This window comes from Melospiza melodia, chromosome 5 (assembly GCF_035770615.1).
Source record: "Melospiza melodia melodia isolate bMelMel2 chromosome 5, bMelMel2.pri, whole genome shotgun sequence".
In the NCBI taxonomy this organism is placed as follows: Eukaryota; Metazoa; Chordata; class Aves; order Passeriformes; family Passerellidae; genus Melospiza; species Melospiza melodia.
In genome coordinates, this window is record NC_086198.1 from 90,620,991 (window position 1) to 90,753,256 (window position 132,266).

At 54.8% G+C, this 132,266-nt stretch overlaps 2 protein-coding genes across 14 annotated transcripts; both read right to left on the reverse strand.

The window, feature by feature from the left end:
- Positions 1-4,626: 4,626 nt before the first annotated feature.
- DYSF (dysferlin) lies at positions 4,627-77,052 on the reverse strand. 9 transcript variants are annotated; one of them, XM_063157798.1, is made up of 57 exons: positions 76,948-77,052; positions 73,167-73,222; positions 72,603-72,694; positions 71,034-71,139; positions 69,179-69,293; positions 68,903-69,096; positions 68,587-68,715; positions 68,415-68,477; positions 68,248-68,298; positions 68,140-68,170; positions 67,612-67,727; positions 66,757-66,883; positions 66,383-66,486; positions 64,345-64,413; positions 64,224-64,267; positions 64,044-64,126; positions 62,197-62,238; positions 61,382-61,497; positions 60,964-61,077; positions 59,580-59,757; positions 58,454-58,578; positions 57,671-57,777; positions 55,484-55,676; positions 54,658-54,813; positions 53,435-53,566; positions 52,956-53,122; positions 52,552-52,666; positions 52,355-52,460; positions 51,626-51,768; positions 50,497-50,670; positions 49,734-49,839; positions 49,422-49,499; positions 46,504-46,685; positions 45,503-45,643; positions 44,666-44,695; positions 43,933-43,959; positions 43,046-43,087; positions 41,011-41,112; positions 40,312-40,473; positions 39,458-39,623; positions 38,607-38,680; positions 34,809-34,871; positions 30,230-30,328; positions 29,533-29,661; positions 28,674-28,829; positions 27,373-27,464; positions 26,157-26,327; positions 25,551-25,693; positions 22,537-22,676; positions 21,610-21,698; positions 21,308-21,403; positions 18,871-19,012; positions 12,125-12,224; positions 11,683-11,861; positions 10,777-10,886; positions 9,097-9,244; positions 4,627-7,705 (listed from the first exon to the last, which is right to left on the reverse strand). In XM_063157798.1, the coding sequence occupies exons 1-57, from the start codon at positions 77,033-77,035 to the stop codon at positions 7,667-7,669; spliced, it is 6,342 nt and encodes a 2,113-aa protein (XP_063013868.1). In that variant the 5' UTR covers positions 77,036-77,052; the 3' UTR covers positions 4,627-7,666. The 9 variants fall into 9 exon arrangements, with proteins under 9 accessions (XP_063013868.1, XP_063013866.1, XP_063013871.1 ...); XM_063157796.1 differs by lacking the exon at positions 76,948-77,052 and adding an exon at positions 75,014-75,154; XM_063157801.1 differs by lacking the exon at positions 62,197-62,238.
- A 4,943-nt stretch (positions 77,053-81,995) lies between these two features.
- Positions 81,996-111,257, reverse strand: LOC134418851 (transcription factor COE4-like). Of its 5 annotated transcripts, none has more exons than XR_010027870.1 (16): positions 111,037-111,256; positions 105,007-105,163; positions 104,772-104,835; positions 104,624-104,679; positions 103,853-103,926; positions 102,861-102,929; positions 96,888-96,969; positions 94,104-94,221; positions 92,224-92,357; positions 92,025-92,151; positions 90,136-90,201; positions 89,374-89,515; positions 87,510-87,689; positions 86,724-86,915; positions 83,484-84,498; positions 81,996-82,853 (listed from the first exon to the last, which is right to left on the reverse strand). XR_010027870.1 is itself a non-coding variant. In XM_063157810.1 (16 exons), the coding sequence occupies exons 1-16, from the start codon at positions 111,168-111,170 to the stop codon at positions 84,428-84,430; spliced, it is 1,752 nt and encodes a 583-aa protein (XP_063013880.1). In that variant the 5' UTR covers positions 111,171-111,256; the 3' UTR covers positions 84,293-84,427. The 5 variants fall into 5 exon arrangements, 4 of the variants coding, with proteins under 4 accessions (XP_063013878.1, XP_063013876.1, XP_063013880.1 ...); XM_063157810.1 differs by lacking the exon at positions 81,996-82,853 and adding an exon at positions 90,961-91,049 and having other exon boundaries at positions 84,293-84,498; positions 92,224-92,354; XM_063157809.1 differs by lacking the exon at positions 81,996-82,853 and adding an exon at positions 90,961-91,049 and having other exon boundaries at positions 84,293-84,498; positions 111,037-111,255.
- Positions 111,258-132,266: the final 21,009 nt, after the last annotated feature.

Here is a 132,266-nt window from a genome sequence, read left to right on the forward strand (position 1 = left end):
TAACTTCTCCAGGGATTCCTTCCAGCCCCTCACTTACCTCACAGCCAGGAATTCCTTCCTAAAAGGTGAACTTGGAACCATTTTTGTTCATTCCATCTCATTTCCCTCCGTTTTGACGTCTCCCCAGTAGCACCTCTGGAAAAAGGATCCCCATCCCTATTCCCAGGCAATCCATTCCAGGGAAATTCAGAACCACACCTCCCAGTACAGATTCTGGCCATTCCAATCACAGAATTCTGGATTCTCCATTACCTCCAGGTGCTCAAGATGCCGATATTTCTTAAAGAGTTTTTCCATCCCTGGAATGTCGGAGCAGGGAATCCGTGTTTGATACCCTAATGGTTTTTTCCATCCCGCATCCCATTATCCATTTTTTCCCTTTTTCAGCATCCATTGCTCAGCTCCCTGGATATAAAAATAAACAGCTGGAATCCAAGCCCATTCCCAAAAAGTGGCATTTAATGGACTCCAGAGCTCCAGCTGCTCTCCGGCACTTTAATGGGAAGCAGAACTCTTGGAATTAGCCAGCCTGGAATGTCTCATCCGCCCACTGGCACACCAGGAGTGGAATTCCTGTTCCAGACCCTCTCCAACCTCGGCTTCTCCTTGGCACTGTGAGGACTTGGACACGAAGGTTTGGAATTTTTCCATGGAGCCCAGAAGTTGTCCAAGGGGAATTTTCCCAATGGTGAGGAGAGGATGGAAAATTATCCTCACCATCAGAGCTCTGAACTGTCGGAATTTGGGATTTGGTTCTCCATGGACTTACAGCTCCCCATCACTGGGAGTGTCCAAGGCCAGACTGGAATGGGCTTGGAGCACCCTGGGATAGTGTGAGGTGTCCCTGCCCATGGAATGGGATGAGCTTTAAGGTCCTTTCCCTGAACCATTCCATGATTCCATGATCCCGTGGCTTGGGAAGATGAAGGATCATGGAAAAATTCCAACCTCAAGGGGAAGTCAAGGCCCAGTCCCACCTCAGCTGCTGCTCCTGCTGGAATAAAACCTGGGAGGCATCCACAGCCTTTTCCTCTCTCTTTTATCTCAAATTTTGGTTTTCCTGCTTAGCCAAGATTTATTCCTGGCTGTTTTCTGGTTCCAGATGTGTTAAACAAGACTTGGATTCCAATCTCATCCCACATGGACTCTCCCTTCTCCCAGATATCCCAGCTCTCTTCCCTGTCTTTTTTCCAGCTTTTTTCCTTGTCTAATTCCCTCCCATCCAGTTCCATGGGAAGGCTGGAATTTCCCAAAATTAAATCCCTGTTTTGTGCTAATTCCTAGTTGGGATGGAAGTGGGAGAGGTAAGAAAGAGGGAATGATCCTCTCCAAGTTATTTTTTTAGGAATGAGTTAAGAATTTAAAAATTAATTAATAACAAGTTAACTTATTAAAATTAATTAATTAATAATAAATTATTTCTTTATTTATTTATTAAAGTCTTCAACATCACTGGGATTTCTGGAGCTCAGACCATGAGGGAGATGATTGCCCACAAAATTTGGGATTTCTGGTATTCCTTAAAAAATGGATCTAGAATTGAAGGAAATTAATTTCCATTATCCTATGGGAATAGAGTATTTTTAGGTTTTTTCCCTTGCAAAGGAAATTGTGGAATTCCCAATCCCTGATTATTTGGACAACGGGAAAACAGCAATAAAATCCAACCTGCATTTGTGTTATTGTTCTGTTTGTTTTCCCTTGGATTGCATAATTCCTAAAAAAAGCCAGGAATGGTTTGGAGGCTCCTGACTCTGATTTCTCCCAGTCCCAGGGGTGAAAAGAGGGATGAGCTCTTCCTGGCATTCCAGCACGGAGAACTCCAAACCTCTCCAATGACCTCCCTGTCCTTCTCTGGAGGTGCTGGGAAGCTCCAAGGCCATTCCAACCCTTTGGAAATGACTCATCCCGATTGTTCCCTGTTTTCCATGGAGGGAGACAATGAATCCAGGCTTTGTTTTCCAGCCATGGATTTGCCAGTGGATGAGTCTTCCCACTGTTTTCATTGGCAAAGAGGAATTGTAAACCTCTGGTGTATCCTGGGGTTTCTTTTTCCCACTTTTCCACATCCTCCAAATCCTATTTGTCTTTTTTGGCTTGGGACAGAAGCAGAACCTGTGGAATCTGCTCTGAAGGGTGAAAAAAACAGGGATGAAGAGGTTCCTCCCTCCTCCACCGGCCCCAGGAATTCCATCCAGTAAAGTACCCTGGCTCCATGATTTTCATAAACATGGGATTAGACTGATTCCAGGGAAAACCTCCAGGAGATCCCAGCACTGAGGTGGGAAAATGGATGAATTTCATTCCCATGAGTTCTGGGAAGAAGGAAAAAGAGGGGAAAATGGGCTGGATTTGGGAGAGCCGCCACTTCCCAAATTTGTGAGGCTGTAATTCCCATCCCTTCCTGGGATGCTGGACATGGATGGGGCCTGGATACAATCCACAAGTGGAAAAGGTGAAGAGGATGGAGGGAAAAGTGGGAAAAGACCAAAAAGAAGGGAAAGCAAAGGGAAAATGCACAGGGAAACATTTGGTTTGGATATCGGGAAGAATTCCTTCATGGAAAAGGTTGCCAAGCATGGAAACTCCTGATGTTCAACCCGTGAGACATGGAATGCTGACAGGGATGGAGCAGCCAAGGGCCAGGGAGTCTCCCTGGAATCATCACAAATGCCAAAGAGAGGCACTCAGGGAATCCAAAAAGCTGGGAAAGATATCCAAATCCAGCCTTCAAAATCCTGTTTTCCAGGGATGTTTGGATCCCCCATCCCCGGAAGTGTCCAAGGGAAGGTTCTGGATGGGCTCGAAGGTCCATTCCACCCCAAACCATTCCATGATTTCCATGATTCAACCCAATATCCCAAATATCCACCGAACCTTTCCCAAAAGTCAGAATTCCAAGGCCTGAGGTCACTTGAAGATGAAGGATCATGGATCCCATGGAATGGGAGGAGCTTTAAGGTCCTTTCCCTGAACCATTCCATGATTCCATGATTCTGGGAAGGCTTGGGAAGATGAAGGATCATGGAAAAGGTTCCAACCTTGAGGGGAAATCCAGGCCCAATCCAACCTCAGCAGCTGGAATAAAACCCTGCATGCATCCCGAGCCTTTTCCTCTCTTTTTTTATAAAGGATAAAAATACCCGGCACATTTCAGGGATTGGCTCTTTGGGAAGGCTGGAATTGGAATGGAAAAAGCAGACGGGACAAATTCAACTCATTTTCCTCTGGAAGCGGATTGTGGATGAAGCCAAACCCAGAGCAGTTTCACGGCTCATTTCTCGGGAGTCTCCTGCAGATCCCCACAAATCATCCCTCAATTCAAGGGTTTGGGCTTTTCAGGGATGAATCCCGACTGCTGTCACACAACACAGGGTTATCCATGGAAAAAGCCAATTTCAGGAATTTCAGGTTATCGATCCACCTTTAAATTCATCACCACCTTTTCCACGAGTGCGTTTTCCAGGGGGGAAATTCCAGCACTAGGAATCACCATCCTGGGAAAGCCTGAAGGGGTCAGGCCTCAAGGCAAGGCTGAAATGAGTCGTGTCACTCAAATCCAAGGAAATCTCCAGCTTCCCATAGGAAAACTCACGGATTTGCGAGCCAGGAGGGCACAATGGTGTTTTGTAGGGAGCATCCCATTAGATCAGTGCTCCCATTGGATCCGTGTTCCCAGGAATGAGCAGAACCCACGGCAGGCCCCGTCCACAGGGGCTGAACTAACAAATCCAGCTGCCAACAGTTCCCCAAAAAAATTTATGGAAGCGCCTTGACTTGGATCCCACTTCTCATCCCGCTCTCCCTGCACTGCCTCCCTCTTTTCCAACTGCTTCGGCAAAATCCGCCGGGATTTTGGGTGAAAATTTGCAGGTGGAAAATGCTCCCTTTGGAGTGCATAAATTGGGCACTGCCTGGAAAATTGTTCTTACTGGGGAGCAAAATCCATTTCGCTCACTGCCAGGGTTTTTTGGGATGGATGCTGGAGATTTAGGGAATTCAGCCCCTCTGTGGGATGGAAGTTTTCCAGCTCCTTCAGCTCCCGGAGGGAATGGGAACACAACAGGGGTGTTGTGTCTGAATGGTCCCAAAGGTGTCCCCACACTTTGGAATTGCAGGCTGGAATTACTCCTGGCATCAGGCCGAGGAAATCTGGGATCAGGGAAACGCTCAAGCAGTGGAACTTTTGTCAATTAACTTCCAGGGAATCTTGGAATCATGGAACAGGTTATGATGGAAAGGATTCTAGGATCATCCCATTCCCACCCCATCCATGGGCAGGGACAGTTCCCACTGTCCCAGGTGGATCCAAGCCCCAATGTCCAACCTGGCCTTGGGCACTGCCAGGGATCCAGGGGCAGCCACAGCAAATCTGGGAATTCCAGCCCAGCCAGCAATTCCTTGCCAAGATCCCAGCCCAATCTCCCCTTTCCCAGTGGGAGCCATTCCCTGGCTCCTGTCCCTGCAGGCCTTGTCCCCAGTCCCTCTGCAGCTCTCCTGGAGCCCCTTTAGGGACTCTGAGGATTCCCTGGATTTCTTCCCTTCTCCACAATCCCGATTTTCCCATTCCCACTCCCAAGAGAAGGCACAGTTCCATCCCCACAATCAAAACACTGGGAACAGGAATGTTTCAGAGCATTTCTTTGGGAATCACAGTGCTTTGGGCATATTGCAGATAAGGCAGGCATGGGTGATCCAGAACAAATTCCAGCCAATTCCCTGGATAACCGGAAGCCACAGGGAATTCTTTCCACAGCTCCCACCTGGATTTGGAGGAGGCACAACCAGGCCTGGAGCCGGATGTGGCTGTTCAGGGGAAAAAAAAATGGGATGGAGTTGGTTCTTCCAGATGTTCCCATCTGAATTTACCCACCGGAATCCCATAGGATCCTCTTGGCATGAAAGTTGGACTGGGAGCACGGATTTCCTTCTGGAAATCCCCGTTTTTATGGAATGGGATGCCCTGGATCCTTCTCTCCCATCACTGCTGACCCAGGTTTGCCAAGGGAATGCTGGGAATAAAATAGGATTTCCCATTGGAAGTGTCTCTAGAGCGAATCCCAAACTTTCAAGCCCATCCCATTCCAGGCATTCCACAATCCCTTATCCAAGCTGGCCTTGGAAGTTCCAAAGCAAACCCATGGATGGATTTTGATTCCTTGTCTTTCTGGGATAGACAGCAGCATTCCCAATGGGATGGGGGATGAGCATCCCACATTTGGCATTCCAACATGGATCATGCATCCATTTGGGGCTCTTGGCTCCAAGATGTTTGGGTTGGGATCACAGGGAATTACATCAGGATGGGAAATCTCAGAATCCCCACAAATCCAAGAGATGTTGGACCTGAATTCCCACTGTGGATTCCAGGAGAGCACTCAGGGAATTCCAGACTCCTTCTGGCACAGCTGGATCCTGGTGGGAAAGGAGCAGGGACCAACATTCCCATAAAACCCAAACTCCCAATCCCAGCAAGGGCCAAACAGAAGCAACTTTTGTCCTCGGCTCCTCAGATCCTTTGGGATAATAAAACCTCTGGAAAATTGGAGTGAATCCTGGTGGTTTGATGGTGGCTATAAACAGGGATGGGGGTGGGAATGGGGTGGGAGGCTTTTAGGGAAAAAAAGAAGGAAAACGAAGCATTTAACGACGGAAAATGAAACCTCCACCCTGGGATGTGCAAATCCGGAGCCAATTCCTCCGCTCCAACTTTTGGGAAGGGGCCACGGATCAGCCAAAGCTCAGCAGCAGGGAGGGGGTTATAAATCCCTAAAAATCCCTATAAATCCCAAAGCTGTGCATTTTCCGTGCGGAAAACACAGAGAAGGAGCTGCCCTATGCAATCTGGGAGATGTTCCAATGAGAGTCCCGGGATTTGATCCCCCATGGATTACATCCCCATCCAACAAAGGAACTAAAATATTTTTTCCTATTTTTTAAGCACAGCTTTAAAATCCCGGCCAGAGTGGGGCAGGAGCTGCCATCAGCAGTTTTTCCTGGGAAACTGATCCCTTGGGATCACTTTTCCCAGTTCCTCGCTCATTCGGAGCAGCCACAGCTCCAAGGAAAACATGGAATCAAGGATAAATCTCATCCTGCTGAAGGGAGGATGGGAAGATCCCGAACCAGCAAAGGTGCCAGAGCAGCTGGATATTAACGGGATTTTCCTGGTGGGAAACTGGGAGAAGATTTCTTGCAGGATGAGAATTTGAGGATTAACATCCTCCCAGCACTGGAAAGCCCTGGGAATCATGGAATTATGGAACCATCCAGGGTGGGAAAGACCTCTGAGCTCAAGTCCAACCCTGCCAAGGTCACAAATCCCCAAGTGCCACATCCCATGGGATCATCCCACTCCAGGGACAGGAGGAGGGAACAGCAAAAGAGGGAATGCCCCAGCATTCCCATTGGATCCATGAGAGGCTGAGCAGGTTGTGGATCACGGATTTGTTTGGAAAACAAATCCTGCCCCAGGACAGGTTTATCGCTCCATTAATGCCTGGCAGCGGCGAGGATGGGTTGGGATGCTTTCCATAAGAATCTTTGGGAATACAAGGGAAAAATGGCTGATTCTAAAGGAATATCAGTGAGGCTCAGCCTGGAGAAAAGGAGGATCAGGAGGGACCTTCTGGCTCTGCACAAATCCCTGAAGATTTGGAGCCAGGTGAGAGTTGGGATCTGATCCCAGGGAAAAACAGGAAAAGAGGGAACTGCCTGAAGTTGTCCCAGGAGAGGCTCAGGTTGGACACCAGCAGGAATTTCCTCATGGAAAGGGTGGTCAGGGATTGGAAATGCCCAGGGAGCTTTGGAATCCCCATCCCTGGAGGTTTCCAAGGAATTCCCGGATGAGGCACTCAGTGGGGATCAGGCACAGCTTGGACTTGATGATCCCAAAGGTCTTTTCCAACCTCAGGGATTCTGGGATTCTGCAAATACTGACACTAAAAAGACCAAGAATTCCCATAAAAAGTGGCCAGGAGACAGCGGGAGAGGAGGAAATCAAAGCCCAGCTGCTCCTGGGATTCCTCTCCCAGCTGGAATGGGAGACCTGTGGGATTGTGGAGCAGCTCCAAGGGAAAACCAGCTCCAGAATTCCATGAAGGAGTGCAAAGGCCTCAAAATCCAAGAGAAATTGGGATTTTGTGGAGCACCAACTCCAAATCCCAGGTTTTGCACCACAACCTTTCCCACTCCCATTATTTCAGCTTTGGGAATGCGACGTGTCATCCCAGGGATTCCGGTTTTCCAACACATTTTCCACAGGTTTACAATACATAAATGGGAAAACACAGGGAAAAGGGAAACTGACGCTGGATCAGGGAGTGAAAAGTGCTTGGAATCAGTGGGAATTGCTCAGGTCGGCAAATCCCAAATCTTGCCCTGAGGACCCTCTGCACATTCTCAACTTCTGGATGGAAAGGTCCTTTCCCTGCTCCCTCCTCGGATTTTCACTGGAATTTGGGATTTACCAACCAGAGCAGCAGGAAAACTCAAACAAAACACAGAAGGCTGGAAAACCAGGAATATTTTGGTTAGGTGACGCTTCCCAGGTGGAATTCCAAAGGGAAGCGGAGTCTTTGGCAGCAGCTGGAGGCCTGGATGAGGTTGCTCCTTCTCCACTTCCAAAATTCCTTCCCAAAATTCCTAGGCAGGCACGGGAGCAGCTTCAGTTGAAAGGTTTCACCAGTTTCATAGCAGCGTAGTTCTGGAAGGATGGAAAAACATGGAAATTGTTGGGAAAATTAGGGAATCACTGGAAAAATCAGGGAATCATTGGAAAAATGAGGGAATCCTTGGAAAAAAAATTAGGGCATCCTTGGAAAAATAAGGAAATTATTGGAAAAAGGAGGGAATCACTGGAAAAATTAGAGAATCACTGGAAAAATTAGCGAATCACTGGAAAAAATAAGGGAATGATTGGGGAAAAAAGGGAATAATTGAAAGAATTTAACAAGCACCAGGAGTCATTCCTGGATTTTGGTTGCTCTTCCCAAAATTTTTAAGAGAAATTCCCACCTCTTCAAACCCGTGGAATAAATTTGGCCCCTCCCTCCAGCACCATCCCAGTGTCCAACTCGTGGGAAGCATTCCCGGTTTCCTTTGATTTGCTGGAACCTCCTTCTCTCCTCTGCATCCCGCTGCTCCTTCCCATCCCCTGGGATTCCCACAAATCTCATGGATTCACCATCCTACCCTTGGCCCTGTATCCCTACAGCTCCTTTTTCCATGATCCCACAAAATCTGGGACATCACCTGTTCTGCCCCTTGGGAAAGGGGTCCTGGAGCATTCCCAAAGCTGTGCCGGGATTTTTTTGGAATGCAGAGTTTTCCAGCAGGGAGAGGCTCCTCCATCCCTGCCCCATCCTCATTTAATCCAAGGAAAAATCCAGCCAGCAGCTCCATGGAATTTCCTCAAAGGCAACCAGGGCAGGCAAAGCTATCCCAGATTTTTTCCCTCTGCATCCCAGAAAACCTTGGCATCTTGGCACACCAGTGCCAGTACTTGGTGCTGCTGAGGACATACTAGGAATGGCCTTCCCATGTTTTTTTGGGATCTCCACTATTCCTGATATCATGGAATTGTTGAGGTTGGAAAAGAGCCACAGCCCTTGTTCGTCATTATCCATGTCCTCAAACGCCACATCCGGATATTTTTGGAATAATTCCATGGATGGGAACTCCACCACTGCTCCAGGGCTGGACACTGCTTTCCATGAGGGATTTTCCTTAATATCCAACCTAAAATTCTCTTGGAACAACTTAAGGCCACTCCCTCTTGTCCTGTTGTTCCCTGGGTGGAGATCCCAAATCCCACCTGGCTCCAAACTTTCCGGGAATTGTGGAGAGCCAGAAGGTCCTCCCTGATCCCATTTTTCTCCAGGATGAGCCCCTTTCCCTCAGCTTTTCCTGGTGCTCCAGCCCCTTCCCAACTCCATTCCCATCTCTGACCATGCTCCAACCCCTCCATATTTTTCCCACAAGGATCCCAAACCCAAAAAAGTTCCTTTTTAACCCATTGTGTTTCTCAGCACGGAATTTTCCATCCCCCTGCATCCACCACCCCTCGGACCTCAGCCAATCCCAACCGCTCCATACCGGGAAGGCGTAGACGAAGATTCCCAGGAAAAGCAGCAGGATGAAGAGGAGGATGGCCAGGATCAGCACCCACTTGTAGCGGCGCCACAGGATGAACTTCAGGGTCTTGTATGGGGACGTGAACCACAGGAAGGAGGTCTCGGGACGCCTAGAGCCAAGGGAAGGGCGGGTCACCTTGGAAAATCATTCTCCTGGATCCCTAGTCCCACCTGCCTTGGTGGTCCCAAACCAGCCTGGAAATCCCACTGGATTAGTCATCCAGTTTCCCAATCCCACTGGAATTTGTCAGCTCCTCATCCCTCTGGGGATGTCCCGTCAATGTCCACCTTGGTGGTCCTGACCAGCCTCCCAAATCCAGATGGATTCACGGTGCAGAATCCCACTGCTCTCAGGTCTATCATCTTTCTGGATGCATCCCATGAATGTTCTTGGTGGTCCAGACCTGTCTCCCAAATCCCACTGGATTGGTGATCCAGACCAGCCTCCCAGTCCCACTGGAATGGTGATCCAGGCCAGTTTGACTGGTGATTCCAGACCAGTCTCCCAAATCCTGCTGGATTGGTGGTCCAGACAAGACTCCCAGTCCCAATGGATTCATGGTCCACACCAGCCTCCCAATCCCACTGGACTGGTGATCCAGGCCAGCTTCCCAATCCCACTGGAATGCATCAGCTCCTCATCCCTCTGTGTACATCCCACCAACATCCTCCTTGGTGACCCAGATCAGCCTCCCAATCCCTTGGATTCATGGTCCAGACCAGACTCCAAATCCCCCTGGACTGTCTCAGCTCTTCCACCTTCCTGGTACATCCCACCGGTGTCCTCCTTGGTGGTCCAGACCACCCTCCCAATCCCAATGGATTCATTGGCAGCTTCCCAATCCTAATGCTCTCAGGTCTTTCATCTTCCTGGATACATCCCATGAATGTTCTCCTTGGTGGTCCAAACCGGTCTCCCAGTCCCAATGGATTCATGGTCAAGAGCAGCTTCCCAATCCTACTGCTCTTAGGTCAGTCATCCTTCTGGATACATCCCATGAATGTTCTCCTTGGTGACCCAGACCAGTCATCCAATCCTACCCGATTGGTGATCCAGATCAGTCCCCCAAATCTGGATTGGTGATCCAGACCAGACTCCCAATCCCACTGGATTCATGCTCCAGACTAACCTCCCAATCTCCCTGGACCGTCTCAGGTCTTCCATCTTCCTGGATACAACCCACCAGTGTCCTCCTTGGTGGTCCAGACTGACCTCCCAATCCCACCGGATTCATGGTCCAGATCAGCCTCCCAATCCCACTGGACTGGTGCTCCAGACCACCTTCCAAATCCCAGTGGATTCATGGTCCAGACCAGTCTCCCAATCCCACTGGATACGTGGTACAGACCAGCCTCCCAATCCCACTGAACTGGTGATCCAGACCAGCTTCCAAATCCCAATGGATTCGCAGTCCAGACCAGTGTCCCAAATCCCATTGGACTGGTGCTCCAGACCAACTTCCCAATTCCACAGAACTTGTTCTCCAGACCTCCCTCCCAGTCCCCACCAGTTCAGAGTGGATCCTACCCAGGTGCAAACCCAGTTCAGCCCAGTACCCCACAGCTGGAAACACAGAATTCCCATTTGGTCCTCGAGAATTCCAGGCCCTGGTGGCTGCTTTTCCATTTGGCATGTTCTTACTTGGGATCCTCCAGCCTGGGGTTCATGTTGGGCTCATCCCGACCCATCCCGGCCGGACGCTCCTCGTGCTCCTGCTCGGCCACGATTTCCAAAGTCATCTCCAGCTTGCCCTGGATGGATTAAACAAAAACTTATTCATTATCCCCAAAAACAGGGGGAAAGGTGAGGAATGAACGTGGGATGGAAAATAGGGATTAGGGGAAGAAAATATGCTTTGAGCAGAACCAAACCACTCCCAACAATGACAATGAGGATCCCAGGATTCCAGAGATCCGTCATCTGTCACTGGAGATATTCCAGGAAATCCCAGATCCCGCTGACACCCAAATTTGGGCAACCACGGAATCCCAGGATCGCTGAGGCTGGAAAAACCTCCGGGATCAAGTCCAAGCTGTGACCCATCATCACTGAGTTCCACATCCAGTCTTTCCTGATTTCCCTGGAACCAGCTCAGGGTTTTTTGGTTGAATCACCCAATTCCCTGCCTGGATTGTCTCACCTGCATGGAACAGCCACCAAAACCTGAAACAGGAGCCCAGACATCTTTAAAATTATCCCTGGGACAGCTGGAATTTTTCCCAGGTGTTTAGGACATAAGATTGTTGGGAATAGTCATGACACGGAATCAAATTTGGTGGCACATTCCAAATACCAGGGTGAAAATCCCACAAAACCGATCGTTCCTCTGCACAGTGCCGGAAAACTTCCAGCCAACCACAGTGGATCTGGCTGGATCCACAAAACCTCCAGCTGGAAATGGAATTTCTTGCCCTTGCTTGAATTGAATGAAAATTTCAGGGAATTCTGGAATGGTTTGGATTGGGAAGGATTTTAAAGCCTTGAACACTTCCGGGGATGGGAATTGGAGTGAAGGATCCAAGGAAAAACATGGAGAGGTCACTTTACCGCCAGGATCTTCTGCTGGTTCTGCTCGGCCACACAGGGCCACCAGCCCTTGACGGTTTTCTGCTCGAAGAGGGACACAAAGCGGCCGGAGGACAGGGAATTATCCACAAGATCCAAGGAACACTTTTCCGCCGTCTTGGCAGGCTTGGGCATCCTGTTGAGATCCATCTGGATGGATCCTGCAGGGGAGAACATTCCAGGTGAGACATCTCAGTGGGAAAAATCCTTAAAACATGGAATGTTCCCTGATCCCATGGAGTTTGGGCCACCCCAACCATCCTTATCCAAACTCCCAACTTCCACTGTCCCAGGGGGCTCCAAGACACATCCAACCTGGCATTGGACACTTCCAGGGATCCAGAAACAGCCACAGCTTGTCCAGACAACCTGTGGTGGTGATGTTTCCCCTTTTTTGGGATGGATCCCAAAATTCCTAACTTACCCAAATAGTCATCGAAGGAGAACTTGTCATTGTCCCAGATCTGGAGGATCAGCTGGGGTGGGATCTTGTTTTCTGTCTTGTCCAAGCTCCAGAAGTGTTCCTAAAATCCCACCATGAAAAAAAAGCATGGGGAAATTAAAGATTAATTGGGAGAATTGGGCAGGGCCTGGCTCTGGAAATCCTGGAATTCCTGGGGTGTCCTGCTGTGGATCTGCAGGAGCACAGGTTCTGGAAAACTCTTGGATAATCAGTGGAAAACCCAAGATGCTTCTGGAAGGTGTCAGCAGCAGTTTATGCCTTATTTAATGATTTAAATTAATGTAATTAATTTTATTTAAAGAATTTAATTTAATTTAATGCAATTTAGGAAATGGCTCCATGGGATCCCAAACAGGATTCTTAGGAGAGACAGAAATTCCCACAATTCCAATGAGGATGAGTCTCCAAGGTGAAGACAACAATGAGCATGGAGTGCTGGCGCTACCAAACTTCACCTTCCTCTTAATTCATGCAAAAATATGGGATTGACACCTAAATCAGCGCTTCCAGCAGGGAATTCCCAAGGATCCCTTCCCTTCCAGATCCACCATGGCTTTAATCTGCTCTTAGGTCTGTCACAGGCAGTGGGATAATCAGAGATCATCAAATGCCAGTTCCACCTTCAGGCCACCCACAGCTCCTGAATTTATTAATGGAACATGGATGTGGAAAGGAAGATTCCATGGTATCCCAGGAATCCCATGATATCACACTGGTTGCTCCAAGCCTCAAAACATCCCTCAGACTGCTCCGGGCTCCTCTGGCACTGCTCACAGTGGGGAACAAAATCATGGAATCGTGGAAGACTTTGGGTGGGAAGGGAGCTGAAAACTCAGCCCATCTCACACACAGGAACACCTCCCACTGTCCCAGGTGGATTCAAGCCCCAGTGTCCAACCTGGCCCTGGGCACTGCCAGGGATCCAGGGGCAGCCACAGCAAATCTGGCAATTCCAGCCCAGCCCCTGCCCACCCTCCCAGCCAGGAATTCCTTGCCAAGATCCCAGCCCAATCTCCCCTTTCCCAGTGGGAGCCATTCCCTGGCTCCTGTCCCTGCAGGCCTTGTCCCCAGTCCCTCTCCAGCTCTCCTGGAGCCCCTCCAGGCCCTGCCAGGGGCTCTGAACTCTGCCTGGAGCCTTCCCTTCTCCAGGGGAACATTCCCAAGTTATCCATGAGTTCTGCACCCCAGAGTAAGGAATATTCACTGCCTGGGAAGCGGCATCCACATCACCATTTCCATGTGTGAAACCAGGATTTTTTTCCAACAGGGATCTAACACCACTGTTGGGTTGCCTGGGAGTTAGAAGAATCCCGGAATCCCCGAGTTGGAAATGCCTTTTGGGATCAGCGAGTCCAAGCTGTGCCAAATCCCCACCTTAGCATCCAGGAGTTCCTTGGACACCTCCAGGGATAGGGACTTCAAATCTCCCTGGACACTTCCTAAGCCTGACCATCCTTTCCATTAAAAAAATTCCTCTTGATGTCCAAAAAGGGATGTTGAGAAAAAGAAGAAAGACAAAATCCCACCCAAAGCCGAAGGATTGTTGGGATTGTTGTTCCTGGCTCCAGCAAAGAGCAGGAAAATCCCAGCGGGATTCCTGACACCCCTCCAAGAGTGTCCCGGTGGTAATTCCTCCTGGAAGTGTCAGAAATGACAGGATTTAATTAAAACCAGGAAACCCAGCGTTATTCATCCCTCGCTCCATAAATTCACCCCAAGACTCGGATTCATTATTTCATCCAATATTAAATTATAAAAAGGGAGGAAAAACGTGTCACATTCCATAGGAACACAAATATTCCAGCTGGGAGTCCGTGGGCATTCCAATCCCATTGGATTAATTTTAAGAGATCCCCGTGGACAGTTCTGTTTCAATTTCACTCCGTTCCCTGCCTGGTTTTGGGAAAACGTGCCAGGAATTTTGCATTGGAGCATTTTATGGATGCATTTGAGATATTGGATAATCTAGAAATCTCAAAGGAAGTCCATGGAAAACTCCCTCTCTCCCCTCTGCTGGTTGCAGTGGGTTGGGATGGATGTTTATCCAGGGGGATTTTTCCCAGCTTTTCCAGCCATTTTAAATTAAAGCTGCTAAAAAAGGGGAAGAGTTGATGTTGATTCTTCCCTTTCCCAGAAACTGGGGAAAGAAGGGATCCATAGGGATCCAGGAACCATCGATCCATCGATAACAAAGCTGGCATGACCTCAGGAGGGGCAGGAAAATTCCAAGGTGGCAGAAGATCCATGTCAAAGGTGAACATCACCAGCTCCTTTGGATTGTCCCTTCTGGAAGAAATCCATGTTCCCAAGCTTGGCTTGGAAAATGGGGAAATATATGGAATTCCGGACCAGTTTGGGCTAGAAAGGACCTTCAAGACCATCTAATTTCCCAGCTGGAATATTCCCTGGAAAGGAAATCTCCACAAGCTCCATGCCCTCCAGGTGCCTCTTCTTCCCAGTGAATTCCTGGCTCAGAGGTTCATCCCATCATTCCCACAATCCATGGATGTGTCCATGCTCCAGGTGCATCCCACACTCTCTTCTGGGCTGATGCAACTTCCCAAGGATTCATTGGAATTTCTCATTGCCCCATCCCATCCACAAGGAGCCAAACTTGAGGAAAACCTCACACTTGGGATCATCTCCCACCTATCCCAAGTGGATCCGTGTCCCTCAGGATAATGAAGCTGAAGGAAAGGTTGGATGGGATCTTGGGAAGGAATTCCAGGCTGTGAGGGTGGGGAGGAGCTGGGATGGAATTCCCAGAGAAGCCGTGGTTGTCCCATTCCTGGAAGTGTCCAAGGCCAGGTTTGATGGGGCTTGGATCCACCTGGGATAGTGCGAGGTGTCCCTGGACGGGCTTTAAGGTCCTTCCCATTCCAAATCATTCCACAATTCCACGGAACTGCTGGCAAACCTGTCAGACTTTGGGATTCCACCTTCCCTCCTCCCCACTGCAATATCCAAGGAAAAAGGGAACAAAACCTTAGCTCTGCACCCTCTGCATCCCAATCCTTCAGAACAACATCCCAGCATTCCAGGGATAATTCAGGTAGGGCTCGGCCCTTTCCAGGCAGGAATTCAATGCTCCATTTCTCCAAATTCCCTTTTTTTTTTAATGGAAAAACACCATAAAACACCACTTGGCTGGAGACAAAACCTCCCAGCTCCGAGCCCTGTCCAGCTGGGGACACCCAGAGCTCCGCTGGAAAGGCAGGAAAAAGAACAGGGAATTGGGAAGGGGGAATGTGATGCCGAGAGAAGTTTATGGGTCCCTTTCAAGGCGGCGTGAAATTCGCTTCCATAATTAAATCGAGCTCCGAACATTCCCTATAAAAACAACCCAGAGCGCGAAATTTATATCCCGGCCTTGTCCAAACCACAGGGAAAAAAGGCTGGAATTATTGTTTGGGGGTTTGTTTTCCCCAAGTGAGGGGAGGCTCGGGGGTATTTTATGGATTTTTGTGGATAAAGCAGCAGGGAAAAAATGGGCTCAGATTCCCAGGAAAGTGTTGACAGGGCTGCAATTCTCCTGGACTGTGGATGTGCTCCAGAATACAAAGGAGGAAACCTGACTTTTGGGAAGGAGAGGAAGTCTGGTCCCAAAAAGTTACATTTCAGGTGCATCCTGCAAGAATTTGGGAGTCCCGGACATGCAGGAGACTCCCCTTGGATGTCACAGAATTCCTGAGGTTGGAAAATCCCTCCAGGATCATCCAGTCCAAGCTGTGCCTGATGTCCACCTTGGCACTCAGTGCCATATCCAGGAATTCCTTGGACACCTCCAGGGATGGGGATTCCGAAGCTTCCTGGGTGCTTCCAAGGCCTGAGCACCCTTTCCATGAGGAAATTCCTGCAGATGTCCACCCTGCCCCTCCCCTGGCCCAGCCTGAGGCCATTCCCTCTTATCCTGTTATTCCCTGGGAGCAGATCCCAGCTCCAACCTCATTCCAACATTCCAGGAAGTTGTGGAGAGCCAGAAGGTCCCCCTGGATCCTCCTTTTCTCCAGGCTGAGCCCCTTTCCCAGCTCCCTCAGGAATTCTCGAGCCCGTTCCCAGCTCCATTCCCTTCCCTGGCCATGCTCCAGCCCCTCCACATCCATAAGAATTCCAGAACCAGACCCGGCACATCCATGGAGATGCTGCTTGCTCCGACATTCCATGCAAACCCCTTCCTACCTTAAAGAACTTCCCAGATCCAGATCTGGCAACCACATCCAGCTGCTGCTGGAATTGGCACAGGAAACTGAACATTCCAAAAGCAATTCCACTCATTTTCCACCCCGTGGCACCTGTGGGATGTGGGAGTCGAGCTCTTCCCTGCGTGGATGCCCGGGAAAATGGGATCCACATCCAGGTGACCTTGGATTGTCCTGGTTGTCCCATGACCCATCCCATAACAGGCTTAACTGGGAATCCAAAGTTTAAACTCCCACTTTAGGCTGGATTTCAGGGAAAATTCCTTCATGGAAAGGGCTTTCCAGCCATGCAGATGCTGTCCAGGGAAACAATGGAATGTCCATCCCTGGAATGATTTAAAATCCCTCTGGATGTGGCACCTGGGGACGTGGTCAGTGGTGGCCTTGGCAGAGCTGGTGATCTTAGAAGGCTTTTCCATCCTAAATCATTCCATGATTTTCTCATTTTCCATCCCAGAAACTGTTTTCCTGCAGGACTCAAAAACCTGGGAATGTGCTCTTCCCATGCAGCCAACATGGTTTGAATTTTCCAGGGCTGGAAGAGAAAGATGGCACCAAAAAAAAAAAAGCGGGAACAAAGAAAGAAATTCCAAGGGAATTATGAGAAAAGCATTAAAAAAGCATTTCCATGTATTCCAAAGATCTGTCCTAAAGATGGGGATATTTCTCTTCCACAGAAATATTTTAAAATTCGGACTTGGAAAAATCCTCTATCAGAAAGAGAAGGAAAATCTTGATAACATTAACCCAGCCAGGAAAGTTATGGAAAACCATCTTGAAGTGGTTGGAAGGTTCATAAGAGCAGGGAAAAGAGTGGCACCTGTGTTTTCCTGGGTTGTTCCTGGTTTTCCAGACTCCCAGGTGTTCACATCAAACAAAAATATCATGGACAGTCACTTATCCAGGGGCATCCTTGTTTTTTTTGGAGAGAGTAATTGACTTGCAGCCCGAGTTGGGATGACCCATGGAGTCTCCATCTACAGGAATTCCAGCTCTGGAATTCCAGCATGGGAAGGACCTGGAGCACTTGGAGCAAATCCAGAGGAAGGATCAGGATGATCAGAGTGATGGAGCAGCTCCGCTGTGGGAAAGGCTGGGAGAGCTGGGATTGCTGGAATTGGAAGGGAAAAATTCCAGGGAATCCTCAGAGTCCCTCAAGGGGCTCCAGGAGAGCTGGAGAGGGACTGGGGACAAGGCCTGCAGGGACAGGAGCCAGGGAATGGCTCCCACTGGGAAAGGGGAGATTGGGCTGGGATCTTGGCAAGGAATTGCTGGCTGGGAGGGTGGGCAGGGGCTGGGCTGGAATTCCCAGATTTGCTGCGGCTGCCCCTGGATCCCTGGCAGTGCCCAAGGCCAGGTTGGACACTGTGGCTTGGGGATGGTGGGAGGTGTCCCTGGATGGAACTGGCTAAGCTTTCAGCTCCCTTCCCACCCAAACCATTCCATAATTCCGTGATTCCTAATCCACCTGGCCACACTCCTGGGAGCTCCAGCATGGAACAAACAAAGGAGAATCACTGGAAAACTCCTTCCTTCCCGGCCCAGTTGGGCACAGGTGGTTTTGAGCAGCTCCCAATTCCCCACAGTCGCTCCCAACCTTTGATTGAAATTCCACCTTCCCGTGCCTGCCTTTCCAGCCGGGATTTTTACAGCCGCAGGAGCCAAGCCGGAGTTCAAACAGCACATGGCGAGATCAAAAAATTCCTGGGGCCGGAATGCTCCACCCGGCTTTCCCTTCATTATTCCGGCCTTTACAGAGAGCTTTTACAAGGTGTTTATTTTCGGATCCAGCGTTGGAAGCCATGTGGTGGGAAAAGATTCCAGATCGGCACAGCGGGATGGATTTGCTTAAAGGGGTTTATGGAGGGCGGTCTTGGCTTTTTCCAAGTGGGATAATTGGATGTAGTACACCCTGTACTTGGGATTTGTGGGATATGAAGCGTGAAATAGGCCCGGCTGGGATTCTGTCAATCATTGGAACTGCCTGGGAAGGGCTTTGGAAGCTGGGAATTGTCTGGGATGGGGGATTCGCTCGGCATCTTCCCAGCCGAGGCGCTGGTTTTGTGGAAAATAAGATGGGATGGGGATCTCAGTGAGTTTTGTGGATCATGGGGGATTTTTGGGGATCACAGTGAGTTTCAGGGATGCCAGGGGTTTTGTGGATCCAAGGGGGTTTTCTGGGATCCCAGTGGGTTTCAGGGAAGGTTCCATTGCAAGCAGGAATCTTTGGGTACCTCATATTCCATGAATATTGAGGCTAAGTAAAAACAGGGATCATGGCTTCACAGAGGTTGGAAAAGCCCTCCAGGATCATCCAGTCCAAGGTGTGCCTGACGCCCACCTTGGCACTCAGTGCGACATCCAGGAATTCCTTGGACACCTCCAGGGATGGGGACTCCAAAGCTCCCTGGGCACTTCCAAGGCCTGACCACCCTTTCCATGAGGAAATTCCTGCTGGTGTCCCAGAATTCCCGCAAGGATGCAGGAATTCCATCCAGGACCACTTACCTTCTTGGCCACATGGCACATCTGCTCCGCCGGGAGATAATCGAAGGGAAAGATGAATCTCCAGTTGAAATTCCCTTCTCCTCCCATGGATCTGTAGTGGACATCCGTCTTCTGCTTGTTCTCCTCGTGTCCCACCAGCCACCTGCCAGGAATAAACAGAGCCCATGGAAAATCAGGATCGTGGAAGGATTTGGGATCTCGCTCAACGTCACAACATCTGTGAGTTGGAAATGGAATATTCCCAATCCCAGTGGCTGCTGGGGGTGGGGAAAACCTGGAGATGGGAGAGGGAAGGCAGCAGTCCCAGAGATGGGAGATGAATCAGTGATGTGGCTAGCAACTCCAGAATTATGGAGTCATGGAATGGTTTGGAATGGAAGGGTTTTAAGGATCATCCCATTCCATCCCACCCATGGGCAGGGACACCTCCCACTGTCCCAGGTGGATCCAAGCCCCAGTGTCCAACCTGGCCTTGGGCACTGCCAGGGATCCAGGGACAGCCACAGCAAATCTGGCAATTCCAGCCCAGCCCCTGCCCACCCTCCCAGACAGCAATTCCTTGCCAAGATCCCAGCCCAATCTCCCCTTTCCCAGTGGGAGCCATTCCCTGGCTCCTGTCCCTGCAGGCCTTGTCCCCAGTCCCTCTGCAGCTCTCCTGGAGCCCCTCCAGGCCCTGCCAGGGGCTCTGAGCTCTGCCTGGAGCCTTCCCTTCTCCAGGGGAACATTCCCAGCTCTGCCAGCCTGAACATTCCTTGGGAATCCCTTTCCACTCCTTGACGGCTTTTCCATGAAGAATTTTTCCTTAATACCCAATCCAGGATAGCAGGCTCCAGCCCCTGCTCCCAAGGCAGCAATGGACAGAATGAATATTCCCCACAGGATTCCTGATCCATAGGCAGATCCTCAGGCACCAAAAGGATCATTTCACCCATTCCAAATAGGATTTTTCAGGATGACTTTCCTTTGGGATGGAAGATCTGGAAGCTGAGCAAACCTTTACTCATTTCCAGCCTTGCAGCATTCTATTGGATGCTAAAATTTGGGAAAGGGATCTGAGCAACCCCTGGATGCTCGCACTTTTCCAGCAGCACAACTTTTTAGGACCCCAAAAGACAAGGAACCGCTCAACCAGTGCTGATAACAGCCGACTTGATGGAAATATCAGGAAAGCTGCACGGCATTCTGGATTTACAGGAGGAAAATTGGGATTGTAAACCAGGGATTTACAATCTGCTCCCAAATCCCGCCTCTTCCTGCCCATAAATCCCAAAAAAAGGAACTTCCTTGGCTGGGATTGCACTGTTAGACACAAGATAATGAAGGGAAGGGAAGGGAAGGGAAGGGAAGGGAAGGGAAGGGAAGGGAAGGGAAGGGAAGGGAAGGGAAGGGAAGGGAAGGGAAGGGAAGGGAAGGGAAGGGAAGGGAAGGGAAGGGAAGGGAAGGGAAGGGAAGGGAAGGGAAGGGAAGGGAAGGGAAGGGAAGGGAAGGGAAGGGAAGGGAAGGGAAGGGAAGGGAAGGGAAGGGAAGGGAAGGGAAGGGAAGGGAAGGGAAGGGAAGGGAAGGGAAGGGAAGGGAAGGGAAGGGAAGGGAAGGGAAGGGAAGGGAAGGGAAGGGAAGGGAAGGGAAGGGAAGGGAAGGGAAGGGAAGGGAAGGGAAGGGAAGGGAAGGGGTGCTGGAGGACCTGTTTCCAGGAATAAACGAAATTCCAAAGAAAGCCACCATGCAAATAATCGAAACTATGATCATGGAAAAAATCTGGGAGAGGAGTTGGGAATGAGCAGACAATGAGCTCCTCTCCCCATGACCAGGCTGCTCCCACATCTCTGGATCCAGAGATGGAGAGGTGAGGATCCGTAGCTGGAAAAGGGTGGATCCATGATTGGAGAGGTGTGGATCCATAATTGGCAAGGTGTGGATCCATGGCTGGAGAATGATGGATCCACAGTTGGAGATGTGTGGATCCACAGCTGGAGATGTGTGGATCCATTATTTGAGAGGTGTGGATCCATGGCTGGAGAGGTGGGGATCCATGGTTGGAAAGGGGTGGATCCATAGGCAAACAAGTGTGGATCCATGATTGGAGAGGTGTGGATGCACAAGTGGAGAGATGTGGATCCATGGATGGAGACGTGGATCCATAGTTGCAAGGAGTGGATCCACAGGCAAACAGGTGTGGATCCATGATTGGAGAGGTGTGGATCCCTAGACGGAAAGGGGTGAATCCACAACTGGAGAGGTGTGGATCCATACTTGGAGATACGAATCCACAGTTGGAAATTCATGGATCCATAACTGGAGAGCCATGATGGTTCCTCCATCCCGGCAGAATCCAAGTCTATCCCAGCAATATCAATCCAAGGACCACCTTAACTCTTTCCCTGTTGCTCCTGCACCTACAGCCTCCAGAATCCAGGAGGCTCCGTAGCGGGACACTCACCCTTTGACGTAGATGTCGCTCATCTTCTCCCCGGTGATGCTGAGGTCATCCAGGATCACATCCTTGGTGTTCCAAACGATGCAGCGCAGGTAGAACCTGGAAAATCCCGGGAATAAACCCATGAGAAGGTGGAAAACTCATCCACCTGGAAGTCTGGTTGTCCCACGGATGGATTTCTGTCTCCCTGGAGATGATCCCACACCCGTCCCTCATCCAGGTGGGTGAATCCATCCCCACCCAAGGCTTCCAAGCATTCCAAACTCCTTTTCCAAGGAAAAGATGAGGAAGTAATGGGAAGTTACCTCTTGGCTTTGCGTGGAGTGACATTGAAAGGGGGGCCGGGATGTCCCAGGGATTTGGGAAACAGATCCACCCACATCTGGAGCTTTCCCTGCATGGAAAAACAGAGCCCTGAAACCTTGGGAGATTCCAGACTGGAACACCTGAACCTCCCTGGGGAGATCTGGGACCCTTAGGGGGAAAGGCAGGATTCCTCCATGGAAAAGGGGCATTAAAGATTATTTTAAAATTATTTGAGAGATAGTTGGGAATGTGTTGATGGATGTAAATCCTGAGGAGCAGCTGAGGGAGGTGGAAAAGGCACTGGAGCACCAGGAAAAGCTGAGAGAGCTGGGAAAGGGGCTCAGCCTGGAAAAAACAGGGATCGGAGGCAAAACCTTCTGGCTCTCCACAACTTCTTGGAATGTTGGAACCAGGCAGGAGCTGCAATCTGCTCCCAGGGAATAATAGGAAAAGAGGGAATGGCCTCAGGCTGGGCCAGGGGAGGCTCAGGTTGGACATCAGCAGGAATTTCCTCATGGAAAGGATGCTCAGGCCTTGGAAGTGCCCAGGGTGGTTTGGAAACCCCATCCCTGGAGATGTCCAAGGAATTCCTGGATGTGGCACTCGGTGCCAGGGTGGGCATTGGGCACAGCTTGGACTCCATGACCTTCGAGGGATTTTCCAGCCTCAGTGATCCTGGGATTCTGGGAGAAGAATTCTGAGTAGGACTTTCAGATCAAAAATGTAAAATAAAATTAAATTAAACTAAATTAAGGTAAATTTAATTTTAAAAAATTGGAGCATATGCTGAAGGGATCGACCACCTCCCCTCCCTGGGAACATCTCATATCCCAGGGCAGACATTCCCAGCAGGATTCTCCCCCTGGACATGGCTGGATCAGGAGATGCCGCTCCTGGGCTCATCCCGGCCACATTCCAGGACCCACCTGCTCGATGTCTGGCTGGAGCGGGCTGTAAAGGCGCCGGGTCTCCACGTGCTCCGGAACCAATCCCTGCTTTCGGAGGGCAGCCAGGGCGAGCCGCTCCTCCACCGGGCCCAGGTGTGGATTCGGGGGTTTTCCATCCTCTGCCACAGGGAAGAGAGCAGAGAGAACCCCACAGGGATGGATTTGGGCCAGGAAGAGCTGGAGCAGCACAGCCTCCATTCCCAAATCATCACCACAAACCCTGCTGGGCACAGGGATGGCATTCCCAGTGGGAAAACCCATGGAGACACTTGTGCAACCACTCCACAAATCACAGCCAGGGAAACATGGCAAGGATCCAGCTGGATCCCATGGAAAGGACAATCCAATGAATCCAGCTCTCCTAGAGTCCCAGAAATCAGGATTCCAATCAATCCTCTGCTGATGTTCCCACTCCCAGGAATTTATCCCAGAGCTTAAAGCCATCCAGGATCTTCAGCTGGGCAGACAGGAATGGGATCCTGATAGGATCCCATTTCTTCTCTGTGGGATTTGGGGTGAAAGACAGGAATGGGAGGAGGAGGAAGGACATGGAGACACCACCAGCACTGCCTGGGGTTGTTCCAAGTTCCTACTCTGGTCCAAGTCCCTGCTCCAGTCCCACCAGGATATCTGCGGTCTTCCATCCAAGGAAGACCTGGAATTATCTCCTCTGCCTGACCTACTCCACACCAACCCCTGGTCCTGCCACAGATGGGCCAAGATTCCTCAATAATGGACACTCCTGCCTTGTCTTCCTGGTCAGGATCCATCCACCCATCCCTCCATCCATCCCAGTACCACCAATGGCCAACTCCTGCCTCCCCATCCCATTGCTGGGATGCGACACGATGCCCTGTCCTTGGATATCAGGGAAGTGGTGAAGTCCTCAGCCCTGGAAGTGTCCAAGGAACAACTGGACATGACACTTGGACAAGGTTGGACTCGATCTTGGTGGTCTTTTCCAACCCGACTTCTAGAATTTCAGGATCTTAAAGATCTTTTCCAACTTTAAAAATTCCCTGATTCTCTGAGTCCAACCCAAACAATCCCAAAATCCCAGGCTGGGGTTGGTGGACTTCACCCTACTCGTGACAATTGAAAGACAAAGTTCTTCATAAATATTATTCCATAAATATTCCATAAATATCATTCCAACTCCACCAAATCCCAGTGAGATATCCCAGCTCCTTCCTTGGCAAGGACACACTTAACTCCAGCCACCTGGGCTAATTCCCAATGATTTCCCAAACCCTGGAATTCCGGAGTGTGCGCACACGTGAGGCTTTACACGCCGCGAAAAGAACGAGCCCCTCTTGGAGAACAACAAAATCTGGGAGTTATGGAATAGTGGGCTGGGGGGAGGGGCTTGTAAAATCCCAGCTCTCGTGTTTAACGGCTCCAGTTTATTCCCAGTCCAGCTCCGGAGCTTGCAGCTGGATTCCAGACCTGCTCTGGGTCAAGCCTCGGGCTTTGTTCTGCTGTTTGAACTCGGAGAAGGTGACAGCAAGCGCTGCCACGGCGGGGAAAACCTTTTAACACCTCCCCAGCTCTCCCGGGAAAACTTTTCAATGAGGATTCCATGCTTCCCTTCTCCTCAGGGGAAAACCTGAATTCCTGCAGGGATTTTTGCTTTGTTTTCCAAGAGCGCAGAGAGGGATCAGCCCTGGGCTGTGCCTTGTTTTGTGTCTCTGGTGACACCCTTGGTGTGGTGGCTTTAAAAAATCCAATGAAAATTTAGGTGGGATGTGGGGAATTCTTAGCTCTGAGGATGGCGAGGCCCTGGAAGAGAATTCCCAGAGAAGCTGTGGCTGTGCCTGGATCCCTGGAAGTGTCCAAGGAGAGGCTGGATCCACCTGGGATAGTGGGAAGTGTCCCTGCCCATGGAGCAGGTGGAACAAGATAATCTTTATGGTACCAACCTAAACCATTCCATGATTCCAAACTGCAGCTCCTGGGCCAAGCCAGGTGGGATTTCAAATTCTCCTGGGACTAAAACCCTCTTTTTGTGCCTTAAAGCAGAGTTTTCCCCAAAAAATCCTTCTGCCCCAGGAATATTGGGTCAGGGGGAGGTGCCATGGGCAAACAAAAAACTCCTCCCCAAAAGTCTGGGGCTTTTCTCCTCCTTGTAGAAGTTGGGTTTGTTCCCTAATTCCCCCCAAATCCCAAAAGAATTCCCAGGTCTGTGTGTGGGATATTGTCTCCCTCTAGTGACCATTCCCAAAATGAGATTCCAATGGAATCTCGGAGCTCTCCTGGCTCTGGCAGCACTTGGATTATCAGGTTGGAGCATATCACTCCCAATCCAGGGGTATTGGGTTTGGTCCAACTCAAGGTAAACATTCCTGGATTGAAGGTCTGGATTCAATCCCAGGATCTGGGGTACGGACAACCTTGGGGAAAGGGCAGAACTAATGTGGACAGTGAGGGGACAATGCCACCGGCCACTCCTGCTGATGTCACCCTTCATGGGACATCTCCATGCACTTGGAACACCAGGCTGGAGCTTCCCAGCCACAATGGAGCTCCCACCTGGGGGTGTTGGGTTTGGTCAAACCAAGGTCAACATTCCTGGATGGAAGGTCTGGATTCAATCCCAGGATTTGGGGCACAACCAAGTTGGGAAAAGAGCAGAGCATGGACAGTGAGGAGGAGGAGGGGGACATGTCCATCACCCACTCCTGACCTCCATGATGTCCCTCCTCATGATGTCTCCATGCACTTGGAACACCAGGTTGGAGAGTATCAGCCCCACCCAGGGGTGTTGGGTTGGGTCCAACTCAAGGTCAACATTCCTGGATTGAAGGTCTGGGTTTAATCCCAGGATGGGGAGCACAGTCAAGCTTGGGAATGGTTCAGAGCAAATGTGGCCAGAGAGGAGGAGAATGGAGCCAATGCCATCATTCAAACCTGGTGATGTCTCCATGACATCCAGCTCCATCCCTTTCTCTGGAGCAAGGAAATTCTGCATTCCCAAAGCATCCCTGACATCTTACCCAGCTCGGAGAGGACGTATTCCTGATCCCGGAAGATGATCCGGTCAGATTTGTAGGTGGGAGCTTTGTAGTTGTGCTGCAGGGAGAAGAGGTGGAGCAGCTGGGAAGGGCGGAGTTGGTCTCGCCACTGGTTGGGGCCGGAGCTGAAACCAAAACAGAATCACGGAATCATGGAATGGGTTGGAATGGAAAGATATTAAAGTTCATCCAGTGCTGTGGGCTGGGATATCTCCCACTGTCCCAGGTGGATCCAAGCCCCAATGTCCAGCCTGGCCTTGGGCACTGCCAGGGATCCAGGGGCAGCCACAGCAAATCTGGGAATTCCAGTCCAGCCCCTGCCCACCCTCTCAGCCAGCAATTCCTTGCCAAGATCCCAACCCAGTTTCCCATTCCTGGGATGGGGCAGCCACATCTCTGGGGGTGTCCTCAGCACGAGGTCACCAGAAGCCACCAGGGATGGAACAGGATCTCTCTGGAGGAGAACCACGACTCTGGGAAGCACAGCTCCAGCCAGGTCCCCCAGGACAACCCTGCTGTGATCCCATGGCCCCCTCAGCATCCCAATCCCGGGATTCCTGGACATCCCAAGCCCAGGGCGGAACGCACACACAGTAGGTCTGGGGGAGGCCGCAGCGAGCGCCATATTTGGACAGGAAACGATTCTCCAGGTCGATGACGGTCTCGCCGATCTTCTCGTCCTTGGACAGGAGGTCGTAGTCGTAGAGGGTTACCTTGAGGTCCTTCTCCAGGGGCAGGGTGCAGCTCAGCTCAAACATCCTGGAAACGGGAACAGGGGAATGCTTGGGAAAAGAGGATGGTGCTGTGCTGGATTCCATGGGAATTGATCCACGCCCCATCCCAACCCCACCGGTGATGGGATGGATCAGACTCCCTGAGCTTCCGGGTCACCTTGATCCACCAAGGCCATGGCTGTGTTGTGCTGGCTTCGTTTATCATGGAATGGTTTGGATCAGGAGACACCTTAATGACCTCATTCCACACCTTCCCTGATCCCAGGTGGCTCCAAGCCCCAGTGTCCAACCTGGCCTTGGGCACTGCCAGGGATCCATCCAGGGGCAGCTGGAAAACTGAGGGAAGCTCAATCCCATGGGGCTTTGTTCTCCCAGAAAAATCAGAGAATCATGGAATAGCCTGATCTCTAAGGATCATCGATCCGACTCCTTCCCAGGACAATCCCACCCTCTCCCTGGGAACAGTGTCCAAACACTCCTGGAGCTCTGGCAGCCTTGGGAATGTGGTCATTCCTTGGGGAGCTGTTCCAGTGCCCCACCATCCTCTGGATGAGGGATCTTTTCTTGATATCCAACCTAATCCTCCGTGGAGCAGCTCCAGCCATTCCCTGGTCCCATTAACCTTGGAATTTTATCCCATTTCTGAGGGAAACCACTCAATTATCCATGGCTAATCCTTTTCCAGGTGGTGGTGCCCCATTCCTCCCATTTTTCCCTCAGACATTGGATCAAAATTCCTGAATGAGGAGAAGTTCCTCAAACTCCTTCCCAACAATGGGATGATCCAGATTCCTCCACTATGGAATTCCAGCTCCCCAGTCCACAGCTCAGAAATCCCCGGGATTGATGAATGAGAGCCAAGGGAATTATGGAATAGATTGGGATGGAAAAAAACCTTAAAATCCATCCCATTCCCAATCCCTGGTGTGGGTGGGGAAAATTTCCCACTATCCCAGGTTGCTCCAACCTGGAACTGGGTGTTGGAATGGAATAGGATTGTTGGCCCAGAACAATTCCCTCAATAGGACACCCAAAAAATTCCGTGGATCCCAAATGGAATCCATACTTACTTCCCAAAGACAGGCTCCAGAGTGCAGGGAAGATAATTTTCCTGGTCATTTATGGATTTCTTTCCCACGGAAATCTTCACATAGGGATCACACTGGAGGTGGGCACGGAAAGAAACACAGAAATCCCATGGGATTCCAGTCCCACTCTTTTCCATAGGTTGGTCCAAATCCCATCCCTCTCCCAAATAAAATTATTCTGGGAATTTGGCATCAATTTGGAAAGTGGGGGATTTAATTCAAGTTGGATTTTTTTGCCAGGAAAAGGAAAAAAATTCAAGGGAAAGATCCAGTTCCACCTAAAAGATTTTACCTGGATCTACAGGGATCCACCATCCCAGCCACATCCAAGAATTCCCTGGAAAAAATGCCCAGACCAAGTTTTCTCATAACTTCTCCCAGGTTTTTCTTTTCCAGTTTATTTGTTTTTTAAGGAATTGATGGGAAACAGCAATGCGCACCCAGGTATTCCTTGGGCTGGGATGAGCCTCCATAAAATTCCCATCCCTGGGGAAATTTGGGATCAAATTTGAGTTGGTTTAGGGTTTTAAATGAAAAAACTCCCATTTTTTTTCCTTCTTTTTAATCCTTGGGAATTACTCATGGGGAATTTCTTAGGAATTCACATTTCCTTTTAAAATCCCAAATCCTTTTAAAAAAAATGGGAAAATTCAAAAGTAGTTGGAATTTCTGCATCTATTTTTCCATGTATTTCATATATATTTCCCATATTCCATATACGTTTTTCCATGTATTTTTATGTCTATTCATTATTTTTCCATAAATTTTCCATGTGTATTTACTATTTTCCCATCTATCTTTCTTAGATATTTCCTCACATATTTCCCACGCTATTCCTCAAATTTCCCCCTCTTTTCCAGTGGAACCAAGATAATTAAAAAGGATTTTTCCCTTCTCTGAGTTTTGGACCTACACAATTCCCATTTTCCCCGAATTTCTCTTCCAGACCAGAAAACCTTTGCAAGAAGGAATTTCGGGAAAAACGGAATTTTATTCCCTTCAGCACCAAAAAAACCAAAATAAAAAACCCTCAAAATAAAACTGAACCGAAAACTCATGGAACTAATCCTGAAAAATCCCAACGGACAAAGGAAGAGTTGCCTCACAGACTTCCCAGATATTCCAAGGGGGGCAAAAAACAGGAACAAATTCCTAAATGTTAGGGCAAATTTGTAAATTTTGACCAATTTTGACCCAATTTTGACCCAGTTTTGACCAATAACGGCTGAGCTGCTACAAGAATCCACTACAGGAGTCAACTCAGAGCTTTCCCACTGGGATACCTTTCCATTGGAATCCTTTGGCTGGAGGTCGAAGGCGCGGATGATGTAAACCCGGACCAGACATTCCTGGAGTCCCCTGGCCGGGAGCTGCTGGAATTGCCGAGGAGGCATTGGAACGCGCGGATCGTCGGGAAGAGGGTAAATCCTGAAGGAACCCTAGGATGGACAAGGGAATTCAAGGAAGAACTCATAGAGATGGGAGCAGGCTTGGAATGACCGGAATGAATCATGGAATTATGGAATGGTTTCGGTGGGAAGGGAGATGAAATCTCATCCCATTCCATGAGCAGGGACACATTCCCTGATCCCAGGTGGATCAAAGTCCATCCCAACCTGGCCTTGGGCACTGCCAGGGATCCAGGGGCAGCCACAGAAAATCTGGCAATTCCAGCCCAGCCAGCAATTCCTTGCCAAGATCCCAGCCCAATCTCCCCTTTCCCAGTGGGAGCCATTCCCTGGCTCCTGTCCCTGCAGGCCTTGTCCCCAGTCCCTCTCCAGCTCTCCTGGAGCCCCTTCAGGCACTCTGAGCATTCCCTGGATTTTTCCCTTCTCCAGGGGAACATTCCCAGCTCTCCCAGCCTTGCTCCAGAGCAGGGGGCTCCAGAATCCTGGAATGGGTTGGGTTGGAAGAGACCTTAAATCCCATCCCATTCCCACCCTTTCCACCGGCAGGGACACCTCCCACTGTCCCAGGTTGCTCCAAGCCCCTTCCAAGAAGCCTTGGCCACTTCCATGAATGAGGATTCCTCAACTCCAACAATTCCCGGACTCACTGAACGATTTGGGCTGAAAAGGACTTTAAAGACCCCACAATTCCCACCCCTAGGGACACAATCCATGGGGAGAGGGCCCATCCCACCTTGAATTCCCCCACCACCGAGGGGTCATCACTGGAATCCTGGGATCTCCCCCGGAACAGTTTGAAGGTGTGGCAGAAGTCGGAGAGATGCTCAAATTCCTCAACGTTTTCCAGCTCCGTCTCATAGACCTGAGGAGGAATAGATGGATTGTGGGAAAAAGATTCCAACCAAATTCTTAAATCCTGGGAAACTTCATCCCATGGGGAGAAATTTCTGGGAATTTTTGCTCTTATTTCCCTCTTGGGCAGTGGGAAAAGGAGAATTTGAGAATCCCACAATAAATTCCAGCCCATCCCAAGGACCCAGACAAAGCCAAGGTCTCCTGGTGGGCTTTTCATGGATAGAGATCTTCCAGCTGAGAATATTTTCCTCAAAACCAAGGAAAAAATTGTTAAATTTAAATGTGTTAAATTTAGCATCTCTTGTGCCTTAATCTCCCTCTTCCCTGAGAAATCCCTGATTTTCCTCATTCCCAAACTTTTCCCAGGATGGCACTTCCCCACCCTCTCTGCCACTTCCCAAGGGAAAAATTTCCAGAAGTTTCCCAAAAGGCTTTTCCAAAGGAAACGAAATTTTCCACACCTGGGGAAAACGTTTTGGTTTTTTTGAACCCGGATTGGAAAAAAAAGCCAAAAATCCCAAAGAAATCATGGAGAGTGGAATTCCAAGGATCCACACCGGACGGAAGTCACTCACCTTCAAGGTGTCAAATCCCTTTTCCAAGTAATATCCACATTTTTCCCTCTCTCCCGTGGAAGCGTAAAATTTGCTCCACCAGTCGATGAATTCCTCCTCCTGCAGCCAGAGATCCCAGAGTTACTCATTTTCCACAGAAAAAAATCCCCAGAAAACAGCAGCAGCTCCCAGATCTGGGAAGTGAACCCTGCATCAACTCCATCCCTGATTTCCAGGTTTTTTTCAGGATGCCCTCAGCCCAAATCCGGAGGTTACAGCCACTCTGGATATTCCCAAGAGGATTATTCCTCATGGAAAGATGAGGTAGAGCTCCAAGAAGAATATTCCAAGAATTTGGAGCATTTTTAGGGAGGTTTTGGCCACTTAAAGGGTGGTTTTCCCAGAATTTCTATGCAAGGAATAAACCAATTTAACTCCAGTGTTAACAGCTTGAAATGCCCCAATTTTAGGCTTTTCCTGGAAATTTTTGGGATTTGGGAGACAGGGATTGACTTCCTGGTTGTATCTCAGCACCTCCCAACCTCCCCATCCCAACAAAACCTGAGGATAAATGAATAAATCCATACAATTCCCATCTTTCCATTAAAACCCAACAGTGCTCAGGTCTCCAGAATGACACAACCCTTGGACGAAAAAAACCTGGGAAAATCCCACAAAATCTCAGCTCTCACCAACTCCCATTGCCTCATTCCCAGTTCAAACCATTCCAAGAGGAAAAAAGAACCATGTGGGCTCAATATTCCATAGATTTTATAGGAATCCCATTTTTGAGATCGCTTTGCCTGCAATTCATGAAAAATTCCGAGAAAATCCTGGTGTCTCCTTTTAGGAGGCCACAGAATTCCAGCTCAGTGACCTCACAGAGAATTCCAAATGGAGTTTTACTGGATTTATATTTGAAATCAACAGCACGGGATTTAATGGATAGACACCAGATTTAATTGGAATATTATGGAAATTCACTCAGAGGCTTCTGCCACCTCCTTTTTTTGGGAGGGGAAATCCCAATTTTCCTTTCGTCACTTCCCATTTTATTGTTCCAAGGGCTCCATTCAGACATCATGACATTCCACAGGTATTGGGATACAGAGAAAACGCTTGGATTCAACCCAGGACTTACCCATGGAATCCTCTGCAGCCACAAGAGAAAGAACTGGATTAGAGATTTTGGTGGATTTTGACTGATATTCCAATGAAAAACAGGGAAAACACAAAAAGGAGGGAAGGGGAGCAGCTGGAATGTTAATGGTGATGGATATGATTCCATTGGGGAATGGAAAAGCCATAGAAAGCAATGGATTAGAAAAGAACAGATTGAGGAATTTCATTTATCCAAGGGAAAGATAAAATTCCCTCCAGGTATCCCAAACCACCTCCAGGGGTTTTTCCATGGTACAGATGATCTCTGGGATTGGGATCTGTGCTCCCTTTCCAGCTTTTTCATGGATCCCACTGGGCACAACCCCCAGGTGAGAATCCCTTGTGGATAAATTTAACCTCAAGTGAGCAAATCCTGAAAATTCCCTGGAAAAGGAGCTCATTCCCACCTGGAAATCTGCTGCCGTGATTACCCAGAGTTTCCCTGTCTCCCCATCCGTGTTCCATCCCTGTTCCCTCTCGCCACCCTAGAACTCCAACTTTTCCCAAGAGGGACCCATCATTTGGATATCCTGGGAATAACCGGATCATTTCACCCAATCCCGTCATCCCAGGAGCTGCAGCAGCTCTGGGAAGAAAGCACAAATGAAGGAAGGATAATTCCTCCTTTATGGAAAACATTCCTGGCTGGAAGGGTGGGGAGGGGCTGGGATGGAATTCCCAGAGCAGCTGTGGCTGCCCCTGGATCCCTGGCAGTGCCCAAGACCAGCTTGGAAGGACTTGGGTCCACCTGGGATAGTGGGAGGTGTCCCTGCCCATGGAATGGGGTGAGCTTTCAGCTCCCTTCCCACTCAAACCATTCCATGATCCTGCAAACCCTGGCTGGGGAAATCTCGGAGTTTTCTCTAGGAATACTTTTCCCCCTCCCCAGTGGCAGTGCCATGGGCTGGCTCCCAGCTGGGAATATTAAAACCATCAGGAACATTACGGGGGGGCAGCGCTGGGATGGGAATCATTCCCAGGAGGAGCCATCCAACACCCAGAGCCCTTCCAAGGAACAGTAACCGGAGAAGCCGTGAAATGCAGGCTTGGATTTGAAAGGAGCAAACACAGCAAACAACCAATTATCCCAAATAGTTTACAGACATGGATTGGCTGGAATTGGCTCCGCTGGGCTCCGTTAACGTGTCCTGGGATGGGGGATTTGGAAAGCAGCACGAGCTGGAGTAACAGTGGAGTAACAGCAGAGTAACTGCTTTGTAGGGCTCCTCAGCAGGGAATGGAGGAGCAGAGGTGTCCAAGAGTCCCTCCTGAGCTCCTCTCCTCCAGGAGGTGCCCAGGAATCATGGAATCATGGAATGGGAAGGCACCTGAAAGCTCATCCCATCCCACAGGCAGGGACACCTCCCACTATCCCAGGTGGATCCAACCTGGCCTTGGGCACTGCCAGGGATCCAGGGGCAGCCACAGCAAATCTGGCAATTCCAGCACAGCCTCTGCCCACCCTCCCAGCCAGCAATTCCTTGCCAAGATCCCAGCCCAATCTCCCCTTTCCCAGTGGGAGCCATTCCCTGGCTCCTGTCCCTGCAGGCCTTGTCCCCAGTCCCTCTCCAGCTCTCCTGGAGCCCCTTCAGGGACTCTGAGGATTCCTTGGATTTTTCCCTTCTCCAGGGGAATATTCCCAGCTCTCCCAGAGCAGATGGGCTCCAGAGTCCTGGAACGTTCTGGGTGGGAAATGACCTTAAATCCCACCCCATCCATGGGCAGGGACAGCTCCCAGGTGGATCCAAGCCCCAGTGTCCATCCTTGGGCACTGCCAGGGATCCAGGGGCAGCCACAGCAAATCTGGGAATTCCAGCCCAGCACCTGCCCACTCTCCCAAGGCAGAATTCCATCCCAAGATCCCACCCATCCCTGACCTCTGGCACTTTAAACTCTTCCCCCTCCTCATTAACGCCCCGGCCTGAGGCAGATCCCGGTGAAATCCAGGACCTCCCTCACACACTCTGCACGGAGCTGTATTTTTTTGGCTGGAAAAGCTTTTTTCCAAGATTTCCCCAGCTGCAGCCCCTGGGCCTCATTCCCAGCTCCTGCTTTTGTGCAGAGCTCCTGAACCATAAAGGAGAAGGAGACGGGAAGGAAGATGGGAACCCAGTTTTCCAAACCAGGATGGTTTTCCCGAGGAAACATTCCCATCTATCTGCAAACTTGGCTTTATCACATTGACTCCCATTCCTGGAGAATCCTGGATGAACCAGGACAATTGGATGGTTTATTCCCACCTAATATTCCCGTAGTTTGATTTTAAACTAACGCTTTGTAGCTTTTCCCTCTTTTTTGTTTTTTTCCCCTGGATTTTCTTTGACCTGTATCAAAAACACATCCATGGAAATTAAAAATGTGGATGGACAGTGGGATGGGGGTGTTATTTCAGGCATTTTTGCTTCCATAGTTGGGATCCCAGCACTGCCACCTCTCTGGAATGGAGAAATCCATCCATTGGAAAATATTTGGATCCCTGGAAGTGTCCAAGGCGAAGTTGGACACTGGGGCTTGGATCCACCTGGGATAGTGGGAGGTGTCCCTGCCCATGGGAATTGCAGAATAGGATGGGATTTAAGGTCCTTCCAACCTCAAACCATTCCATGATTCCATGGAGAACCTAATCGGGATGAATTTGGGATGAAGGGAACTACTCCTCTGGAGTGTTATCCCTGAGAAGGCAAAGAAGCTCCACTGCCCTCCCTATAAAACCCAGGAAAATTCCAACATCCGCTTTTCTCATGGAAAAGAGAAAAAGGGAGCAGGAAAATGGAAAGGATCCCCAAATCCCATTCCCACCCCATCCATGGGCAGAGACACCTCCCACTGTCCCAGGTGGATCCAACCTGGCCTTGGACACTGCCAGGGATCCAGGGGCAGCCACAGCAAATCTGGGAATTCCAGCCCAGCCCCTGCCCACCATCCCAGACAGCAATTCCTTGCCAAGATCCCAGCCCAATCTCCCCTTTCCCAGTGGGAGCCATTCCCTGGCTCCTGTCCCTGCAGGCCTTGTCCTCAGTCCCTCTGCAGCTCTCCTGGAGCCCCTCCAGGGACTCTGAGGATTCCCTGGATTTTTCCCTTCTCCAGGGGGACATTCCCAGCTTTTCCTCCCAGCAGAGCTGTTCCATCCCTCTGATCATCCTGGTCCCACCTCTGGATCACTCCCACATTTCCATGTCCTTCCTGTGCTGGGATCCCCGAGCTGGGGATGGAATTCCTTCAAACCGCCCCCCCATTCCCTTTGGAATTAACGGAAAGCCCAAGGACACAGGGGCAGCCAGCTGGAATTGCCATTTTCCTAAGCAGCAAGCGGGATCACTCCCAGAAGGAAAACGCCTCCTTCTGGCTTTATCCGCGTATCCTCATGGACACAGGTCATCAATTAAGCAATTAATTAATTAAGCAATTCATTAGCAATTAGAAAGGAAGCGATACCTACATGAGGCAGGGCCCGGGAATCCGGGATGTTAATTAGTGCTGAGCTCGTCAAACCCTCAGGAAGCTACAAATTAAAATGATCTGTTATCCAAGGAATTCCAGGAATCGGGATGAACGCACAGCAGCAAAAGCAACAATTAATGGGATTAATCCAAACTAATATTACCAACCCTGGGGTTTCCCAGGATGAGGCAAATTTAGGATGAGCACAGGGCTTGTTTTTAGGGATGTTCGGCAAACAGCTGGAATGAGGTAGAGGAAAAATGGGATATTAAAGGGGAAAAATATGGAAAAGTTGTTAGTAATTTCCAGTGGAGCAGAGGCTTTTCCCTGGATACTGCGAGCTGTAAAGTCAAGGAGTTATCCCAGAATTCAGGGAAGGATCTGAGCCAGGGGGATTTAGAATGGGATTGGGAATGCTCAGGATCAAAGCCCAGGTCCAAGCCCGGCTCATCCTGGGCAAACCAAAAGCCGGCATCACATCCATGGGCAGGAAGCGGCAGCGCTGTTTCAGGATTCCAAGGATCCCTTGGAAGTGGAAAAAGGGGGAGGAATGAGAGGTTCTTCCCAGAAAACAGCCAGGTTTGAGGATCAGGCCAATCCTGACAGCATTCCCAGTTATCCAGCTCAGGCTTGTTCCCAAAACCATTCTCTTATCCAACCAGATCCAGACCGGCATCCTTGGGCCAAACTCCACAATTTCCAGGGAAAACATTTGCTGAGGATCATTTTCCACCAGGATTCCCATAGGGAAAACATTCCATAGGGAAAACACTCCCTGAGGATCATTTTCCACCAGGATTCCCTCATGGCTCTGGGAACAGCTCCTTTCCAGCTGGTTTATCCATGAGTAGACAGAACAAATCCCATGGAGCTGTGGAAGTCCTTCCCAAGCCTCTTCCCATGGGAATGAACCCTCGGAAAACACCGGGAGCAGAGCAGGCAGGACAAGGCCTGACCCAGCAGCCTCTTCCACAAATTCCACCTTTCCAAAGCTTTGCTCCGTGTCCTTTTTCCCAAAGAACCAATCTAGACAGGATTAGCCGGGAAAAATCACTTTTCCGTGATTTTTTAGGATTTTCCTCGCTTTGGGTTACCAGGATGAGTCCCGTGCACTTAAACTGGTTTTAAACTCCATCTGAACTCTTGATCCTGCTCGGATGAGATGGATAACACGCTCCCAAACCTTGGAGCAGAGGGATTTCACCTCTGGTTGTTTTCCCAATTTTCCAGGGAAAGCAACAAAGGGATCCTTTGTTCCAACCATCCTTTGGAGCAGGGACCAAAGCCAGGCTTGGCAAGGAGGGAGAAAAACTCCGGAGCCACACAAGGAAACGCATCCATGAAAAATCCTGGCTCCTGCTTCCAAAGAGCCCTGAGCACGAGCTGCTGGCTTGGGATCCCTCCCTTTTCCCAGGAAAGCAGAGCAGGGACTGGTCCTTGACCTGCCAAATCTGGCCCGGGATGGGCGGAATGATCCCAATGGTCCATCCACGCCTCAATCCATGCCCACCTCCAGGAGAGGAGCAGCTTCCAGGGCCAAAATTCCCAGGTGGCAATTTTGGGTTGGCTTTCCAGGAAGAAGCTCCCTCCTTTCCCGAAATAACAGGAAAAACAAGGAAAGAAACAAACAGAAAAGGACGAATCCGGGGTCAAACTGAAGAACTCCATTGGTGGCAGGGGGATTGTTTGGGAAATGCTTTTCCAGGAAAAAAATGCTGGAATTTTCCACTTTGGAATGGTTTTGTCACATCCCTCTCTCCCTTTTCCTACTGTGTAAACTCTTCCCTAAATTTGATATGAGCTTGGAGATGTTTCCAATAAAATTATCCCAGGGAACAAAGCTCCAGGATTCCAAAGCTCCTTCTCATTCCTTCCTCTGGAATCTTTGGGATGGGATCCCACATTCCTGGGAGCAGCTCCCAGAGCTCCAGGGGGTATAAAGGGAGGTGAGTCCCTATCCAGAGGTTTTATTCCCAAAGGAAAAAATGGGAGCAGGTTTGCCACCAACATGGCTTTCCATGAATAAATCATGGAAATCTGAGCAGAGAATTCCAGGGATCCGTGGGCATGGCCAAAGCCACTCTGGACATCCCAGGGTGTTCCCTCCATCCTGATCATTCAGAAAAATGGGACAAACTGGGAATCCCACCGGTGGGAAGGTCCAAGCTCTTCCTGCACTGGATTGTGGGAAATTCCAATTCCAGATCATGGGAAACCCCAGATCAAGGTCATGGGAAGCTGGGATCAAGCTCAACATCTCAAGGTGGGATCCCACAGATTCCCACATTATTCCCTCAGTTTTCTCCCAAGTTTCTCTGACTTAAAAAAATAGGAATTTTATTACAACAAGTCCCTTTCCCAAATTCCATGTTTTCCATGGACATGCTCCAGTTACTTCCCTGATAAAAGATTAAGCCCAGCTGTAAATTTTAAGGATAAATCCTAAATGGGAAGCAAAAAGGAGGGAATGGGGCTGCTTTCCCAATTTCCCAGTGTTCCAATCAGGAGCATTTTCGGGAGCTGCTTTTCCCTTTCCACTCTTTTCACCAGAGCCAACTTTTCCCAGTTCTCCTGTCCTGTTCCCAATGGAGGCTGAAGGATTTCAGGACAAGATCCCAACGGAGCTGTGAAGAGGATCATGGAATCATGGAATTATTTGGGTGGGAAGGATCTTAAATCTCATCCCATTCCATCTTTTCCATGGGCAGGGACACCTCCCACTATCCCAGGTTCCTCCAAGCTCCATCCAACCTGGCCTTGGACACTTCCAGGGATGAGGATTTGGAATGAGTGGGAATGAGCAGGGCCACTTCCACAGTTTTTTTTGGGGAATTAGCCAAATTCCAGATTCCCAGCTTGATGTGGGACCCAGCCTGTGTTTGGCTTGGGATACACCACAAATATCCAAAAGCACCAGAAAATCCTTGGGAATAGAAACTCCCAGGAGTCACCAAGGATGTGGATAAAGAGCAGGATCCATGCCCAAGTTGGACATCTTGGATTCAGCAGCTCCTCCATCCCAGGAATCGCTCAAGGCCAGGGAAACTGACACAGGAAACACCTGGAAAGCTGATTCCTTCTGGAAACTCCAGCTTTTCCAGTCCTGTGGCATCCAGGAATAGGGAGAAGGGAAATTCCCGCCCTTGATATCCCACCAAGGCATGGGAGACTGGGAAAAGCTCCACCAAACATTCCTGACACCATTCCTAGCTGCTCCAGAGGCACCGGGATCACCTTGGGATCCGTGCATCCCACTCACATCTCGGCACAGGTCTATCCCAAAGATTCCTTCTGCTGGAGAAGGAACCCGAGGACTGTGGGTACAGGAAGTTTCTGGAAGAATGGAAGCTCCAGGGGTGTGTCCATCCTGATCCATTCCCAAGGGAATGCTGAGATCCCTCAAATTCATTGGAACTGCACCAATTCCCACTCCCACCACAATGGATTTGGGATTCTACAATCCCAGTTCAGTAAAATTCCTGCAAACCAGGAGCCAAACTGGGAAAAGGAGATCCGGCCACGGAGCAAGGATGACAGAGCCTCGGGGAATTTTTGCTTTCCTTGGGAAGAACCTGGCATGGATTTCTCTCCATCAGGAAAGCAGATCCAGTCCCTCATTCCCAAGAGAGGGAATGAGGAGGAGTTTGGGGTTGCGCAGGTGAGGAGAGGAAGGAAAAACGCGTGAAAGTTGGAAAAGGATGGATCCAAGCGGATCCGGCCTCACATCAGCACCTCGGATCCACCCTCACCAGACCCACAGAAAGAATCCAGGATTTTCCCAGCGCGTTTTCTGTACCTGGATGGGGATCAGGGGCTCTTTGTCATCGATGTCGATGAGGACGTCGTCCCTGGGCGTGAGGCTGATGTCATCTGCAACCGGAGCAGGACGGCACCGTGATCCCGGGATTTGGGAATCCCAGAGCCCAGAAACTGTGGGATCTACCTCCAGGAGTGATCCCAGTTTCTCCCTGATCCCATCTCCATGATCCCAATCTCATCCAGGCTCCTCAGACCATCCAAAGTTCATCTCCATGATCCCAAACTCATCCCAGACACATCGCACCATCCAAAATTCATGTCCATGATCCCAGACATTTCTCACCATTCAAAATTCATCTCCATGATCCCAAACTCATGCCAGACATTTCCCACCACCCAAAGTTCTTCTCCATGATCCCAAATTCATCCCAGACCCTTCCCACCATCCAAAGTTCATCTCCAAGATCCCAAACTCATCCAGACTTTTCTCACCACCCAAAGCTCATCTCCAATATCCCAAGCCCATGATCCCCATCCCATCCAGGGCTCCAAGGAGTCAGGAGAGGGGCTTGTGACAAGGACACAGAGTGCCAGGACAAGAGGGAATGGATTGAACTGAAGGAGGGGAGATTTCAATGGAATATTGTGAAAAAATTCCATTGGGAAGGGTGGGAGAGGCTGGGATGGAATTCCCAGAGCAGCTGTGGCTGCCCCTGGATCACTGGAAGTGTCCAAGGCTAGGTTGGACATTGGGGCTTGGATCCACCTGGGACAGTGGGAGGTGTCCCTGCCCATGGATGGGGTGCAACCGGATGATCTTTAAGTTCCCTCCCAACCCAACCATCCCATGACTCCACGAAGGACACAAATCCCGGCATTCCCACATACCTGGCTGCTCCTGGGGCGCCCCCGTGTCCTGCTGGGAGGGATCCCAGTAGAATTCCTGGAGGGAGCGGATGGTGCACTGTCCCACCACGGGTCTCCGGCCAAAGGGGCGGTTGTCGATGATCTTCAGGATGATGGGGGGGCTGTAGAGGCTCTCCTTGGGCAGACGCTGCGGGAAGAGGGAAAGGAAGATGGAATGAGACTGGAAAGGGAGGGCAGAGGTTCTGCACCATTCCCCAAAAAATCAAGGGCAGAAGGAACTTCACCAAAAGAATCATTTTTATGGAATTTTGAGGTCCTTCACCATAAAATCCATTTTCACAGGACTGTCCTTCACCAGTAGAACCAATTTTATGACACCTCCACATGGTCCATTTTTGTGGGGTTCTAAGGTCCTTCATCAGATCCATTTTTATGGGATTTTGAGGTCCTTCACTATAAAATTTATTTTTACAGCACTGTTCTTCGTAAGATCCACTTTCATGGGACTTTGAGGATCTTCCGCACAAGATCCACTTTTATGGGATTTTGAGATCCTTCACCACAAGATCCAATTCTATGGGACCTCCAGGTCCTTCAGCACAAGAGCCATTTTCATGGCACCTCCAAACCCTTCAAAAGATTTATTTTTATGGGACTTTGAGGTCCTCCACTACAAGATCCATTTTTATGGAACTTTGAGGTCCTTCACCACAAGCTCCATTTTTATGGGACATCCAGGCCCTTCACAAGGTCCTCCTTTATGGAACTTTGAGGTCCTTCACCAGATCCATTTTTACAGGATTTTAAGGAACTTCACCCCGTTTTTGAGGACATTCCCTTGCCCCTGCACCACCCCAGTCCCGCTGGGACCTCACCACTTCCATGAAGAGCACGCAGACATCGAAGTTGGGGTTCTTCTTGACGTTCTTGATGACGCCGGACTGGACACGCTGCCCGCCGCACTCCACCAACAGGCTGGGCGAGGTCACGCTGGCCAGCTGGAAGCTCTTGAGGTTCCTCAGCCCCCAGGCCAGGATCTGTGGGATGAGGGGACACCAAATCCTGAGCCAAGGCTCTGCTTCCAGGTTTCCATGGAGCTCCTCAGCAGTGGAGGAGAACCTCCAGGACAAGCAACACAAGCAGCAGTGGGAATTATGGAATCCTTGAGGTTGGAAAACAACTCCAAGGTCATGGAGTTCAACCTTTGACTGATCCCCACCTCAGCACCAGGAGTTCCTTGGACACTTCCAAAGCTCGCTGGGCACTTCCAATGCCTGACCACCCTTTCCATGAGGAAATTCCTCCTGATATCCAACCTGAACTTCATCCTTATCCCATCTCTTGTTCCTTGAATTTCATCCTTATCCTTTTCCCATTCCTTGTTCCCTGAACTTCATCCTTATCCCATCCCTGGTTCCCTGGGAGCAGACCCCAACAATCCCAGGTCCACCTTCCTGTCAGAGAATTGTGAATAACCAGAAGTTCCCCCTGGAGCCTCCTTTTTTTTTGGAATCACACCCCAGAATCCATCTTGGATCCCATTCCCGGCTGTCATTCCCGAATCCGTGGCTCACCTCGATGGCCGTGCGCTGCAGGACAGGTTTGATTCCCTGCGGGACCATGTAAACATTGGGCTCCCGCTGCGGCGGCGGGTAGGGAAGGTCGGAATCCGCGGACTGTGGGAGCAGAGAGGGAAAGGAAAATGTCAGGAAGCACCAGGATGGGACATCCAATCCCTTTCCAGGTTGGATCCACCCGGAATCTCCATCCTTGCCAAACTGATATCTCCCAGGAAATCCAGGACAGCCAGAGGAGAGAGGTGAGAAATGGCAGGATGGAGGTGCCGGAAAAGTGGTTCAATCTCTTTAATCCATCCTGGAGAAGATCCAACATTCCTGAGGTTTTCCCAGGGATCAAAAAATACAAAGGATCTGCCCTCCAAGGTTAAACCTTTTTTAGGGAATGACGGGATGGAATCACCTCTATCCCATTCCGGGATCACAGTGGGATGAGGAAAGGGATGAAGCAGCAGCGGCAGGTTTGTAGTTGGGCAATTCCCAAAAAGTTTAGTGGGAGCAGCACCGTGGGATGGGGGATTGGCATCACCTCTGGATCTGGGAAGGGGCTGTGGTTCATCCCACACTTCATGGATAATCCAGAAATCCATGGGATAGGGCTCTGGAGAAACTACCTGGGAATTCCATTGGGATCATCCCAAATCTGCGAGGCAGCTGAGGAATTCCAAACTTGCGTTTCCGGAGGAGGAGAGTGGAAGCCAGAATTCCTCCCCTTTTCTTTTCCTGCATCTCCCAGAGCCCCCAGAAAGGCCGGAATGAAAGCAAAACCTCTGGAAATCCATCCCAGGAGCATGGAATTCTCTCCCAGCTGGAATTTTATTGGATTCAATGATGTGTGGGTGTGTTTTAATTACGGGACTGGGTGAGGGATTGGTTCTCCAAAGGGATTTTCCACACGGAATCATGGAATGGTTGGAGTTGGAAAGGGCCTTAAGGATCATCCAATTCCAACTCCCCTTCCCATAAAATTCCAAGTTTTAATTTTCCTTGGGAATTGCTGGTTCCTGAGTCCAGCTGCTTGTTAGAAGGAGGTTTTGGGGAATTCCATGTGGGAAGAGGTGCCTGGGATTCCCACACGGAGCAGCCACTCCTCCATTCCATGATCCACATGCTCCCAGCGCGGGTTAGTGCTGTCAGGGAATGGGAATTTTATCTGGGATAACCCAAAGGAGAAGGGAGAGCTGCAGAGAATTCCCACATTCCCTGGGTTACCTCTGGAAATCTAATTACCAAAAAAATTCATTTCAGGCTGCTCAGGCCCGAAATCATGGAATGGTTTGGGTTGGAAGGGATTTTAGAGATCAATCCTTCGGCAAATCCAGTGGGAAATCCTTGGGAAAGAGCTCCTGCCCCGTCCATCCTCTCCAGGATCAACTTGGATTTTAACCCTGCGTCGTTCCACGTTTTTTTAAGTCCTTCCTGCTGCTCTCCCAGTGGTTTTGCAGGCATCCTCCTGGATTCCAGCTGAATGTCAGAGGATGGAATGCTGGAATGGATGGGAATGAGCAGGGAATGCCAGGAATGAGGCGGGAGCACAGAAGGATCAGGACGGGAGTGGGGGAGTGGGAAAAAAAATTCCCAGACAAAGCTGGCTGGAGGGAAGAAAATCCATGAAAATCCTGCTGGGAGCCAGGATGGGTTGAACAAGGATAAATCCAAGGGAATCCAGGTGGCAGGGAACTCTGGAGATCGTTGATTCCATCCCAGATTTGTATCCGGGAAAATCAACATGGATGAGGCCAAAAAAAAGGCTGAAAAAGATTCCCAGTTTAAATGGAAGCTGAGATGCGAATATAAATCCCAGAGTTCAGAGGGAATTCAGCCACAAAAGGCCATTCCCAAGAAAAAATGGATAAGGATGGAGCCATCCCGGTCCTTCAGGAGCATCCATGGGGCACCCGAGGCTCCAGGTGGCACCAATCCTTAGGAATTTTGTTGGGATGGGGTTCCTGCAATCCTGCTCTCCCTGAAAGGCTCTGCCAGGATTTTCTTGGATTCTGGGAAAAGGGAAGGAGAGGGAAGAGAGCGATACCCATTGGAGGAGCCCCTCCGAGAACAAGGCAGGGATGCAGAGCTGTGGAATGCCCCATCCCGGAATCCCGGCAGTGGGAAGAAATGGAGGAAAAAAAAAAAGGAGAGAGATGATTATGGACACATGGAACAGCGGGATGAGCTGTCAGGAAAGTTGGTTTGGGTGGGAAAAAATCTTGGAAAAATGTGTTTATCCCATCCAATCCAACCTTTCCTGGGAATGTGGCTCAGGTCTTTCCTAGCTCATCTCCCAAATTTTGGGATTAACAGCTCCGAGCGCCACCACAACATTCCAAGAGTTGTTCCCTTTCCCTGCCTGGAGTTTTCCAAGATCCCAACTGATGGTTCAGCCTGGGATTGGCTCCATGGGATGTACAGGGATAAAGTCTTGGGATCCTGGGTGTGGAATAAGAATCATGGGAATGATGAAATCATGGAATACTTTCCATTGGAAAACTCATCTCCTTCCATGGGCAGGGAACATTCCACTATCCCAGGTAGCTCCAAGCCCCATCCAACCTATCCCTGAATTTTTCCCAGGATGAGGGACGAAAATTTCCTTTGGAACAACTGGAACAGTCCAGCACATCCTCGATTCACAGCAAATTCCCTATCAAAAGTTTGGAATTGGGATTCCCTGTGGAAAGTTTGGAATTGGGAGCATTCCAGCTTTGGCACACCCGGGTTGAAAGGATGGGACACCTCATTCCAGAGGGTAAATGGATCCCAACATTCCTGGCCATGAGGAAAAGCCCATCAGGCCAGAGGTCACTCATATTCCCAAAATCGTGATGCTCCCAGCTTGACCCATCTGGGAAAAAGAGGATTTCCTAAAGAAACAAATTTGAACAATTCCAAGATGAAAATATGGAATTCTCGAAGACTCACCTCATCCAGACTGGAGGAGAGCTCGCTCTGGGAAAGAGGAGAGGACAGAATTAGAGGAATTCTCATCCCTAAACCCACCCCAAGGTTTATAATTGGAGCTGATATCCAAAGGGAATCAAGGAATGGGCTGGGGAGGAAAAATCCTTAAATCCCATCCAGGATGGGATCCCACACCTCCCACTGGCCCAGGTGGATCCAGCCTGGCCTTGGGCACTGCCAGGGATCCAGGGGCAGCCACAGCAAATCTGGGAATTCCAGCCCAGCCCCTGCCCACCCTCCCAGCCAGCAATTCCTTGCCAAGATCCCAGCCCAATCTCCCCTTTCCCAGTGGGAGCCATTCCCTGGCTCCTGTCCCTGCAGGCCTTGTCCCCAGTCCCTCTCCAGCTCTCCTGGAGCCCCTCCAGGGACTCTGAGCATTCCCTGGAATTTTCCCTTCCCCAGGGGAACATTCCCAGCTCTGCCAGCCTGGCTCCAGAGCCTTTGGAGCATCTCCAAGGCATCCTCTGGATCATCCTGGAATGGGATGAGTTTGCCCTGTCGGGAAGGAGCTGCCCCACTCCCAGTTTTCCTTATCAGCTGAGGAAAATCGGAATCTCTATGCTTTAGGATTTCTTTTATCCTAAAAGAATTCCCTAAGACAGGATGGAGGGATTGCCGCAGGGCTGGAAACACCTCCAAATCCCTGGGAAAGCTGGGAATGGTGCTGGATTTACAAGGAGGAGTTGGGAATTACCTCAAATCCAGGGATGTGATGAACAGCCGGCTGCAGGGAGAGAACACAATTCCCATTAATATTCCCACTGATAATTCCTCTTTTTCCAGGAGGGAAACTTCAGCCCCTTCCATTCCAAACTCTAAAAATCCTGGATTCTCATCCAGCATGGAAGGACCAAATCCACCCAGATGATTCCCACTGGGATCAAACAGCTCCTCTGGGAGCACATCTCATTCCAAGGCTTTTCCAAGGCCTTTCCCACCCATTTCTGAGGGAATGAGGAGGAGGAAGAGGCCACATGTGGATATTTGGGTCCTTGTCCTGGTGTTTGGGCTGGGACTTCCAGGGAAGAGGGAATTGTGGGATTCCCATTCCCAGATAAACCTCAGGGCTGGGAAGGAAGAATGGGATACAGGGACTGAGCTTCCCAATCCATCCCTTTTTCCTGGCACATCTGGGATGCAGCCATTGGGAAAGCTGGAGTGGCTTCAGCTCTCCTAAACCCCCTCCAGAAATAATTCCAAGGAAAGGGCAGCATTCCTTAGGGATTTGGCAATTCCCAGCTCCCTCGATATCCATGAGACCTCCCCAGGACTTGGCAAGGAGAGAAGGATCCATCCAGCCCATCCCACCTGGAATTCTGCAGTTTTCCATCAGGCCAACCCTAAACCACCTCTTTTCCCTCCTGGAAAATCTCTTCCTATGGAATTATCCCTCAAAAAGGGACAAATCCCAAATCCCTCTGATTTTTCACAGGCTCCAAAGGCACCAATGGAAAACCCACTGCCTGGAAAAGTTGGATCCTGAGGAAGAAATGGAATTCTGGAGCATTCCAGGCTCAGGGATGGATCTCACCTTTTCCCTCTGGATCAGCTCGAAGGCGGCCAGGAGCTCCCCGACATTCCGGCCAGATTTGAGGACGGGATACCAGGAGAGCCGGGGCGAGCGCTCCAGGCTGGGCCGGCAGATGCAGCGTCCCATGAATTCATCCGCACCCTGGAAAGGGAATTCCAGGGAATTGGGAACCATGGGAATTGGGATCGTCCTTGCCATCCCTTTTCCCAGAGAAATCCATCCCTCCTCTCAGCTAAAAATCAGGAGTGAGGGACGATCCCGTTATGGGATTGGGGCAGGGAAAATGAATGGGATTGGTGCTCTTAGAGCCTCCAGCTTTCCAAGTCCTCCCTGGAATTCCTAAGGCTGGAAAAACACCTTTTTAGGAGAAAAACACCTTTTTAGGAGAAAAACACCTTTTTAGGAGAAAAACACCTTTTTAGGAATTCCTATCCCAGGTGTTCCAGAGCAGGAACACAGAGCCTTTGGCAGCTCTTAAAAATCCCATTCCCCGCTCTGCACTGGGATCTTTGGAATCTTTCCTGCTGGGAAGAAGCAGGAGAGAGGGAAGAAGATTCCCGAGATATTCCCAAGTCCTTCCCAAGGTGTATTCCAAGTGGTTTTCCACACAATTCCCTGTCGCACTTGGTTTTTCCGACTTCTTTTTTTCAGCCTGTTTTTTCTGGGAAAAACTTCAAGTTCCTGCCACTGACCCCCCAAAATTCCATAATTCCCAGGCCTTTTGGACACCACAAACAGCACAGGGCATTTCCCTATTTCCACGACTGCATCAAACTTTATCCCAATGTTTTTCCATGAGGAAACTCTGTTAATTTCCCCACTTCAAATGACAATGAGGAAGCTCAACGAATGGGACCTCCAGGACACTACCCAACATTCCAGGATTTTCCCTGGAATTTTCCCCCTCTGGAAAGTCCACTCCAAAGCACAAACCACCCAGAGATGCCAGAAATCACACATTCCAGAGGCTGGGAATTCCCGTCGGGAATGGCCACACTCACATAGGTGTCATGGTCGTAGATTTCCACCAGGATGTTGGGAGGGGACTCGGCCACATCCTGAGAATTCCCGAAAATCTCGATCTCGTAGAAGATCAGGGTCTGATCCCAGGTGGGATTCAGGGTGTTCTTCTCCACCACCGTCTTCTGGCTCTGGTGCAGGAAGGACACGATGGCGTAGGGATCTGCGGGAATGGGATTCAAGGATTGGGATTCAGGGATGGATCCCAGCTCTGGCTCTCACAGAATTCCAAGCTCCATCCAGAACCGGCTCCCAAAGAATTTGGGAATTCTCAGCTTGCTCCATCTCACCCTGAGTTCCCTCAGGTCTTGCTTGAGGAGAAAGGAGCTGCCCAGTGTATCCCACCTGGAATTCAGCATTCCAAGCTTAAACTGCCGGGTTTTCCAGGTGGTTTTCCAGCTGGAAAGGCTCAGTCTGAGAGTTGGGATTGTTCTAAAGATCCAGGGAAATCTTGGAGCCACTTCCAGGACCTAAAGGGGCTCCAGGAGAGCTGAGGAGGAATTTGGGACAAGGGAAGGAAGGACAGGAGCCAGGGAATGGCTTCCACTGGGAAAGGGGAGATTGGGGTGGGATCTTGGGAAGGAATTCCTGGCTGGAAGGTAGAGGAGCATCCCCCACATCCCTGGATGAAGATTCCAGGAACATCCCACATATCCCTGGGGGCTTTAATGGGAGGCAAAGGATGCAGATCCCCGGATTATCCCACACCTCCCTGGATTCAGATCCCAGGATTATTCCACAAATCCCTGGGTGCAGATCCCAGGATTATCCCACACCCATGGTTTCAGATGCAAGGAACACCCCACACACATCCCAGGATTCAGCTCCCAGGAACATCCCACAAGTCCTGGATTCAGATCCCAAGAAAATCCCACATCCCTTGATTCAGATCCCAGGATGATCCCACAAACCACTGGATTGAGATCCCAGGATTATCCCACAAACCACTGGATTGAGATCCCAGGATGATCCCACACCCCCTGGAAGCAGGGCCAGCTGATCTCAGCAGCATTCCCCCTTTTCCCCCCGTTTTCCAAGGAATTGGGGCACCAGGGGCTGGATTTCTCCCTCTATCCACACTCAACAATCCAGGACCACTCAGACATTCCCAAAAACCCACTCTGGGAAGAGCCTTTCTCACTTTTCCTCGGCCAAATCCATTACAATAAACAAAAAGCCCTGGATTTGGAGTTGCTTTCCCCTTTTTTTTTTTTTTTCCCATTTTTCCCTCCCTTCTCCTCCTTTTTTTTTTTTTTTTTTTTTCATGGAAGCCTCTCTAAAGCCCCTTTGTTGGGAGCAGGGAATGTTTATTTTTCCAACTGCCAAGCCCCTTTAATGAACTCCTTTATTCCCGGCAGCGGGAATCACAATCCCACATTGTGGAACGTTGCTGCTCGTGTTGTCCTTGGCCGGGATTTTTCCAAAGGAAAACGATTCCGGACTCCCCTCCCGGGCCATGAGCTCACCTCGCTCCCACCTCCTCATCCCAACAAGGAGCCTTTTGTGGGAATTCCAGGTGGGAACAGGCACTGGGGGATTTTTTTTTTTGGATGCTCTGGGGTGTTTATTCCCAAAAATCACATTATTCCAACCACAGGGAAAAGCAGAATTCCCTCGGGATCACGGTCCAGCTGCTTCCCCAGTTTTTGGATTGACCCTGTTTCCCATCATTCCTGGGATGTGTTGTTCCAAGTGGGATTGAAATCCCAGAATTTGGAGGGAAATTCCACCCAAATCCTTCTGTAAATTCTCATGGGAATCAAGCAGGGATAGCCCTGGAGGGATGTTGGAGCTCTCCCACCAGTGGACTCTTTTCCCGGGATTTGGGACATTATTCCAGCTCTGATCTAGAGGAGGTGACATTCCCTTTTCCCATTTTTCCAGCTCCAAAGCATTAATGGGAATTCCTGGCTGGGATGACCCAGCCTCCAGGGATGAGGATGGGGGATTTTCCGGCATTCCATACCCCCTCAACCACATTCTAAAGGGATGTTCCACCTGCATCCAACCATCCAAGCACCTCCAGCATGGAAATCCCATGGATTAAAGGATTTTTCCTATTCTGACTTCTTTCTTATCCCAAAAACCCCAGCATGGGAAGTCCCGACCGCACCAGCACAATCCTGGGAATTTCAGAAATCTGTGGAGTTATGCTGGGAAAGGGTGGAGCAGCAGGACGTGGAAAAATCCTCCTCAAAGGCCAGCCCTGGTTTTCCACCTGGATTCCCTTCTTTCCATGGAAATTCCCTTCCTAAATCCCAAATCCCAGGGACTGCTGCCCCACTGTGCAGCTGGGAGAAGGGGGATGCTAAGGAAATATGGAATCATGGAATCCCAGACTGTTTTGGGATGGAAAGGACCTTATGGATCATCCGGATCCAACCCCATGGGCTGGAAACCTTTCACTAGATCGAATCCAACAAGGAATTTCCTGAGGATGCTGGAGAAGAAGGGGCCGAACTGTGCCAAGGTCCTGATTAAATCCTGTCACCCTCTGGAATTTTCCCTGGGCAAATCCCATGGAAGTGTCTCCCTGTGCTCCATCATATCCAGCCTGGAGAGTGAAAGGCTCCAGAGATTTCTTGGAGCCCATTCCAGGCCTGGAGGGGCTCCAGGAGAGCTGGAGAGGGACTGGGGACAAGGCCTGCAGGGACAGGAGCCAGGGAATGGCTCCCACTGGGAAAGGGGAGATTGGGCTGGGATCCTGGCAAGGAATTGTTGGCTGGGAGGGTGGGCAGGGGCTGGGCTGGAATTCCCAGATTTGCTGTGGCTGCCCCTGGATCCCTGGCAGTGCCCAAGTTGGATGGACTTGGATCCACCTGGGATCAGGGAAAGTGTCCTGGCCCATGGATGGTCCCACTCTTCCTGGAATTCCATGCTGGTGTAGATCTGGACTCACCAGAGAAGCTGTCCTTGTCCATGGCAATGAGATCCCGTGCCTGGTACAGGTAACAGCGCAGGTGGAATCTGTTCCCAGCTGCCAGAAGAACGGGAAACGTGGAAAAGATCCCAGGGAGATTCCATCATTCCTCATCTCCCATCTGAGAGAATTCCAGCTCAATCCCCCGGGATATCCCTAGCTCCGATCCTGGAGCCTGTGGATGTTCCCATAAGCACTGTCCTCCTCTCCACCCTTTTTCCATTTTTATTTTTCCATCTTTTTCTGGGAAAAGGATGGGAAATGCCTTTCCCGCTCCCCTGGGGTCCTTACAGTCAAAAATGCAGGAGATCGTGGGTCTGTTGACTCCAAAACTCAGGGTGGATGCGGATTTTCCATCAGATTTTCCGTCGTCGCTCTTGTCATCAGTCACTCCTCCCTGCAAGGAAAACAATGGAAAGTCGGGAATGCTGGGATCATCCCCAGAGCCAGGATTCCCCATGGGATGGAATTCTCTGGGGTGTCCAAGAGGAGTCTGGGCTTCCAGTGTTCCCCAGAATCCTAAAATTTAGGTTGGAAAAGCTCTTGGAGATTCCCGAGTTCTCCTAACTCCCCATTGGCCTTGGAATATTTGTGGGAAAAGGAGCAATTTCCAAGGCTGAGAATTCCTGTTTGTGGATCCCATGGGAAAAAGGGGAATAGGAACAGTCCCATCAGGAGCTCTGGGGGTGAGAGGCAGCCGGGATCCCCCAAGATGCAAACAGCTCATGGAAAACACCATGGAGCCGCTTTGATCCCAAAGAGATCAACTCTGGATTGAAGGGAAAGACAGAGCAAGGAAAAAGGGGGGAAAAAAGCCAAATGGGAGAGGAAAAAGTTCCATAAAAACATAGAATGGGAGCTTTGTGCTGCTTTGGCTCTCATGGAATCATTGGAAAAGGAGCGGATTGGAAAATCCAGAGTGTGGAGAAAGTCAGGAGCAAAGAGGGAAAGCAGGGAACAAACAGGGAGGATAACAGGATAACGGGAAACAGATAACGAGCGGCCGATAACATTTCCAGGCCGAAATTTGGGAATGAGAGAAGCTGTTCCCTACCAGAGCCCCTTCCAAGGCAAAGACAGCGGCGGGGCCGGTGCGTTCCAGAGGCTCCATCCGGCGTCTCCAGCGGCGCCGGCGGAAGGCGTCAGAGCGGCGCTGCTGGAGGTGGAAGCGCCAGCCGAAGAGGGAAGCGTATTCCCAACCATCCCCGTCCAGTTCCTCCTGCTTATGCTGCCAGACAGGGATCACAGGGATCAGGTTTTCCAGGACTGACCCAAAAGCTGGGTTTAGGGTTTTTCGGGATGTTGTTGGATATGGTTGTTCCACCCCAGGTTTTCCCTGTGTCTCCTCCAGATTGGAGTCATGGAATGGAATAATTTGGAGAATCATAGGAATATTCAGGTTGGGAAGGATTTCTGAGGTCATTTGGTTTCAGTTGGGAAAGGTCCTGGAGATTGTCATGGAATCATGGAATTATGGTTTGGGATGGAAGGGACTTTAAAGCTCAGCCACTTCCAGGGACACCTCCCACCATCCCAGTGTGCCCCAAGCCCCAGTGTCCAACCTGGCCTTGGGCACTGCCAGGGATCCAGGGGCAGCCACAGCAAATCTGGGAATTCCAGCCCAGCCCCTGCCCACCCTCCCAGCCAACAATTCCTTGCCAAGATCCCACTTTTCCCTTTGCCATCATCCCGACCCCTCCCATGACTCTGCCACCTCTGGAATTTCTCCCTGGATCATCCACCCCAAGCCCTGGAAGGTTCTTCTCCCGGTGACACCCACAGCAAATGGAGTGACAGTGGCTACAATTATCCCAAAAATTTTCTGGGAAGGGAGACAAGTGGCCCTGGGAAGCAGCAGGGGGTGCTGAGGAGCAGAAGCGGCATTCCCGGTCCAATGGCACCATCTAGAGGGAAGCGGGATAGGGACAGGCTGGGGACACCGGCCCTCCCCCATTTCCCACACTCCCGGACTTTCCTGGATGTCCCCACCCCACACCACATCCCAGTCAATCCCTCCGGAATGTTCTCCACCCCTGGGAATGTGGCTTTTTCCATTGGAAACCGGGACGAGCCTCCCTCAATCTCCAAGGAAAAACGGATCCTGCCTGGATCAAGCCAGGCACCCATCCAGAGGGACAGGGCCACATCCCGATCCGGTGGCACCTTTTCCCAGCCAATCCCACCTTTCTCACGGCTTCCATGTGCTCCAGGTCGCGCCGGCGGAGCCGCACCCAGCGCCGGCGCCGGTTGGTGTGGAACATCTTCTCCGCCGGCACCCAGGCCTTGGGCTTGCGCTCCGGCGGGATCGTGATCCCGTATTCCCAGCCTTGGGAAGAAGGGAATACCTGGTGGAGGTGGGAGAAGAGCTTCCCTCGCCACACCTTGGCTCCCACCAGGAATTTACAACAGTGAAGGTGTGGCTGAATCCAGCAAAATTTTCCAGATGGATTTCCCTCCTTACGGCACAATCCATCCCTCTGGAATGCCCAGGGATGGATCCGTGGTGTCCTTGGCTCCGAATCCCACCGTGGGGACTCTTCCCTCACTCCCTCCAGCCATTCCAACCCCTGAGACCATTCCAGCACTCTCCAGCCCGGTGTTTTCCATTTCTTTTCCTCCAGGACCTTCCCAGTACTGCCTTTTGGAATTCCCATCCCACAGCTCCAGGCAGACAAGGGAAAAGGATCCCCCAGAGCCTGATCCCTTCTCCTGATCCAGTTCCCACAGCCATGGGTATGTTTTCATCCATGTCCCACGGTAAGAAATCCCAAACTTCCCAAATCCCTGATTCCAAAATTCCCAAATCCCAGATCCCAAAATTCGAGGATCCCAAATTTCCTAAATCGTAGATCCCAAAATTCCAGGATCCCAAAATTCCCAAATCCCCGATCCCAAAATTCCATCCTTCATACCTTTCTCATCCACAGCCCTGTTGAGATCCGTGTCCCATTCCACATCTTCCCACTTCCAGCCTGGAGGACACTCGATCTCATCCTTGGGCAGGACCTTCTCCCCATTCTGTGGGACACAGGGAATTCTCACCCAAACCGATCCCTAAATTCCCCCTGGGATTCCAGCCCAGCTCCCAGAATTCCCAGTTTTCCCTCACCACGTCCGTGTAGGAATCGGTCATGTGGATCCACTGCCCTCCGGGAAGCCGGACCTGGTTCTCAAACACCTCCTCCACGAAGCTCAGGTGCCCAGCATCCACATCGTGCAACAGCCTGAATCCCAGGAATACCCAAAATCAGGGATTCTCCATCCCACCATCCTCCTGTGCCATCCTCAGCACTCCCAAATTTCTCCCACCCCTCCGAGCTAAATTCCTCCTTAGGAAAAACCAAAACCAGGATGAAAATCACACCCCAAAAATCCTCAGTTTTGGAGCATCCCAAGATTTGGATGAAGGGGAATCACATCCGTGGGCACAGACAAGGAACCACGGAGGCATCCCAGATTTTGCCACAGGATTTTGGGATTCCTGGGAATTCCCAGCAGAAAAGCCCCACTCACGTCTTTTCTGGGCAGATGAACCAATCCCCAGCCCAGGTCCATCCCGCGGAAGGCCGGAAGCTGTCCTTGGGAAGCTTGATCCGGCCGGTGACGTCGGAATATTTGGGATAAGTGAGGCCGGTGGTGCCCCAGTTCCCCACCAGCGCCAGCTTGGTCTGGTTCTCATACTGGGAGAGCCAAGAAAAAGATGGATTTGGGGTCAGAATTACAGAATTCCATGAATAATCCCATAGAATCCCATGAATAATCCCAGCAGAGGGACAGATCTGGGAAAAGCCCAACCCATTCCACGGCATCCCAATTTTCCTGTTGTGAAGGACAACACAGTTCCATGGCTCATTCCCAACTTTCCCCTCAGCATTCCAGGCTGAGCTGGTGGAAACAGCTCCCCCTTACCAGAGTTTTTAGGGAATGATGAGGGTTTAGGTCCAGCCCACCCCCTTTTCCCACCGGAATGAGGATCCCTTGGGAATGCTCACAGTTTCGGCGAAGACGGAGAGTTTTCCCTCGGCGAATTGGTTGAACTCCTTCTCATCCACAGCCAATCCGAACCAGAGCCGCACCCGGATCTGCGCCGGGATCCGCGGCCCCATCGTCTCCTCCTGCGGGTACTGCCAAGGAAAAGGCCCCCGGGGAGGGATTAACGGGAATTCTGGGAGACTGGAAGGGTGGGAATGAAGATCCCTGGATGGGGAAGATGGGACATGGAGCAGTCATGGGATAATGTCAGGAGTGGGTGGAGCGCTTTGGGATCATGGAATTGAGGTTGGAAAAGACCTTCAGGATCATCCCAACGCCACCATCGACATCCGTAAAATGTGACCTTGAGGAGCTTCAAAATTCCAGTGGTCCTGGACAGGATCAGGGACAAGGACAGGGTCACAGAAAGGTCAGGGACAGGGACAAGGACAAGGGCAGGGATAGGGATAAGGACAAGATCAAGGAGATGGAAAAGGTCAGAGACAAGGACAGGGAGAGGGACAGGGACAAAGGGACAAGGACATGGACAGGGAAAAGGACAAGGTCAAGGCGAGGGAAAAGGTCAGGGACAAGGACAGGGACAAGCTCAAGGACAGGGACAAGTTCAGGGACATGGATAGGGACAAGGGCACAGTCAGGGACAAGGCCAGGGATAAAGGATAAGGACAGGGCCAGGGAGAAGATCAGGGACAAGGACAGGGAGAGGGACAGGACAAGGACAGGTCAAGGACAGGGACAAGTTCAGGAACATGGATGGGAACAAGGACGTGGATAGGAACAAGGACAGGGTCAGGGACAAGGTCAAGGACAGGGACAAGTTCAGGAACATGGATGGGAACAAGGACGTGGATAGGAACAAGGACAGGGTCAGGGACAAGAGCAGGGACAGGGACAAGGTCAAGGGCAGGAACAAGTTCAGGGACATGGATAGGGTCAGGGACAAGGCCAGGGAAAAGGATAAGGACAGGGTCAGGTAGAAGGTCAGGGACAGGGACAGGGACAAAGCCAGGGGCAAGGACAGGGAGAGGGACAGGAACCCTGACAAGGTCAAGTATTTAAGGTCTCTCCCAACCCAAAACTTTCCATGATTCCATGAAACCAGAGCTGAACATTGTGTTGGGATTTGAGCTTTCCCTGCTGGATTTTCCATCTTTTTAATTATTTTTAGTGGGAAAACAGTTTGGAAAACCAAGATTCTGCCAGGACAGGCTTCCAAAGGTACCTTGAGAAAGATGGTCTGGAGCTTCCCGCAGTTCCGGCCGCAGCAGTTGGGAATGTTCCGGGAATACAGGACCTGGTGGGCCGGGATGCGGGCGAAGGCCACACGTTTGTACCCCTGGAGCATCCAGATGATGATGTCCGGGAGGCTGTTCTGGGGCTGGAAAACACAAATCCATAGGATCCTGCTCGGAGGGATCCACCAGCACAACCCAGAATGGGATCGTGAAATCATGGAATGGGTTGGGTTGGGAGAGATCTTATCCCAGATGGATCCAACTCCATCCAGCCTGGCCTTGGGCACTGCCAGGGATCCAGGGACAGCCACAGCAAATCTGGCAATTCCAGCCCAGCCCCTGCCCACCCTCCCAGACAGCAATTCCTTGCCAAGATCCCAGCCCAATCTCCCCTTTCCCAGTGGGAGCCATTCCCTGACTCCTGTCCCTGCAGGCCTTGTCCCCAGTCCCTCTCCTGCTCTCCTGGAGCCCCTTCAGGGACTCTGACGACTCCCTGGATAGATTCCTTCTCCAGGGGAACATTCCCAGCTCTTCCAGCCTGGCTTCATGGCAGAGGGGCAGAATTCCCCCTATTTCTGCTGTGGGATCTGCTGGAGCACGCAGAACTTCCCATCCACCAACATTCCAAGTCCTTCTCCCACGGCTGCTCCCTATCCATGAGTTGACCTCAACCCCTCTGTGAGCAAGACCAACCTCAACCATTGGATCAAAATCTAGCACCTTGGGAGAATCCATGGATTTGGGAGCCAGGATGGAACATCCCCCCCACTTGCTTCCCACCACAACCACGATGGGAAAACCAGGAAGCGTCACCTCCTCCGCCATGGCCCGGAGCCGGCACAGCCAATCCTCCGCCTGATCCAGGATTTGGGAAAGGCCGGAATTCTCATGCTTGAGCCTCAGGGCCACCTTGAGGATCTGCTCCAGGTGGGTGCTCCGGAAGCGGAACAGGTTCTGATCCAGGTGGGTGCTGGATGCCCTCCCCAGGACATCGGGAAGCTTCAGGCTGCAGGGATAGGCAGGAATCAGGGATTGGGTTGGATTGGGATGGACCTTGAAGGTCATTAAGGGCTGTAAATTGTCACTGATGATCACCACTGGTGATTAATGGTCATTAGTGGTCATTATTGATCACCAATCATCATCAATGGTCTTTAATGATCCTTAAAGGTCATTAATGGTCACCTGTCATCATTAATGGTGATTAATAGTCATTAATGGTCACCAATCATCATCAAAGGTTGTTAATGGTTGTTACTGATCATTAATGGTCACCAATCATCATTAATGGTCATTAATTATCATTAAAGGTCATTAATGATAATTAAAGTTTATTAAGGGTCACTAATGGTCATTAATGGTAACCAATCATCATGAATTGTTCATTAATGGTCATTAAAAGTCACTAATTGTCATTAAAGGTCATTAAAGATCACCAGTCATCATTAATGGTGTTTAACAGTCACTAATGTCGCCAATCATCATCAATGGTCATTAATGATCATTGCAGGTCATTAATGGTCACTAATCGTCATTAATGATCATTAATCCATCCCAATTTCCCCCCCCCCAATAGCTCATCCAACTTCTTGTGGGATTTTCCAGCCTTTTTAATTGGTTTTTCCGTATTTTCAGCAAATTTCAAAGGAATTGAGAAGCCAACGAAGATATTTGGGAATGGGAAGAGCAAAAGAGTTTCAAACCAAGGCCAGAATTCCCCCGGGAATCAGGATGGGAATGAGCCACACCCACATTTTAATATCCATTATCCAAGCTCCTGGAAAAATGGATCAGGTGCCAAACTGGGAGGTTTTCCTGTAAAATTCAAGGATTTATGGATCCGCTGCTATAAATTAACTTCCTGCTCCCGGCTCCTGAGCCACAAATCAGGATTTCCTCCGGAAAAAATAGATGAAGAGAAAGATAAATTTATTTTTAGGCTGTGCAGAGGTTTGGAAGGAGATTTTAAAGGATGCGACATTCTCACCTCGGGAATTGGGATTGTAAATCCCATTTTTTATTGCAGGTAAATAGGGAGAACATGGAATTATGGAATGGTTTGGGATTTTCCACGTTCGTCAGTTGCTCCAAGCCCTGTTCAGCCTGGCTTTGGATACTTCCAGGGATGAGGATTTGAAGTGAGGGGGAATGAGCAGGGAAAAGGTGGGAAAATGGGAAAAAAAGGGAAAAAGGGGGGGGGGGAAGGAGGGGGAGAAGGGAAAAAGGGAAATAAGGAAAGAAAGAAAATAAGGACAAAGAAAGGGTGGGAAGGAAAAAAGAAAAAAAGGGGAGAAAAGGCAAAAAGAGGAAAAAACGGGGAAGAGAATAAAAGGGGGAAAGACAAAAGAAGGAAAAACAGGAAAAAGAGAAACAAGGGAGAAAAGGAGGAAATGGAAAAAGGGAAAAAGAGGGGAAAATGGAAAAAAAAAGGGGGAAGTGGGAAAAGGAAAAGTACAGAAAAAAAAGGAGAAAAGACAAAAAAATGGAAAGAGGAGTAGGGGAAAGGGGAGAATAGGAAAAATATTGAAAGAGAGAAAGACAGAAAGAGGGGAAAAAAGAAAGAAACAGAAAAAAGGGAGAAGGGGGAAAAGGAAAAAAGAAAGCAAAAAAGGGGGAAAGGGGGGAGAGGGAAAAAGAGGAGAAAGGAAAAACTGAAATAAGGGAAAAAGTGAATAAAAGCAAAGTGGGAAAAGGTGGGAAAAGGAAGGAAAAGGGGGAAAGGGGAAAATGGGGAAAAGAGGGAGAGAAAATAGAAGGAAAAAAGGTGGGGAAAAGGAGGGAACAAACAAAAAAGGGATAGAAAAGGGGGAAAGGGATGAATAAATGGAAAAAATTAGGAGAAATGGGAAAAAAGAGGTAAAAGAGAGGAAAGGGGAGAAAAGAGGGGAAAAGGGGGAAAAAAGGGGGTGAAGAAAGGAGAAGAGGGGTGGAGGCAGTGTTCCCTTCCAAAACCAAGGAGAAACATCAGAAAAGGTTTCCCATCCCGAATTCCCAAAGTACCTGCAGTCGGCAATGACGTCATTGAGCAGTTGGGACCCCAGGGCCTCCAGCTCGACCGGAGAGCGGTTGGATTTCAGGGCCACATGGATCTTCTCCAGGTTGGCTTCCTGCAGGAAAAGTGGGGATCAGGAGCTGAGGAATCACCCGGAATCCCATCTCGTTTTCAGGATATTCCCAGCAAGAGATTGGGAAAACTCCCAGGGATCAGAGATTCCGCTCTGGGTCTCAGCAAGGATCTGCATCCAAATGTTTGGAGCTCCAGGGGAACCAACAGGGAAATCCAACGGGAAACCTCAGAAATCACTCAGGAGCTGAAGGACGGCCCCTGGATCGCTGGAATTGTCTCCAGGTTGGACAGGGCTTGGATCCACCTGGGACAGCGGGCGGTGTCCCTGCCCATGGATTGGGTGGGATTGGGATGGGATTTAAGTTCCCTTCCCACCCAAACCATTTCATGATCCCATGAAGCTCCTCATCCAGTGGATACACGGCTGTGTCACCAGACACTCCCCAGCCTGGAGGTGGCCTCTGTCCCCTCCCGGTGTCCCCAAGGGCATCACTGGACACTCCCCAACCTGGAGATGGCCCTTATCCCCTCCCGGTGTCCCCAGGATGTCCCCAGGGATGTCTTTGGTCATTCCCCAGCCTGGAGATGGCCTCTGTCCCATCCCAGTGTCCCCAGGATGTCCCCAGGGATGTCCCTGGTCATTCCCCAGCCTGGAGATGGCTTCTGTCCCATCCCAGTGTCCCCAGGGATGTCCCCAGGATGTCCCGGTCACTCACCAGCTGCTCGGCCCCGTGGAGCAGCAGGTTCTGGGCGTCCATGCGGTGGCTGATGTCCTCCCAGTAGGAGGAGAGCACCACCACGGGCTTCACGTTCCCCCAGGGCAGGTAATAGTAGTGACAGCCTGGGGGACAGCACGGCGTCACCTCGGGATGTTGGATAATGGGATCCACCCCTCGGGAGCGGGGACGAAGGGGGAACAGTGTGATCGGGATGGGAATTCCCCTCAGAAGGTGTTTGAGAGAAAGATGGGAATGGTGTTCCCCAAATCCTTGAGATCCCACCGAGATCCAATGGGATCTGACTCCATGGCTCTGGCAGTGAGACCAGAAACCAGCTCAGCATTCCTGGTGGGATGAGATGGGAGCCAGGAAAAGACACTGCCAAAAACCACCTCATGGAGCTGAGAGATGTCACAGCTTCCCTGCTCCTTCCCAGACAAAAATTCCCCATGGATGAGGCAGGAAAACCCTCTGGAGCTGTCTGGTCCAAGCAGGGACACCTTCACCAGGATCACCTGGACACAACCTCTGGCTTCCCTGGATCCCTGGGAGTGTCCAAGGCCAGGCTGGACATTGGGGTTTGGAATCACCGGGGGTAGTGGGAGGTGTCCCTAAACATGGATGGGGTTGGAATGGGATGGGATTCAAGGTCCCTTCCAACCCAAAGCATTCCAGGATTCTGGAGCCCCTCTGCTCTGGGAGAGTTGGGAATGTTCCCCTGGGGAAGGGAAAAATTCCAGGGAATCCTCAGAGTCCCTCAAGGGGCTCCAGGAGAGCCGGAGAGGGACTGGGGACAAGGCCTGCAGGGACAGGAGCCAGGGAATGGCTCCCACTGGGAAAGAGGAGATTGGGCTGGGATCTTGGCAAGGAATTGCTGGCTGGGAGGGTGGGCAGGGGCTGGGCTGGAATTCCCAGATTTGCTGTGGCTGCCCCTGGATCCCTGGCAGTGCCCAAGGCCAGGTTGGACACTGGGGCTTGGATCCACCTGGGACAGTGGAAGGTGTCCCTAATCTGGAACAGGATGGGATTTAAGGCCCCTTCCATCCCAAACCATTCCATAATTCCAGGGTTCTCTTCCACCAGCCGTGTTTGGACCATCCCGAGGGACGGAATCCGCACTCACCATCGAAGACAGCCCCGCTGTACTGGGTGGTGGAGGCCAGGGGCAGGCAGGTGGTGTCGAACTTGTTGCCGTAATTCCCAATGCTGACCTCGAACTGGACGGCGCCATCCACGCCCTGGAGCATCGTGGCCGAGTAGAAGGCGGCGAAGAGGGAATATTTCCGTCGGCGCAGGTATTTCTGGAATACAAACAGGAATTGGATGTGGAGGAGATGCTGCAATGATCTCCAGGATGTGGAGCCGGAAGAGGCTGGAGGGTAAATCCTGAGTGGCTGAGGGAGTTGGGAAAGGGTTGGAGATCCAGGAAAAGCTGAGGGAGCTGGGAAGGGGCTGGAGAACCAGGAAAAGATGAGGAAGTTGGGAAAGGGGCTCATTCCAGAGAAAAGGAGGATCCACAGGGACCTTCTGGCTTTGCACAACTCCCTGACAGGTTGGAACCAGTTGGGAGTTGGGATCTAATCCCAGGGAATAACAGGATGGAAGGGAACAGCCTCATGCTGGGTCACGGGAGACTCAGGTTGGACACCAGCAGGAATTTCCTCATGGAAAGGGTGGTCAGGGATAGGAAGTGCCCAGGGAGGTTTGGAGTGCCCATCCCTGGACATGCCCAAGGAATTCCTGGGTGTGGCACTCAGTGCCAGGGTGGGCATCGGGCACAGCTTGGACTGGATGATCCCAGAGGATTTTCCAAACTCAGTGAGCCCAGGATGGGAATTTTCTTGCAGAGGGAATAACAAACTTTGCAGCATGGGAATCTTGGGGGAATTTTAGGAAAACCAGATGGAAGAGGAAGCTACAACTTCTCATAGAAAAGGAGTCAAAGGAGGAAATCTGAGAGAGCCAGAATGAAGGGAAATCTCCCGCAACGTCATGGGAAAGCTCAGAGCCCCTGGCAGGGCCTGGAGGGGCTCCAGGAGAGCTGGAGAGGGACTGGGGACAAGGCCTGCAGGGACAGGAGCCAGGGAATGGCTCCCACTGGGAAAGGGGAGATTGGGCTGGGATCTTGGCAAGGAATTGCTGGCTGGGAGGGTGGGCAGGGGCTGGGCTGGAATTCCCAGATTTGCTGTGGCTGCCCCTGGATCGCTGGCAGTGTCCAAGGCCAGGCTGGATTGAGCTTGGATCCACCTGGGATAGTGGGAGCTGCCCCTGCCCATGGAACATGATCAGCTTCAAGGCCAATTCCCACCCAAACCATTCCATGGTCCCACAATTCCATGCTCACCATGATCAGCTCGGATGGACCAACCTGGACACTTTGGGATAAAAATCCAACAGAAGACCCCTCCAGGAGGTCACAGACCATGGGACAACCCCCACCCATGGCCAACATCCCTTCCATAGTGTCCCACATGCCAATCTCAGAGATTTTCCAGAAATTCCAATACCTCCACCCTCAGGATGTCATCAGCAGGAATCTCCTCCACCTTCTGCTCCATGTGCTCCACCAGTTTGGTCTCCAGCTCCACCAGGATCCGTCCCCGATACGCAACCCCCTCGCCCTTGGGATAGACCAGGAACAGGAGTCAAGATCCCAGAATTCCCTTCCCGAGGCCGAGCTCTGCCTTTGCTTCCAAGGAGCTTCATCACGGAGTAGCAGGATCAGGCAAAGAATTCCAGCTGGAGCTTCCAAGGTGGAATTTTGGGAGCAGAGCGGGATCGGGAGGCGTTAGCGGGAATAACCAGGAGCAGGAAAAGCAGCGCAGGCTCCTGATGACAAAGCTAGGTGCGGTTAGAAGCAGCTTTTTTTGGGAAAAGAGGAGCTGGAGGTTATTTTGGGATGCGCCGGGAAGCAGCCGATGTCACCTTTCCCAAATTGAGCGTCTCGTAGGGATCGGGAAATCCGGTGAATTCCCGGGGGCTGCCGTACAGGTTGATGTAGCAGGGCCCGAAGGTCGGCAGGAATCCCAGCCCGTCATCCACTGGGAATGGCAGGGAAAAGAGGGATTAGGGATTCCCGGAGGCACCTTGGGAATGCATCATGCTCGCAGGAGCATCACAGGGATCACACAGCTGGAGGCCACCAAAATCCCAGAATTTCCACCCATTTTGAATCCCACGACCTCACCTTGGAGCAGGAGAACAATACGGAGGGCGTGGTGCTGAATCCTGGGAATTCCCAATCCCAGGAAAAGTCCCCATGGAAAAGGGCGAGGTCAGAGAGGGGTCAGACAAGAGTAAGAGTGACAGGAGAGAGGAAAGAGCCTCAGGATGTGCCAGGGAGGTTTAGGTTGGATTTTCGGGAAAATTCCTTCCTGGAAAGGGCTGTCCCCCTCCCTGGAGGGACTGAACATCCCTGTGGAGGTGGCACCTGGGGACATGGATATGGGGTGGCCTTGGGGGCCAATGGATCAGAGGGATTTTCCAATCCTGTGATTCCATGAGGAGAACCACTCATTTTTATGGAACTTTGAGCAGGAATCCTGCCCTCCATGCACCCATCTGGCTACACATTCCAGACACGACAGCATCCCAGGAATCCCCAAAGGGCCAAACCGGAGCCATTCCCTTTTCCCAAGGTGCCCAACTCATCCCAGCAGATCCTCCCCCAATCCAGAGAGCGGAACCAGTAAAACCAGTCCCAGGAGGCGCTGGAAAACTGGGATGTACTGGGAACGTACGGTCCGAGGGTTTCAGAGGCTTCACAGGAGCAGGAAACTCATCTGAGGCACAAAGAGAGGTAGAGAGGTTGGGAAAGGCTGGAAGAGGAGTGCAGAAAAGGGATGGAGACGGGAATGAGGGGGGAGATTCCCACGGAGAGACAGAAAGGGAGAGGTTTTTCATGGAATCATGGAATCAAGGAATTATGGAATCATGGAATCAAAGAATCATGGAATGGTTGGGGTGGGAAGGGACCTTAAAGCCCATCCAGGTGCATCCAGGGACACTTCCCACTATCCCAGGTTGTTCCGAGCCTTGTCCAACCTGGCCTTGGACAATTCCAGAGGCTGTGGGATTGGGATGGAGCGGGGTTGGAGCATCCCTGAGTTGCATTCCCAGGCATTTCCTTGGGATCAAACAGATCCCAGTGGTGGGAAAGGGAGATGCCAATCCTGGATCCCACCATTCCCATCCTCCCTCCCAGCCTCTCTCTTTCTCTCCAGCCCATCCCAGGATTTGTGTTGGGATTGGGAAGAGGGGACTGGACAGCGCCAGGGGTGGGACACGGGTGGAGCCTCTGGATCGTGTCCTGATCCATGGAATCACGGAATGGCTTGGAAGGACATTAAAGCTCATCCCATTCCATGGGCAGGGACACATCCCACTATCCCAGCATGCTCCAAGCTTTTTCCAGCATGGCCATCCCGTGTCCCTACAGCTCATGGGGAAGTCACAAAGCCAAGTGCAGAATTCCCACTGGGATCACAGATTCCACGGAAGCACTGGCAGCAGGAAAAGCTCATGCAGGTGGAAGCTCCAAGCCCTCAGCAGGTCCAAAGCCACATCCCAAATTCCCGTCCTCCCACTTGGCATCGGTGACAGTGACACCCGGCTGAGCCCTGCCATGCCTGGGGCTCCTTACCCTCAGAAAATTCCCAGGATTTGGAACAGCATGGGCTGGATGGGAATTCCCACCCTGTGACAGCCCCTAAATGTCACCTTAGTGAGGTGGACACATCAGGGATACGTGGCTGCCAGCAGTGGTGCCACCACCATCACCATGTGTCACCAACCTCCCGCCACACCATGAACCTGCAGCCTCCCCCATTCCCAAGAATCCACCATATCCCAAGAATCCAGAGGGGTTGGATCCATCTGGAAATGAGGCACAGCTCAGAGCAACACCAGGAGCCCATTGCGCTTCCCCAGGTGGGGACAGTGACAGCTGTGACATCCCCAAAGCCACCACCAACATCCAGCCATGTCATGGACCTGCAACTTCCTTCCCCCATTCCCAAGAATCCACCAAATCCCAAAAATCCAGAGGGGTTGGATCCAATCTGGAAATGGGGAACAGCTCCAAGCAACTACAGGAGCCCATCCTGTGTCCCCGGGCAGGGACGGTGACAGCTGTGACGTCCCCAAAGCCACCACCAACCTCCAGCCACACCATGTAGCTCCTCCATAGCCCCATTCCCAAGAATCCACGAAATCCCAAGAATCCAGAGGGGTTGGATCCATCTGGAAATGAGGCACAGCTCAGAGCAACACCAGGAGCCCATTGCACTTCCCCAGGTGGGGACAGTGACAGCTGTGACATCCCCAAAGCCACCACCAACATCCAGCCACACCATGGACCTGCAGCCTCCATCCGCCATTCCCAAGAATCCACCCCATCACAAGAACCCAGAGGGGTTGGATCCAATCTGGACATGCAGCACAGCTTGAAGTGACCACAGGACCCTGCGTCCCCAAGCAGGGACGGTGACAGCTGTGACGTCCCCAGAGCCACCACCAACCTCCAGCCACGCCATGCAGCTCCTCCAAGGCCATGCATCCCAAATCCCGGCCTGCTTCCCGCCCTTACCCTCCAGCTCCCCGCCGGGGGCCGAAATCTTGGACATTCCGAGGAAAGCGGTGCCGACGACGTCGTTGTGCGTCAGGCGGTCCCTGCGAGGTGACATCGTCACTTTGGGGACCGCGGGGGAGGGGACGCCCCCTCGCCCATCCCGCCATTCCGGGCTCTGGGAATGCCCTTCCCGCTCACCAGTCGGTCACACGGATCCTCATCCGCTCGCACATGGAAGGGAACTGGGAAAAGGGATACGGGAAGAGGGTGAGCGGTGCTGGGGACACTGGGAGGGGACCTTGGGGACACCAGGGCTCACCATAGCCGGCAGCGTCAGGCACTGGTTCCACTGGGGGTTGGCGTTTTTCTCCAGGATTCGGGAGCAGAGCTGGAAAGGAGGGATGGGAAGAGGGAAAAGTCGGTGTTGTCCCAGGAAAGTGGCTGTTGGCCCAGTTCATGGAGCTGGGAAGCCTCAGATTCCCTAAAATCTGGTCTCAGATTCCCTAAAATCTGGTCTCAGATTCCCTAAAATCTGGTCTCAGATTCCAGAAAGTTGAGGCTCAGATTCCCCCAAATCCAACTTCAGATTCCCTAAAATCCATCCTCAGGTTCCCCAAAATCCAGTCTTAGATTCCCAAAAGTTGAGGTTCACATTCCCCCAAATCCAGCTTCAGGTTCCTGAAATCCAGCCTCAGGTTCACCAAAATGCAGTCTCAGGCTTCTCAGAATCCGGCCTCAGTTTCCCTAAAATCCGTCCCCAAATTCCCTAAAATCTAGTCTCAGCCTCCTTAAAATCCAGCCTCAGATTCCCTAAAATCCATCCCCCATTCCATGGGGTTCCTAAACCCCCTGGTGCAGGATGCAGAGAATGCTTCAGATTTCCCAGGGATCTTTCCACCTTGGGACCAGCAGGATCGCATCTGCCCCATTCCAGGAGCAAATTTCCCCATTCCAAGAACAAATTCCTCCATTTAAAGACTGAATTTCCTCATTCCAGGCTTGGGGATCTGGAGGGAATATCCCACTGCCATTCTAGCTCCAAGGACATCTCACGGAAATCCCAACCCCAGGAATCCACAGTGAATGTCCCACTGCTATCCCAACCCCAAGGACATCCCACTGCCATCACAATCCCAAAGATCTGGGAGTAACTGTCCCAGTGCCATCCCAATCCCAAATTCCTGGGGACTGTCCTGCTGCCATCCCAACCCCATGGATATCCTGCTGAAATCCCAGTCCCAGAGATCCAAAGGGAATGTCCCACTGCCATCCCAACCCCAGATTCCTGGGGTCTGTCCTGTTGCCATTCAGCCTTGAGGACATCCCACTGAAATCCCAATCCCAGGGATCCAGAGGGAATGTCCCACTGCCATTCTAACCCCAAGGATATCCCAGTGCCATCCCAATCCAGAGACCTGGGAGGGAATGTCCCACTGCCATTCCAGCCTCAAGGACATCCCACTGAAATTCCAGTCCCAGAGACCCAGGAGGGGCCATCCCACTGAAATCCCAATACCAAGGACATCCCGCTGTTATCCCAATCCCACAGACCTGGGTGGGAATGTCCCACTGCCATCCCAACCCTGAGGACCATGAGAGGTCATCCCGCTGCCATTCCCAATCCCAGGATCATCCCAGTGCCATTTTCAATCCCAGGATTATCCCACTGTCATTCCCAATCCCAAGATTATCCCAGTCCCAGGAACACCCTGTTACCATCCCAGTCCTGAGGACATCCCACTGAAATCCCAATCCCAGAGATCTGGGAGGGAACGTCCCCCTGTCATTCCCAATCCCAGGTTTATCCCGGTGCCATTCTCAATCCCAGGATTATCCCACTGCCATTCCTAATCCCAGGATCATCCTGGTACCACTTCCAATCCCAAAATCATCCCACTGCCACTCCCGATCCCAGGATCATCCCGCTGTAATCCCAGTCCTAAGAACATCCCACTTAAATTCCAATCCCAGAGAGCTGGAAGGGAATGTCCTGCTGCCATTCCCAATCCCAAAATCATCCCGCCACCATTCCCAATCCCAGGATCATCCCACTGCCACTCCAATCCCAGGATCATCCCACTGCCACTCCAATCCCAGGATCATCCTATTGCCATTCCCAACCCCAGGATCATCTCACTGTTATCCCAGCTCCAGGAACACCCCACTACCATCCCAGTCCTGAGGACATCCCACTGAATTCCCAATCCCAGAGATCTGGGAGGGAATGTCCTGCTGCCATTCCCAATCCCAGGACCATCCCGCTGTTATCCCAGCCCCAGGAACACCCCACTGCCATCCCAATCCCGGGTTCCTCCCGCTGCCATCCCCGGGATCCCGGTGGATCCCGCTCCACTGACTGTTTTCCCGGCAAAGCTGACTTCCACAAAGGGATCCACCAGGTTCTTCTTGTTGCTCTCGAAGCCAAAGATCTGCCGGACGTTGTCCATGACGGCGTCATCCACTGGGAAAAGAGGGAGATGCCAAAATCCCTGGAATTTCACAGTATCCAGAGGGTCCCAGCCGTCCCACCAGCGGGATGAGCATTCCCATGGGGGAGACGCTCTCCAGGCAGGAAAAGCAGGGGGTTAAAACCAGTTTGGACCAGTAAGAAACTCCTCTCCCATAAAACTGCCCGACATCCTTGGATTATAATAACGGATCTTTTCCTTCTCCAGGCCATAATTCCTGCCTGGAATGTCGTGATTCCGAGGGATCCAAAGGAAAAACCTACTCTGGGGCAAATCCTCAGCTTTGTAGATCTTGAGGCAGAACTGGGCGCCCCTGAGGGTGACCCCGGTGGGGCGCAGCAGGTTGGCCTCGATGTCCTCCTTGTCCTCGGACACCTCCTTCTTCTCCAGCTGTGGGAACAGGACAACGGGAAAAGTCACCCCGGATTCGGGAATGAGCAGGAAAATCCCAAAAGAGAGAGGGTAGGTGGATGCTCCAGCCCTGGGAGTGTCCAAGGTGAGGTTGGTATGGGGCTTGGAGCAACCTGGGACATTGGAGGCATCCCTGCCCATGGATGCGGTGGGATTTAACCAAACCAAAGCATTCCAGGATTCTGGAGCCCAGGAGCTCTGAGAGAGCTGGGAATGTTCCCCTGGAGAAGGGAAAATTCCAGGGAATCCTCAGAGGGCCTGGAGGGGCTCCAGGAGAGCTGGAGAGGGACTGGGGACAAGGCCTGCAGGGACAGGAGCCAGGGAATGGCTCCCACTGGGAAAGGGGAGATTGGGCTGGGATCCTGGCAAGGAATTGCTGTCTGGGAGGGTGGGCAGGGGCTGGGCTGGAATTCCCAGATTTGCTGTGGCTGCCCCTGGATCCCAGGTTGGACATCAGGGTTGGATCCACCTGGGACAGTGGGAAGTGTCCCTAAGCTGGAAAGGGGTGGGATTTAAGATCTCCCCCAACCCAAACCATTCCAGGATTCCATGATAAAATGCAACACTTTTCCCCCAAAACAGAGGAAAATCCAAGCTGTGGCTTCCTTGGGAAAGGCCATGGAGGTTGGTGGGTCTTGGCCATAATATCCCAGGGCTGGAACGCCCCAGGGCTGGAATGTCCCCCCATTCCCAGCAGGAATACTCACAGGAGCTTCGTCTCCAGGCCCCAGCACGCAGGCGCTGACCTTCAAGTAGCCCTTGGCTCCCGCAGAAAAATCCTCCGGATCCGAGAGGAGCAGCCACTTCCTGCGGAAAGCGTGTTCTGCGGGAAAACGTGGGAAACTGAGAATTACTCCTTGGATGTGCAGGGAGGTCAGGGATGCTCCTGGGTGGGGTTTAAATGGAAATCATGCAATGGGATAAGGGAATATTTCAGTTCCTTTCCCAGGAAGGGACCAGGGAAGAGGGAAGGATAATTGGCACAAAATTCCTGGAAAAACTATGGATGCTCCATCCCTGGAAATGTCCAAGGCCAGGTTGGATGGACTTGGATCCACCTGGGATGGTGGAATTTTTCCCTGGATGGAACCAGATGATCCTTAAGGTCCCTTCCCACCCAAACCATTCTGGGATTCCATGGCCATGGATTTGGGATTTGGGGCTCCTCTACGGAAGAGTTGGGATGTGTGGGCGCATTTCCCAAAAAAATCCCAAAGAAATTTCCCAAGGCTCACTTGGCTCGGAGTAAACGGTCTCCACATCCATCTGCAGGATTAAAGGAAAAGGAGATGCCAGAGTTCATCCAGAGCAGGAAATGCCAGGAAAAGGGGATGGGATCTTACCCGGAATTCCCCGATCACCGAATCCGTGCGGAACGACCGAGAATCCACGACCTGAAAATGAGGAAAAATGTGCGATCCAGCCCAAATCCTGCTGGGATGGAGGATCCTGGGGAACAGGAGGGGTTTTCCCTGGGAAGGGGGGAATTCCTGGATTTCCCAACACTCACCGTGAGGAAAATGGGAGCATCGAACAGCTCCGATGGCGACTCAAAGACGTTGAAGAAAAAAGTCTGTGGAAAACCGGGATGAGGATGAGGCATTATCCCAGTTTTCCACCCGGAGTGCATTCCCACATTGCAGCCTCTCCCAGGAATCGCTGGAGTGGGAATTCCTGCTGACCTCATCAAAGAAGGGGCTGTTCCCTTTCCGGATCCGCGTTCTCCGTGTTTGTCCGGCCACCGTCACCTTCACCACCGGCCGGATCTGGATCCCGGGAAGCTGCCGGGCCTCGATGACCCTCACCCGGATCTGGGATGGGGTGGAGGACAGGGAATCACCGGGAAGGGAATCACAAAGATCATCCCACAGAATGGAGGACAGGGAATCACCAGGATGAGAATCACCAGGATGAGAATCACCAGGATCATCCCATAGGATGGAGGACAGGGAATCACCAGGACAACCGGCAGGATTTTAAGGGAACAGCTCATCCCACCTGGAAATCCTGCGGTTTGTTGGATAAAGGCTTTTTGGGAGAGCTCCTCCTCCTCCTCTTCACCCCCTGGATGTGATTCCCGGACGGTTTCCTTGGGAGCGAAGGCGGCTCCGAGCCCGGTGCTCCTGAGGATGCCGAGGGCTCCGTGTCCCCCGTGGCCTCTGGATCTTCCGTGTCCTCCTCTCCGGCCGTCTCTGCCCGGCGGGAGAAGGGAAATGTGGGATTTGGGAATGGGTTTGGATCCCAAAATCCAGGATGGGGAGGGGCTGTGGTTACCGGTGACCGTGTCCAGCTCGGCTGCAGTCGGGGCCGGCTCCGGAGGGGCCGGAGGAGGGAAAAGCGGGATAGCGCCCGGAGGGGGGATGTAGGACACCTGCAGGAACAGGGAGGCCTGGAAAACAGGGAATGAGTGTCAGAGAGGCCAGGATGGGAGAACTGGGATCAAACTGGGAGGGAAAGGATCAGACTGGTCCCAGACGGGGAAGGAGAGGACTCAAACTGGGATCAAACTGGGAGGGAAGGGATTCAGACTGGGATCAGATTGGGAGGGATGGGACTCAAACTGGTTCCAGACTTGGAGGGAAAGGATTCAGACTAGTCTCAGATTGGGAAGGACAGGACTCAAACTGGGATCAAAATGGGAGCGACTGGGATCAAACTGGGAGGACAGGACTCAAACTGGTCCCAGAGTAAGAGGGAAGGGATTCAGACTGGTCCCAGACTGGGAGGTACAGGATTCAAACTGGGATCAGACTGGGAGGGATGTGGCTCGGACTGGGATCAAACTGGGAGGGATGGAATTCAGACCGGTCCCAAAATGGTAGCTTCATCTGGGGGGAACAGGACTCAAACTGGGATCAAACTGGGAGGGAAGGGATTCAGACTGGTCTCAAACTGGGAGCTGCCACTGGTAAGGACATTGCTCAGACTGGTCCCAAACCGGAAGCCCCAACTGGTCTCAACCTGGGAAGCCCAAGTGGTCCCAAACTGGGAGCCCACAGGGGCCATGCTATGGCTTGTACTGGTCCCAAACTGGGAGCCCCAACTGGCCCCAAACTGGGAGCCTCCCTGGCCACACCATGGCTTGTACTTGTCCCAAACTGGGAGCCCCGGCTGGTCTCAAACTGGGAGCCCCAGCTGATTCCAAACTGGGAGCACTCCTGGCCATGCCATGGCTCCTACTGGTCCCAAACTGGGAGCCCCAGCTGGCCATGGCATGGCTTATATTGGCCCCAAACTGGGAGCCCCAAGTGGTCCTAAACTGGGAGCCCAAACTGGCCACACCATGGCTCGTACTGGCCACAAACTGGGAGCCCCAACTGGTCCCAAACTGGGAGCACCAACTGGTCCCAAACTGGGGGCCTCCCTGGCCATGCTACTGCTTATACTGGTCCCAAACTGGGAGCCCAAACTGGCCAAGCCAAGGCACATACTGGCCCCAAACTGGGAGCCCTCCTGGCCACACATGGCTCGTACAGGTCGCAGACTGGGAGCCCCTCTGGCCATGCCACAGCTCATACTGGTCCCAAACTGGGAGCCCCTGCTGGCCACACCATGGTTCATACTGGTCCCAAACTGGGAGCTCCTGCTGGCCACACCATGGTTCATACTGGTTCCAAACTGGGAGCTCCGGCTGGCCATGCCACAGCTCATACTGGTCCCAAACTGGGAGCCCCTGCTGGCCACACCACGGTTCATACTGGTCCCAAACTGGGAGCCCCTCTGGCCACACCATGGTTCATACTGGTCCCAAACTGGGAGCCCAAACTGGCCACACCATGGTTCATACTGGTCCCAGACTGGGAGCCCCTCTGGCCACACCACGGTTCATACTGGTCCCAAACTGGGAGCCCCTCTGGCCACACCACGGTTCATACTGGTCCCAAACTGGGAGCCCAAACTGGCCACACCATGGTTCATACTGGTCCCAAACTGGGAGCCCAAACTGGCCACACCATGGTTCATACTGGTCCCAGACTGGGAGCCCAAACTGGCCACACCATGGTTCATACTGGTCCCAAACTGGGAGCCCCTGCTGGCCACACCATGGTTCATACTGGTCCCAAACTGGGAGCCCAAACTGGCCACACCATGGTTCATACTGGTCCCAAACTGGGAGCCAGGCACTCACCCCGGTGCTCTCCTTGCGCGAGTCCAGCAGGGGGAGGTTGAACGAGGCCGCCAGGCTGGGAGTGCCCAGAACATCCCGGAGCGGCACCCGGGATTCTCCCAAAAACCTGCGGGAAACAGGGAGAGGGATCAGCGCTGCTCCAAGGGCATCCAAACCGTTCCAGAGACAAGGATGGGAGTCCAGAGGAGGCCATGGAAATGAAGCCAGGCTGGGAGAGCTGGGAATGTTTCCCTGGAGAAGAGAAAAATCCAGGGAATCCTCAGAGTGCCTGAAGGGGCTCCAGGAGAGCTGCAGAGGGACTGGGGACAAGGCCTGCAGGGACAGGAGCCAGGGAATGGCTCCCACTGGGAAAGGGCAGATTGGGCTGGGATCTTGGCAAGGAATTGCTGGCTGGGAGGGTGGGCAGGGGCTGGGCTGGAATTGCCAGATTTGCTGTGGCTGCCCCTGGATCCCTGGCAGTGCCCAAGGCCAGGCTGGATCCACCTGGGACAGTGGGAGGTGTCCCTGCCCATGGATGAGGTGGGACTGGATGGGATTTAAGGTCTTGTCCAACCCAAACCATTCCAGGATTCTGGAGATCTTTTGCTCTGGGAGAGCTGGGAATGTTCCCCTGGAGAAGGGAAAATCCAGGGAATGCTCAGAGTCCCTGCAGGGGCTCCAGGAGAGCCGGAGAGGGACTGGGGACAAGGCCTGCAGGGACAGGAGCCAGGGAATGGCTCCCACTGGGAAAGGGGAGATTGGGCTGGGATCTTGGCAAGGAATTGCTGGCTGGGAGGGTGGGCAGGGGCTGGGCTGGAATTCCCAGATTTGCTGTGGCTGCCCCCAGATCCCTGGCAGTGCCCAAGGCCAGGTTGGGATGGGGCTTGGAGCAGCCTGGGAGGTGCCAGCTGGAATCTTCCTGCTCCGGGATCCAGGACCCTCCTCCCATTTTCCCGTGGCTATTTATGGGCACTCAGCTGTTGGAGCGGCCCCAAATTCCAACCCTCTTTGGATTTCAGCCCAGCAGCAATTCCAGCCTCAGCTCCAGCCCTGGAATCAGGATCCTTCCCTCCCCAAGCCACATTCCCAACCTCTTACCCCTAAAAATAAATCCGTTTCTCTATTTTTTTCCCTTTTCCAAGCAGCTTTCCCACCCCACTGAGCCGGGAAAGGCCGGGAATCACCGGAATCCCTTCCATCCTCACCCAGCAGGAGCCCCCGATCCGTGGGGAACCCCTGGAATGGGGGAGGCACTGGGATCAGTCAGAGGAAGGAAACCGGAGGCTCCGCTCCCGCCGCCGTTCCGGGCACTGCCGGCGCCTTGGGAATGATCTTGGCAGCCCTTCCCAAATCCTGGCCAAGTGTCCAAAGTGTCCGTCCGTCTGTCCCTAAACAACCACCCCCTGTGTCCTCCCGACCTTCCAACGCTGGAATTTCCCTCGGATTCCGAGAGAAGCAGCCCAAAAATGCAGCTCCAGCCTCCCACGGCCATCCCACAGTGGGAATCCGCGGAGTCTGGGAAGAGCCGGATGAATCCTGGGAATGGGAAAAGGGAGAAGGAGCCGTGTCCAGCTCCGGAATTTTTCCCACCTGTTTCTCCCCACGGTTTCATGGTCCTTGACCACCACGGTGAGCTCGGCATCGGGATCCAGAGGGATTCCCTTCAGATCCCACTCGAATCCCTGGAAAAAAGGAGGAGGGAGAGGCCGGGATCAGTGTCTGGAAATGCAGAACCCAAATCCCAAACCCCCTCGGAATCACAGCATTCCCAAAGCCAAATTTCCCAGAAAATCCACTGGGAAAAGTTGCCTTGGGACAAAGTTTTCCCTGGCCATGGATTACTGGGAAGGAGCAAATCCCGGGAGCTGCTCCAGTCCCGAATCTGTGCCCATTTTCCCACCAAATTCCCTTTTTTTTTTTGGAATTTTGGCCCATGGGAGCTCAAAGACAGGGTTGGAGGGGAAAAGGTGCTGGAAAAATTCCCATTCCATGAAAATTCCTTGAAATATTCATACCAAGTCTGGATAAGACTTTGATGGAAGGGGAAGAGGTTGGAATTCTGCCTGGAATTCTGGAACAGAAAGGGAGCAATCCCAAACTTTCCATGATCATTTTCTGGGAACGGGGATAAATCCAGAGACTGGGAATTCTCACCTCATTCCAGACAGGATTCCCGTTGTTCTTGATGACCTTTGTCCTCTTCTTGACACCTGGAAGGAGAAAAACCGGGATTGGGATCTTCCAGGGGTTTGGGAGCTTCCCAGGGATCAGGATCCCACAATGAAACTCTGATCTCAGCTGGGGCTGAGCTTCCAGGGATTCCCAGAATTCCCAGGACCAGGATCAGGCTCCATTTCCTGATCCCAGCTGGAGCTGAAGCTCCAGAAATTCCCAGGACCAGGACCCTGGGATTCAGGGATGCCACAGTTCCCAGGGATGGGAAATTAAAACATCAGGATCCAGGAATTGGATCCCATTCTCTCCTCCCAGTTGGAGCTGAACTTCCAGAAATTCCCACAATTCCCAGGAGCAGGATCACAGCCATTGCCCTCCTCCCAGCTGGAACTGGGCTTCCAAATATTCCTAGGATGAGGATTGGATCCCATTGCTTGATCCCAGGTAGAGGTGAACTTCCAGAAATTCCCAGGGATAGGACTGGATCCAAATTCCTGATCCCAGGTGGAGCTGGACCTCCAGAAATTCCCAGAAGGAGGACTGGATCTCAATCCTTGATCCCAGGGGCAGAAATTCCAGAAATTTCCAGGACCAGGACTGGATCCTGTTCTCTCCTCACAGTGAGGGCTGAGCTTCCAGAAATTCCCACAATCCCCAGGATCAGGATCCAGCCCCATTCCCTCTTCCCAGGGCTGGGAATACAGAGATTGAATCCAAGATCCCACTTGGATCCCCAACCCTTCCAGGCTGGAAAATGCACTGGAAAATCCTCCTTGCTGTGCCTCAGTTTCCCCAGGAGCATCCAAAGGTTTCCAAGGACTGGGAATATCAGGGTGGGAAGAGCCGGGGGAGATCCCAAACATTCCATTCCCTCCATTCCCAAACCTCGGGGTCGTGCCTCAGTTTCCCCAGAATCTCCCAAATGCCGCGGGCGGGAATCTCGGGATTCCCCCAAAATCCAACATTCCCAATCCCGGGAATGCACCCACCCCCTTCCCAAGGCCACGCCCCCCTCATCCCTCCTGGAATGTCGCCGCATCCCAAGGGAGGGACCCCCGCGGGAAGAGGAAAAGGAAAAGGCCAAACAATGGAGGTGACTCAGATCCCGGGAGACTCCGGGATATTCCAAATATTCCCGGTTTTCTGCTCTTTTCGCACCGTTCAGCGACCCCTTCCCTATTTGGGATTGGGGAAGAGCCGAACTTCCCGGCTCTGGGAATATGGGAAACTCATCCCGCTGGTTTTCCTCATCCAGAGATTCATTCCCATCTCGTTCCTGGTATTTCCCGGGATTCAGTGCCCTGGAATTGCCCTGGATCAGGTTTTGGTCGAAGATGGAGCTCCCGGGATTCTCCAGTGGGATCCCGGTGGGAATGGGATCAGCAGCAAATGGAAAACCTGGATCGGGAGCTGCTCGTCCTTTTCCCTAATTTTTGTTTAAAATTGGATTTTTTTTCCCCCATTTTTTCGAAGTCCAGGAAAATGCCAGGGCAGTGCCGTCCTCCAGAGGGAATTTTGGGAGTGCAAACCCCTCAGTTTTCCCAGGAAATCCATCCCTCGGGGATTGGATAATCCCTGCTCCATGTGGGATTATTCATATCCATCCCAGTGCAGAATTCAAGGATTTCAAGGGATGGAATTCCCAGGGATATTCCAGCGTGGATTTAAAAACTTTGAGATCAGGGGGATAAAAGGCTCAAAGCAAAAGATTTTCCAAGGATTTAGGAGCTTCCCAGATCCCAAATTTTCCTGAGAGCTGCTAAAAACATTCCAAACCCTCCCTTCCTTCCCAAAAAAAAAAAAATACAAAATCGGGATTCCCTCACCTCGGAATGTCAGGCTGGCCACGGGATCGCTTTGTTTATCCCGCTTTTCCAGGCTGGGAAGTTGGGAAGCCCTTTGGAGCAGGCAGCGGAGCATGGCCGGGATGGGGAAAGCCGGGATGGGGAAAGCCGGGGTCGGGATCCGCTCTCCCTTATCCCATTCCCACCCCCTTTTCCCGGTCCGGCCCATCCCGGCACGGGAACGCCCCTGGAGGGGCTGGGAAAAAAACGGGATCGTGGGAAGAGAGCTGGGATTGGGGGGGAGATGGGAAGGGCGGGAGTTGGGAATGAATCCCTGGGATTCAGGGATGCTCCAAGGCCTGAGGATGACCCAGCACAGGAATTTGGGAATACTGCAATTCCCAGGGATGGAGAATTAAATCCTTGGGGATTCAGAAATTCTGGAAACCCCAGAGATGCTCAAACCCCGGGATCTGGGAATGCTGGGAACCTCAGGGATGGGGAATAAATCCCTGGGATTCAGGGATCCTATAAAACCTGAGGATGACCCAGCATCAGGATTTGGGAATGCTGCAATTCCCAGAGATGGGGAATGAATCCCTGGGATTTGGGGATCCCACAATTCCCAGGGATGATAAATTGGGATCCAGGAATTCTGGAAACCCCCCAGGGATAACCTGGTACTGGGAGCTGGGAATGCAGGAACCCCAAAAATGGGGAATGAATCCCTGGGATTCAGGGATGTTCCAAGGCCTGAGGATGACCCAGCACCAGGATCCAGGGAATGCTGCAATTCCCAGGGATGGGGAATTAAATCCTTGGGAATTCAGGAATGCTGGAAACCCCAGGGACCAGGAATAAAATCCTGGGATTAAGAAATTCTGGAAACCCCAAGGATCCCTCAAACCCTGGGATTTGGGAATGCTGGGAACTCCAGGGATGGGGCACAAATCCCTGGGATTCAGAGATCCCACAATTCCCAGGGATGAGAAATCAAAACATCGAGATCCAGGAATTCTGGAAACCCCAAGGATATCCCAGGACTGGGATTTGGGAATGCTGGGAACCTCAGGGATAGGAAATAAATCCCTGGGAATTTCAGGATCCTACAAGGCCTGAGGATGCTGGGATTTGGGAATTCCTGGGAACACCAAAACGCCAAAGTCTGGGAATGCCACACCCACACCGGGAGAATCCCATGGAAAACCGGGACCGCTCCCTCATCCACGAACACGCAGGAAATCCCAAAAAGCCGCTTTTTCCCATTAAAAAAAAAAATTAAAATCCCAACCAATCCGTGACGTCACCATGTCCTTTGTCCCCTCAGTGTCACTTTTGTCCCCAGTGGGGAAAGGACCCCGGGAAGGGACAATTCCCAAATTTGGGATCCTCCCCTCCCCCCCCCCATCCTTCCGCACGGAAAATCCCAAAATATCCGCGGCGGGGACCGGGGGTGGCTTTAGGGGGGTCCCCAAGTGCCACCAGTGGGGTGGCGACACCACAGAGGGGACAGCGCGGACCCGCGGCTCTTCCAACCCCATCCCGACTTCTCGGGACAAAATTCCCTCACATTTATCCCAAAAAAAAACCCCAAAATTCCCCTAAATCTCGATTTCCCCCCCCCCCCCTAGAGTTTCTGACGCTGGAACGGGGAGGGGACACCAAAGGGGTGGCGGTGACAATGGGGACAGGGGGGACTGGCAGCGCTTCCAGCCCCATCCCAGCATTTAGGGCCGCCAAAATCCCCCCAAAAAATCCCAAAATCCCGATTGTTTTTCCTCTCTGGATCTTCACATTTCGGAACGGGGAGGGGACACCAAAGAGGTGGCGGCGACAACGGGGACAGGGGGGCACCCGCGGCTCTTCCAGCCCCATCCCAACTTTTAGGACCCAGCCGGGCGTGGCCGAATCTCCCCCCAGAATTGCCCCCAAAATCCCCCAAATCCACCCCAAATCCCGAGGGGTTTCTTTCCCACCTTGGAACGTGGAGGAGCAGTAGGTGTCGCTGATGTCGCTGTCGCCTGTGAGGACATTTTCGGCCCGCAGGACGAAGACGCGGAGCATCGTCCCCTCCCCCACCCCTCTGCATCCCCCCCCTTCCCCAAAAAAAAAAAAAAAAATCCCGGGATTTCCCCCCCTCCCCCCTCCAAAGCTCCGCCCCCTTAAAGGGACCCGGCCCCGGGGGTGGGGGAGGGGCGGGGCTGCGGCGCCACCCCCCCCTTGGGGACATCGAGGGCGTTTTGGGGACACCGCAGCCACAAATTGTCCCCAAGAGGGAGTTTTGGGGTCCCCACTTTCCCATTGCCCCAAAGGCAGAAATTTTGGGGTTCTCCCTCCCCCTTTGGGGGCACTGGGAGCGATATTGGGGTGCCCACTCCCTCAGTGACCCCAAGAGGGAATTTTGGGGCCCTCAGTTTCCCATTGTCCCCAAGGCAGGAATTTTGGGGTCCCCACCCCCTCTCTGGGGACATCAGGGGGATTTTGGGGACACAGCAGCCCTAAATTGTCCCCAAGTGGGAGTTTTGGGGTCCTTAATCCCTCAGTGTCCCCAAGCTGGGAAGTCTGAGATCCTCACTCCTCCTTTGGGGACATCAGGGGGATTTTGGGGTCTCTACAGCCCTAAATTGTCCCCAAGAGGGAATTTTGGGGTCCCCACTCCCCCTTTTGTGTCCTAAAGGGAATTTTGGGGTCCCCACCCCCCCATTGTCCCCAGGATGGAATTTTGGGGTCCCCATTCCCTCAGTATCCCCAGAAAAAGAATTCTGGAGTCCTTCTGATGTCCCTTTGGGGACATCAAGGGGATTTGGGGGTCCTCAATCCCCCCCTTATCCCTAAGGAGGGAATTTTGGGATCCCCACCTCCGAGTTTTCCCTGGGATGGGAATTTGGGGTTCCCACTCCCCTTTTTGAGTCCTCAGGGGGATTTTGGGGTCCTCGCCCCCATTATGGGATTTGCATTCCCAGCAGGAACAGCTGGGACTGGCCCCACCCTCGGCTATTTTTGGGAATTCTTTCCAGCCCCAGCCTTTCCCAGAAAGTGGCTCTGGGAGATCCCGCCCCAAACCGGGATGGGATTGGGATCTGAAATCTGAGATCCCTGATCCCGCCCCAAACCGGGATGGGATTGGGATCTGAAATCTGAGATCCCTGATCCCGCCCCAAACCGGGATGGGATTGGGATCTGAAATCTGAGATCCCTGATCCCGCCCCAAACCGGGATGGGATTGGGATCTGGAATTTGGGATCTCTGGTCCTGCCCCTAATTGGAAGGGGGTCGGGATCTGGGATCCCTGATCTCACCCCAAACCGGGATCTGGAATCTGGGATCCCTGATCCCTCCCCAAACCAGGATCTGGGATCCCAAGTCCCGCCCCAAACCAGGATAGGATCTGGATCCCTCATCTCACCCCAAACCAGGATGGGATCCAGGATCTGGAATCTGAGATCCCTGATCCCTCCCCAAACTGAGATAGGATCCAGGGTCTGGGATCCCTGACCTTACCCCAAAACAGGATGGGATCCGGGATCTAGGATCCCAAATCCTGCCCCAAACTGGGACGGGATCTGGGATCCCTGTTCTCACCCCAGACTGGGATGGGACCTGGGATCTGGAATCTAGGATCCCTGATCCTGCCCCAAACCAAGATGAGATCCAGGATCCAGGATCCCCGATCTCACCCCAAGCCAGGATGGGATTGGGATCCCCAATCTCACTCCAAACTGGGATGGGATCTGGAACCTGGGATCCCTGATCCTGCCCCAAACTGGGATAGGATCCAGGATCCCCAGTCTCACCCCAAACCAGGATGGTATCCAGAATTTGGGATCTGGAATCCCCAATCCTGCACAAAACTGGGATGGGATCCAGAATTGGGGATCTGGGATCCTTGATCCTGCCCCAAACTAGGATAGGATCCAGAATTTGGGATCTCCCTTTTCACTGATATCCCCCTGATCCCATCCCCTCATTCCTGCTTTCCCCTCTTTAGGTTTATCCCATTCCCATTTTCCCTCTTTGGGTCTATCCGGCTCCATTCCAGTTTTCCCCCCTTTGGGTTTATCCGACTCCATTCCAGTTTTCCCCCCTTTGGGTTTATCTGGTTCCATTCCAGTTTTTCCCTCTTTGGGTTTATCTGGCTCCATTCCAGTTTTTCCCTCTTTGGGTTTATCTGACCCCATTCCCACTTCCCCCTCTTTGGGTTCATCCCATTCCAGTTTTCCCTCTTGGCTTTATCCCTTCCCATTTTCCCCAGCCCCAAATCCCAGGATCAGCTGCGACCCCAAGCCCTGCAGAGCCAGGATTGGGACCTGGTGGTTTGGGGAAAATTCGGGATTTGGGGTAAAATTGGGATTTGGGAGAGATCAAAGCCGAGGGCACCCGTGGGAATGGGAAGGGCCACCAGTGCGTGTCCCCAGCCCCTGTGCCACGTGAGTGCCCCCAGGCCCTGTGAGTGTCCCCACCACCAGTGCCACCACAGGGTTGTCCCTATGACCGGTGCCCTGAGTGTGTCCCCACCGCCTGTGCCATGTGCGTGGTCCCTCTGCATGTCCCCAACACCTGGGATTGTCCCTATGGCATGTGCCACATGCATGTCCCTAACATCTGTGACTGTCCCCAACCCCTGTGTGTCCCTGCAGCGTGTCACATGTGTGTCCCCAACACACCCGGACAAGTTCCCACCGCCTGAGTGTCCCCATGACAAGTGCCATGTGTGTCCCCACCACCTGTCCCCAACATGTGCTTGTCCCCACCATGTCCCCTCCACCTCCTGTGAGTGTCGCCATGGCATGCGCCACCTGCCTGTCCCCATGTGCCACCTGCCTGTCCCCACAACCTGGGCATGAACTCATCACCTGTCTATGTCCCCATGGGAAGTGCCACATGTCTGTCCCCAACACCTGAGTGTGTCTCCAGCACTTGTGATTGTCCCCAATACCTCTGCATGTCCCCAACACCTGTGTGTCCCCACCAGCTATGCCATGTGCGTGTCCCCGTGAACTGTCACTGTCCCCAACACCTGTGACTGTCCCCACCTCATGTCCCCAACACCTGGCATGAACTCACCACCTGTCACTGTCCCCATGGGAAGTGCCACCTGTGTGTCCCCAACACCCATGCCATGTGAGTGTCCCCACCACATGTCCCCACCACCCATGCATGTCCCCAGCACCTGGGAGTGTCCCCATGGCACGTGCCACTTGCATGTCTCCAACACCTGAGTGTGTCCCCACCACCTGTGCCACCTGTGTCATGTCCCCAACACCTGGACATGAACTCACCACCTGTCAATGTGCCCATGGGAAGTGTCAGATGTGTGTCCCCAACACCCAGACAGGTTCCCAACACTCAGTGTCCCCGACAAGTGTCATGTGTGTCCCCACCAACTGGAAGTGTCCCCACAGCACGTGCCACACGTGTGTCCCTGTGTGCCATCTGTGTGTCCCCACCTCACGTTCCCAACCCCTGGGCATGAACTCACCACCTGCCAATGTCCCCATGGGAAGTGTCACATGTGTCACAAGTGCCACATGTGTGTCCCCAATACCTGTGCATGTCCCCAACACCTGAGTGTGTCCCCAACAAGTTCCACATGTGTCTCCAACACCTCTGCACATCCCCACAGTGAGTGCCACGTGTGTCCCCATCATCTGTGCCATGTGTGTGTCGCCACCACGTCCCTGCCACTTGTGTGTCCCCATCACATGTGCATGTCCCCGACATCTGAGCATGTCCCCAGCACTTGTGAGTGTCCCCAACCCCTGTGTGTCCCTGCAGTGTGTCACATGTGTGTCCCCAACACCCGGACAGTTCCCACCGCCTGAGTATCCCCATGACAAGTGCCATGTGTGTCCCCAACACCTGTGAATGTCCCCACAGCACATGCCACATGTCCCCATGTCCTATCTGTGTGTCCCCACCACCTGTGCCACCAGTCTGTCCCCACCTCATGTCCCCAACGCCTGAGCATGAATTCATGACCTGCCAATGTCCCCATGGGAAGTGTCACATGTGTGTCCCCAACACCCATGCCATGCGAGTGTCCCCACCACATGTCCCCACCATCTGTGCATGTCCCCAGCACCTGGGAGTGTCCCCATGGCACATGCCACTTGCATGTCTCCAACACCTGTGAGTGTCCCCATGGGAAGTGCCACATGCATGTCCCCTTGTGCCATCTGTGTGTCCCCAACACCTGTGACTGTCCTCACCACCTGTACCATGTGTCTGTCCCCACCACATGTCCCTAACACCTGGCATGAACTCACCACCTGTCAACGTCCCCATTAGAAGTGCCACATGTGTGTCCCCAACACCTGTGCCATGTGAGTGTCCCCACCACATGTCCCCACCATCTGTGCATGTCCCCAACACATAGCAGTGCCCCCACGGCATGTGCCACTTGCGTGTCCCCACCACCTGTGACTCTCCCCAACACCTGTGACTGTCCCCAACATGTGCCATGTGAGTGTCCCCAACAGCTCTGCATGTCACCAATACCTGTGCGTGTCCCCATCACCTGTGACTGTCCCCAACACCCCTGCCACACGTGCTCACTCACCGTGCCACCACCCCAGGCTGGTCACGGGGTCACCCCCGTCCCCACGGGGGTCCCCAGCTGTCCCCACGGGGGTCACGTGGTGTCCCCAGCCCCGTGTCGCCGCTCGGTGTCCCCGCCCGGTGTCGCCATCCCCGCCCGGTGCCAGCTGTGCCACCCCCCCGCTCCCCGCGCTGGCACCGCCGCCTCCTCATTAACCTTTCTTGATTAACGCAATTAATTCCAGCGCCTCCTGCGCTCATCCCGGCGCGCGGGGGCGGGGGGGAGGTGACAAGAGGTGACACCGCAGCTGGAGGGGAGTGGGGGTGGCCTGGGGGGCTGGGGCCTGCCGCATTCCCGGGATTCCAGCGCTAGGAATGAGCCGGGGCCGGGCGTGGGGACATCCCCGCCGTGTCCCCAGGGGCTGGGGACAGCGGGGTGACACTGGTGTCACCATGCCGGGGGGTGACAAATCCCGGGAGTCGCAGCTTTTCCACGAGGTCTTTAATTCCCATTCGGGCCCCCGGCCATGCCCTACGCCACCTCCGCGAGTGGGGGGAACATTGTCCCCAAGGGTCACCCCCCAGCCCGGCGTGGAGGGGACACGCGGTGACACCGAGAGGGGACAGACACGGAGGGGAGGGACACGAGCCACCCCCGAGCGGGGAAAAAGGGGGAATGTTGGGAATTCTTCCCGTTTTATGTACAAAATTCCCGGCTGGGGGAGGGGACAGGGACACCCAGGGACACCCAGGGACCTCCCCCCTCCCCGTGGTCAAAATAGTTCTGATAATTAATATCGATAATAATGGCAATAATTAATGGCAGGGGACAGCGGTGTCCCCATGCCCCGGGTGGCATCAGGATCCTGATCCTGGACAGGCGGAGATCCGGGATCGGATTCTGGAATTGTGGGTGAGGCTCTGGATTGGAGTGGGGAGAGAGCCGGGAAAGGCAGGAGGAGCCGGGTCCCACCGGAGCATCCATCCCGTCCTGGGGGATCCAGGATATTCCCACCCGGAGCATCCATCCCACCTTGGAGCATCCATCTGTCCTGGGAGCGTCCATCCTGTCCCACATCAGCCCTCCTGGCTTGGAGGATCCATCCATCCATCCATCTATCCATCCATCCATCCATCCATCCATCCATCCATCCATCCATCCATCCATCCATCCATCCATCCATCCATCCCACCCCAGATCATCCCCCCCTGCCCAGGAGCATCCATCTTCTCTTGGATCATCCCTCTAATCCTCAATATTCACCCTATTCCAGGGCATCCATCCCACTTTGGATCATCCATCCTTTTCCAGAGCTTCCATCCCACCTTGGATCATCCATCCCACCTAGAACATCCCTTCAAACCTGAAGCATCCATCCCACCTTGGATTATCCTTTTCTGGAGCATCCACCCATCATTGGAACATCTATTCCACTTGGATCCTCCATCCCACCTTGAACATCCCTTCCATCCTGAAGCATCCATCCCATCCTGGATCATCCACCTCACTCGGATCATCCATCCCACCTTGGAACATCCAACCCATCCTTAAGCTTCCATCCCACCTGGAGCCTCCTTTTCTGGAGTATCCATCCCATGTTGGAACATCCATCCCACCTGGATCATCCATCCTGCCTTGGATCATGCATCCCAACCTGGAGCATCCATCTCATCCCAGAGAGTCCATCCCACCTTGGATCATCCATCCTTTTCCAGAGCTTCCATCCCATCTTGGATCATCCATCCCACCAGGATCATCCAACCCATCCTGGAGTTTCCATTCCAACCTGGATATCCATTTTACCTTGGACCATCCATCCTTTTCCACAGCTTCCATCCCACCTCGGAATATTCATCCCACCTTGGATGATCCATCCCGTCTTGGATCATGCATCCCAATCTGGAGCATCCATCTCATCCCAGAGCATCCAGCCCACCTTGGATCATCCAATCCATCCTGGAGCATCCATCCCACCTTGGATCATCCTTTTCCAGAGCATCCATTCCCCGTTGGAACATCCATCCCACCTGAAGCATCCATCCCACCTTGGATGATCCATCCTGACCTGGAGCTTCCATCCCACCAGGATCATCCATCCTACCTTGGATCATCCAACCCATCCTGGAGCATCCATCTTACCTTGGATCATCCATCCTTTTCCAGAGCTTTCATCCTACCTTGGAACATCCATCCCTTTCCAGAGCTTCCATCCCATCCCGAAGTGTCCATCTCATCTGAGAGCATCCATCCCACCTTGGATGATCTACCCCACCTCGGAACATCTGTCCTACCTTGGAACACCCATCTCATTCCAGAGCATCCATCCCACCTTGGATGATTCATCCCACCTTAGAACATCTGTCCCGACCTGGAGCTTCCATCCCATCCTGGAGTGTCCATCTCAACCCAGAGCATCCATCCCACCTTGGATCATCCATTTTTTTCCAGAGCTTCCATTCCACCTTGGAACATCCATCCCACCTTGGATGATCCATCTCATCCCGGAGCATCCATCCCACGTTGTATCATCCATCCTTTTCCAGAGCTTCCAGCCCACCTTGGATCATCCATCCCACTTTGGATCATCCATCCTTTTCTGGATCATCCCCCCCATTCTGGACCACCCCTCCCGCCCATCCCAGCGCCTCCACCCCTCTCCCTCCTCCGCCCCATTCCCGGCTCTCTCCACCTCTTCCCGAGGCCAAACCCAGGAATTCTGGCTCATTCCAGGATTTCCCCGAGTCCCCCCTCAGCTGGGCCAGGCCGGGGCCACCCAGGGTGGGGACATCGGGGGGCTGGGTCCCCTCATCCCGCTGGGCCTGGCAGCTCCACCCAGCTCCGAGGGGAGGGGACAGGGATGTCCTCAGTCCTTGTCCCGGCGGGATGGGGGATCCGGAGCCCCTCCGGAGACGCCGTCCTTAGGAATAGGCCAATCCCTGGAGCGGCCGCGCCGGAGCATGGAATTTGTCCGAGTCCTCGAAAGCTGGGTCTGGGCAGGGTGGGGACAGCGTCAGCCGGGGGACATTGGGGACACTGGAGACAGAGCGGGAGAGGGATGCGGGTGGCACAGGGCAGGGACATCAGGAAGGGAGTGCAGTGACATCGGGGACCCTCCGTGTGGCAGGGGGACTCAGGGTGGGTGTTGAGGACACTGGGGACCTTGGGGACACAGGGGGACAGGGACACGGGTGGCATTGGACAACCCCAGGTATGGGTGTCACATGGACAGGGACATCAGGAAGGAAGTGCAGTGACACTGGGGACTCTCTGTGGGGTAGGGGGACTTGGGGTGGGTGTTGGGGACACTGGGGACCTTGGGGACACAGTGGGACCCTGGGGACAGGGATGCGGGTGGCATGGAACAGCCCCGGGTATGGGTGTCACATGGGCAGGGACATCAGGAAGGAAGTGCGGTGACACTGGGGACTCTCTGTGGGACAGGGGGACTCAAGGTGGGTACTGAGGACAGTGGGGACACTGGGGACACAGCAGGACAGAGATGCAGGTGGCATGGGACAATCCTAGGCGTGGGCATCACAGGGGCAGGGACATCAAGGACCCTCCATTGAGCAGGGGGACTTGGGGTGGGTGTTGGGGACACAGGGGACCTTGGGGACACTGGGGACACGGGGGGACAGGCCCCAGGGTGGAACAGGGCAGCTCCAGTCACGCTCATGGGCGGGACATTGAGCAGGTCCAAGGATTACAGTGACACCAAGGTCACTCTGTGGGACAGGGCCACCCAGGGGCAGATGTCAGGGACCTTGGGGACAGAGAGGGACAAGGGTGGCACAAGGCAGTCCCAGCCATACCCAGGCATAGAACATCAGCAGTGTGGTGATATTGGGGACCCTCCATGGGGCTGGGGACAGATGTCAGGGACCTTGGGGACACAGGTGGCACAGGGCAGCCCCAACTATGCCCATGTACAGGACATCAGCAGTGTGGTGACACCAAGGACCCTCCATGGGGTTGGGGACGGATGTCAGGGACCCTGGGGACAATGGGGACAGAGAGGGACAAGGGTGGCACAGAGCAGAGCCCTGACCAGAGACCCAGAACGGTGCAAGGGGCACGGTGATACTGGGGACCCTCCCTGGGGCTGGGGACAGATGTCAGGGACCTTGGGGACAGTGGGGACACAGGCGGACAGGGACAAGGGTGGCACAGAGCAGAATCCTGACCAGAGACCCAGCAAGGTGCAAGGGACAGGGGGACACCAGGGACCCTCCATGGGGTAAGGACCACCTGGGGACATTGGGGACAGAGAGGGACAAGGGTGGCACAGGGCAGCCCCAATCATACACAGGCACAGGACATCAGCAGTGTGGTGACATTGGGGACCCTCCATGGGGCAGGGGACAGATATCAAGGACCTTGGGGACAATGGGGACAAAGACGGACAAGGCTGGCACAGGGCAAAGCCCTGACCAGAGACCCAGAAAGGTACAAGGGACACTGTGGCACCGGGGACCCTCCATGGGGCTGGGGCCACCTGGGGACAGATGTCAGGGACCTTGGGGACACTGGGGACAGTGAGGGACAAGGGTGGCCCCAACCATGCCCAGGCACAGGACATCAGCAGTGTGGTGACACCTGGGACACTCCATGGGGCTGGGGACAGATGTCATGGACCTTGGGGACACTGGGGACAGAGAGGGACAAGGGTGGCCCCAACCATGCCCAGGTACAGGATATCAGGAAAGTGGTGACCTTAGGAACCCTCTGTGGGGCTGGGCCACCTGGGGACAGATGTCAGGGCCCCTGGGGACAGAGAGGGACACGGGTGACACAGGGCAGAGAGCCAGGAAGGTGCAAGGGGCATGGTGACACTGGGGACCCTCCATGGGGCTGGGGACAGATGTCAGGGACCCTGGGGACACTGGTGACACTGGGGACAGATGTCAGGGACCCTGGGGACACGGATGGCACAGGGCAGCCCCAACCGTGCCCAGATACAGGACATCTGGAGTGTGGTGACATCAGGGACCCTCCATGGGGCTGGGGCCACCTGAAACTGGTGTCATGGACCTTTGGGATAGCGGGGACACTGGGGACAGAGAGGGACACGGGTGGCTCAGGGCAGCCCCAGCCATGCCCAGGGACAGGACATCAGCAGTGTGGTGACACCGGGGACCCTCCATGCGGCAGGAGCCACCCGGGGCTGTGTGTCAGGGACCGCGGTGGCCTTGGTGGCCCTGGGGACAGGCTGACCTTGTAGGGCGCTGGCGCAGGCGGGCGGGGGGGACCCCGGCGGGCGCAGCACGGGGGCGAAGGCGCTCTTCTGCTTCACGGCCGAGATCATCGTCACCGGGGAGAAGGAGAAGCCACCGGGAGAGGTGGCAGTGCCCCCGCCCGAGGTGACAGCGACAGATGAGGAGCCCAGCGGGGGACTGGCGGGCAGGACTGAGGGGACAGCCACACACACGGCTCGGATGGGGACAGGGGACACCATGAGGGGATAGGAGGGGATGGGACGGGGACAGGAAAGGGGACAGGGAGAGAGGCAGGGACAGGGACAGGGACAGGATAGGGCCAGGGATGAGGACAGGGATGGGGACAGGGACAGGGATGGGGACAGGGATGGGGACAGGGAGAGAGGCAGGGACAGGGACAAGGACAGGGCCAGGACAGGGAAGGGGACAGGGACAGGGACAGGGATGGGAACAGGAACAGGGAGAGAGGCAGGGACAGGGACAATGACAACGATGGGCCAGGATGGGGACAGGGACAAGGACAGAGCTGTCCCACCTCACCTGACCATGTCCCCACTCCCTCTCCCACCCTCAGTGATGGCTTTGGGGACACTCCAGGGTTGTCACATGGCTTTGGGGATCCCATAGGGCTGGCCCATGACTCTGGGGACCCCCAGGTTCCCCACAGTGACTTTGGGGCCATGAACCCCCCTTCAGGACTCCCCCAGGGCTGTCACACGGCTTTGGGGACCCCCCTGAACCCGTGTCCCCCAGCCCCATGGGTGTCCCGAGGTGTGTCACTCACTGGCGTAGGGCGAGGTGGCGGTGGAGCCGTTCAGGAAGCTCGGGGGGGACCCGGGCACGCCCAGGCCGGCCATGGTGGCCCCGCCGAAGCCGCCGGTGGCCCCGGCAAAGCCGGGCTGGGGGGCCGAGCCCGGGGGGCCGAACCCCCGCGCCGGGGGCGTCCCGGGGCTGCGCGAGAACCCTGCGGGGACAGCGACACGGTGGCACGCCTGGAGAGGGGACACAACGCCCCGAGGCCACCGCGCACCTAATGGGGAACCCGAACACTGCAGGGACAGCGACACGGTGGCACCTCCTGCAGAGGGGACAGAGACTCTCCAGACTGCCCCCATCCCGCCTCGGGGTTTGGTCACAGCCCTGCGGGGACAGCGACACGGTGGCACCTCCTGGAGAGGGGACAAGGGCTCTCCGGACCACCCCCACCCCGCCCCGGGGACACCGCGACACGTGCCACCGCCTGCACAGGGGACACAACCCTGCGAGGCCACCTTGCACCTTGGACAGAGCTCTGAGGGGACAGGGACGGATGGCACCTGCCAGGGAGGGGACAAAAGCCCTCCTGCCACCCCGAGGCCATCACACACCTTATGGGAGCACTGAGGCGACCAACAGGTGGCATCACCCAGGGAGGTGACAAAAGCCTTCCCGCCACCCCGAGGCGACCCCGAGGCCGCCTCACACCTTGGTCACAGCCCTGAGGGGACAGGGACACGGTGGCACTGCTTGCACAGGGGACACAACCTCCCGAGGCCACTGCGCACCTTGGACAGAGCTCAGAGGGGACAGGGACGGGTGGCACCCGCCAGGGAGGGGACAAAAACCTTCCCGCCACCCCGAGGCCACCCCAAGGCCATCGCGCACCTTGGTCAGAGCCCTGAGGAAAAGCCACACGGTGGCACCGCCTGCACAGGGCACACAACGCCCCGAGGCCAGGGCACACCTTATAGGGAGCTCTGAGGGGACAGGCACGGGTGGCACCACCCGGGGAGGGGACAAAAACCTTCCCGCCACCCTGAGGTGACCTCGAGACCATTGCACACTTCATGGGGAGCACTGAGGGGACAGCGACAGGTGGCACCACCCGGGGAGGGGACAGAAGCCTTCCCACCACCTCAAGGCCACCTTCAAGGCCATCGCACACTTTATAGGGAGCACTGAGGGGACAGCCACAGGTGGCACCTGCCGGGGAGGGGACACAACACCTCCAAGGCCATCGTGCACCTTGCTCAGAGCCCAGAGGAGACAGCAATGGGTGGCACGCCCGGGGAGGGGACAAAAACCCTCCTGCCACCCCGAGGCCACCTCAAGGCCACCTTGCACCTTGGACAGAGCTCTGAGGGGACAGGGACAGGTGACACCCACCAGGGAGGTGACAAAACCCTTCCTGCCACCCCGAGGTGATCCCGAGGCCACCTTGAACCTTAGTCACAGCCCTGAGGGGACAGCGACACAGTGGCACTGCTTGCACAGGGGACACAACACCCCGAGGCCACCACGCCCATTATGGGGAACCCTGAAGGGACACAGACGGGTGGCATCTGATGGGGAGGGGACAAAAACCTTCCCACCACCCCGAGGTCACCTCAAGGCCATCCCACACTTTATGCGGAGACCTGAGGGGACAGGGACACAGTGCCACCGCCTGCACAGGGGACACAACCCCCGAGGCCATCGTGCACCTTATGGGGAGCCCTGAGGGGACAACGACACGGTGGCACCTCCTGGAGAGGAGACAGAGACTCTCCGGATCCTCCCCACCCCGAGGTCACCGCGCACCTTGGACAGAGCTCAGAGGGGACAGAGACTGGTGCCACCACCCGGGGAGGTGACAAAAGCCCTCCCGCCACCCCGAGGCCACCGCGCACCTTGTTCGGAGCCCTGTGGGGAGTCGCCCATGGCGAGGCCGAGCTGTCCCCCGCCGAAGGAGGGGACAGTGACGTGCGCGGGGGCCCTGGGGACACTGTAGAGCGCCTCGGCCACGTCGGCCGCCCGCTTCAGCAGCACGTCCTGGGGACACGACAGCGCTGTCACCACCCAGGGAGGATGGCACTGCTTGGTGGCACCTCTGGGTGGCATCCTACAGTGCCACTTTGCAGTGTCACCTCACAGTGTCACCCTACAGTGTCACCCTCCAGCATGGTGCCACCCCACAGAGTAACTCCTTGGTGTCACCCCTTGGTGTCACCTCACAGTGCCACCCCTCAGTGTTACCCCTCAGTGTCATCCCACAGAGTAAGCCCTTGGTGTCACCCATCAGTGCCACCTCTCTGTGCCACCCCACAGTGTCACCCTCCAGCACAGCGTCACCCTCAAGTGTCACCTCTCACTGTCACCCCCCGATGGTGCCCCGCAGCGTCACCTCTTGGTGTCACCCCACAGTGCCACCCCTTGATGTCTCCCTGCAGAGCCACCCTCCAGCATAGTGTCACCCCTTGCTGTCACCTTACAGTGCCACCCCTCGGTGTCACCCCACCACCCACAGAGCCTGGGGTGACCCTGGGATGGGCCGGGGGTGTCTGGGACTGTCCCAGCTGGTGTCACCTCCCAGGGCTGGGGAGGGGACTGGGACCCTCCAGGTACTCGAGGGGGGTCCCAGGGTGGGGGGTCCCAGGGGTGTCCCCACACACCTGGTTGCTGTGGGGGACCCCATAGAGCGCCTCCACCAGGTCGGCCGCGCGCTTCAGCAGCACCTCCTGGGGACAGCGAGGGGACAGCGGAAGGGACAGGGGGGTCAGGGGGTGCTGCACCCCCAGCCCGTCCCCTATGGTCCCCCTGTGTCCCCAATGATGCCCCTGTGTCCCCTCATGGTCCCCCCATGTCCTTATTCTGTGTCCCCAAAGACCCCCCTGTGTCCCTCCTGCCCCCCTCATTCTATGTCCCCAATGACCGCCCCCTTGTCCCCTCCATGGTCACCCCATGTCCCCATTCTGTGTCCCCAATGACTCCACTGTGTCCCCCTGGTCACCACCCCTGATGCCCCCATTCTGTGTCCCCAATGAGCCCCTCCATGACCCCATTCTGTGCCCACAATGACCCCCTAGCCCCCCTCATTCTGTGTCCCCAAAGACTCTCCTCTGTCCCCCGGTCACCACCCCTGACGCCCCAATTCTGAGTGACCCCCCTCATGTCCCCATTCTGTGTCCCCAATGACCCCCCCTGTGTCTCCACTCTGTGCCTCCACTCCCTTGGCCCTCCCACGGTCCCCCCGTGTCCCTACCATGTCCCCCCAGTCACCACCCCTGACGCCCCAATTCTGTGTCCCCAGTGACTCCCCCATGTCCCCATTTTGTGTCCCCAATGACCCGCCCATGTCCCCAACCCCTGCCATACCCAGGGGACAAAACAACTGTCACCCCCTCCCTGTCCTTTGCCCTGGGGCACTGCCAGGGAGTCCCTGTGTCCCCGGCGCGTCCCTCCTGTCCTCCCGGGGTGTCACTGTCACTGTCCCCTACCTTGGGCAGGCGCTCGGGGTCCCCGGGGTGCCGCGGGATCACCTTCTGCAGCCGCTGGAACCCATAATCGATGGTGGGCTCGTTCAGGGCTGGGGACAGGGGACACCGCCGTCACTGTCACAGTGTCCCATGGGCTGGGACATTGTCCCAAGGTCCAGGGCACTGTCCTGGCTGTGTCACTGTCACAGGGGCTCCGTCCCCTTACTGGGGTCTGTGTTCCTTTCCTGGGGTTTGTGTCTCCATCCCACGAGTGCGTGACACAGTCCCAGGAGTCCCCATCCCAATTCCAGGTGTCACCAACCCAGGACTTTCCATCCCAATCCCAGTCCCAGGGTTCTGCACCCCTTTTTGGGGTTATGTGTCCCCTTCCCAGGTCTCAATCCCAAGACTCTATCCCATTCCCAGGTGTCCCCATCCCATTCCCAGGTGTCCCAATTCCCAACCCAGGTGTCCCCATCCCAACCCCAGCAGTCTCTATCCCATTCCCGGGTGTCCCCATTCCAATCCTGATGTCACCATCCCTTTTCCAGGCGTCCCCATCTAAATCTCAGGCGTCCTCATCCCATTCCCAGGCATCCCCATCCCAATCCCAATGTCCCCATCCCAGTCCTGATGTCCCCATCTCAATCCCAAGTGTTGCCATCCCAATCCCAGTGCTCTCCATCCCATTCCCAGGTGTCCCCAATCCCAATCCCAGCAGTCTCTACCCCATTCCCAGATGTCCCCACACCAATCCCAATGTCCCCATCCCAGTCCCAGGTGAATCCATCCTATTCCCAGTGGTCTCTATCCCAATCCCAGTTGGCCTCCTAGGACTGGGTCTCTATCCCATTCCTGGGTGTCCCTATCTCAATCCCAGGTGTCCCCATCCCAGTCCTGATGTCCCCAATCCCAATGTCCCCACTCCTAATGTCCCCTTCCCAAGCCCTATATCCCCATCCCAGCCCCAATGCCCTCAGTCCCAATGGCCCCACCCCAGTCCCAATGTCCCCACCCCAGTCCTGATGTTCCCACCACAGTCCCAATGTCCCCTCCCCATCCCCGCTGTCCCCATTGCCCCTCACCGGTGTACACGAAGCGTCCCGGGGCGCCCTTGCAGAAGTGCTTGGCCTTGTAGGACAATGTCACCTCCACGACCCCCGGGATGTGCCGGGGGGGCGTCTGCACGCGGATGGCGTGGGGGGTGATGAGCTGCGGGGGGGACATGGCCTCAGCGGTGTCCCCAGCGTGTCCCCAGGCGTCCCCGCGCCACCCCGGCCGTACCTCGCTCCACACCAGCACGGTGCCAAAGAGCACCTGGAGGCCATCGAAGAAGTTGTCCCCGATGACGATGACGGTGGCACCGCCCGTGGTCCAGCCCTCGCTGGGGCTGATGGCCTTGATGCAGGGGGTGGCTGCTGGAGGGGACAGCGACAGCCGTGGGGGGGGACAGGGACAGAGAGGAGGGGAAGCAGTGGTGGGGACAGAGGGGTGGGGGGCACAGGGACAGAGTTAGGGTGGAGGGGACAGGGACAGAGATGGCAGGGACAGAGGGGTGGGGGGCACAGGGACAGTGATGGGGTGAGGGGACAAGGACAGAGGGGTGAAGGGGACAGGGATGGTGGGGACAGAGGAGTGAGGGGGACAGGGACAGCGATGGCAGGGACAGCTATGGCAGGGAGGGAGGGGTGAGACAGTGACAGAGGAGTGGCAAGACAGGGACAGCGATGGCAGGGACAGAGGAGTGGAGGGGACAGGCACGGGGACATGGACATGGAGTGGGACAGACATGGGGACAGGCATGGGGACATGGGGACAGGGACAGAGGGGACAAGGACAGAGATGGGGTGGAGGGGACAGGGACAGAGAAGGTGGGGACAGAGGGGTGGAGTGGGACAGGGAAGAGGGGACAGGAATGGGGACATGGACATGGAGTGGGACAGACATAAGGACACAAGGACAGGTATGGGGACATGGAGTGGGACAGATGTGGGGACATGGGGACCAGAATGGGCACACAGATATAGATGGGGACATGCGCGTGGATCGTGACAGATGTGAGGACAGGCATGGGGACACAGGGACAGGTATGGGGACATGGACATGGACGAGGACAGACATGGGGACATGGACATGGATGGGGACATGAGGGCATGGACTGGGACAGACACAGGAGGCCATGGGGGCATGGGGATATGGATTGGGACAGATATGGGGACACAGGGACACGGGCATGGCTGGGGACACACAAGTGGTCACAGGGACGTGACCAGGGACAGACATATGGACACAGATGGGGACAATCACAGGTGGCCGCATGGACATGGCTGGGGACACGCACGTATGATCGCGGTGACACGAGTGGGGACAGAGGTACCCATGGACACCCAGCATGGATGGGCACGGACACTTGGGGACAGCAGGGTGGGGACACAGGGATCACCTGGGGGTGCCAGGTCAGGCTGGGGGCTCCCAAAACTTGTCCCCAAGATGTCCCCAAGATGGCCATGGTGACACAGGTGGGGACAAAGAGAGACACCCATGGACAGGTCCACCAGATATTGGGGACAGCAGGGTGGGGACAAATGGATCACCTGGGGGATGCCAGGCCACACTGGCAGGGTCCCATGGCATGTCCCCAGGATGTCCCCAAGATGGCCATGGTGACACAGGTGGGGAGGCACCCCATGGACACCGAACCATGGACAGGCAAAGACACTGGGGACAGCAGGGTGGGGACACAGATATCGTCCCGGGGGTGCCAGGTCACGCTGGCAGAGTCCCAAAACTTGTCCCCAAGATGTCCCCAAGGTGGCCACAGTGACATGGATGGGGACAGACACCCATGGATGGGCCCACCAGACATTTGGGGACAGCAGGTGGGCACAGCAGGTGGGGACAAAGGGATCACCCTGGGGATGCCAGCCACATTGGCAGGGTCCCAAAACATGTCCCCAAGATATCCTCAAGATGTCCCCAAGGTGGCCACGGTAACACCGATGGGGAGGAACCCATGGACACCCAACCATGGATGGGCACAAACATTGGGGACAGCACGGTGGGGACAGCACGGTGGGGACAGCAGGGATCACCCAGGGGGGTGCCAGGCCATGCTGGCAGGGTCCCAACACATGTCCCCAAGATGTCCCCAGGTGTCCCCTGACCTTCGGAGGGGTCGAGGCGCCGGGTGCGCCGGCCGTGCTTGGAGTTGTTGTGCACGAACATGTTGTCGGACACGGCCAGGACGTGGCCGTCCACGTGCACCGTGGTGGACACCACCACCTGCGGGGACAAAGGACACGCTCACCCCGTGGTGGCCTGGCTGGGGACACCACAGGGGCACTGCGTGTGGTGTCCCTGTAGTGTCCCAGGGGCGTCCCCTCCCCTGTCACAGCGCGGGGACACTGTCTGTGGTGTCCCCACGATGTCCCACAGTGTCCCCATCTCTGTCATACCACGGGGACACTGTGTGTGGTGTCCCTGTGATGTCCCCATCTCAGTCACAGCCCTGTCACACCGCAGGCACACTGTGTGTGGTGTCCCCACAATGTCCCCACGATGTCACCTCCCCTGACATGGCCCTGTCACACTGCAGGGATGCTGTGTGTGGTGTCCCTGTGTTGTCCCCATGGTGTCCCTATCCCTGTCACAGCCCTGTCACACCGCAGAGATGCTGTGTGTAGTGTCCCCATGATGTCCCCTCCCCTGACATGGCCCTGTCACACCACAGGGACGCTGTATGTGGTGTCCCCACAATGTCCCCATGGTGTCCCCATCCCTGTCACATCACAGGGATGCTGTGCGTGGTGTCCCTGTGCTGTCCCCATGATGTCCCCATCTCTGTCACAGTCCTGTCACACCACAGTGGGGGCCCGCTGTGGTGTCCCCGTGGTGTCACAGCGGTGGCTCGAGGGTGGCCCGCACAGCCTGGGGTCACCAGCCCCTCCTGGGGACCCCCAGACTGCCGAGCTCCTTCCCCCAGGGGACCCCAAACCCCTCTTAGGGTCACCCCCAGTGCCCCAAGTTCCCCCAAGGGGACCCCAAACCCCCTTGAGGCCCCCTTGGGACCACCCCAAATTCCCCCCCTAAGGGACCCCAAACCCCTTTTAGGGTAACCCTCAAATTCTCCCCAGTCTTCCCTGCCCCCAGCCCCTCCAGGAGACCTTAAATCCCCCCAAGGGAACCCAAACCCCTTTTAGGGTAACCCCAATTCTTCCAAACTCCCCCCAGAGGACCCCAAATTCCTTTTAGGGCCACCCCCAGCCCCTCAAATCCCTCCAAGTGACCCCCAAACCCCCTTAAAGCCCCCTCAGGAGACCCCAAACCCCTTTTAGGACCACCCCAAGTCCTCCAAGTTCCTCCCAGGGAAACCCAAACCCCTTTTAGGGTCACCCCCACTCCTACTAATTCCCCCCAGAGGACCCCGAACCCCTTTTTTAGGGCCACCCTCACACCCCCTAATCCCCAAACCCCCTTAGAACCCCTCCAGCACACCCTAAACCCCTTTTAGGACCACCCCCAATCCCCCATCCCCTAAAAGGGAACCCCCCCCCCATTCCCGTCCCCCCCTAATCCCACAAACCCCACAAACCCCACAAATCCTCCCCCCCCCTTTTCCCTTTTCCCGCCGCTCTCCCGCCGCCGATGCCGCGATGCAAATGGGGTCGTTAATCACCGAAATGTCATAATTAACATCTCGTTAGCGAGCCCTGATGAACCTCGGGGGGGGGCCAGGACCCAGCTGCGACCGGGGTGGGGGGGGGGTTGTGGGGGGAGCGGAGAATTTTGGGGTTTTCAGGCCGGATTTGGGGTTTTTTTATAGGGAGGCAGTGGGATTTTTAGGGTAGCGGCGGATTTGGGATTTTCAAAGGGGTCGAGGGGAACTGGGGGCTCGATTCCCCCCGAACGGGGAATTCCTCTCGACCCCTTTGGGGATTCTTTTCGGGGTCACCTGCACCCCTTTTTGGGGTCAAAATTTGGGGTTTTTATAGGGCGGCAATGGAATTTTTAGGGGGGGTGGCAGATTTGGGATTTTCAAAGGGGTCAAGGGGAATTGGGGGCTCAATTTCCCTCAACCCTTTTGGGGATTCTTTTTGGGGTCACTTGTACCCCTTTTTGGGGTCAAAATTTTGGAGATTTTGGGGGTTTTCAGGCCAGATTTGGGGTTTTTTTATAGAACAGCAGTGGGATATTTAGGGTAGCGGAAAATTTGGGATTTCAAGTCTCAACTTCAAGAAATTTGGGGAATCAAGTCTCCAATTCCCCTCGAACCCCTACAAAAACCGCCACCACCCTAAAAAATCCACTGCCACCCTATAAAGGGTGACACTTGGAGGTGACACTTGGGGACATCACAAATAGGAAGGAGGACACCCCAAAAACGGGTTCAGGTGAACCCAAAAAGATTTCCTAAAGGGGTTGAGTGGAATTGAGTCCCCAATTTGCCTTGACCCCTTTAGGTAATCCCAAATCCACCACCAATCCATAACAGGTGACACTTCCAGGTGACACTTGGGGCATCAAGGAGGAGATCCCAAAAAGGGATTCAGGCAACTCCAAAAGGATTCCCCAAAGGGTCGAGGGAGTTTGGGGACTCAATTCCTCTTGATCCATTTGAAAATCCCAAATTTACCACCACCCTATAAAAAACCCCAAATTTTGACTGCAAAAAGGGGTGTAGGTGACCCCAAAAAGGATTTCCATAAGGGCTTGAGCGGAATTGAGTCCCCAGTTTACCTTGACCCCTTTGAAAATCCCAAATTTCCCACCACTCTAAAAAATCTACCGCCACCCTATAAAAAACCCCAAATTTCAATCCCTAAAAGGGGGTTGAGGTGCAGGCGACCCCAAAAAGATTCCCCTCAACCCTTTTGGGAAATCCTTTTGTGGTCTCCTACACCCCTTTTTAGTGTCCCCTCCACCCTCTTGGTGATGTCCCCAAGTGTCACCTGGAAGCGCCGCATGTCCCGCGGGTTCCCAGCATTTTTCAGGCAGTTCTGGTTGCACTTGAGGAAAAACTTGAGGAAAAACCTGGAATGGGGGTGAAAAAAAAAGAGGGGACAAATGTGTCCCCATGGTGTCCCCAATCTCAGTGTCCCCATCCAGTGTCCCCATGGTGTCTCCAATCCCAATGCTCCTGTCTGTTGTCCCCATCCCACTGTCCCTTCTTGTCACCACCCCATTATTGTCTCCATCCTAGTGTCCCCATTCTGTCCCCATGGTGTCCCCAGTCCTGGTGTCCCCATCCCCAATGTTCCTTTCTGTCCTCATTCTGCTGTCCCTTCTTGTCACCACTCCATTACTGTCCTCATTCTGCTGTCCCTTCTTGTCCCCATCCAATTCTTGGTGTCCCCATTACGATCCCGGTGTTCCCATCCCCATCCCAGTGTCCCCATCCTGCCCCCATCCCAGTGTCCCATTGTGCCCCTGTTTTGCTGTCCCTTCTTGTCACCACCCCATTATTGTCCCCATCCCCATCCTGGTGTCCCCATAGCCATCCCAGTGTCCCCACCACCATCCTGGTCCCATCCTGTCCCCATCCAGTGTCCCCACCACCATCCTGGTCCCATCCTGTCCCTATCCACATCTTGGCGCTCCCATTCTGTCCCCATCCCAATGTCCCGTTCTGTCCTCATTCTGCTGTCCCTTCTTTTCACCACCTCATCATGGTCCCCATCCCAGTGTCCCCATCCTGGTGTCCCCATTGCCATCCCAGTGTCCCATCCCAGTGTTCCCGTCCCCATCCACATCTTGCTGTCCCCATTCTGTCTCCATCCTGTCCCAAATCCTGGTGTCCCCATCCCAATGTCTCATTCTGTCCCTGTTCTGCTGTCCCTTCTTGTCACCACCCCATTATTGTCCCCATCCCACTGGGGGTGACACCGGGGTCCCTGGAAACATTGGGGACCCCCAGGCCCGTCCCTGGGGTCACACGGGGTTTGGGGACATCTGGAGGACCCCAAGTGGGGTCAGCCCCAGGTCAGGCTGGGGGGACACGGAGGGGGATCCCAGGGAACGGGGATCCCACAAAAAGGGGGATTCCACAAAAAGGCGTTACATGGAAAGGGGATCCCATAAAAAAGGGGGTCCCAGGGAATGGGGATCCCACAAAAAAAGAGTTCCATGGAAATGGGATCCCATTAAAAGGGGATCCACAAAAAAAAGGGGATCCCACAAAAAAAGGGGATCTCGCAAAAAGGGGTCCAGAAAATGGGGATCTCACAAAAAGCAGGTCCCAAAAAAAGAGGATCCCATGAAAAAGGGGTCTCAGGAAGAGAGGACCCCACAAAAAGGGGATCCCAGGAAAGAAGGGTTCCAAGGGCAAAAGGGGATCCCAGGGATCCATAAAAGAGGATCCTGAAAAAGGGGATCCCACAAAAAAGGGGTCATGAGGGAAAAGGATCCCACAAAAAAAGGGGTTACATGGAAAGGGGATCCATAGGAAAGCGGTCCCACAGAAAGGGGTTTCCAGGGAAAGTTAATCCTACAGAGAGGGGGTCCCAGGGAAAGAGATCCCACAAATCAGGGGATCCCATGGTGAGGGGATCCACAAAAAGGGATCTCATGGAGAGGGCATCCCATAAAAAGGAACTGCCAGGGAGGGGAGGATCCCATGGAAAAGGGGGTCCCAGGGAATGGGGATCCCACAAAAAGCAGATCCCATGAAATGGGGGTCCCATAGCGAGGGGCTCCCCATGGAAAAGAGGGATCCCAAAAAAGGGGGATCCTGCAAAAAGGGGGACCCCGAAAAAGGGGGAATCCCCAAAAAAAAGGGGTCTCATTTAGAGGATACCATGGAAAAGGCAGATCCCACAGCGAGGGGCTCCCCATGGAAAGGGGGATCCCACAAAAAACAGGAACACCACAAAAAGGGGTCTCATTTAGAGGACCAATGGAAAAGGGGGACCCCACAGCGAGGGGCTCCCCATGGAAAGGGGGATCCCATAAAAAGCGAGTCCCAAAAAAAGAGGGATCCACAAAAAGGGAGATCCCATAAAAAGAGGATCCCACAAAAAGGGGTCTCATTTTTAGGACCCCATGGAAAAGGGGAGACCCCATAAAAAGGGATCTCACACTGAGGAGGTCCCGACCCCACAGAAAGGGGGTTCCACCTTATGGAACACCACAGGAAAAGGGGGCTCCCCCCATTCCCATAATCCCATTCCCGCCCCGCGGGTGGTAATCAGGGCAAGGAAGAAGCTGGAAAACGCCGGGAACACCCCAAAAACGCCCCGAAAACGCCCCAAATACACCCCAAAAACGGTCCCGCCACCCCCGGCACAGCGCAGCCGCGGGGGAACCCCAAACCCCCCAAAAAAACCCCACAAAATCCCCCCTAAACCCCCAAATCCCGGCCCCAGGTAGGGGGGCTGGGGCTGAACCCCCGCGAGTTAAAAATACGGGGCCGGCGCATTAATTAGCATCGCTAATTACCATTGAATATGCAAATGCCGGCGCCGCTGCCGAGCACCTTGTGCTCGCGGCGCATAAATTTGAATGCGCAATTAGCATAATCGTGGCTAATTAATGAGAAGCGTCAATTTTCGCAGCCGGGTAATTTGATTAACGCCGCGAGAGGGGCACTTAGCGCGCTCTCAAACCAGCGGGGCTGGCCCGGGGGGGGACACGGGGACACGGGGGACAGGGGGGGTTCGCGACAGGGATGGGGACACGGATGGGGACACGGCTGGCCCTGCGTGACCCTCCGGAAGGGACGGGGATGGGGACACCCCGAAAGTGACGGGGATGGGGAGAGGGGACACCCCAAAGTGATGGGAATGGGGACACCCCAAATATTACAGGAACAGGAACAGAGGATGGGGGACAGCCCAGAAGTGATGGGGATAGGGACAGGGGACACCTCGAAACTGATGGGGATGGGGACACCCCGAAAGTGACGGGGATGGGGAGAGGGGACATCCCAAAGGTGATGGGGACTGGGGACACCCCAAAAGTGACGGGGATGGGGAGAGGGGACATCCCAAAGGTGATGGGGATGGGGATTGGGGACACCCCAAAAGTGACGGGGATGGGGAGAGGGGACATCCCAAAGGTGATGGGGATGGGGATTGGGGACACCCCAAAAGTGACGGGGACGGGGACATGGGGATGCCTCAAAAGTGATGGGGATGGGGACAAGGGACACCCCAAAAGTGATGGGGATGGGGACAGAGGATTGAGGACACCTCAAAAGTGACAGAGATAGGGACAGGGAATTGGGGACACCCCAAAAGTAATAGGGATGGGAGAGGGGACATCCCGAAAGTGATGGGGATGGGACAGGGGGTTGGCCACACCCCAAAAGTGACAGGGATGGGGACACCCAAAAGTGCTGTGAATGGGGACAAGGGACACTCCAGAAGGATGGGGACACCCCAAAAGTGATGAGGATGATGACAAGGGACACTCTGTAAATCCTGGGGTGGGTTGGGGACATTCCTGCAAGTGGGTGACCCCCCAAAAGTGATGGAGATGGGGACAGGGGACACCCTGAAAGTGCTGTGAATGGAGACACCCCAAAAGTCCTGGGGCGGGTTGGGGACACCCCAAAAGGGATGGGAATGGGGACACCCCAAAATTCCTGGGGTGGGTTAGGGACACCCCAAAAGTGATGGGGATGGGGACAGGGGACAGCCTGATAGTGATGGGGAGGACAGGTTGGGGACAAGCCTGGAACTGCATGACCCCCCAAAAGGGATGGGAATGGGGAGAAGGGACACCCCAAAAGTGAAAGGGATGGGGACAGGAGACACCCCGAAAGTGATGGAGATGGAGACACCCCAAAAGTCCTGAGGTGGGTTGGGGACACCCCAAAAGTCTTGTGATTGGGGACAGGGAACACCCCAAAAGTCCTGGGGAAGATTGGGGGCACCCCAAAAGTACTGGGAATGGGGGCACCCCAAAAGTGTTATGAATGGGGAGAGGGGACGCCCCAAAAGTGACAGGAATGGGGACAGGGGACACCCCAAAAGTGATGGGGATGGGGACAGGGGATTGGAGACACCCCAAAAGTGATGGGAATGGGGATTGGGGGTTGGCAGCACCCCAAAAGTGACAGAGACTGGGGACACCCTAAAACTGATGGGGATTGGGACACCCCAAAAGTCATGGCAATGGGGAGAGGGGAGAGCCCAAAGTGATGGGGATGGGGACACCCCAAAATTCCTGAGGTGGGTTGGGGACATCCTGAAAGTGATGAGGGTGGGGACAGAGGACACCCTAAAAGTGATGGGACAGGGAATGGGGGACACCACAAAATGATCAGAATGGAGACACTTCAAAAGTCCTGGGGTGGGTTGGGGACACCCCAAAAGTGACGGGGATGGGGACAGGAGACACCCCAAAAGTGCTGGGAATTGTGACATCCACAAAGTCCTGGGGTGGGTTGGGGACACCCCAAAAGTGTTGTGAATGGGGACTGGGGACGCCCTAAAAGTGATGGGGGATGAGGACAGTGGACACCCCGAAAGGGATGGGGACACCCCGAAAGGGATGGGGACACCCCATAAGTGTTGTGAATGGGGACAGGGGACACCCCAAAAGTGACGCAGTCAGGGACACCCCAAAAGTGATGTGAGTGGAGAGAGAGGACACCCCAAAAGTGACAGGGATGGGGACAGAGGACACACCAAAAGTGATGGGAATGGGGACATCCAGAAAGCCCTGGAGCAGGCTGGGGACACCCCAAAAGTGACGGGGACAGGGGGCACAGGCTGGGGACACGCCTGGAACTGCATGACCCCCGAAAGGGATGGGGATGGGGAGAGGGGTTGGGGACACCCCGAAAGTCCAGAGGTGGGTTGGGGACACCCCAAAAGTGATGAGGATGAGGAGAGAGGACTTCCCTAAAGTCCTGGGGTGGTTTGGGGACACTCCTGCAAGTGGGTGACCCCCCTGTCACCCCCAAAAGTGATGGAGATGGGGACAGGGGACACCCTGAAAGTGCTGTGAACAGAGACACCCCAAAAGTCCTGGGGCGGGTTGGGGACACCCCAAAAGTGATGAGGATGAGGGGGACAGGTTGGGGACACACCTGACATGAAAGTGCTGGGGATGCAGAGAGGGAGTTGGGGACACCCCAAAAGTCTTGGGGCGGGTTGGGGACAAGCTGGGGACACCCCTGGAAGTGAGTAACCCCCCAAAAGTGCTGGGGATGGGGACAGGGGATTGGGGACATCCCAAAATGCTGTGAAGGGGGACCAGGGACACCCCAAACATCCTGGGGTGGGTTTGGGGACACCCCTAAAGTGCTGGGGAGGGGGGGGGGACAGGTTGGGGACTCTCCTGGCACTGGGTGACCCCCTAAAAGGCCCAAGGATGGGGACAGGGGGTTGGGGACACCCCAAAAGTCCTTGGGGGCAGACTGGGGGACCCCCCAAAAGTCTTGCGGCTGAGGAGGGGACATTTGGGACATTTGGGACATTTGGGACATGGCCACCAACCATCGGGGTGTCACCTCCCAAGGGGACGCCACCCCCAAAAGCGCCATGATGGGGACAGCCCCAGGACACCTGCGGGACAGGGGACACGGGGACAACGGCAGTGACAAGGGGACAAGTGACAACCCCGCGCTTGGCTTGGTGGCACCAGGGAGGTGACACCGGGACAGGCAGGAGGACCCCGGTGGGGACAGGGACAGAGAGACCTCAGGGACAGGGACACAGCCACCCTGAGATGTCCCACACGCACCAGTGCCACCTCCATTATTGATGCGACGGCTGGGGACATCTGTCACCGCTGTCACCCCCTGGGGGCACCCGGAGTGCCCTCTGCTGTCCCTTGGCTCATCAGCATCATGTCCCCAAGCTTGGGGACACCGCCGGTGCTACCCGGTCACCATGAGGTCTCCTGATGTCCCCAGTGTCCCCCAATGTCCCCCAATGTCCCCAGTGTCCCGAGATGTCCCCCAGTGTCCCCAGCACCTGTCGATGATGACGGGGTCCGAGGGGGTCTCGTTGCGGTTCCCGCAGCTCTTCTTGTCACAGCAGCGGCTGGACACGGGGACAGCAGGTGACATCAGGGGACAGCGAGGAATGAGGGACCCCCAAACCCCGGGGGGGACGTGCCAGGTCCCCGTGTCCCACCCTGGGACCGTCCCGTCACTCAGGGGTGGGGGACAGAGGGGACAGTGGGGAGGGGACACAGCAGGGGGGACACTCAGGGGTGGCACTTTGCCACCCCTTTATGGGGTTGGGGACAGATTTGGGGGTCCTGGGGGCTCTGTGTCCTCTCTGGGTGGCTCTGAAGGCCTTGGGGACCCGTCCCTGTCACCCTCGGGGGCTCCATGTCACCTCTGGGTGGCTCTGAAGGTGTTGGGGACCCATCCCTGTCACCCTTTAATGGCCCTGGAGGGCTTGGGGACCCATCTGTGTCACCCTGGGTGGCTCTGAAGGGGTTTGGGACCCGTCCCTGTCACCTCAGGGGGCTCTGAAGGGGTTGGGGACCCGTCCCTGTCACACTTGGGTGGCTCTGAAGGGGTTGGGGACCTGTCCCTGTCATCCTCAGGTGGCTCTGAAGGGGTTGGGGACCCATCCCTGTCACCCTTTAATGGCCCTGGAGGGCTTGGGGACCCATCTGTGTCACCCTGGGTGGCTCTGAAGGGGTTGGGGACCTGTCCCTGTCACCTCAGGGGGCTCCACGTCACCTCCGGGTGGCTCTGGAGGGGTTGGGGACCCGTCCCTCTCACCCTTTAATGGCCCTGGAGGGCTTGGGGACCCATCCCTGTCACCTCCAGGTGACACAGCAGGGCCACCCGCAGTCCCCGAGCCCGAGGGGACACCGGAGGTGGCCTGTCCCCTGTCGCAGGGTTAATTAGCGGCGCTGCCTCGGCTCGTTAATTAGTACGAGGGGTCGGTAACCACGAGCGGGCACCGAAGGGACCTTGGGGACACCCCTGTCACCCCCGGGCTGTCACCTGCACATGATCTCGTGCGTCAGCAGCACCCGGCACATCTCGGGGTTCTTGTCCTGCCCCTCGTAAATGATGGCCTGGAGGGGACACCGAGGGGACAGCCGCGACACCGCGGTGGCACCGCGGAGGTCCCCGCCCCCGGCCAGATGTGGCGGCGGGGACATCCAGATGTCACCCGCGGGTGGGGCCGGGGGGATTTTTGGGGGGATTTTGGGGGGATTTGGGGGGTGTTTTGGGGGACTTTTGGGGGATTTTCGAGGGACTTTGGGGGAGTTTTGGGGGGGGGGGGGTCTTGGGGGGGGTTTGGGGGGATTTTTGCGGGGGGGGATTTTTTGGGGAGGATTTTTGGGGGGAGTTTTGGGGGCATTTTGGGGGTGATTTTGAGGGGGCTTTTTGGAGATTTTGGGGGGATTTCTGGGGGATTTTTTGGGGGGGATTTTTGGGGGGACATTTAGAGAGGATTTTGGGGGGATTTTGGAGGGATTTTTGGGGGGATTTTTTGGGGGGGATTTTTTGGAGTCATTTTTGCGGGGATTTTGGAGGGATTTTTGGGGGGACTTTTGGGGGATTTTGGGGGGGGGATTTTAGGGGGGACTTTGGGGAGGATTTTTTGGGAGGATTTTTGGGGAGGATTTTTGGGGGGATTTTTGGGGGGATTTTTGGGGGCACTTTCGGGGGGCTTTTCAGGGAGGATGTTTTTTGGGGGGGGGATTTTTTTTGGGGGGGGGAGTTTTGGGGGGGGGAGTTTTGGGGAGATTTATGGGATCTTGGTACCTGCTTGGACATGGAGTCAATGAGGCGGACATACAAATCCTGCTCGGTCCGCAGCCCTGCGGGGACACCAGAGGGGTCACCCTGCTTGTCACCTCCCCTTGGGGACACCCCAAATCCCGCCCGGATCCCCCCAAACCCTCTCACCCACCGTTGCTGTAGAGCAGCTGCAGCCGGTAGTGGATCCCGTTGTTGGTTTTCTCCCCGTTCTGTTCCTTGAGGGGTTTTGGGGACAAAATTCACAGCCAGGGTCACTCAATGTCCCCTCCTGGTCGCTCCATGTCCCTCCCACCCCGTTCTGGGGTCACTCGTGCCATAATTTGGGGTAGCACTCCGACCCCGCGGGGGTTTTTGGGGCAGTTTTGGGGTTTTTTGGGGTTTCTCACCCGCTCCTTCTCCACGAAGTCGATGAAGCAGGTGCGCTCCACCTCCACGGGCTGGCCCTGGCCGTCGTACATGGCCAGCACGAAGTGGAAGAAGTTGGACTTGCGCAGGTTGGCCGGGGGCTGCTTCTCGAAGTGAGCGCGGGCCAGCGACACCCCGCTGCGACAGTGACACGGTGTGGGGACAGCCGCGACAGTGACACGGCGTGGGGACAGCCGTGACATTGACACGGCCACAGCCCCGGCAGCACAGTTACCCCCCTGCAGCAGGAACCCCAAACCCCAGAAAACCCCAAAGCCCCGAGAACTGCAGCACCGGGAACCCCCAAAACCCAAGAACCCCAAATCCCGGGAACCCAAACCCGAGAATCCCAAACCCCGAGAACCTCAAACCCCCGAGAACCTCAAACCCCGAGAATCCCAAATCCCCGAGAATCCCAAATCCCCGAGAATCCCAACACCGGGAACCCCAAACCCCGAGAACTCCAGACTTCGGGAACTCCAAACCCTGGGAATTCCCATCCCCATGACCCCCAGTCCTGGGGATCCCCATCCCCATGAACCCCAGTCCTGGGGATCCCCAGCACCGGAACCCCCAAACCACGTCCGGGGATCCCCAGGACTGGGACCCTCAGTGCCTCATCCCGGGGACCCCCAGCACCAGAACCTCCAAACCCCGAGAACCTCAGTCCTGGGAACCCCCAACTCCAAAAACGCAGTCCTGGGGATCCCCATCCCCATGAACCCCAGTTCTGGGGATCCCAGGCACCAGAACCCCCAAACCGCGTCGGGGGGTCCCCCAGGACTGGAATCCCCAGCACCCCCTCTCGGGGACCCCCCAGCACCCCATCCCCGGGATCCCCATCCTCAAGAACCCCAGTCCTGGGACCCCCAGCACCGGGAACCCCCAAAACCCCGTCTGGGGGACCCTCAGGACTGGGACCTGCAGCACCCCATCCCAGGAACCTCAGACCTGGGGACCCCCAGCACTGGGACCCTCAGGACCCACCCCAGGGACCCCCAGCACCCCATTACCAGGACTGGGATCCCCAGTCCCCCATCCCGAGGGCTCCCAGCACCCCATTCCCAGGAACCCCAAAACCTCCTCCAAGGGACACCGGCACCCCCAGCTCCCCATCCTGGGAACCCCAAACCCCATCCAGGGGACCCTCAGTGCCCCATCTCCAGGATCCCCATTCTGAGAACCCAAATTCTGGGACCCCCGGTACAGGAACCCCAAAACCTCCTCCACGGGACACCAACACCCCCAGCACCCCATTACCAGCATTCCCATCCCCAAGAACCCCAATTCTGGGGACCTCCACTACCGGGGACCCCCAGCACCCCATCCCGGGGACCCCCAGTACCAGGAACCCCAAAACCTCCTCCAAGGGACACCCACACCCCCAACTCCCCATCCTGGGGATGCCCAGCACTGGGAACCCCCAAAACCCCATCTGGGGGCCCCCAGGACTGGGACCCTCAGTGCCCCATCCCGGGGACCCCCAGCACTCCATCTCCAGGATCCCCATCCCCGAGATCCCAAATTCTGGGACCCCAGCACCGGGAACCCCAGAACCTCCTCCATGGGACACCAGCACCCCCAGCTCCCCATCCTGGGGATCCCCATCCCTGATAACCCAAATCCTGGGGACCCCCAGCACCCCAACATGAGGACACCTGGAAACTCCGCCCCAGGGACCCCCAGCATCCCATTACCAGGACTGGGATCCCCAGTCCCCCATCCCGGGGGACGCCCAAAACGCCATTCCCAGGAACCCCAAAACCTCCTCCATGGGACACCAGCACCCCCAGCGCCCCATCCTGGGGATCCCCATCCCTGATAACCCAAATCCTGGGGACCCCCACTACCAGGACCCCCAGCACCAGGAACCCCAAAACCTCCTCCATGGGACACCAACACCCCCAAGCACCCCATTACCAGGAACCCCAAACCCCATGACCAGGATTCCCATCCCCAAGAACCCAAATCCTGGGGTACCCCAGCACCAGGGACCCCCAGGACCCCATTACCAGGAACCCCAAAACCTCCTCCATGGGACACAGCACGCCCAGCGCCCCATTTCCAGGACACTCGGAAATTCAGCACTGGGACCCCCAAAACCCCTCCATGGGACACCAGAACCCCAACACCCCATCCTGGGGACCCCCTAAACCCCATCCTGGGGACTCCCCAAAATCTCCTCCATGGGACACCAGCGCCCCATCCTGGGGACTCCCAGCACCCCAATATTGGGACACCCCAAAACAGCACCGGGACCCCCAGACCCTTCTCCATGGGACTCCCACCGCCCCTTCCCAGAATCCCAAATCTCCAAAATCCCAAAACTCCAAAATCCCAAAACCCTAAAATCCAGTCCTTGGGACCCCCAGCACCCTGGCCTGGGACCCCCCAAAACTTACAGCACTCTGTCCCCAGGGCCACCAGCCTGTCCCCAAGACACCAGTCTGTCCCAGGGCCACCAGTCTGTCCCCAAGGCTACAAGAACCCTGTCCCTAAGGCCACCAGCTCGTCCCCAGGCCACCAGGACCCCATCCCCAAGGCCACCAGCTTGTCCTCAAGTCGACCAGCCTCTCCTCAAGACCCCCAGGACCCTGTCCCCAAGGCCACCAGCCTGTCCCCAAGGCCAACAGGACCCCGTCCCCAGGGCCACCAGTCTGTCCACAAGGCCACCAGCCCGTCCCCAGCACCCCACAAGGGTGACACCCAGCACCCCCTCCCTGTCCAGGGCAGGGGACAGACTTGGGGACACCCTGCCCCTGGCATCGGGGACACGAGGGACAGAAGGGGACAGAGGGGACATTCCTGAGCCCTCCCTGCCCAAGCCACCCCTCAGTGCCACCTCTGGGCTCGCCGCTGTCACCGCTGCTGTCCCTGCCCCGACACCCGTGATGACAGCTCGGTGACAGCAGAGCCACATCAGGGACGATGGCTCCAGCACAGTCCCTGTCACTGTCACCGTGTCCCCACCCCGCTGGTGGCCCTGTCCCCTCGGTGTCCCCTCGGTGGCAGCAGAGAGGGTCCCCAGCGTCACCCCTGCCACAGCCACGCACCAACCCAGCCCCTTGGTGACACTCTGGGGACATTTCCCGAGGACAGCTCCTTCAGCTGTTCCAAAGTGTCCCCAGGGTCACTCGCAGGGTCCCAAAGTGTCCCCAGGGTCACCCACGGGGTCTCAAAGTGTCCCCAGGCTCACTCGCGGGGCCGCACCTGGCGAGGTGACAATACCTGCGCACGGCCGCCCCAAATGGGTCACATCATGTCCCCACACCTGCCGTGGACACCGCGGCGCGTCCCTTGTCCTCTCCCCGCGCTGGTGGCTTCGCCCTCAGTGTCCCAGCCCCTCGGGGACACCTCTATCCCCTCACTGTCCCCTCCCTACAACGGGACAGCGGCGCCCGCGGCTCCTCCCAGCCCCACAGATTCCCCCAAAGGGCCGCGGTGACAGCGGGGGTGGCTCTGGCTGTCGCCGCTGTCCCCCGCCGTGTCCCCCCCGCGCTGCCGGCCCCGCCCGCCGCGTTAATTAATTATTAAAGGCAATCAAGCATTTCCAAGCAGCCGCGGCCCCGGCGCTTCCAGGAAAGCGGCGCCGGCCCCAAAGCGGCTCCGGGGGGGCTCTGGGGACCCCGCAGCGGGGACACCCCGGACACGGTGCCAAACCTTTGGGGACACTGCGGGACAGGAGGTTTAGAGGGTCCCGGTGCCACCCCACGGAGCAGGAAGTCGGTGCCACCCCCTTGGGGACACTGCGGTGGCCATGGGGACACTGATGTTTGTGGGGTGAGGGTGACACCTCCCCTCAGACAGTGTCCCCACGCGTGGCACTGCCAGCACGGTGGCGCACGCCCAGCTGCCACCAGGGTGGCACTGCCCGCTCGGTGACACGTCCCTGTCACCACTGCCAGCCCCGGGTGTGTCCCTCTGTCCCAGGGAGGTTTTGGGGACACGGGACCTGGCACTGCTGTCCCTCAGCTGTATCACATTGTCACCCCCTGGGGGTGGCTGCACTTTGGGGTCCCTTTGGGGTCTGGGGGATTCCCTGAGGTTTTCCAGCATCCCAAAGTTTTGGGGGGACCCCGGGGGGCCACCATGACCCCTTAGGGACACCCCAAAGCCAGCAGAGGGGACAGCAGGACAGGGGACAGGGGTGGCACTGAGGGAGAGAGGGACAGGGGAGAGGGGACACTGAGGGAGGGCAGGGAATGGGATTTGAACCCCCAAAAAGGGGAAAGAATGGGATTTGAGTTCCCAGGAGGGCAGGAATGGGATTTGAGTTCCCAGGAGGGCAGGAATGGGATTTGAGTTCCCAGGAGGGCAGGAATGGGATTTGAGCACCCAAAAGGGTCAGGGAATGGGATTTGAGCCCCCTGGAAAAGGCAGGAATGGGATTTGAGTTCCCAGGAAAAGGCAGGGAATGGGATCTGACTTGCCAGGAGGGCAGGAATGGGATTTCAGCCGCCCAAAAGGGCAGGGATTGGGATTTGAGTCCCCTGGGAAAGGCAGGAATGGGAATTTGAGCCCCCCAAAAGGACAGGGAATGGATTCTAAGCCCCCTGGAAAAGGCAGGAATGGGATCTGAGTCCCACAGAAAAGGCAGGAATGGGATTTGAGTTCCCTGGAAAGGCAGGAATGAGATTTGAGCCCCTTAGAAAAGGCAGGAATGGGATTTGAGTTCCCTGGAAAGGCAGGAATGGGATTTGAGCCTCAAAAGGGCAGGGAATGGGATCTGACTTCCCAGGAGGGCAGGAATGGGATTTGAGCCCCCCAGAAAAAGCAGGAATGGGATTTGAGCCCCCCAGAAAAGGCAGGAATGGGATTTGAGCCCCCCAGAAAAGGCAGGAATGGGATTTGAGTTCCCAGTAAGGCACAGAATGGGATTTGAACCCCCAAAAGGGCAGGGATGGGATTTGATCCACCAGGAGGGCAAGGAATGGGATTTGAGTTCCCTGGAAAAGGCAGGAATGGGAATTGAACCCCCCGGAAGAGGCAGGGAATGGGATGTGAGCCCCCCAAAAGGGCAGGGAATGGGATTCGAATTCCCAGGAAAAGGCATGGATGGGCACAGACCCCATTCCCGTTGGCACAAACCCCTGGCACCTGAAACCCAGGATGCCCAGGGCACCGGGATTGGGGATGCAGAGGCCCAAGGAATGCCAGGAGAAATGAGGGGGCACACCCTGGGATGCCTGTGAGACCCAGGACACTGGAATGCCCATGGAACCAGGCATGCCCACGGTGCCCAGGATGCCCATGGGGCATGGAATACCCTGAAATGCCCACAGCAGATGCCCAGGATGCCCACAGGACCTGGAATTCCTATTCCCATGGATCCCAGGACACTCCCAAAGCCCAGGATTCTCACAGCCCCTGGAATATCTTGGAATGCCCACAGCTGATGCCCAGGATGCCCACAGGACCTGGAATTCCCATTCCCATGGATCCCAGGACACTCCCAGAGCCCAGGATGCCCTGGAATTTGGGATACCAGCAGAGCCCGGGATGCCCGTGGAAATTTGGGATGCCCACAGAGCCTGGCACACCCACAGCCCTGGGATACCCACACCCATGGAACGCCCACGGAAGCTGGGAAACCCGAGGAGCTCAGGATGCCCAAAGCCCTGGAATGCCCAGAAACACCGGGATGCCCATGAAAACCGGGATGCCCATGAAAACCGGGATGCCCATAGCCCCTGGAACGCCCATGGAAGCTGGGACACCCGAGGAGCTCAGGATGCCCAGAGCCCTGGAATGCTCAGACCCCCGGGATGCCCATGAAAACCGCGATCCCGGGATGCCCATGAAAACCGCGATGCCCACTGCCCCTGGAGTACCCCTGGAATGCCCACAGCCCTTGGAATTCCCGATTCCCGTGGACCCCGGGATGCCCGCGGAGCTCGGCTTGCGTCCATCCCGCAGCCCCCGGAGCCGCCGGGCTGCCCCAAAACTGCCCCAAAAACTGTCCCCAGGCTGCCCCAAAACTGTCCCCAAGCTGTCCCCAGGCTGTCCCTTACCTCTGCGCCGCCGTGCTGGCGTCCAGGATGCCGGTGCCCCCCTGCAGCCAGCGGCCGGCGGGGAGCCCCGCGCTCAGCGGCTCCTCCTTCATGGGGACCCCGCCGCGGGGCAGCGCCTCCTGCACCGAGAACATCACCGGGGGGCTCAGGGGGACCCCCGGACACCCCCGGGATCAGCACCGGGCAGGTGCCGGGGGCCGCCGTCCCGGCCGCCGGGGAAGCGGCATCTGCGGAGGGAGGGATGGAAGGGGAGAGGGAGGGAAGGAGGGAGGAGGGGGGCGGGAGGGGGCAGAGCCCGAGAAGTTGGAGCTGGAGGAGCCCCGGAGCCAAGCGAGGGGAGGGGAAGGGGCGGGGGGAGGCGCGGGGGGAGAGGGAGGGATGGGGAGGGAGGAGTGGAGGGAGGGATGGGGAGGAAGGAGGGAGGGATGGGGAGGAAGGCTCGGAGGAGGAGTGGAGGGATGGATGGAGGGAGGCCCGGAGGAGGAGTAGAAGGATGGAGAGAGGGAGGGCTGGAGGAGGAGTGGAGGGATGGAAGGAAGGAGGGAGAGGAGGGCTAGAGGAAGGCTCGGCGGAGGGAGGGAGGGAGGGAGGGATGGATGGAGGCTCGGGGGAGGGAGGGAGGGAGGGATGGAGCGCGGCACCGGAGGGAAGGAGGGAGGGATGGAGGCTCGCAGGGAGGCAGGGCCGAGGCGCAGGGGAGGAGTGCAGGCGGCCGGGGGGGCCCGGCCGGGGGCGGGGGCTCGGTTCCGTTATTACCGGGCGGGCGGCGGCGGCGGCGGCGCGGGGGGGCGGAGGCAGCGGCGGCGGCAGCGGCAGCAGCAGCAGCAGCGGGCGGCCGGGGGGCGGCCCGGGGGTCCCCGCAACGCCATCACCGCCCTCTCCCCGCCGCCTCCGCCGCCCCCCGGCCCGGCCCCGGCCGCCCGGCTCGGGCAGCAGCACCATGAGCAGCAGCAGCCCGGCTCGCTGCCGCCGCCCCGCCGCCGCCGCCGCCGCCGCCGCCGCCCCACCGGCCCGGGCCATCCCGGCACCGCCGCCGCCGCCGCCGCCTCCCCGGGGAGGCAGGGCCGGAGCCGCCGGGGGAGGCGGGGGCCGCGGCCGGCCAGGCTGACATCATTCCGGGGAGGAGCGGTCCCTCCCCGCGCCCTCCGCCAGGGGGGCACCGGGCACCCCGAGGGGAGACCCCCGCCAGAGACCCCCGGGGAAATCCCAAATGGGGCCCGGGGACAGCGAGAAGTGACCCCGATGTGTCCCCCCGAGGCGCCCTGGGGGGAATCCAAAGGGGTGCCGTGGGTGGCACAAAGTGACCCCAATGTGTCCCCAGGGATACCCCAGGGACACCTCAAACCAGCCCCAAGGACACCCCAGGGTGTCCCCAAATGGGTGCCGGGGATGGCACAAAGTGACCCCAATGTGTCCCCAAAGGGGTGCCAGAGGTGGGACAAAGTGACCCCAATGTGTCCCCAGGGACACCCCAAAGTGACCCCAAATGGGTGCCAGGGACAGAGCAAAGTGACCTCAATGTGTCCCCAAATGGGTGCTGGGGATGGCACAAAGTGACCCCAGTGTGTCCCCAAAGGGGTGCCGGAGATTGCACAAAGTGACCCCAATGTGTCCCCAAACGGGTGCTGGGGATGGCACAAAGTGACCCCAGTGTGTCCCCGGGGACACCCTGGGGGGACCCCAAAGGGGTGCAAGAGATGGTACAAAGTGACCCCAGTGTGTCCCCAAAGGGGTGCGAGGGTGGCACAAAGTGACCCCAATGAATCCCCAGAGACACCCAGGAGGATCCCAAAAGGTCCCAGGGCTCCCCCAGGTGTCAATGTCCTCGTCCATCCCTGTGTCCCTCTGTCCGTCCCTGTGTCCATTCTAGTATCCCTCTGTCCGTCCCTGTGTCCATCCCAGTGTCCCTATGTCCATCTCAATGTCCCTGTATCCATCCCAGTGTCCCTGTGTCCATCTCTGTTCCCATCCATCCCAGTGTCCCTCTGTCCGTCCCTGTGTCCATCCCAGTGTCCCTGTGTCCATCTCTGCTCCCATCCATCCCAGTGTCCCTCTGTTCATCCCTGTGTCCATCCCAATGTCCATCTGTCCATCCCCGTGTCTCTCTGTCCGACCCTGTGTCCCTCCCAATGTCCATCCATCTCTGTCCCCATCCATCCCTGTCCATCTGTCCATGGTCTCGTCCATCCTGGTGTCCATCCAACAACAGCTGCACTGTTCTCAGTATCCATCCATCCATCCATCCATCCATCCATCCATCCATCCATCCATCCATCCATCCATCCATCCATCCATCCATCCCAGCATCCATTTGTCCATCCTAGTGTTCATATATCCCCGTGTCCTTTTGTCCATGCCCCTACCCTATTTATGTCCATCTGCCCATCCACCTGTCCCCCTGTCCCTCCCAGTGTCCGTCCATCCATCCATCCATCCATCCATTGTCCATCTGTCCGTGCATTCCAGTGTCCATCTGCCATGTCCATCCATACACCTGTTCCAGCGTCCATCCATCCATGACCCTGTCCATCCCAACATTCTCCTCTCCTTGCCCCTGCCTATCCTGGTGTCCGTCCATCATCCATCCATCATCCATCCATCCATCCATCCATCCATCCATCCATCCATCCATCCATCCATCCCATTGTCCATCTGTCCACGACCCTGTCTATCCCACTGTCCATCTCTCTGTCTTACCATCCCAGTGTCCATCCCTACTTCCATCCCAGCATCCATGTGTCCATCCCAGCGTCCATGTGTCCATCCCAGTGTCCATCCCTCCATACCAGCATCCATTTGTCCATCCCAACGTCCGTTTATGATTCCCAGTGTCCATCCCTCCATACCAGTGTCCATCTGTCTACCCCATTGTCCACCCCACCCCACTCCCCCAGGACCGTCCCCTCCTCTCCCCACTCCCATTCCCATTGGGATTCCCGGGATGGGCTCCTTTGAGATCTGTGCCCTAAATGTCCCCAATGGGGACAGCGGGGCAGGGGGGACACCGGGGGACCCCAAACAGCACCGGGAGAGGGATTTATGGTCCCTGGGGGGCCCAGCTTGATCCCACAGGATTCCCGTCGGGAATGGGGTGGGCGCTCATTCCCCACATTCCCAGGGCCACCCCAAGGCCACCAAGCCCGGCTGGGGGTGGCAGAGGTGACCCCGAGAGGCGAGGGGACAGTGCCACCCCCCCTGTCCGCTGTCACCTCCGGGGGACCGCGGGGACACCCCGGCACTGACCGGGTGGCCCGGTAGGGGGCGCCCTGTGCGTGGGTGGTGACGTCAGGGTCACGCCCACGTGGTGACGTCAGGGGCACACCCGGTGTGACGTCAGAGCCCCGCGGCGGCCACGTTGGGTGAGGGCAGGGGACGGGCAGGGGTCACCCCAAAATGGGGATAAAAACCCCAAAGTGGGCGAATTCACCCCAGTCTGGGTGCTGGAACCCCAAAAATGGGCAGTGACACCCCAAAAATGGGCACTGACAGCCCAAAAATGAACTTTGAAACCTCAAAAATGGGCACAGACACCCCAAAAATAGGAGACGTCTGTGCCCCAGAAATGGGCACAGAAAACCCCAAATTGGGTAAATTCACCCCAGTCTGGAAGCTGACACCCCAAAAATGGGCAGTGACACCCCAAAAATGGGCACTGACAGCCCAAAAATGAACTTTGAAACCTCAAAAATGGGCACAGACACCCCAAAAATAGGAGAAGGTCTGTGCTGTAGAAATGGGCACAGAAAACCCCAGATTGGGTAAATTGACCCCAGTCTGGAAGCTGACACTCCAAAAATGGGCAGTGACACCGACACCCCAAAAATGGGCACTGACAGCCCAAAAATGGGAAAAGTTCTGTGCCGCGGAAAAGGGCACAGAAAACCCCAGATTGGGTAAATTGACCCCAATTTGGGAGCTGAAACCCAAAAACGGGCACTGACACCCACAAAAATGAACATTGAAACCCCAAAAATGGGCACAGACACCCCAAAAATAGGAGACGTCTGTGCCCCAGAAATGGGCACAGAAAACCCCAAATTGGGTAAATTCACCCCAGTCTGGAAGCTGACACCCCAAAAATGGGCAGTGACACCCCAAAAATGGGCACTGACAGCCCAAAAATGAACTTTGAAACCTCAAAAATGGGCACAGACACCCCAAAAATAGGAGAAGTTCTGTGCTGAAAAAATGGGCGCAGAAAACCCCAGATTGGGTAAATTGACCCCAGTCTGGAAGCTGACACCCCAAAAATGGGCAGTGACACCCCAAAAATGGGCACTGACAGCCCAAAAATGGGCACAGACACCCCAAAAATGGGCACAGACACCCCAAAAATGGGAGAAGTTCTGTGCCTCAGAAAAGGGCACCGAAAACCCCAAACTGGGCACTGATATCCCAAAAATGGGAGAATTCACCCCAAAACTGGACAGTGAATCCCAGAACCGGCCAAATTTGCTCCAAACTGGGTGAATTTGCCCAAAACTGGGTGAATTCACCCCAAACTTGGCACAGAAACTCCAAAGTGGGCAAATTCACCCCAAAGTTGGGCACTGACATCCCAAAAATTGGATCCAGTCACCCCAAACTGGGTCTGGTCACCCCAAAACTCGACAAATTCACAGCAAAACTGGGGAAATTTACCCCAGTCTGGGTTCAGTCTCTCAAAACTGAGAAAAATCATCCCAAAACTGGGAAAATTAATCCCAAAACCGGGAAATTTCACCCCAAAAATGGATACAGTTACCCCCAAACTGGGGAAATTCACCCCAGACTAGGAAAATTCACCCCAAAACTCGGCCCAGTCACCCCAAAATGTGTCTGAGCACCCCAAAACTGGACAAATTCAACCCAAACTGGGAGCAGACACCCAAGAATGGAGCAAGGAAACCCAAAAACTGGAACTGGTCACTCCAAGCTGGGCAAATTCACCCCAAACCTGGATCCAGTCACCAAAAAACTGGAACTGGTAATCCCAAACTTGGAAAATTCCCTCAAACTGGGAAAATTCACCCCAAAACTGGAAAAATTCACCCCAAAACTGGATCCAGTCACCAAAAACCTGGAAGCAGTCATCCCAAACTGGGAAAATTCACCCCCGAACCAGGAAAAGTCACCCCAAACCAATCCCATGGAGATCCCAGGATCATTGGGATGAGGTTTGCATCAACCCCCTCATCCCAGAACGGTTTGGGGTGTGAAAAAATTTTAAAAATTTTTTTTTTTAATTTTTTAAAAAGTTTTTAAAAATTTTTTAAAAACCCCAAAACCCTCAGGTTTGGGCTGAAACTCTGGGACTTTTTGTCCTTCCCCTTGGGAATTCCCCGTGGGGACCTCGGGGGGGGTTTTGTGACACCCCAGGTGTGACTCAGGCCTGAGGTTCCCCAATATCCGGGACGGGGAATGGGGAAGGAAACGGGAATTGAGCAAGAGGGGGGTGGGGACAGGGGGTGACTCGGGGAGGGGGGATGGGAATTCCCATCAGGGGACCCCAAATGGGGGCCTGGGTGCGCCCAGGGCGACCCCAGACCCAAAAAACCCGGGCTGGGGAGGATTCGTCTGGTTTGGGGTGAATTTGGTCGGTTTTGGGGTAAATTTGGCCAATTTTGGGATGGTTTTCACAGTTTGGGGTGACCAGATCCAGTTTGGGGTGAATTTGCCCCATTTGGGGATGAATTTTTCTCAGTTTGGGGGAATTTTCCAAGTTTGGGGTGAATCTGCTCAGTTTTGGGGCGGGTTTGTCCAATTTTGGGGTGAATTTGGCCAGTGTGGGGAAAATCTCCCAGTTTTGGGATGGTTTTCACAGTTTGGGGTGACCAGACTCAGTTTGGGGTGAATTTGCCCCATTTGGGGATGCATTTTCCCAGTTTGGGTTGGATTTGCCAAATTTTGGGGTGGATTTGGTCAGTTTTGGGGTGGATTTCTCAGTTCTGGGATAGATTTTCACAGTTTGGGGTGACCAGACCCAGTTTGAGGTGACTGGATCCAGTTTGGGGTGAATTTGCCCAGTTTTGAGGGAAATGTCCCAGGTTTGGGATGGATTTTCCCAGTTTGGGGTGACTGGATCCAGTTTGGGGTGAATTTTCCCAGTTTGGGGATGAATTTTCCAAGTTTGGGGTGAATTTGCTCAGTTTTGGGGTGGATTTATCCAATTTTGGGGTGAATTTGCTCAGTTTTAGGGTGGATTTATCCAATTTTGGGGCGAATTTGGCCAGTGTGGGGCAATCTCCCAGCTTTGGGATGGATTTTCGCAGTTTGGGGTGATCAGACCTAGTTTGGGGTGACCAAACCAAGTTTGGGGTGAATTTGCCCAGTTTTGGGGTGGATTTGCCCATTTTTGGGGGAAATGTCCCAGGTTTGGGATGGATTTTCCCAGTTTGGGGTAAATTTGCTCCATTTAGGCATGAATTTTCCCAGTTTGGGTTGGATTTGCCCAGTTTTGGGGTGGATTTGGTCAGTTTTGGGGTGGATTTATCCAATTTTGGGGTGAATTTGCTCAGTTTTGGGGTGGATTTATCCAATTTTGGGGTGAATTTGGCCAGTGTGGGGAAATCTCCCAGCTTTGGGATGGATTTTCCCAGTTTGGGGTGATCAGACCTAGTTTGGGGTGACCAAACCAAGTTTGGGGTGAATTTGTCCAGTTTTGGGGTGAATTTGGCCAGTGTGGGGGAAATTGCCCAGTTTTGGGATGGATTTTCCCAGTTGGGGTGACTGGATCCCGTTTGGGGTGAATTTGCCCCATTTGGGCATGATGTTTCCCAGTTTGGGGGAATTTTCTCAGTTTGGGGTGAATTTTCTCCATTTTGGGTGTCCATGCCCAGTTTGAATTCCCCCAATTTTGGGGTGAATTTGGCCAGTTTTGGGGTGACTGGCCCACTGGGCTTCCAGGGTTTCTCTGGGATTTCGGTGCCTGAGGGTGGGAGAAGTGAGCTGGGGTTGAGAGGGGTTGGGGTGGAACTGTGGGGACAGGGACACAGGGATTTGGGGACACACACAGGGATTTAGGGACACAGGGATTTAGGGACACACACAGGGATTTAGGGACACACACAGGGATTTAGGGACACAGGGATTTAGGGACACACACAGGGATTTAGGGACACACGCAGGGATTTAGGGACACACGCAGGGATTTAGGGACACACACAGGGATTTAGGGACACACACAGGGATTTGGGGACACACACAGGGATTTAGGGACACACACAGGGATTTGGGGACACAGGGATTTAGGGACACACACACAGGGATTTAGGGAGACACGCAGGGATTTAGGGACACACGCAGGGATTTGGGAACACAGGGATTTAGGGACACAGGGATTTAGGGACACACACAGGGATTTAGGAACACAGGGATTTAGGGACACACACAGGGATTTGGGGACACACACAGGGATTTAGGGACACACAGGGATTTGGGAACACAGGGATTTAGGGACACACACGGGGATTTAGGGACACACACAGGGATTTAGGGACACAGGGATTTAGGGACACAGGGATTTAGGGACACAGGGATTTAGGAACAGGGAGATTTAGGGACACACACGGGGATTTAGGGACACACACGGGGATTTAGGGACACACACGGGGATTTGGGGACACACACGGGGATTTAGGGACACACACAGGGATTTGGGGACACACACGGGGATTTAGGGACACAGGGATTTAGGGGCACACACAGGGATTTAGGGACACAGGGATTTAGGGACACACACAGGGATTTAGGAACACGGGGATTTAGGGACACACACAGGGATTTAGGAACATAGGGATTTAGGGACACACACAGGGATTTAGGGACACAGGGATTTAGGGACACACACAGGGATTTAGGAACACGGGGATTTAGGGACACACACAGGGATTTAGGAACATAGGGATTTAGGGACACACACGCAGGGATTTAGGGACACAGGGATTTAGGGACACACACAGGGATTTGGGGACACACACAGGGATTTAGGGACACACACAGGGATTTAGGGACACAGGGATTTAGGGACACACACAGGGATTTGGGGACACACGCAGGGATTTAGGAACACACGCAGGGATTTAGGGACACAGGGATTTAGGGACACACACAGGGATTTAGGGACCCGGGGATGGGGCTGGGGACAGAGGGACTGGGACAAGTTCAGGATCAGGGACGGGGAGAAGTGACAGGGCCAGGATCAGGGACAAGGATGAGGACAGGGTCAGGGACAGAGTCGGGGACAGGGCCAGGATCAGGGACAAGGATGGGGACAGGGTCAGGGACAGGGTCAGGGACAGAGTCGGGATCAGGGACAAGGATGGGGACAGGGTCAGGGACAGAGTCGGGGACAGGGACAAGATCAGGGACAAGGATGAGGACAGGGTCAGGGACAGAGTCGGGGACAGGGCCAGGATCAGGGACAAGGATGGGGACAGGGTCAGGGACGGAGTCGGGGACAGGGACAAGATCAGAGACAGGATCAGGGACAAGTTCAGTGGCAGAACCAGGACTGGGGACAAAGACAGGGACAAGGGTGGGGACAGGATCAGACAGGGACAGAGTCAGGGGCAAAGACAGGATCAGAGACAGGATTGGGGACAAGGACAGGGACACAATCGGGATCAGGGACAGAGTCAGGGACAAGGATAGGGACAGACACAGGGACAAGTGCAGTGACAGATAAGGGACAGAGTCAGGGACAGGGACACAGATGGGGACAGGATCAGGTTGAGGGACAGGGACAAGGACAGGATGAGGGACAAGGATGGGAACATGACTGGGGACAGGGTCAGGGACATATCAGGATCAGGGACAGGGACCAGTCTGGTGACAGAATCAGGACGGGGACAATAATGGGGACAGGATCAGGGACAAGAATGGCGACAGGACAAGACAGGGACAGAGTCAGGAACAAGGACAGGGACAGACACAGGGACACGGATGGGGACAGGACAAGACAGGGACAGAGTCAGGAACAAGGACAGGGACAGACACAGGGACACGGATGGGGACAGGATCAGACAGGGACAGAGTCAGGGACAGGGACAGGACCAGGGACAAGGATGGTTGGGAGAGGGGCTGGGAATGGGGAGGGGCTGGTGACCAGACTGGGGACAAGAATAGGGACAGGATCAGGGACAGTCAGGGACAAGAATAGGGACAGACAAAGGGACAAGTGCAGTGACAGGTCAGGGACAGAGTCAGGGCAGGGACACGGATGGGAACAGGATCAGGGACAAGGATGGGGACAAGGATAGGGACACAATCAGGATCAGGGGCAGAGTCAGGGACGGGGACCAGCCCAGTGACAGAATCAGGACTGGGGACAGGGACACGGATGGGGACGGGATCAGACAGGGACACAGACAAGGACAGAGCCAGGGACAAAGATGGGGACAGGATCAGGACAGAGTCAGGGACAGGGACCAGCCCAATGACAGAATCAGGACTGGGGACAGGGACAAGGATGGGGACAGGGTCAGGGACACACAGGGACACAGTCAGGGCTGGCCGCGGGGTCCAGCGCCCTCATCCCCTGCCTGTCCCCCGTGGGCGTGGGGACACGCGTGACGCCGCCCGGGTGGCACCAGCGCGGTTCCTCTTCCCTGGCTGGCACTGGGCAGGAAGCGGGGCCAGCACCGTCCCTGTCCCCAGCGTGTCCCCAGCGTGTCCCCGGGGCCATGGCCAGCAGCCCTGACCTCTACGAGACGCTGGAGGTGCGGTACCCGCCCGCCCGGGCCCGCGGGGACCCCCAGCTGTCGCCGGCGCTGTCGCCGCGGTGTCGCGCGTGTCGCCGGGCGCTGGGCACGGCCGCGCTGCTGCTGCTGGCGGCGGGGCTGGCGGCGCTGGCCACCCTCTGTGAGTGGGGACAGCCGGGGGACAGCCGCGGGAGGGGGGACAGGCGGGAAGGGTGGGAGAGGGGCTGGGAATGGGACTGGGAACGGGACTGGGGTTTGGAAAGGGGCTGGGAATGAGGTGGGAAAGGGATTGGGGCTGGGAGTGGGGTTAGGAAGGGGCTGCGGTTTGAGGAGGGGTTGGGAAAGGGATTGGGAAGGGGATTGGGAGGGAGTGGAAGTGGGAGAGGGGTTGGGAAGGGGCTGGGAATGGGGCTAGAAAGGGGTTGCGGTTTGCGGAGGGGTTGGAGACGGAGTGGGAGGGGATGGAAGTGGGAGAGGGGCCGGGAGTGGGAAAGGGGGTGGAGAGGAACTAGGAGGGGATGGAAGTGGGAGAAGGGTTAGAAAGGGGCTGCGGTTTTGGAAAGGGGCTGGGAGCGGATGGGAGTGGGGCTGGAAGAGGCTGCGGAGGGGTTGGGGAAGGGGCTGGGAGGGGATGGAAATGGGAGAGGGGCTGGGGAGGGCCTGGAAGAGGCTGGGGCTTGGGGAGGGGTTGGGAGAGGGGCTGGAGGAGATGGAAGTGGGAGGGGGCTGGGGAGGGGCTGTGAGAGGGGCTGGGAAGGGGCTGGGGCTTGGGACGGGGACTGGGGTTAGGGAGGGGCTGGGGTTTGGGGAGGGGTTGGGAGGGGATGGAAGTGGAAGAGGGGTTGGGGAGGGGCTGGGAAAAAGACTGGAAGGGGCTGGAAGTGGGGTTAGGAAGGGGCTGGGGTTTGGAAAGGGGACTGGGGTTAGGGAGGGGCTGGGTTTGGGAGAGGGGTTGGAAAAGGGGCTGGGAATGGGGAGGGGCTGGGGAGGGATGGGAGTGAGAGAGGCTTCGGGAAAGGGGCTGGGGTTTGGGGAAGGGTTTGGGAGAGGGGTTTGGGAAAGGGGCTGGGAATGGGGAGTGTCTGGGGAGGGGTTGGGAATGGGACTGGGAGGGGATGGAAGTGAGAAGGGGGTTAGGAAGGGGCTGGGCTTTGGGACAGGGACTGGGAGTGGGGCTGGGAGAGGGGTTTGGGGAGGGGTTGGGGGCTGATGGGAACGGGGTTACAAGAGGCTGGGGAGGGGTTGGGGAAGGGGCTGGGAGAGGGGTTGGGAAAAGGGGTGGGAAAGGGACTGGGAGAGGGGCCAGGAAGGGGCTGGGGTTTGGGGAGTAGGAAAGGGGCTGGGAAGGGGCTGGAGTCTGTGGAGGGGTTGGGGAGTGGGGACGAGAGCGGGCAGGGGGTTAGAGAGGGACTGGGAGAGGACGGGGATTGGGAGAGGGGCTGGGAGTGGGCAGGGGCTGAGAAAGGTTTGGGAGAGGGGCTGGGGTTTGAGGAGGGGCTGGACAAATGCTGGAGTCAGGAACGGGATGGGGAGGGGGCTGGGGGCTTGGGGAAGGTTGGAGAAGGGTTGGGAGTGGGGAGGGGGCTGAGAAAGGTTTGGGAGAGGGGCTGGAAGTCAGGAGCGGGATGGGGAGGGGGCTGGGAAGGGAAAGGGGAATGGGACTGGGAAAGGGCAGGGGGCTGGAGAGGGGATGAGAGTAGGGAGGGATTGGGACTGGGACTGGGACTGGGGCTGGGATTGGGAGGAAGCTGGGAAAGTGTGGGAGAGGGGTTGGGAGTGGGAAGGAGGCCGGGAAGGGGCAGGGATGGGGCTGGGGTCTGGACAGGGACCGGGAGCAAGGACTGGGATGGGGAGGGGACTGGGAGCGGGCAGGGGGCTCTGGGCACGGGCAGGGGGTGGCCGGGGGTCCCCGGGCAGGGGTCGCGTGTCCCCTCCCGGCGCTGTCACCACCCCAAAATGGGCACGGCCAGACCGAGCTTCGGAGAGGGGGGGGTGTCTGGATCGGGGGTCCTGGGCAGGGGTCGGGATGAGCTGGGGGTGCCGGGCAGGGATTGGGGGTCCCGGGCATGGTCGGGAGGGGACAGAGACCCCGGGCAGGGACGCCCGGACAGAGCCAGGAGGGGACAGGGACGCCGGGGCAGTGACCCCGGGCAGCTCGGGGCTCCTGTCACACCCTGTGCCCCCTCCCCAGACGTGCAGAGCCGGGGGGAGCTGCGGGCGGCGCGGGCGGAGCTGGCGGCGGTCACCGACCCCCTGGGACCCGACCCCGACGGTGAGGGACCCCCGAGAGTGGCACTGTCCCCAGGCTGTCCCCAGACCCTGCCTGCAGCCCCCGTGCTGCACCCGCTGTCCCCAAATGCCATGCACAGCCTTTGTCCCCAACCCCCGTCCTGTCCCCAAACCCTGACTTGTCCCCAAATCCTGTCCTGTCCCCAAATGCTGTTCACAGCCTCTGTCCCCAAATCCTGCCCACAGTCCCTGCCCCTGTCCCCAAATCTTGTCCCTACCCCTTGTCCCTAACCTGTCCCCATATCCCGCCCCAGTCCCTGTCCTCACAGTCTGTCCCCAGCCCTTGTCCCTGTCCCCAAACCTTGTCCCCTGTCCCCAAACTCTGTCCCCAAACTCTGTCACCAGCTCCTGTCCCCAGCCCATGTCCCCTTCCCCAAACTCTGTCCCCAGCCCTTGTCCCTGTCCCCAGCCCGTGTCCCCTGTGCCCAAAGCCAACTTCTGTCGCTGTCCCCGTGTCCCCACAGGTGACACCCCTTCAGCGGCACAGCGGCGGCAGGACCGGCTCGGTGGGTGACCGGGGGAGGTGACAAGGCGGTGACAGGGGTGTGACACGGGGTGTGACAGGGATGTGGCCGTGTCCCCGCATAGGGCTGTGGGGCGCCGGGCTCGGGGAGGTGACAAAGGCGGTGACAGGGATGTGGCCGTGTCCCTGCATAGGGCTGTGGGGCACCGGGCTCGGGGAGGTGACAAGGGCGGTGACAGAGGTGTGGCACTGGTGCGGCAGGGCAGTGACACGGGGTGTGACACGGGGTGTGACACGGGGTGTTGCCGTGTCCCCGCGCAGGGCGGTGGGCCGCCAGGCTCGGGGAGGTGACAAGGGCAGTGACAGAGGTGTGTGACAAGGGGGATGTGACAAGGGGTGTGACAGAGGTGTGACACGGGGTGTGGCGGGGGGTGGCCGTGTCCCCGCGCAGGGCTGTGGGACGCCGGGCTCGGGGAGGTGACAAGGGTGTGGCAGGGCGGTGACAGGGGTGTGACACGGGGTGTGACACTGGTGTGGCCGTGTCCCCGCACAGGGCGCTGGCTGCAGGCGCTGGCGCTGGGCTGGCGCTACCACCGGGGCAAGATTTACCTGTTCTCGGTGCAGCGGCAGCCCTGGGCCGCGGCCGAGGCCGCCTGCGCGGTGACACACGCGCACCTGGCCTCTGTCACCAGCGCCGAGGAGCAGGTGAGGCTGGGGACACCCCCGGGCACGGCCACTGCTGCCCTGTCCCTCTGTCCCCTCCCACCCGAGCAGCGTCTGCCTGGGCACCTGTAGGGGCCTGTCCCCAAATCCTGTCCTGTCACCAAATTCTGTCCCCAAATCCTGTCCCCAGATCCTGCACACTGCCCCTGTCCCTAAATCCTGTCCTGTCCCCAAATCCTGCACACTGCCCCTGTCCCCAGCCCTTGTCCTGTCACCAAATCCTTGCACAGCCCCTGTCCCCAGCCATCCCCAAATCCCAGGCAGAGCCCCTGTCCCCAAACCCTGTCCCCAGCCCCTGTCAGGTCCCCATATCCCGCACACAGCCCCTGTCCCCAAATTCCATCCCCAAATCCCAGGCACAGCCCCTGTCCCCAAATCCTGGGCACCAACCCTGACCCCAAACCCTGTTCTGTCCCCAACCCCTGCACACAGACGCTGTCCCCAAACCTGGGCCTGTCCCCAAATCTGAGGTACAGACCCTGTCCCCAAACTCTGTCTTGTCCCCAAATCCCAGGCAGAGCCTCTGTCCCCAGCCCCTGTCAGGTCCCCAAATCCTGCACACAGCCCCTGTTCCCAAATCCCAGGTACAGATCCTGTCCCCAAATCCTGGCCTGTCCCCAGATCCTGTCCCCAAACCCTGTTCTGTCCCCGACCCCTGCACACAGCCCCTGTCCTGTCCCCAAATCCGAGGCATGGCTCCTGTCCCCTGTCCTGTCCCCAAGCCCTGCTCACAGCCCCTGTTGCCAAGCCCTGTTCTGTCCCCCTTTACCTGCCCATTGTTGTCCCCAACCCTCATCCCCCACCCACCTGCACACCCCCTGCCCCCCCTTCCAATGTCCCCTCACCTGTCCCTGTGACCCCTGCCACACCCACCCGTGTCCCCTCCTCTGTCTCACCTGTCCCCCCTTCCCACGTGTTCCCCTGTCCCCCATTCCACTGTCCCCTCCTATGTTCCCTGCCACACTGTCTCGTGTCCCCTCTCCCCCACCCATGTCCCCCTTCCCACCCCATCCTACCTGTTCTCTGTGTCCCCTCTCCCCTGTCCCCCATTGTGCTGTCCCCTCCCCTGTCCCCGTGTCCATGTCCCCTCTCCCACCCCATCCTACCTGTTCCCCTGTCCCCTCATCCCCAGCCACACTCTCCCGTGTCCCCTCCTCGGTCCCCCTTGCCCATGTCCCCTTTCTCACCTCATCCTACCTGTTCTCCTTGTCCCCCCTCCCCTGTCCTGTCCCCATGTCCCCCCTCCCCTGTCCTGTCCCCCTGTCCATGTCCCCCTTCCCACCTGTTCCCCTTTTCCCTGTCACCCATTCTGCTGTGTCCCCTCTCCTGTCCCCTCACCTGTCCCTGTGTCCCCGTGTCCCCAGGCGTACCTGGCGCGGGAGGCCCGGGGTGGCACCTACTGGATCGGGCTGACGGCCACGGGCACAGGGGGCTCCTGGCGCTGGTCGGACGGGACCCCCTATGCCCCCGAGCACAGGTGAGCGGGGTGGGGACACCTGGGGACACTTGGGGACACGGCTGGGCCTGAGTGCTGGGCAGGCTCAATCCCCCAGAAATCAGTGGGATGATCCCATTTATCCTGTGGGATGATCCCCTAAATCCAATGGGATGAGCCCACTAATCAAGAGGGGTGATCCCGCTAATCCAGTGGGATCATTCCACTAATCCATGGGACTCAGATCCCCTAAATCCAGTGGGATGATCCTCTCATATCCGGGAGGTTCAATCCCCCACAAATTCAGTGAGATGATCCCACTAGTCTATAGGGCTCAGATCCCCTAAATTTAGTGGGATGATCCCCTAAATCCATGGGGTTCAGATCCCCTAAATCTAGTGGGTTGATCCCCTAAATCCAGTGCGACAATCCCACTAACCCAGTGGGATGATCCCACTAATCCAGTGGGCTCAGATCCCCTAAATCCAATGGGAAGATCCCACTAACCCAATGGGACAATCCCACTAATCCAGCAGGATGACTCCACTAACACAGTGGGTTGATCCCACTAACCCATGGGGCTCAGAACCCCTAAATCCAGTGAGATGATCCCCTAAATCTAGTGGGATGACCCCACTAATCCTGTGGGACAATCCCACCAATCCAGTGGGATGATCCCACTCATATCCGGGAGGTTCAATCCCTCAGAAATTTAGTGGGATGATCCCACTAATCCAGGGGGCTCAGATCCCCTAAATCCAGTGGGATGATCCCCTAAATGCAGTGGGATGGTCCCACTAATCCATGGGGCTCAGATCCCCCAGAAATTCAGTGGGATGATCCCACTAATCCAGGGGACTCAGATCCCCTAAATCCAGTGGGATGATCCCCTAAATGCAGTGGGATGGTCCCACTAATCCATGGGGCTCAGATCCCCCAGAAATTCAGTGGGATGATCCCACTAATCCAGGGGACTCAGATCCCCTAAATCCAGTGGGATGGTCCCCTAAATGCAGTGGGACAATCCCACTAATCCATGGGGCACAGATCCCCTAAATCCAGTGGGGCGATCCCACTCATTTCCAGTGAGTTGATTCCCTAAATCCAGTGAGATCATCCCACTAGTCCATGAGGCTCTGATCCCCTAAATCCAGTGGGTTCATCCCCTAAATCCTAGTGGGGTGATCCCACTAAACCAGGGGGGTGATGCCCTAAATCCCTGGGGCTCAGATCCCCTAAATCCCTCGGGATGCCGCCCTGACCGGTGCCCTCGGGGCAGTTTCTGGGCTCCAGGGCAGCCGGACAGCACCGACCACGGCCAGTGGGGCGGCGAGAGCTGCGTGCAGATCCACCCGGTGGGCGCGGGGCTCTGGAACGACCACAACTGCAACTTCAGCTTCCCCTGGGTGTGCCAGAGGGACCTCAGCGTCCCCTGAGTGTCCCCGTGGGGTCACCTCAGTGGGGTCACCTCGGAGAGTTATCCCCAAGAAGGGCCAGGGGGGTTATGGGGGTTTGGGAGGCTCTGGGAATTGTGGGGTGATCCCATTAATGCTGAATGGTTCCTGGATCCAGGGGGCTCAGATACCTCCAGAACTGTGGGATGATCCCTCAAAAAGAATGGGACAATTCCCCTTACCCCGTGGGGCGATCCCTCCCATCCTGTGAGATGATCCCTCCAAAACCGTGGGATGATCATCCCTATCTTGTGGGATCACCCCTCTCATCCTGTGGGGTGATCCCACTCATATACAGGAGATTCAATCCCCCCAAAATCAGTGGGATGATCCCCCTCATATCTAATAGGTTCAATCCCCCAAAAAATCAATTGGATGATCCCTCCCATCATGTGGGATCATCCCTCCCATCCTATGGGATGATCCCACTCATATCCAAGAGGTTCAATCCCCCAAAAATCAGTGGGATGATCCCTCCAAAACTGTGGGATGATCCCCTTCCCATCCTGTGGGATGATCCCCCTCATAGGTTCAATCCCCAAAAATCAGTGGGATGATCCCTCCCATCCTGTGGGATGGTCCCTCCAAAACTGTGAGATGATCATCCCTATCTTGTGGGATGATCCCACTCATATCCAGGAGGTTCAATCCTCCAGAAATGAGTAGAATGATCTCTCTTTATCCAATGGGATGATCCCACTCTTATCCAGGAGACTCAATCCCCCAAAAATCAGTGGGATGATCCCTCCAAAACTGTGGGATGATCCCCTTCCCATCCTGTGGGATGATCCCCCTCATATCTAATAGGTTCAATCCCGCAAAAATCAGTGGGATGATCCCTCCAAAACTGTGGGATGATCCCCTTCCCATCCTGTGGGATGATCCCTCTCATACCTAATAGGTTCAATCCCCCAAAAATCAGTGGGATGATCCCCCAAATCCTGAGGGTTCATCCCCCCCTTCCAAGAGTCCAGATCCACAACTGCAACTTCAGCTTCCCCTGGGTGTGCCAGAGGGACCTCAGCATCCCCTGAGTGTCCTCTTGGCGGAGTCACCTCGGTGGGGTCACCTCGGAGAGTTGTCCCCAAGGAGGGCCAGGGGGGTTATGGGGGTTTCGGAGGTTCTGGGAATTGTGGGGTGACCCCGTTAATGCTGAATGGTTCCTGGATCCAGGGGCCTCAGATACCTCCAGAACTGTGGGATGATCCCTCCCAAAAATCAGTGGTGAGATCCCTTTTATCCTGTGGGATGATCCCTCCAAAACCGTGGGATGATCCCTCCAAAACCGTGGGATGATCCCTCCAAAACCGTGGGATGATCCCACTCATATCCAGGAAGCTCAGTGCCCCAAAAATCAGTGGGATGATTCCTCTTATCCTGTGAGATGATCCCTCCAAAACTGTGGGATGATCCCTCAAAAAGAATGGGATAATTCCCCTTATCCTGTGGGATGATCCCTCCAAAACTGTGGGGTGATCCCCCTCACATCTAATAGGTTCAATCCCCCAAAAATCAATTGGATGATCCCTCCCACCCTGTGGGATGATCCCACTCATGTCCAGGAGATTCAATACCCCAGAAATCAGTGGGTTGATCCCTCTTCATCCTACGAGATGATCCCACTCTTATCCAGGAGGTTCAATCCCTCAAAAATCAGTGGGATGATCCCTCCCATCCTGCGGGATGATCCCCCTCACATCTGATAGCTTCAATCCCCTAATCCAGTGGGATCATTCGCCCTTATCCAAGAGAGTCATCCCCCAAAAACAGTAGGTTCATCCCCCATATCCAGTGGGATCATCCCCCTTATTTAGGGATCTCACCCCCCCCCCGCCCCCATCCAAGAGGATCATCCCTCAAAACTAGAGGGATCATCCCCCCTATTTAGCGAATTCATCTCCCCTATCCAGAGGGATCCTTTCCCCTATTTAGGGAATTCATCCCCCATCCAGAGGGATCCTTTCCCCTATTTAGGGAATTCATCCCCCCCATCCAGAGGGATCCTTTCCCCCATTTAGGGAATTCATCCCCCATCCAGAGGGATCATTGCCCCTATTTAGGGAATTCATCCCCCCATCCAGAGGGATCCTTTCCCCCATTTAGGGAATTCATCCCCCATCCAGAGGGATCCTTTCCCCTATTTAGGGAATTCATCCCCCCCATCCAGAGGGATCCTTTCCCCATTTAGGAATTCATCCCCCATCCAGAGGGATCCTTTCCCCTATTTAGGGAATTCATCCCCCCCGTCCAGAGGGATCCTTTCCCCTATTTAGGGAATTCATCCCCCATCCAGAGGGATCCTTTCCCCTATTTAGGGAATTCATCTCCCCCATCCAGAGGGATCCTTTCCCTATTTAGGGAATTAATCTCCCCCATCCAGAGGGATCCTTTCCCCTATTTAGGGAATTCATCCCCCATCCAGAGGGATCATTCCCCCTATTTAGGGAATTCATCCCCCATCCAGAGGGATCCTTTCCCCTATTTAGGGAATTCATCCCCCCCATCCAGAGGGATCATTCCCCCTATTTAGGGAATTCATCTCTCCCATCCAGAGGGATCATTCCCCCTATTTAGGGAATTCATCTCCCCCATCCAGAGGGATCCTTTCCCCCATTTAGGGAATTCATCCCCCATCCAGAGGGATCCTTTCCCCTATTTAGGGAATTCATCTCCCACATCCAGAGGATCCTTTCCCCTATTTAGGGAATTCATCTCCCCCATCCAGAGGGATCCTTTCCCCTATTTAGGGATCTCACCCCCCCATATCCAGAGGGATCATTCCCCCATTTAGGGAATTTATCCCACATATCCAGAGGTCTCATCCCCCTCTCTCCAGTGGGATCATTCCCCCTATTTAGGGAATTTATCTCCCCTATTTAGGGATGTCACCCCCCCCCCCAGTCCAGAGGGATCATCTCCCCTATTTAGGGAATCTCCCCATCTCCCCCCACAACCCAAGAGGATCATCCCTCAAAACCAGTGGGTTCATTCCCCATATCCAGTGGGATCAATCCCCCTTATTTAGGGATCCAGTGGGATCAATCTCCCTTATTTAGGGATCTCATCCCCCATACCCAGAGGGGTCATCCCCCCCATTTATGGAATTCATCCTCCATATCCAGTGGGATCAATTGCCCAATCCAGAGGTATCATCCCCCTTATTTAGGGATCTCATCCCCCCCATCCAAGAGGATCATGCCCCAAAACCAGAGGGATCAATCCCCCCTCTTTCAGGATGTCATCCCCCACATCCACTGGAATCAATCCCCCCTTACCCAGGGATCTCAGTCCCTTATCCAGTGGGGATCATCTCCCCTATTTAGGAATTTATCCCCCATATCCAGAGTTCTCATCCCCTCTCTCCAGTAGGATTCTCCCCCAAAACCAGTGGGATCTCATCCCCAAAAACAGTGGGATCCTCCCTTGTTATCCAAGAGGATCATCCCCCAAAACCAGTGGGTCCATACCCCATATCCAGTGGGATCAATCCCCCAATCCAGTGGGGTCAGCCCCCTTATTTAGGGATCTCATCCCCCCTATCCAAGAGGATCATCCCTCAAAACCAGAGGCATCAATCCCCCCTGTTTAGGGATGTCATCCCCCACATCCAATGGAATCATCCCTCACAACCAGTGGGATCAATCTCCCTTATCCAGGGATCTCAGTCCCTTTATCCCGTGGGATCATCCCCCCTATTTAGGGATCTCACTCCACAATCCAGAGAGATCCTTTCCCCTATTTAGGGAATTCATCCCCCAAAACCAGTAGGATGAATCCCCCAAAACCAGTGGGATCATCCCCCTAATGCAGGGATCTCATCCCCCAAAAGCAGTGGGATCCTCCCCCTTATCCAAGAGGATCATCCCCAAAAACCAGTGGGATCAATCCCCCATATCCAGTGGGATCATATCCCCTATTTATGGAATTCATCTCCCATAACCAGCGGGATCATTGCCCTTATTTAGGGATCTCTTCCCTCCCATCCAAGAGGATCATCCCTCAATACCAGTGGGATCAATCCCTCAATCCAGTGGGATCATCCCCCAAAACCAGTGGGATCAAGACCCCATATCCAGGGATGTCATCTCCCATATCCAGGGGTCTCATCCCCCTAAACCTGTGGGATTATCCCCTAATCCAGTGGGATCTCATCCCCCAATCCAGTGGGATCACCCCTCTTTATCCAGGGATCCCCCAATCCCAGGAGTCCCCAACCCCAATCCAGGTCCCCCACCCACCCCTGTCCCCAGTGTCCCAATTCCCCCCCATGACCCCAAATCTGTCCCTGACTGAGGTGTCCCATTCCCTCCCCCACCCCCTGTGACATTTTGGGGTCCCCAACCCCCCCATATTGGGGACACACACCTCAAATTAACCACAGCTGAGCAGAGAATAAATTGTTTTAAATAATACAAAAGAAGGCATTAAAAACGCCCAAAATAATCCCTGAATCGACCCAGATTACACCCAAAATAATCCCAAAATCTTCCTCAAATAACCCCCCCAAAAAAATCCCCCCCAAAAACCCCAAACAAGCCCAAAATCACAACCCAAATACCAAAAAAACCCATAAAATACCCCCAACCCCAAATAGGCCAAAAATAACCCCCAAAAACACCACAACCCCCTCAAAAAGCCAAAAAAAAATTTTAAAACTCCCCAAAAAAATACCAAAACCAAACCCAAATACCCCAAATCCTCCCCAAAATATAAAAAAACACCAAAACCAACCCAAAAACCAAAACATACTCAAAAATCCAAAACAATCCCAAATAACCCCAAAACAGCTCCAAAAAAAAAAAAAAACCCCAAAGAACAAAAATAACCTCAAATATCGCAAAAAAACCCCAAGATTCCTAGAACACACCCAAATAACCCCCTCAAAAATATCAATCCCACAAAACAATTAAGCAAAACAAAACAAAAATTCCCAAACAAACAAAACAGGGAAAGAAAAGAAAATAAACAAAAGAGGTCCGGGGGGAAAGAGGAGGAAAATGGGAATTAAAAATGGGGAAATGTGGGGAAAAGGAAAAAAAAAATGAGGAAAAATGGGGGAAAGAGAATAAAAAGGGGGGGAAAGGGGGAGAAAAACGGGGGGAAAAGGGAATAAAAATGAGGAAAAAACGGGGGAAAGGGAATAAAAAGGGGGGGAAATGGGGGAAGGGAATAAAAACGGGGAAAAG

Bases quoted from the DNA above. Each gene is read 5' to 3' on its own strand.
- LOC134418851 (XM_063157806.1), bottom strand. From the start codon at position 111,170: ATGTTCTCGGTGCAGGAGGCGCTGCCCCGCGGCGGGGTCCCCATGAAG. The intron at 94,222-96,887 runs GTGACACTTGGG...TTGTCCCCGCAG, and splicing joins GGGACATGCGGCGCTTCCAG to GTGGTGGTGTCCACCACGGT. The intron at 84,499-86,723 runs GTCAGCCTGTCC...CACCCTGCCCAG, and splicing joins CTGCGCCAGCGCCCTACAAG to ACCCAGCTTTCGAGGACTCG.
- DYSF (XM_063157796.1), bottom strand. From the start codon at position 75,107: ATGCTCCGCTGCCTGCTCCAAAGGGCTTCCCAACTTCCCAGCCTGGAA. The intron at 64,268-64,344 runs GTGAGCCCTGGT...CCCTTTTCCCAG, and splicing joins GCCTGACGCTGCCGGCTATG to TTCCCTTCCATGTGCGAGCG. The intron at 58,579-59,579 runs GTGAGTGCGGAT...GCTGTCCCCCAG, and splicing joins CAGCGGGGCTGTCTTCGATG to GCTGTCACTACTATTACCTG.